General features: G+C 40.3%; 2 protein-coding genes across 3 annotated transcripts; both read left to right on the top strand.

Annotated features, from left to right (window-relative positions):
- The first annotated feature begins 10,764 nt into the window (after window positions 1-10,764).
- On the top strand, window positions 10,765-27,414 carry MYOZ1 (myozenin 1). Of its 2 annotated transcripts, XM_057430312.1 has the most exons (6): window positions 10,765-10,961; window positions 13,100-13,201; window positions 14,852-15,033; window positions 22,738-22,972; window positions 25,823-25,982; window positions 26,791-27,414. In XM_057430312.1, the coding sequence occupies exons 2-6, from the start codon at window positions 13,126-13,128 to the stop codon at window positions 27,020-27,022; spliced, it is 885 nt and encodes a 294-aa protein (XP_057286295.1). In that variant the 5' UTR covers window positions 10,765-10,961; window positions 13,100-13,125; the 3' UTR covers window positions 27,023-27,414. The 2 variants fall into 2 exon arrangements, with proteins under 2 accessions (XP_057286295.1, XP_057286296.1); XM_057430313.1 differs by lacking the exon at window positions 13,100-13,201 and having other exon boundaries at window positions 10,767-10,961.
- A 41,435-nt stretch (window positions 27,415-68,849) lies between these two features.
- On the top strand, window positions 68,850-143,611 carry USP54 (ubiquitin specific peptidase 54). The gene is made up of 23 exons (XM_057430300.1): window positions 68,850-69,075; window positions 84,389-85,249; window positions 87,987-88,079; window positions 96,978-97,112; window positions 101,706-101,819; window positions 101,979-102,061; window positions 104,512-104,617; window positions 113,369-113,515; window positions 114,956-115,105; window positions 116,342-116,510; window positions 119,813-119,983; window positions 123,920-124,051; window positions 124,322-124,702; window positions 126,058-126,292; window positions 127,167-127,306; window positions 128,380-128,553; window positions 131,655-131,774; window positions 132,949-133,141; window positions 135,351-136,804; window positions 139,164-139,287; window positions 139,983-140,118; window positions 141,292-141,478; window positions 142,206-143,611. Exons 2-23 carry the CDS (start codon window positions 85,100-85,102, stop codon window positions 142,835-142,837), a joined length of 5,226 nt encoding a protein of 1,741 aa, XP_057286283.1. The 5' UTR covers window positions 68,850-69,075; window positions 84,389-85,099; the 3' UTR covers window positions 142,838-143,611.
- Window positions 143,612-144,179: the final 568 nt, after the last annotated feature.

Below are 144,179 nucleotides of genomic sequence, written 5' to 3'. Positions count from 1 at the left end.
CAAACTCAAGAATTTGAAAGTCATGAATAAAACCCCCAAGATTATGTGCAGAAAAAGAGTTTTACTTTTTTTTTTTTCCATTTTGGTTTTCAAGGCTGAGATCACAAGTGTGCAGCTGGATTAGTTTTCTTCGGCTCTTCTCACAAACAAAAAGCTGGTTATTTTTTATTTTCATGGAACCTGATATGTTTACTTTGTCATAGGACTTGCAGATCTTCAGAGACTGTGAGATGACAGAAATCACTGGAACCACCAGCACTGTATTTATTACTATTATTGTTGCTATTATTACTATTACCATAGTAAAATATAGAGCTATGTGATGATGTAAATGTTAGCACCAAAACCACAGTACCCCAAAATCCCTCAGCAGATTGGCTATGGGATCAGAAATAAGCTAGAAACCTGAGTATTTGAAGTTGTATGCTTGTAGAAAAAAACAGTTTATAAATGTAGGAAATATTGTTGCTCAGTCCATCTGGCTCATTTGGTTATGAGAAAACTAACTGTGAAAACCAGCAACGCATTCACATTTTTGCTGTGCCACATAACAGATTCTTAAGTAAAACTAAAGTATCAGTATCACTGGAATCTGTATTTTGACATTAGAGAGCTGGAACTATTAATATACTTTTAAGTCCTACAAACTAGTCTCTGAGCATATTAATGATATTTCTCTATTCTTAATCATAAAAACAGTTATGCAAATTATAACCATGTAACAGGACTTGAATATGGATTGCACTTCTTGAGAGCAATTAATATATAACCTCTTTGGCCAACAACAGAATCAAGTCTTAACTCTGGCAGCAAAAGGAAATATAAAATAAACCTGTTTGTGATGAAATGAAGCCACATCTTTTCCCTGTTTTCTGCTGATCTCTTTCTCTCCCTTCATTCCAGTTCTGGCATGTTCCTGGTGATTCATCTCTCCAGCTGCGAAGAAATGTTAAGAGTGTAGTTACACTTTCTCCTATCCTTACCTAAAAATATACCCTCTGTTATAAGCATTTGTAAGGAGACAGAAGATAAATTACTTTATTACTTAAGTGCTAAAAAATGACAACCAACAACAGGGTTGGTACTTGTGCCTTTGGTTTGTCTATTTTATAACCCTTCCAGAAGAAATACTGTAACATGGAGATAAATTAAGTGTAACACATTCTGAATTATATTTACCTACCTTACTGAGGTTTTCAGCATGCAATCCGATCCACTATTTGATAGCAAAAAAAATAAAAATGATTTGCCATATGTTTAGCTGTTGTTGCCCTCTTATCAAAGAATTAACAAACTCCTAAAATCAGACTCTCTATTCAGACAAATAGCATCTCCATTCAATTTCAGTGGGAGAACAGATTCCAATGGGAGTATACAGGGCCTCTGTTATTTGTGTCACTTCAGTAATGTTATTCATATAAGTAGAGCATGATTTAGACTCATTTCCACTGGATTGCTGATAAATCTTGTGTAACCTAGGAATTTACAATTTTAGGAATTTGCAGCCTATCTGGTTTGAAAAGGACTGTAGTCTTAGACCAGAATTTGGTTTTTCACCAACTCCTAAAAAAAGACAATAGCAAATATTTCCTTTTAGCACTAATATATTGCTCATGGTTAATGTTTCCAAAATGTTTCCTATGAACATTAACTAATTTTGTATATCTCATGCAAGAGATTCCTAGAGATCCTTTCCAAACTGCTTGTTATTCTCATGAAAGTCTCTAGACCTCCACTCCTAAAAGGCAAAGTATTATGGAAAAGTCACAGAAATAATGTAATTCAAACACCCACTTATTATTGCTGTGCTGACTTGATTCTGCCTTAAACTATGAACGGGCTTTACTTTCAGGGTTAGCCACACAATAATAACAGTTTTGAGGTCTTGGGAAAGAGCCAACAACAACAACAAAGTTCTGAATGTGTAGGATACCAGAAAAGCCACCCTGAAAAGCATTTCTCTTTTTTCCTAGAAAAAAAAATGAAGTTGCTGTGGCAACCCACACTGTCCTCAGAGTTACACTTAGGATTTCAACAGGCTACAGCTTATACAGCAATATCAAAGGAAGAAATCAAACATTTCTGACAAAGAAGAAACTAAGGAAGGAATGTTGTCTGATTTTGTATTGCCTGACCCCAGCATTTAGTTTTCTAATCACAGCACTCAGCCTACACATAACAGTTTTAGAAGAAATAGTGAAAAATGTGATTTCAAATTCCATGCTAGAATTTTTTGACCAAGTTTTATAATGACAAGTGCAAAGTCTATTCAGACTGCTGAGCATTATTTTACTGCTTGCCATCCTTAGTCTTGCTTCCACAGGAAACCTGTTACAATCACTTAGGGACACACCTGGCTATACTGGGAATGCTTAGCCAAAGGCAGCAGGCTTAAAAACAGCTACATCTGTTATAGTCCGAGACAAAACTTCATGGAGGTTAACCTGATTTTCAATGCCAAGGGAGTAAACTTGGCTTTTTCATTTCAAGGGATTAAACCTGGTTGGACTGACATGGAAGAGGTATAATGATAATATGACCTTGATAATATGACCATGACAGCTCTAGAAAAGGAGCAAGAGTCAGTGGTGTGCAGGGGTAACAACTCATTTCAAGTCTTATTCTTTGGGACCCACTTGGCCAGCTTCACCCACATGTCACAAGACAAATATGCCACAACCAACAGCAGAACCAGATTTAACATACCGATTTTGGGAGAAAATAAAACCAAATAAAACCAAAAATAAAACCAAAAAAACACCAGACCGACAAGCAGTAGATCTGCTTGTAGATCTATCCTCGTGGCCCTTCTCTGGACTTGTTCCAACACTTCCATGTCCTTTTTATGTTGAGGACACCAGAACTGCACACAATACTCCAGGTGAGGTCCCACGAGAGCAGAGTAGAGGGGCAGGATCACCTCCTTCGACCTGCTGGTCACGTTCCTTTTGATGCAGCCCAGGATATGGTTGGCTTTCTGGGCTGCAGGCACACGCTGCCGGCTCATATTCATTTTCTCATCAACCAGCACCCCCAAGTCTTCTCCGCAGCGCTGCTCTGAATCTCTTCTCTGCCCAATCTGTAGCTGTGCCTGGGATTGCTCCGACCCAGGTGTAGGACCTTGCACTTGGCATGGTTAAACTTCATGAGGTTGGCATCAGCCCACCTCACAAGCATGTCCAGGTCCCTCTGGATGGCATTCCTTCCCTCCAGCGTATCAACCAAACCACACAGCTTGGTGTCATCAGCAGACTTGCTGAAGGCGCACTCAATCCCACTGTCCATGTCAGTGACGAAGATGTTGAACAAGACCGGTCCCAACACCGATCCCTGAGGGACACCACTCGTTACTGGTCTCCAGCCGGACATTGAGCCATTGACCACAACTCTTTATGTGTGGCCATCCAGCCAGTTCTTTCTCCACCGAGTGGTCCATCCATCAAATTGATGTCTCTCCAATTTAGAGACAAGGATGTCGTGTGGGACAGTGTCGAACTCTTTACACAAGTCCAGGTAGATGACATCAACTGCTCTGCCCCTGTCCATCAGTTCCGTAGCCCCATCATAGAAGGCCACCAAATTGGTCAGGCAGGATTTCCCCTTAGTGAAGCCATGCTGGCTGTCACCAAGCACCTTGTTGATTTTCATGTGCCTTAGCATGCCTTCCAGGAGAATCTGCTCCAAGATTTTGCCAGGCACAGAGGTGAGACTGACTGGTCTGTAGTTCCCTGGGTCATCCATTTTCCCCTTCTTGAAAATGGGGGTTATATTTCCCTTTTTCCAGTTGTCAGGAACTTCACCTGACTGCAAAGTCAGGTGAAGTTACAATGTTATAATATGAAGTTCCTAGTTATAACATTTCAAGATGTGAAAACCCAAAATGTTTTCATACCAGCTATGTACCAATCTGGATTCTTTGTTCTAACATCTGCAAAATTACATAAATAAATTAGAACATCACTGACTAAGAACAAAAAGAGATGTTTAATTGAAACTGCCTTCTCCATATGGTAAGGATTCAATCAAAATCATAAAGAATATTGCTATACATGTTCAGGGCAAAAAAAGGAGTTTAACGCCCTATACATTAAAAAAGCCCCATGCAAGTAAAAACTTCATCAAGATCCAAAACATTGTGTCCTGGGTTCAGCAGTAGCAGTCATTTTTATCCTTCTTGGTAGCTGGTGCAGCACTGTGTTTTGACTTTTGGCTTGGGAACAGAGCTGATAGAGATGTTTTGGTTTGTCCAAGGACTTTGTGAGCCTCATGCTCTGCCAGGGAGGAGGGGAAGCCGGGAGGAAGCAGAGACAGGACACCTGACCCAAACTGACCAAAGAGGTATTCCATACCACAGCACGTCATGCCCAGGATGTAACTGGGAGTTAGCCGGAAGGGCTGGGACTGCGGGGTTGGAGGAGGTATGGGTCGGTGCTTGGTCGGGCTGGGGGGGTGAGTTATCGGTTGGCTGGTGGTGAGATGTTGTATTCTCTTCCCTTGTTATTTCCTTTATCATTGTTATTATTGGTGGTAGCAGTAGTGATGTGTGTTATACCTTAGTTACTAAACTGTTCTTATCTCAACCTGTGGGAGTTGCATTCTTTTTGATTCTCCTCTCCATCCCTCCAGGAGTAGGGGGAGGGAAAGAAGGGGGGGAGTGAGTGAACGAGTTGCCTGACTGGGTTTAAACCACAACACATTGTCACTACAGGCTATATAATACACTCACATACTGACAGGGTGAAGAATTTAGGGGGCACCCGAGCTGGCCTGCCCCTCAGCTTGCTCTAACCCAAACTCTACCCTTTGCTTGTAAATCTGGTATCAACAAAAGCTTTCAAGTTGTGGTAAACCCAAATTTATATTCACATTGAACAATTCAACTTAATAATAACCAAGAGATCAGAAGCCCTAATCAGTCAGAAAATCTCACTGTAACCTCAGACTCCAAGTCTAACCCTAGTCCTAACCCAATTCATGTTAAAGTCTGTTCAATTTCTGGGTTCCAAGAGGTTCATTTTGCTCAGTTTAGGACAAGCGTTAGAAAGCCGCCTTTCCTAGACTTGTATCATCCACAAACAGTAATTCTTGAGCACTTCAGGAGATGCTGGGGTCAGATGTAGGATTAGACTGCAGACTTCAGACACTTGTCCAGGTATCATTTTGTGGATGCTTTTCAGATTAATTACAAGAAGGGGGTCCTTATGCAGTGGTCTGGAGGTGGGTCTTGGGACTATTTCTGATTGATTTGCGGACAGGAAACACACAAAGGGGCAGCAATGTTTGTGAAACCTGAGCTTCCGTCAAACCAGTTAAGTCTACAGATGCACAGGCTGCAGATTAGGACTTCATCTTGCTTTGCCTAATAAAGCTGACATAGTAGGATTATGAGCTACTCCAGATGGTTTGACACATTGCGGGACAGTTGCTGTGTCCAGGGTTCTGATTAAATTTTCTGTTAACCTCTACAGTCTTCTCAAGTGAGAGTCATTTCTTCTCACAACAGATCACGTCAGAAGGAGCCAGACAAACAGAATTTCAAAGGTGGAACAGAAACCAGCCCTGAGGTTACTGGCCCAAAGCAAAGTCAAAGGATTACTGAAGAGCTATGCAGCAGGCTAGGGATGAATTTGACTTCAGCTAGCGACTCTGAGAGTAGTTTTAAAGCAGAAAATAGTAAGGTGCTTAGTGGGCCTATCTACCCCCAAACAATCTTACCCGATGGAAGAAGTGTCCAGCAAAGAGCACAGCAGGGCAAATACTGGGCATGCAGGAGGAATAAGGATATTCCCAGGCAGTACAGACCTATAGCTTCAACGGCCACTAGATGTTGCCACTGTTCTGCGAGTTACCTGGGTTTCTGGCGTTCGCCTGATGTGGTATGAAATCTGGAGGGTTTAAAATCTTTGGAAATCCTTTCTTCCTAATCTGTCCTCTTTTAGCGTTCACATGTGGTGTTGCTCAGTCCCACATACAAGAGGAGAAGGGCAGCCTCATACCAGGGAGTTTTGGCACTGAGAGGCTTGGAGGCAATTCCTGGGTGGTAGCATGTAAGGCACGCAGGCAAGTAGGCTGCCCAGCAAGTAAAACACAATGGGCACGTCAGCTATTTAAACACACACTCCAGCTCTGTGATAAAATCCTACATAGTTGTCCCAGTCCTGTATCTCCTTATGCATTAAGCACACTTAGTGACAGGATGGTACCTGGCATTAACAGTTTCTCTTATTGTAGTTCTACAAACTACTAACTAGTCTTCCTGAGGTTTGTGTGAAAATGGAAGAGAGTAAGCATATATGAAATATTTCAAAATAACAAATATTATATATAATGTATTTTTAAAAAGAGGGAAAAAAAAAAAAGCCAGATCAAGAGTTCTGCAACTCTTTTTTGGAACAGACTGAATCATGTTGAAATCTGCCTGAATGCTGAATACTTTCAGCACTGATCAGTCCTGGGCTCCAGGGGAAAAGGGAGTAGGGTCAAAGATTTAATTCTTTATCTTTGGAAAGTTAAAATGGTGAATGCTAATTGCCAGACTGACACTGTTTGCCAGACTTCTACATGATCAAAACTGCTCAGGAGACAGCCCTGCTGATACGCCTATCTTAGCTGCTGCTTGTGTCCATCTAGCACCATGTAACAAGACGGATTTCATCTGCTGCTCTTGAAATACTTCTGCAGACATCAACAGTTTGAATTTAGACCATTTGAAATTAGATGCACAAGAATGCAGTGCAAAAATAAATTAATTTTTAAGGTACAAATCAGAGAAAGCCAAGCTTTATGCAGGCTGGTCCTAAGGCCACTTAAACAAAGGATATATTTGGAAAGAGGGAGGTGATCACAGTGAGATACAGACAGTTCCTTGTATGATTAAAAACTTCTCTCTGAAGTGCTGTAATGTTGTACAGCTAGCAGGTGTACTACCCAGTTGACCTAAGTCGAAACTGCATGTATTCAAGCAAAAATTGAATTTAGCCACCAAACCTAACCACACTCCAGGTAAATCCCAAAATCCCAACCTTACCCCCAAAAAATAAAACAAAACCCCAAACAAACTTAAACCAGCTCATCAAGCAGGGCTTCTCATGATTTGAAACCTTGAGCATTGAGTAGCATGAGTGGGTAAGATAACACTAAGAGCCCTACATAACTTCTTATCTATGCTGAGTTCATGGCATTACTTATAGCACAGATACCAGATTGGTACAATATTCTCAGCGGAGAAAGCCACTGAGATCCTGAACCTGACACCATGGCTGGGCAAAAGTGAAGTCTCTGCTAAACCCACCACTGTCATTTCTAGACTACTGAACTAAGCGTTTCTCAGAAGAAACTGTTTATAAAGAGGAGAAAGAAGTAGGATTTAGTTCTCAGCCTGGTGACTGAAAATGGAGACATAGAACTTTATTTGAAGGTAGAGTAGGAGGTGAGAATCTCACTTAAAGATGTGCCTTGGTGCATAAGTGTCAGACACAAGATGGCTTTATCCAAATCACCCTATAAATCCTGGTGCCATGCTAATAAGATAAACCCTCTCTGACATTTCTTCTGGGTTCAAGGCTCACACTCTGTGCAGTACCCTCCAGGTCTTGTGTCTAATCTGGTGTATGTATATATGCACATGCAGATGAAAATAACCTCTGAAGGATCAGGGTTGCAACAACAGAACAGCACTTCACATAGCACTGAATGAGGGCTGTGGATCATCTTTCAAAGAGGAGGTGGCCAAGTTCTCCTCAGAATTTCAGCCTGATGACAGTCACAGCTGCAACAGCACTGAAAAACCTAGATAAGATACTGGTCTGAACCTTGGATTTTGCTACTGGAGTTTCTGAGGAGTATGATGATTGGCCTAGGAACCTAAATACTACCGACCAGCATCTAGGGAATAAAGGAATCTCCTCATTTGATCATTTCAGCTTCCAGATCCTATTTCTGAATCCTGGATAAATATCCTGCCCTGAACTCTCTACTCCTATCTTACTTTCCTTCATATGCCTGCTCAACCTGTCACATTTCCAGTTCCTCACTACCCTGCCTACTTCTCACACAAGACCTTGATGCGGCATACAAGGTTCTTGGCCTTGCCCCGAATCCTGTTTGCCTCATGCCCTTTGAGCTGGGTATCCACAGAGGAGCCTTGTCTCCTGGGGTTAGATCACCCTGAATTGCGCTCAGTGCTTTGATTCTGGTCCTAATTGCTGGGCATGCCTGCTCATATCCTGACTGAGATCCTCACACATCATGCTAGACTGCCTTCTCTTCATCTTCTTGCTATTGCTTTTCCCTGTTCTCCCTTCAGTTTTATAAGAGGGCTCACATCTCTTACCTGCTCACCTCCAATTACCAGCTAGCCATGGGGCACTCTCCTCCCTTCCAGCCTGCTTTGCTCCTCTCTCCCTGCAGCTGGCTGCTGGAGAAGCTGTGAACCTCTGGGGTGGGAGGAAGCAGAGGAGCAGCAGGTGATGCACAGGACATGGAAAAGCAACCACATTCTTCCCTGCTAAATCATCTTTTGGAGATGTACCATGCCTGAAAATCCAGCAGGTTTCCATATGATATCCATCTGGTGCAAACTGTTTCCCTAAAGTGTAATTTGTGCTCAGGAAGGCACAGAAAATGACTGCAGAAGTAATACAGCAGCTATAAATTAGTCTGAAAACGGCTGCTGGAAGCAAGTAGAGAGGAGGTAGATTTTAGCATCGTTCCAGTGACTGCAAGAAGGTGACATATAGTGGTAGCTGCATTTCGCAGTTTCTTACCCCATAATATAAATCACATTAATTTCTTAGAATATTATCAAAATGGAGCTAGAAACTTCTTAAAATTAAGAGGTAACTATAGCACATGCCTTTGGGAAAGCAGAAGCAAAGGTCTGCTGATTTTAAGCAATATAGCAGCACACTGTGTCTATTTTCACTATGGTCTGTCTCCCCCCCCCGCCCCCCCCCATGCCATCACCTTGAGACAGGCAGTAGTGCCCTTAATAAAGAGGGTTTAGAATGCAGGGAACTTGAATAGGAGAGCAGCACCTCAAAGAGCACAACTGGACATTACAGAAGGCACTGAGCACTTTGGGCAAATGCCCACTATGGTGCTAAACCAATCCAAGAGCAATGCCTATGGTGAAAAAATACTCCTCTTTGTAAAACTTTCAATGAGCAGAGGTTGGCCAACACCAAGACACCTGGTCCTCTATGGCCAGTGTGAAGTGTGGACAGATGGTCAGTTGTGATAGTAGTTTTTGGCACCATCCAGCTTTGTACAGATGTAAATGCCTTCACAGGCCTGAAGCTTGGTGATGGTGCCCAGAGCAGGCAGCAGGTGTTTACAGTTCAATTGTGCTATCCCCTGTACCTGTTTTACGTTGGCACAGCCCCAGGGAGTTATCCCAAATCACGAGAATGAGACTGTGGGGGCAGGATCTGGGCCAGACATCACTCTGGTATATCTGCTGGGCTTAGTGAAGGATTCAGCATTCTTGGATACTGAAAATCTTACATCATGGTGGTACAGTAGATACAGATCAGGAAGAGTAAGAGCTGTGCTACAGGCACAACATGAAGTACACATAGTGGTTATATGGGTGGAAGCAAAAACAAAATGGGAAACTTTAGGCCAGAAATTTGCCATACATGCCCTGACTCCAAGTAGCATATTACTGGGCTGATTATTGCCTATAAGTATGATACAGCACTCTTAGAAAGGATCTTCCAAACAGTTACTGGGGCTAATGCTTTGTGCTTTAAACCCACTTATCACACTGGGAATTTTTATATGCATTCAGTGCAGATGAAGCAAACTGCAAAACCTAGGAAAAAGGGAAAGTGACTGTCTCCTGATACTCCTTTACATAAACTTTGCTTGAAATTCTCTGGGCAAATGAATTTCCACTACTATCACAGTAGTTTTTGGTTGGACTCTAGGTTTATTCAGAGGGGAGCTTGATTTTGCTTCAATGTGAAATAGGAAGATAATGTTTTCTGTCAGATTTCCACTTTACATAGAAGCTGAAAGGTGTGTGCAGTAATCCAGTAAAATGAGATACATTCCCTTCATCCTAGAACCATAACCCAACTGGGTACAGAGGTAAAAAGAGGAGGAACTGCCTCATAATGAACAGGAGCTAAAGAAGGGGGGTCATTTGGATGTACACCAAATGCAGGCAATCAACTCTATTTCTGTCATGAATCAGGAAATTAAGTTTCCTTGCTATTTGATTCTGCTGGGTTTCCCATACACATTACACAGCTACTTCCTAGAACTCTGTAAACAGCTTTCTAGACTTTATGGTTTTCCTACTACTTCTTTCTTCATGCATACAATTATTTTTCTTCTGTGGTTTCTGATGTATTATCTGAATACCTGGCATTTTAGAAATTATGCATGAGAGTCTTGAAGACACTGGGTTGAATGATGGAGTGAGGAGGGGGCAGAAGGAGGGTATAAAACAGAGCAAGATCCAAGAGAGCTTTTGAGGCATTAATGACAAGCAGGATATTGAAAAGGTCGTACAAATTGCATTAAAATGCAATGGAAGGAGGAAGGGAACCAATATGTTGATTTAAAAAGAGAGGAGGAAGAAGTGAGGCACCTATGGAGTGACTGGTCTTTCTGGGAACTGAGGCAGTGACTGCAGGAGACCTGAGGAGCAACCTTTTCCTTTCCCCTCTCCTCAGGGATGGCAGTAGTGCTATCTGAGACCCTTCCCTCTGGGCCATTGGCTATTAATAACCACAGGATGCCTGTGCAAGCAGCCTTCAGGAGTCAAATTCACAGCACTTCGCATCAACACTTTGTGCTGGGCAGAGTTTGCCTGTACCCAGGCACCCTGGGTGAGCAGGGCTGCTGGACAAGCCTCCCAGCAGCACCCAGAAACAGGCTAGGAGGAAGCAGCCCACTGCCAAGCTCTGGGGCAGGCACCTGAGCTGGCCTGAACCTGGCACTGCAAACCTGAGGTGAGTTGACCGGGTAGCAAAATAGTTTGGAGCAGGTGTTGGAGAGGGTAAAGACTGGTCTGGCGTGCAGCAAAACCAAGCAAATCACTGCTGCAAAGACTGATGCAGAGGAATTGAATCAACGGTAGAGCTCAGGGGAGAAAAAGATAACTGTGGCCCTGGCTTTATGTGTGGGATACTGGGGAGGATGGGGACTGAAGCTCCAGCAGTCTATTTGTGGTGGGGTGGCTGAAAGAGCAGCAGTCCTAGTGTAACTCTGGAACCTGTCCATAATGAAAGACTCCTGCCCCTTTTCGTATGCTAGATTAATTGCATGCAGCAGGTTTTCCGCTCCCCAGTCCTGCTGTATTAGTGAAGGAGAACAGCAGAATGGGATAGGCTTGCTCTCGCTGATCCTTGGGAATGAGTGTTCTAGAGGAGCACAGCTCCCCACCAGGGCCAGCATTTTCTGCCTTGCCCCAGGGAGTCCACATTTGAGGAATACAGATTATTTCCCTGTTTTGCCAGTTTTATGACCCATGAGATGGGCCACAACCTCCCACGCCCCTGCCTCCTGGCAGCATTGCCCCTTTCCTGTCAAGCAGGGCCTGCTTCTTTTACATAACCAAGCAGATGTCCGACTGCTCGAGGAGAATGTGCAGCACGTGCTTTATGGCTGCACCTGCTCACGCTTGCTTTGGGAATACACCAGGATGGGCTCTTTTATGATGTGAGCTACATAGACAGCATCTTGTTGTAAAAGAAAAAAACAAACAAAAAAATCTTGGAAATCTGAAAGAAAAACTAATTCAAGAGAGTATTTGTCAATGTGATTGGAGCTGATTTGCTGTGCCTGGGCTCCTTTTAGCAGTTATCATCACCTCATCACATGAAAATCATGTTGCAAAAGGAGCAATGGTGGAATGAAACTGCAAAATACACAGGAGATAAAAATGTCTTGAGCACAACAACAAGGACCATGTACAAACTCATACAGCCAACTGTTTGCTTGCTAGTTTTAAAATACAGTTCATAGTTCAGTGTCTTCAGTTCTGAAATTTTAAGAAATTAAAGTGCGAAGAATCACAAGGACAGAGATGGTTAATTAGTGCTATTGCTGAAACCAAAGGGTTTTGGTCATTTTCATTTGTACTGTATTAGGTGAGGATCTGTCCCCCTACATGTTGTTGTTTGGGCATAGACAGTGTTGAAGGGAAGGCAAGACATTTGCCCTACTTACATTATGTGTGATAATCCCCCAAGAAGGACTCTGAGAAGCTTACTCAAGTGGAATTGCTGAGATTTCTCCTTGTTTTCCCTGACTTTGGAGTACAGGACTCTCATTCTATCTGGGGACAGAAATGGGGAACACTGCACCAGAAGAAATCTCCCTTTTCCCTCCTTTCCCCTTCCAAATGATACATGTATGATCAATACATAAGATATAGGTGCAAGTGACTTCAAATGAATCAGGTGAACTTTTCCTTTATCAAGTTTGCCTGTGCCTTCCTCCGCCAGCCCTTGCATAACAAAACAGTAGCAGTCATAGCAGACAGAATTACTTAGGGGTTTGGCTGTTTTGTTTTCAGAACTTTCAGTCTAGTGGTTTTATGAATACCTATTCTAATTCTAATAGTACCATCTAAATATCAAAACAAACTTGCACATTATTCAAAATGCTCCCAAATAACTCATGGCCAGATTCAAAATCCTTATACTAAAATATCGATTACCATGTAATGATAACTGCATGGTATTATAATATGGTATGATAAAGCAAATTTTCAAACTGACATTCTATTAGTGCAGGACAGGATGACAACAGACTACCACTGTGGCACACGTGGGCCTGGGAGACTGCCATGTTGCAAATAAAATGCCTACTTTGGATTACAATGCTATATGACACAAGCAATGCTTGTGCTGTGATCTGCTGCTATGTTTTATGTCATAACGCTAAGCCCTCAGAGAACACCACAATTGGCTGCTAATATTCTGTATAGGATGATATCACTCACTAGCTCCTTCATGTGGAAGGGTTAGAAAAGAACCTGTGTATAAAAGGAAGGCTGTGTATCTCGTAACTGTAGGATGGCAACTACAAGAGAGGCAAGAAATAAGTTTCCAGTGTTTCATTCTCCATTTCCTTGTGTGTTTAGAGCAAAGCAGAGAACCCTTTGTGGGAATGCCCCTTGCAGGGACTCCTGCTCCTCTTAAAAGGAAAAAGTCCACTAAACTCATTGGGAAGCTGACACAAGAAGGTAAGATATGCAAAACTGCACACATGAGAATTGTTTGGCTTTCAACCTGAATTTCAGCCTTTAAAATTTCACTGTCTGACTGAGCTCCCAGAGCAAGACATGCAGTGAACATATCAGGAGGCAGAGCCACAAATATTACTGAAGCTCAGCCTTCAGTCACATCACATTTTCAAATTTACTGTTCAAAAGCATTGTACACACACTCAGGTTAAATGTTGACCTACATCACACTTTGTAAACTCATATTCTCCTGCAGCATTAATTTGGAGGTACACCAGTGTAAATGGAAAGGGAACATCATCTTCTATGTGAATCAATATTGCAGAGCCTAGTTATGTTCTATGTCATTATCTCTCTTATAAGCTTTGTCTCTAATTTATTTTTCCTCTGTGTGATAGAACTCTTCCAGAACTCATCAGTTGAAAAAGTCTGTTTCTTACAGGGGGTAATACAGTAGGAAGAATATAACTTGGGACACTTTTCTTTCTACAGAATACCTGTGTATCAGGTAGGGTGACTTTTAATTAACTGTGATATCCTTATCTTCTCTTTACTTTTGACAGCATGGAGAAGATTTTTAGGGGTTTTGAAAAGCATCATTTCAAAGTTGCTCCTTTCTGCAGCCCTCAAAAAGGGCTGTAGAGACTTCTTTGCTAGGGTACAGGAATATATTTTTCTGTTTAGCCCTAATCCTTTATTCAGGTAAACAAATAAGTGAAAATCCAATTTTCAGTTAAAAGCCATTTCCTCATGTGCTATGAAATAGTGCTATATAAAATCGGCTTCCTAAAAAAAATATTTCTTCAGAGAATGTTTAATGAAATAAATGGGCTTATACCAATATTGTACTAGTTTAAGGATGGAGATTCATTCTGTGTTGTAAATGAAATGCAACAGTGCGTAAGTGGTCTTAACCTTGGTCAATACAGAAAAAAGAAAGCCTCGTAAAAGTTATGTGTTTCTGAATGAAAAGCTTTAACTGCATTTCTGCAAGATTTTTACAATAAACATTTTTTAATCTGTTGTTTTGATGGTGAATTGGTGGTATCAAATTAAATGGAAAGGACTTACTGAACCACTGGCATATTAAGACTTGAAGAGAATTTCAACTACTTTTCCCTTTAAAAATTCTCCTTAAAACAAACAAACAAACAGATATAATAACACTGAATCTTGCCATGGCTTCAGGATAATGTTTAAACCAAAGCACACCACAGTTGTCTTTATTTATTATATGGCAGCCCAATCTGAGGAACTGACTGCTACTCATCTAATTCTTTATGAAGGGAGGTGCACGTAGGAAGCAACCAGACAAGACAGTGGTGCATTTTGAGATAATTCTAAGGAATCTTGCTGCACTGACTGAGGAGCTTCAGATGTGGGACACATGCCTCTAGCTCCACCCTTAAGCAGCTCTTCTCTGTTCCGATTTGCTTTGACTGCAGTCCAGAGTAAATTCCACCCATCTATACCCATGCTACATATATGTGACATCAAAGTAAAAATTTAGTGCATATGTTATTTCCTAAAACTTAATTTAGAAGAGAATTCTAATTTGTCTCCTTTGAAGTCACTACTGATGCTGGGAAGCAATGCACAAGAGACTTGGACCAGAGCCCTTCCTAAAGCATCCCATTCCATGTTTTGTAGTCATGCCACAAGAGGTGTCTAAGCTGAACTTGGGGAAGAAGATCAGCACCCCCAGAGATGTGATGCTAGAAGAGCTTTCTCTTCTCACTAACAAAGGATCCAAGATGTTCAAATTACGTCAGCTGAGGGTGGAGAAGTTCATTTATGAGAATAACCCTGATGCCTTCACTGACAATTCTGTGGTAAGTTGGAGATAAAAATTTAAAAGCTGCCCCATACACCCAGGGGAAACAGGAATGGAGTGTGCCCAGGCTCACCTGTCTGAATGTGCATGAGCCGAAATGGAGGGAGGAGCATGGGGAAGGGATATCTAGTGCAGGAAAAAGCCAAAATTATATAAACACACAGTTATATCTCCTTTTGGCAGCAGCATTAGTTTCCTTCAGCAAATACTTGGTATCGGACATACAGAAGCATGAGAAAATTCAGAACTGAGTGATAAAGGCGGACTGCATGTTTGGCAGGTGTTCAGAGCTGCACAGGGCAGGACTAATTGTTTCTGTACCTATTCCATTTCTTCTTTCCAATATGGAAATGATCCATCCATGTCTAACTCTAGCTCCCGTAATTGTGATTCTATTTTTAGCCTATGATACACTTTTATGCTTCCGGCTGGGCAGAGTCCTTTGCTCATTTCTGCAGGAAGTTCCATAAATGAAAACTCAGACAGAAACCTCTAACCTGATACTGCAGTATCTTCAGTTTATTTGCTAGAAGCTACACTTGTTTTCTTCTAAAGTATTTTCCTATCAGATATGGTGTATAAACTCAGACATCCTTTCTTCTCTGCCCCCTTTCCCATGAGTTAGTACTGTTATTTAAGCTTTGAACTTCTCTACACAGCTTGTTGCTGGTGTAAAGTCCTCTGAAGATACTTAACCTTTTACAAATACAACTCTCCTTTCACTTGATTGGCAGAAGTTGTTAAAAAAAATAGAAAATGTTTCAGGCTATATATGCATTTTGATGTAGCATCTTGTCTTCTGATGATTTTTAAAATTTATTTGGTGTCATTTTGCTCCTTTATGGCATCTATTTTCCAGTCTAAGGATACTCAAGCAAAACAGTAAAAGTCAAGCTGAAGAAAATGTTCTGCTAAACAAAAGCATGCTATGTTTCACTCCTATTTTTCAGGTTTTTTTTATGTTTTCAAAAGCAGTAATAAGTAAATCTTTGTAGTTCACTTCTAAAAATGACAATTTGGGAAGCAGGAAGTGGAAAGATGCCTGAAAGACAAAATGTGATTAAAATCACAACAGTAGTTCAGCTTACAGATCAGGGATGACACACCAAAGATACAGCAAGCATATCCGGTGTTGTTAGACTTCGGGCAGTTTCTTCATCTCTTTGTGCTTTAGGTACTTCATCTCTTCAGTGAGGTAACTCCTTGAAAGGATGCGAGAATGAATCGTGTTTTGAACTTTGGACTCTTCAGATAAAAATCCTAGAAAAATACATTATTTTTATAAATACTCAGCAATCTCAGATCTCCTAAAACATATGAGAGCCAAGTTCATGTTAGAATCTGCTGCAGTGAGGAAGAGTGAGACAAAGGTCTTTTCCAACCTAGTTGATTCTATGAGTCTATAGTTCTAAATAATAAGGTGAGAGAAGAAAAAGTTCAAAGTTTCAAAAATTTGAGGGTGTCATTTAAGGGTGTCCAATCAGAGCAATACAAAGCGAATGAGTTGGGACAAACTGACTCAAAACTGGACGTGCACAAGGTCCTTCCAAGACTGACATTGCAAAGGCTGATGACAAATGCTTCATTTGTGTTAGCGGTTTTTCCTACTTTGTTTATTCACCCATGCCTTTCACTCCATACCCTTTCTGTTGTCAGTCTCTCCCTTTGTTCTGTAAGAACACCTCTGCTCCCAAGCTCTTTGAGCAAGACTGTAAGATCCTGTGCTTTGGATAAATGTATTTGGGTGTTAGACAAAAGTCTAACAAGCCTAGGATTTTCTTTACGGCTTTGCTATGTGAGAACAAAGGCATGGTCTCCAAACAGCAGCTGATAATCTGCTTTAAAATCCTCAATGATTCACTTGCATGGCTACCTTTTCTCTGTTTTATGATACAGATAACAAATCTCCATTGGTCATTTCAGGAAGACTTTGGTCTGCCCTAGAGTCTGTGCACAGAACCAGTTTAGGAGGATCACAAACATAATTGTTACCATTTGCTAGCTGCCCAGTGAGCTCTGTGCAAGGACTCTGCCAAGCTGCATCCACTGCTGCCATGGATAACTATTGTCATCATCACAGCCAGCATGAATTAGCATCTTTGCTGGCAATCAGAGCAGTGAGAAGAAAAGCTGAGTGACTGCAGCAACTGAGCCATCCTCTCTGAGAGCTGGTTGCTCTTGGGCAGGTAAAGGCAACAGATCTGTAGCCTCACTGTTATCTTCCAAACCACCAGGACAGTGCCTGACCTTAGCACCAGATAACTTTTATCTAAAAGCCCTTTTGATTGTAATGTTTGATTAGCTTTCTGTTCCCTTCCTTTCTTGCTCCTAGCTCTGCTCAAAGGCAGATGCAGAAAAGAAAGCTTAAACAAAAGGAAACTGTGGGAGGAAGATAATGGCAGAGTAAAGAATTTCTAGTGCTACTTCCAGTTACTTCCCCCTCCCAGTTAATTTTCACATCCTTTGCTCCTAAAGAAGTCTTTGTGCCTTTAAAGCTGTGGTACAGGGAAGGGATTTAAAGCTGGTGGTGTGTTTACTGCTTTTATATCATAGATTTTTAATTGTCTTAAAACATTCTCAGACACACTTAGCAAAACAGAACAGGAAAGGTCTGGGGTTCAGAACAGACTGGGGTTTTTCCCTCAAAAAAAGAAAAAGGTTTAACAGCAAGGTAATGTAATATAAAAATACACAGAGAGAAACGTTATTAAAAATAAATCAAAACCATATAAGGGGTTCCAGAATAGCCTGTGCCATAGCCATAAACCTTCCACACAAGGGAGAAGATCTCAGCAGTCATGCGTCATTGATCCACCCTCCTGCTTCTCTCCTCCTCCTTCTCCTCCAGCCAAAGAACCACACTGGACAATCAGATCACTCTCTTTACTTTTAGCAAAGAAAACACATATGTTGTGTGTGCATGAGCATCAGACCAGCTCTATGCAAAAGTGAAAACCTGCCAGTCTTTCATTAGTGCAGCTCCATCCATAAAGGCAAACTGTAGCTAAACACACAGACAAAAGGACTGACCATTCCCAACATGAGCAAAGTGAAATGCATTACATACTGTACAGCTGTGTTTGATGCTGTGACCCTCTTCTCTTGCAAATACACAATACAAGGGGATGTTTTTTGGGAAGACTGAGATTGACACTTTTAGCACACTGATACCCTGCCAAACAGGGAGTGTTTATGTGACACCCTCATTGTTTGCTGCTGGGCTGGAGAAGCTGGGCTTTGCTGAGCCTTGTCTAATAAATGAAAAGGATTTCTTATCCTCACCCCATGCTGTGCCAACGTGTCACTGAACAGTGGTTCTCTCCATGTCTCAGAGGACACTATCAACCTCACTGTGGAGCTGCAAGGTGCAACTTAACTACTGGCTAAAGACAATGAAGAAATCCTACCTTGCTATGTGCTCTATTGCTGTAGCATCTGACCAACTATAGCATGAAGGAAATTGCTACATTAATTTTTTAACACTGAAACTGAAACATGGGGTAGACTAATGGATTACCCAAAATCATAAAGAGAGTCTCAGTCTTATCTCCTGGTCTCCTAAATCCTACTTCACAGTTCAGCAATTAACAGATCAGCAGTTCACAGACCTTTTCCCCACTTCATAATGTTAAATTTATCTGGCTTCAAACACATCAAGATCGTGTGAAACTATTTTTCCCAGCTTTACAGCCCTGCTCATTATTACCCTAACTCCTAAACTGAGATATGAGAGGGTCTCAGGTTATGATCTAAGTGGAGTGAACCAGCTGAGATGTAACTTTTCTAACAAAATGAGACTTGTTGTGCTGCAGATGAATTAATGCAGAAGACCTAGAGGCCCCAACTACACCCAAAGCCATGTAAGTGTGAACATGAAGTCTGATGCCTTTTTACTTGAAAAATGACTGGTGTGGAAACAGCAAAATGACAGAGAGGAAGAGCCTTTTATTTTCCATAGCTGTTTCTGGAGCACTGTGAGAAAACTGCTGGCTGAAATTCTGAAACTCAATTTCTTTCATCCACAAAGAAAATGCCACAAGGATGATATAAAATATACACATAAGATATAAATGATTTGGGCAGTATTAGATAAAAATTCCTATTATTTAGGTGAGTGAATTCAGGCATAGAGATGAAAAAATAATTTGCCCAAAATTAAACTTTAAGTCAGAAGTAGACCTGGAAACAGAAACCAAGAGCTCAACCTGTTGTGCCTCTGAGGGCAGCATGCTTAAAAAAAAAAAAAAAGCTTAAGATACAGCTGAGGTTTCTTTTTCTTTTCTTTTCTTTTTTCTTTTCTTTTCTCTTTTCTTTTTTTTCTTTTCTTTTCTGTTTTCTTTTCTTTCTTTTTTTTTATAAAGTCAATCATAGGTTTCCAGGACCAAGGCACAGACTTTGATAAAAACAGTAGGAAGTCTCTGAGACTCTCCAAGTGTCTGAATTTTAAACCTCCCATCCCACTGTTAAGGAGCATTTGAGTGGCTGTCACTGAGAAGATTCAGTCACAGTAACTTCAGAAGTGTTAGTAACCACATAGGCATCAAATCTTTGGGAAGTTCTTTATCAGTGAGGTGGAAATAGAAACACATTTGGTGGCCTCAATCATTTTCTTTAGGGCACAGCAAGAGCTGATGGGAAGCACACAGTGTCTCCTCCTGGGGACTGCCTTGCAGTGACGTCAGGGCCTTGAGATGCTTAGAGATCTCAGCTCCATTAGTTGGATCATCTTTCATTATCTGTTTTTCATGAGGCACATGCAGTAGCTCCAGAGAATTCAGAATTCATCTATCTGGGCACTCAGCCTGCAGGATCAGGCTCTTGCTGTCACTAAAGACTTCAAAGACATGAGCCTAATTTGTTTAGCCAACCCAGGGAACATCACACAAACTTACTACATTTGTTCCCTTGTTAAAGTGGATATAGGGACACCCAGGGACTGGATAACATCCCAGTAACATGCAGACAGGGCAGACCATACCAGGAAGGAACTGTGTGATCTGCCCCAGAGCCAAATAGAGAAGGTTATTAGCCTTCTCAGTTGACATTCTGGTGGTTTACACACGCCTAGGCTTCTCTCCTGGGACTTCTACCAACAGGGTCAATCAACCCTAACTGAGAGGCTGGTTTTGTGATGTAAATATGCATATACATAAAAGCTCCACATACTGTTAGCAATGGCTCAAGACACACATTCCCCTCGAGTGTAAGCCCTGTTTCACTCTGAATACACTGAGCAGAGGCATGATGTAAGTACTGAGGACAGAGCTGCACCTACCCAGCTTTGCTTACATTGAGACTCCTGCTTGAGGCTGCTGCTCCTGAGCTCTCCTCTGTTGGAATGAGCTCATTTTAATCTACTAAAGATTTCAAAAAGATTAATTTGTCTTTGTCCTCTGCTAATCTGAGCTAAGACAATCTATTGTGGAGGCCAAAACTAAAGAAAAACATGTTTTTATTCTAGCAAGGGGGTAGACTGGGTTATTACATAGAAAATGGGTCTTTCCTATCTAAATGGAGATGTTTGCTAAACACAGGATGTTTTCTCAGGAGGTCCATGAAGAATCCTGAGACCAATCAAATTAATTTCATTTGCAGCTAAGTAAGATTTAGGTGTGGCTTACCTGAGGCAAACCTTGTGTTTCAGAGAAAATTCACTCCTCTTTAGTGATAATACTGCAATTTTAAATAACACCAGGTGACAATGATGCTCCTTCCTGGTCAAATCAAATACTGCTATGTAGAAAATCAAACCAGCCCTTTTTACTGTATTGCATGTTATGCTGATGTTTCATGACCTTATTTTTTTTTTTTTTTCCAGGAGAGTGCATATAAATAACCAGAGGAAAAGATAAATAAGCATTTAATTATCTGGAAGGGTACAGAGCATGGGTGAAACTTAAAAAAAAACAGATGCAAATCCTGTTTTGAAATTACTGAGCAAATTAGTAGCATTAACCTTGGATACATATTAACATTTTAAGAATAACCTCATTTTGACCTCTAGACCTCAAAATACCCTTCTTTCAGTTTGCCTTTTTACAGCTACATATCTCTCATGCATAACTGAACAGATTGCCCTACTGGTTCCTGTGAACAGCTTAGTGTTCACAATCTCTCTCCTCTCAGTGCTTCCTGACATTCAGGGGAACATTATCCCTCTGCTCCTAAAAAGGGAATTCCCTACAGCTAGGAGGACAGACAGTCCCTAAAGGCCCTGGGGGCACCAGCTCTGCCACTTCAGCCTGCAGCTGGCTGCCTGCCTGGGTTGCAGCCCGGTGACCTGCTGTGAAACCCTGGACACTGCTCCTGGAGACACAGGGAACTCAGGGTAAATAATTCTGCCTTGAGCCTTGTGGGGTTTTCACTTCTCATCTATTTTTAGCTGACCGAACAGCTGGCCTTGGAAGCCTGTTTACAGCCTGGAAAGCGTCTTTTTTGCTAAACTGTACTAGGTGTAAAAGTCCTGAGAAAGTTTTAACCCTCTGAGAGCCAGGCCTGAGGTTGGCACTCTTGTCTGCCATTAACTGCCTGAGATGAATTTATTCAAGCAGAAACACAGCACAAGGAACCACAGATTCATTCACTTCATCTGTATATTTGTTGCATCTTTGTGCATCTACAGCCAGTCCCCTAGTCCAACAGGAAAAAACATATGTGATGCATAACCCAAGTTACTTTTATTATACATCCATGTGGGCTGTAATACATACATAAGAGATACTTTTTTATATCTGATAGGAGTCAAGATTTGATCTTGTTTATGAGCAATACATAAAGTATTTTTCTGAACATACTGTCAGTTCCTGTTCCCCACAAGTATTTATTAAAATTGGTGTGCAAAACCAGGACCTTGTGCTGGCACCAAAAGGTGTATAAATCATGCACTGACTGTTTGCTCTTTCACTATGTACTACAGGGATTGTGCAGATTCTATCCTGGACTTGGCAGAGAGGATGGCCTGGCAAATAAGACCAACTTGCTTTTAGTGATGGACACAGTTTGCTTTCTTACCCTGTTGCTGGTTAGATTTGGTTCATTTATGCATGTATTACTATATGCAATACTCTTCCTGTCATTTTCCTCCTGTGGTGTCCAGAACATCTTTCATGTTTTTCCAGGCTGCTATCTCTTCAATCCCGCAGATGTAAATATCCTGACCCATGCAGACCTTCCTTCATATGGAAAACAGACACGTGGGTAGTCATCTTTCAGGCTTTTATTTTGTCACAGGTACCCTGTTGTTCTGCTGCCCTGTAACACTTAGCTCCCACACTACAACCACACTGACTTTGCTGGGCTATCTTAATCTTGACATGAAAACACTTCCTATGTAAAAAGTATCTCTCTGGACCTTTACCTGCTCTGGTAAAGCTGCATTTCCATTCCCTTCCTCCTGTATTTCATACTGATCACTGCTGGAGACAAAACACAGCTTGCTCTCTTCTCACCCTGATGAAATGATTGTGAGACGTCCATTAAAAGGTGTGTTTCCTTTGTCCTTACTACTGTTCAACAACTTACTGTTCAACAACTGCTTCTATACGTAATATAAACAATAACTCACATAAAGTTCTGCCACAAGGTTTTGTAACTGAGACACAAAACTGGTCAGATTACAGAGACTCAGGAGTTCATGTTCTGAAATGTAAATGGACCATGTCCTGTAACAGGGATTCCTATTGTTCTTTTTTTCTTACCTTAGGATCACTTTCAGAAGTTCATCACACCAGGAGGGCATTACGGTGAAGATGCTCAAGGCTATGCCCATGGGAGGATGGTAGGAGGAGTGACAGCTGGACAGCATGGCTCCAATAAGCAGCAGTATCCTGGTGCTCCTCCTAGGCCTGGAAGCAAAGGCGGCGCTAGGGACAGCAAAGGGGAGCATGCTGGGGAATCAGCTGGAAGTGGTGGAGAAGGAGGTGATGGTACTGAGAAAGGCAAGTATTTCTCTGCAGGACTAAGAAACAGCTAAAGCTGTCAGAGCTCATGCTAACCCTACTCCTAGGGACAAGTAGATAAATTTGTCTAAAACACGAATTGTTCCAAACTAAGTTCCATTGCAAAATCTAGAAAAGTGGAACTGCCCTCAGCTTGACAGTTTTGTTTGCGTGCTTCTGTGTTGCTTAATCATATGCAAGAAGCAGAAATACCTTCCTTGACTGGACCAAAAAAATTATAGAAAGCCTAACTATTACATGAGCTCCTAAGGTTGATAGAGCAGTATGCCAGTATTTCATACTCTTTCCTTTCAAGGGTTTCACACTGACCATCACTGGAGCAATTTTCTCAGTAGTCTGACCCAACACATCAGTTTCGAGTATATGAGTCCTGATTTCAAATCAAAGTTTCCATCTAAACAAACAGCACTTTCTCGATAACCTTCAGAAAGGAACTGCATATTTGTAAAAGTTATCTGGTAATCACCACTGGTCTACTGAAGCAGTACCTTTACTAGTAAAAGTATTTTTCATTGAATTTAGTCTTGTATGAGAATCAGCAGATGAAATCATTATTTTAGCAGTCCCTATGGGATTTTACAACAAAAAGTAAATTTGCTTGGGAACCAGGAATCACTGTCATAAGTGACCAAATGAGTGACTTGTAAAATCCAAGGTAGCTCATTTACATTCTGGAAGCATGTGCACTTTGTATCAAAAGTTGCTTTTACATTTCTGACCATATCTGTGGAAAAGAAAACTGTGTAGAGTATATGCCTTGTTACAGGAGATTTTTCTCCATTGTTACCCTACTTCTACGTGCAGGGAGAGGGAGGATTAATATCATCCTGTAGTTTTCACTGCAGAAATGGATCCCAACTGCCTTTATTTTTCAAACCTAGCAATCAATTTACTTCTAGAATACTTTGTTTCAGTCCTTCACACAGAAAGAAGGAGATAGCTGGTTTTATTTTTTAATGAAAATAAGATTGTTGTACATGTCTGCAATTCTCTGCAACCAAAGCCTAGGATTTCTCAAGGTTTGAATAAAATAAGCAAAACAAAGAAAGCAGCTGTGGTAAGTAAGAAAATTTCAGTTAAGACTGGTAATACTCATTCTTCGCCACTTACTTCATAAGGTTGTTTCCAACACAAACTGTAGCACCATTAAAGCACCAGAATGCCTGACTCCATTAACCTATTATTCCTATCAGCCCTAATCAAGCTAAGCAGAAGTTATTGCTCAGGAGTTCTAAGGCTTATGAAGGATAAGTATCTCAAAAGCATGCTATATATCAATACACAACCAATGCTCTTATTAGCAAGGGGGTATTATACAGAATTGGAAGGGAGGGAAAAAGAAAAGAGGCACACAGAATGAAAACTTTTGTCTAAGCTCATTTGCTTAGTGAAGCACCCAGAAGCATGTGACTGAACACCAAAGTGCAGCTCTGTCATTGACAGGATTTCAACTTCCAGAGAGAGAGCCTGTCGTATTTTCCAACTGCTTTTAGACATTCTGAGGTGTTTGAGCCAAATTTGTCTCTAACATTCTGTTTCAGGAGAGGGAAAATATGAATGTCTGTTCATGTAATCACAAAGAAAATGTCAATTTATAGAAGTACTGAGGCAAGGGAGATGATCATTTTAGAACATTCAAGAATGAATGAAGGCATTGGTAAAGATGGTTGTGAGTTGCCAAGACCCTCTTACAGCTTAAGCCCAGCTGGCAACTAAGCACCATGCTGACTTCCCCCCTACCTGGTGGGATGGGAGAGAGAATTGGAAGACTGAAAGTGAGAAAATTCATGGGTTGAGACAAAGACAGTTTAATAGGTAAAGCAAAAGTCACACAAGCAAAGCAAAACAATAAATTCACACACCACTTCCCATTGGCAGGCAGGTGTTCAGTCATCCCCAGGAAAGCAGGGCTCCATCATGCGTAACGGTTACTTCAGAAGACAAATGCCATCACTCCCAACATCCCACCTTTCCTTCTTCTTCCCTCAGCTTTATATGCTGACCATGATGCCATAAGGTATGGAATATCCCTTTGGTTGGAGGGGACGTCAGCTGTCCTGGTTGTATTCCCTCACAACTTCTTATGCACTCCCAGCTTGCTTGCTGGTGGGGTGGTGAGAAGCAGAAAGGGCCTTGACTCTGTACCATTCAGCAACAACTAAAACTTCCCTGAATTATCAACACTGTTTTCGGCACAAATCCAAAACATAGACCCATACTAGATGCTGTGAAGAAAATTAACTGTTCTAGCCAAAACCAACACAGAGCCTGAAACATGATGGTTAAAGGGTTTTGGTCAGTTTGAGTCAACTGAAAAGTTTGAGTCTAGTTTTGGAGTTTATACTCAGGGCTTTGTTTGGTGCATCTGATGATGATGGTAAAGTTGATCTGGAGGGGTTTTATCTGCTATGATCAGACAGAGAAGAAAGAAATAAATTATGAAATTAGATAGCATTTTGCCTTGTATAAAGCTTCCCCTGAGGTAGTGAAAGAGGTGACAGGGTAGGGATACTGGTTCTTGGGGTAAGAGGTTTTTATTTGAGTGACCAGGGAGAAGAATGAAAAATCAGCTTTCAAATATATGCTTTAATGTAAATTCCTGGATGAGTGGCTTTTAGACAGTGGCACACCTGCTTTCGTGGATAAGGTCAGAAGTGGTGTATGCCAGTCTCTTTTACAAGAAATCTAACCGTAACTTCTTGGACTTGATCTAGCAGTTTCAGAATCTGGAAATAAAGCTGGTGTCTTAACTTCAGTAGCAGAACGCAAAAAAAGCAAGGTACTTTGAGCATCATCTAACAGGAGTGTATTACCTTCCTCTGTTTACAGATGGAAAGTCAGGAGGCAAAAAAATCACTGTATTTAAAACTTATATCTCTCCCTGGGAACGAGCAATGGGTATCAGCCCAGAGGACAAAAGTCAGTTCACCATTGACTTACTGTCATACAGTCCCAAAGCTGATTTCCCCCATTACAAGTCTTTTAACCGGTAAGTCTTCTTGGTTATTCAGGTTGGTTTATTTAGCATGAGAAAACACAATAACCCTGGCCATAGCCCTCCCATCTTGTGCAACGTAAATAAGGTTTAGCTACATGCCATTTTGCTTAGCAGTCTTCCATGGATGAAACATCTAGAGGTCTACAAAGAGAAGATACATAAAAAGCTAGAGATTTTAATAAAGTTTATGAACGGAAAACCTATACAGCTGCATAAGAGGATTTTAATCCTATTTCCCTTCCTTTCTCACCCCATCTGACCAGGGAGATTTAGCTTGCCACTGTTTATTACTGCAGCCATTTAAAGTTCTAGAAAAATACTTACAAACAGACAACATATATTTCACAGCACTCCAGATAAGAATCAGAATTTCCTGCTCTTTCTGATAAGAACTGAGAGTTTTACAAATATTTCTAGGGCAGCAACAGTATTCTGTTAACCTCTGTATGTAATTTTGCTACCCACTTCCATAGCCTCAGGACATCAATACCAAAGACAAACACAAATCCCACTCATTTCTGCAATAATGCAGCCTCTGCCTCCTATATGTATGGGGTACCATCAGGTATGAAAAGTGTATGACTTAATAGAGACTGATGCAACAGGAGTGAAGGAAGTACACAGGCGCAAAGACGTGGTGGTTTTGTTTTTTAGTACATAGGCAATGGATGCATATATGTTCTCAGGAAGGATTTGTGGCTAGTCAACTGCAACAGCAACATAATGCTGACTGTTTATTTTCTAAATCCTGTCATTTACTTATGCTGTGTTCACTAACTCCATGTATTTCTCATGCCAGGACTGCCATGCCTTATGGGGGTTTTGAGAAAGCAGCCAAACGGATGACCTTCAAAGTGCCTCAGTTTGATATTTGCCCTTTGCTTCCAGAATCTCTCATGATATATAATCAAAATTTCAGCAGCAGACCCTCCTTCAACAGAACCCCTATACCATGGATGCCTTCAGGAGACTCCTCTGAGTATCATACTGAAATCAATGTGCCAAGGAGTGGTGAAACAGAAGAGCTGTAAACCCCTACTGTCAAGACCTTCCTCAGCCCTTTCTATTTGTAAGTTGATAGGAAGGAGCTGAAGAGTGCGACTCTAGTTCCGTCAGCCTTTCCTTTCATTTCCCCTTAGGCCAGACAAGATCCTAGCAGGTTCTAAACTTATCTCCACCGGGAGTTAATCCATCAGAAACAGTTTGAGGGAAAGAAGCTTTTTATTCACCAGGGCATAAAAAGGCAAAACTAGGAAGTGGTGTTTTTCTGCTAAATGCTGCCTGTCTGCTCCATCATGAATCTGTTTTGTCATATCATAACAAGTAATAAAACACCACGAGATAAAAAAGCCTTTGTGTTTTCTTGTTAAAAAACGCAGCTGAATCAATTTGGGGAATAGCAATAATAAAAGTTTCAATCTTATAGCTAGACTGTTAGTACATGAAGAAAGAGCGAGGACTGATGGGGATGCTCATAATATACGTATACATCCAGATGGCTTGGATAAATACTGCAAAACTGACGGTGGAGAGTGATGACTCTGAGAGGAAACGATACAGGTAATCTTAACAACATCAGAGGTATTAACAATATCAGAGGTAAAATAGCAAGTCAGGCCTGTCACTGTAATAGACAGATTAAAGTACTTCACTGTCACCTAAAGTTCCCAGTTCTCCAAGGTATAAAACAGGTGATAGCTTAAGCAGGGGTTTGTTTTTTTTTGTTTTGTTTTTGACATAGAGAAGCCAAGAAGGCAATAGGTTGGGAAAGAAGAGGCACACCCAAGTGAGATGACTTACCCATAGTTACAGAGCAAGAAAATAAAAGCTTTAGTTATAACAGAAATAATTTGACACCTGCCACAGTGCATTACTTATCAAAGTACACAGAAGAGTCTATTCCACTTCTTGTAACAGCTTTATCGATGCAACACATATAGGAAGAAAGGCGGGCACTGTGGAAAACCAATAAAGAAGTTTATTTTTCTACATTAAATACCTTCTGTTTCATGAACATTTGAATTCTGACACATACATAACACACGAGACTGCTGTTTCATTACCATACCCTACCTCAGCCTGCATGGAGACTGGTTTGGAATTCTCTGTCCTCGTGCCTTCCTTAGATCAACAATTCCTCTTATAAATAGGGATAAACAGCTTATTTAGAGGGACAGCTTCCATGGAAGTACTTTCAATTTAGGAAATTTTCCTCCTTGTCTAGAAACCCCAACCATATATTTGATTTTTATTCTGTTTGGATAGTTATGGGCTTGTCTTTGTTACACTCCTCTAAAAGGCTACTGCCAGGGCTACCCTGAGATCTCTTAAAAGATGTGCTAACAATAAACTGCAGAAGTGATGTATGAGTAATTTCCCAACCTTTTTGCTGAAATGGCTATAGAACATTTATTATATGTCTTATTAAATGATTAAGAAGTATCCATAACTCAGTTTTGTAACTAAATCTAAAACTTGGTAAATTGATCTTCTGAAAAACATTTCAACAAAAATAAAAAGGTTGGGTTTTTTGACATGTTCTTACAAAGTATTTGAAGTTTCATTTGAAAACAAATTCTCAGAAAAACTTGGTTTGTATCTTTGGATAAAATCTTTGGATAAAATGGATCCAGGAATTAGCTGAAAACATATTTCCCACACTGATTTCCTTTTTTAATGCCTACATAAATACATGAAAATTTCACTGGTGAAAGACATCTAAATGGGAAATTCTCATATTCTACTAAACTATTAGTTTATTCTATATTTGAGCTCTGTCTGCAGATAAGGATGCTGTGGGTTTTTCAACATTATTAATCAATCTAGCTTTTTCAGCTGCAGTGTAATTAAGGGGGAGGAGATTTCTTTTCCAGTTTGAAAAGTATTCTACTATATTACAAGAACCCAGGCTATGAAGAGAATGCCAGAAGTTCAGAAAGACATAGGAAATCTCAGAGAAAACTAGGCAACACTATGCAAAATATTTTCCCACCAAATATGCCATTTATGGCTTTGCCTTTTCTGACACAGATTTTAGACTCTAACAACACAGAATTACATTATTTTCTTAAAGTGAAATACATGGTGTTTTCATTATAAATATGTCAGGAGCAGCAGAAACAAGACAGTCTGATACCTGGATGTCATGGTCTGTTTTCAACAGCAGGTGTTCCAGATCACGGGCCAGTTAGACATGTCAAAGTGCAGAGGGCTAGCTGCTCCAAGGAGGGGTGAGCCCCAGGCAAGCCCAGCACAGGCAGTGCCCTCACCAACCAGCACACAACCACACAACATCTGAACATGGCAGGCAGAGCTGCGTGCTTGTGACAAGGTTCATCAGTCATCCCAGACATGGTGGGAGACGAATCAGGCACAGGGATCATCCAGAGAATCTGATCAGGAGCTAGAGGAAATAGGGCTGGACACAAACTACACTGTTGGTCCAAAGTCCATCTATCAGACAAGCTAGCTCAAGCACAGGTCCCAGGTCCACCCAGAAGAGAAGAGTCTAAATGAAAGACCAAATAAAATAGGTCTTTAAACATAGGTAGGAAATGCTGTAGAGAAGATAGCACAGTGCTCTGTGGTGGTGTAGTTTCAAAGCTCTTGCATATAAGGAAGGCAGCATCATCCAGCAAGTAGGTCAAAGGACTGGGACTCAAAGCTCTCTGTGCTTCATAATGTACTGCTGGACAAGAGCTTTCACCTGTGCGCTCCATTATCACAAACCCTAAATGGGGATAAAAAGTTGCAATGCGCTTGGGATTAGAATTGTAGCTCTGAAAATTATTAATGATATTGCTATAATTCATACTTATAAGCTAAGAGGATCCTTTGGTTTTGGTAAATTTACTTAACAAGGCACATAGATCTTTTGCCAGCACACTTTCAGTCTCAAATCCTGTCAAGCAGGATTTATGTGGTTTTGTTTCTAGTACAAAACAAGAAAGAACACTACATGTTGTAGAACAATTCAGACTATTGTCTTGATGTTTACATATCTTAAGATGCATGCTAATTTAGTCATCGTTCAAAGTAATGTTAAATGTGAGAAAAAACAGTAATGCAGATTCTGCCTCAAAAATAATTAATTTCAGTAAGGCTTGCAGCCACTGTAATCAGAGCAGAAGTTTGTCCAAAATGATCAAATATTTAAAAGGAAGTAAGTAACTGTTCTTGCTCTTTGCTTTCCTAGGGCTGTGATGTAGACTCAGGGGAATTGCCTGTGTCAGAGAATTATTTATACTGGGAGTAAGAGGATTTTATAAGATTTAATTACAGTGGATTTCCCCACATACTAGGCGCTACGGAATGGAAACTCAGTCATCTGCTTCTAAGCAGGATCATCATAGTTACAGATAAAAAAGAACTAACAAATTATTAAGCTCATCCTCTTGTAAAGGCAGGCTACAGTTCCCTCACGGAGGATGTACTGGATGTTAAGCTTACACTCTATGGAACAGGAGCCAAAAATCCATTTAACAGAGATGGAATGCCCATAAAAAACAGACTGGACAGAATTTTGTGACATTGAGATCTTTCATTCAGAACAAAAAGTTCTTACATTTAACAATGTTACTTTTAGGAATATTATTTTACAGTTTCCCAGCTTGGAAATGTTTGCCTCATAAGGCAACTTGTATGATACAGAATACAAGCTATACTGAAAATGCATAAAAAATAGTGCCTGCATTTTAATGTAAAAGAAAGTTGTTCAACAAAATCTCAGCAATACTATCCATAAATATGGAATTGTATGTTTTAAAATCTTGCCTGAAGTTACAGCTGATGGCATAAATATTTGGCAGGTAGTAGCACACTTTATACGCTTCTTGGTATAGCACAGAAAATCTTCCATTTGACTTGAATACATTCCCTAATCGAAGGGTTTGCATCTCGTAATTGCCTCTCATGTGAACAGCTTTCCATTAGTGATGATGAGGATATAATTCATACAACTAACATGTGGGAATTACATTTTATGTTATTATTGACAGAGCATTTAAAGGAGATGGTTTTGCCATTAGGCTTAGTGGGTCTCTGAAATAAAATGTGGAACAGTATCAGGCTGTTGGGAGAATACAGGCTTTATCTTGTTTGACTTTTTAAAAATCGCACTGTGAATATATAAAATGCATTTACTTCTCTTATACAAGATGGCAGGCACCAGACCGCCAAGAGCATGAACACAACTGTTCTGTTATGGAGCAAAGAGGTCTGCATGCAGCTGTCCCTCCATGAGAAGTGCTGATTTGTTGCACAAGGCTTGACATTCATTGCACTGAGGTTATTTTCCTGCCTAGCTTGTCTGCAAGTATATGTTCTCTTCCATAGAAGACTGCCACAGGTACGATCATCTGGCAAACACCCCACTTCCAAATGACTGCCCTCTGGCATAACAAGCTGCTGTTAGCACTTCTCTGGCAACTTACAAGGTCCACCACTGTTCATCAGCAGCACGTATGCTAATTTCTCTTAAACGAGTATTAGAAAAGTTTGCAAGCCAGCCTACTGGCTCACAGCACATTAATACATTTATATGCAACCTCATCTATGCCCACAGCCTCAAATTGCAGGTTATAAACTAGTTTAGACAAGTTGCCTATACTGTCTGGGAGATGTGCCTGACCAGGACCACAGATAATTAAGCAGGATTTGCAGACACACACAGAAGCAAGTTTGCACACATTTTGTGGAACCCTACAACTTTCATGAACTGCTGAGTATATGGAATTTGAGACACTATTAATTATATTCATGGCATCATATATCTACCAGTAGAAGTCTCTTCAGCTAAGGTAATTAATTAATTAGCCATGCCTTTATGCTATACCTCTTGCTCTCTGTGTATTTAACACACAGTAAGTGCCATCTTCTCTCAGATAATCATCTTCTGCTTGCATTACAGCTTACATGATGCTTTAATGAGTGCAAGAACTTGCTCAGATATATACTGTGTTAACACATGGAGTAAAGGGAAGAGAACTACATAAACCACTCTGAAGCAATGCTTTTAAATGCAACTTAAACTCCAGTCAGCTTGATAACCAAATTCTCAAAATATAAATTCTTAATTTAATTTCAATTACACTTTTTAGAAATACTATTTATATCAAAACTTTTAATGTACACTTTCCAACTTTCTTGAAGGAAACCTGCAGACTCTTTTTTGTTTGCTAGTTTTGACCTTTTGATTAACAATAAAAAGCCACAAAATATTTTTAACTTTAAAGAAAATTAATTTTAGAATTAAAATTTATAATAAATAATATATTCATTATATTATATATTGTATGAATATTATACATAAAGATAAAATATAAATATATAATAAATATAATAATAAATTTTAATAATAAAGAATTTTAATTTTAGAAGTCTGGTTTTCATTTAAAGAAAATTCCATCTGATGGACTTTCAGGAAGAACTGACAGAAATAAATCTGCAGATAGGAACCACTACACTTTAAAGAACAGGAAGAAGTTATAGGCATAGCTCTAGACAGAGTTGCAATGAACATTTGCCTTTAAAAAATCCACAATGACCAGATAAATGCATATATAAGACGAGACTAATTTATGATTCCAAGTTCTTCTTTCAGTGCCAAACCAAAATAGTTATTCTTTGTTCTTTTAACAAGGCTTACTCGGAACACTTATGTGGGGGAAATTTGGACAGGGAAGGTACCACCATACTATGAGAGTCTGACAAAGGTGTCAACTCTTCCCAGGGCAGCACCACTGTTTTATTTCAGGTTCCTGCATTTGTAGCTAGAAATAAAAAATGCATACAAGGAGGACACTAACAGCAGGAAAAAAAGGCTACCCATGAATCAATGCTTTATTTGTGCTCCAAAACATCCTTGTGCACAAAAGGGTAAATAAGGATTCCACAGATTTCCCCTTTTTACTGGGGGAAGTTCCTGCCTTCAGTAACAATCTCATTATACATCATTTACTGCAGGGAAAATAAAGTGGCCCCCAGAGGATGCTCAAACAAATGAGAAACTTTCTGCTGGCCAGCCTAAGGATAACCTATGGGTCTTATCGCACAGGACCTCTCCTGCTCACAGATGCTACACAAATTCAATTACATTGAAGGGCGCTTTAGTCAAACTCCACAGTACTCTGAGGAGTAATTACTTCCATATTCTATTATAAAACCCACCATACTTTGATGGGCTTGAAGCTAGCATGGATTCAGGGTTTCATTATATCTACTATCTCTAAATGTTTCTCTTCATTATCTTTGGTCCCTAAGAAAGGCTTGAGGCCTTTCTCATTTGCTTGTGCTCTCCCAGTATGACTGGCTTGATTCCCAAAGCAAAAGACTGAAATAGGACGGAAAGTCACAAGTAAACAACCATTATTCCAAATGCACAAACTTCTTTTTTTAATTATTTCAGTGGTGGTAGAAATGCCACATTAACAGCAGCAGCACAAATGGTCCTGCAGATACCTGTATATGCAAACAGTACGCTTTGAGTGTTTGAGCAGACATAAAGGGAGCCCCAGTCCTCTAAGCATACTCCAATCATCTGGTATACCACTGACGGCATATCTGAATTATCATAAGCTGGTAATTCTGACATACAGAAACACATCTTTTAGATACAGAACATTATGCTTTTCCTATGTAAAAATGGGGCTCAATGACTGGGGGGGGGGGAACCAACCAAAAAACCCTTCCTCTACAACTTACAGAGCTGGCAGCAGTCCTCTAAGGACTGTTACAAAGAGCATGTCTCTCAGATTTCAGGAACACTGAAATACAGGGGCAGAAAATAAAGAGGTTTACCCCTCATATCTTTGTGTTTCGGTTTGAGTAACTATGTACATTGTAATTACACTGTTTAGCCAGGGTACTAGCACTGAGATATCAACTGCTCATGGAAATGGCAGTCCCCACAGTCATCTTCATTGAATCATAGAATCAGCTAGGTTTGAAAAGACCTTTAAGATCATCAAGTCCAACCTTTATCCCAGGACTGTGAAGTCCACCACTAAACCATTAAGGGCCTCAGCTACACAGTTTGTGAACACTTTCAGGGACGATGACTCCACCACTGCCCAAAGCAGCCTGTTCTAAGGCCTCATCACCCCTCTGTGATGAAATTGTTCCTAATCTCCAGCGTAAACCTACCCAGGTGTAGCTTGCAGCCATTACCTCGTTCTATCGCTTCTTACTTGGGATCAGAGACCAGACACCTCCTGGCTCCACGCTCCTTTCAGGCAGTCGTAGAGAGCAACAAGGTCCCCCAAGCCTTCCTTTCTAGGGATTAAACCTCCCCAAACCCTCAGCCATTCCTCATCAGACTTGTGCTCCAAGCCCTTCACTAGCTCCGTCGCCCTTTTCTGGACCCACTCTAGGGCCTCAATGCCTCTCTTGTACTGAGGGCCCAGAACTGAACACAGACCATGCCTTGCCCCGCCCTGCCTCGCACCGCCTTGATTTGCCCCGCCCGCCTTGCTTTGCCTTAGCCTGCCTTGCCCATTGTGCTTTGCACCACTCTGCCACACCTCGCCCTGCCTTGCACTTGCACCTCCACCTTACCTTACCTTGCCTTGCCTTACCTTGCCTTGCCCGCCGTACCGTACCGTGCCCTGCCCTTCCCCGCCTTGTCCTACCTTGGCCCAGCTCGCCTTGCCCCGCCCTGCCTTGCCTTGCCCCGCCCGGCCCCGCCTCACTCTGCCTTGCCTTGCCCCACCATCTTGTCTTCTCCCGCCCCGTCTTGCTTTGCCCCGCTTTGCCCCGCATCACCCGGCCTGCCCCGCCTGCCCTTCAGCTTTCTGCCTTGCCTTACTTGTCCCCTCCCCACCTTACCCCGCCCTGCCTTGCCCTACCCCGCCCCACCTGCTTTGCCCCGCCCTGCCCCACCCTGCCTTGCTTTGCCCCACCCAGCTTTACCCCGCCCTGCTTTGCCCCACCCTGCCTTGGCCCGCCCCATACCGCCTTGCTTTGCCCCGCCCTGCCGCACCCCTCCCGGCCTTGCTTTGCCCCGCTCTGCCTTGTCCCGCCCTGCCTCCTCTTGCCCCACCCGGCCCTACCTCGCCTTGCCTTGTTTTTCTTAATCTCCCTTTGAAAAAAAGGCACAGATCTCCCTCGGCCAGTCACTTCCCAACAAAGATATTCTACAGAAACTCAAGTGGTCCGCGGGCCACTGGCTGTGGGTGAGGTACTGGAGCAATCCGCGAGATAACTGTGCAATAACCTACAAAAAAAAAGAGCAACTGCTCTGCAATAGGACAATAAAACAGGAGAAAATAAAGTGCCATACTCTCTTTTACATGCATGATCCTGAATTCATAGGAAAGGACCCATTTATTTCAGCAGGCTTAAAATGTTTCTTGGGTATCACCAAAAATACTACTGCACCAGAGACAATGTTTCTACCAGCACTCTGCACTAGGGACAGGAAAATCACACACTGCAATGTGCAGCTGGTGCAGTTCAGGGAATGTGAGCTTAATATTTTACATATTGTCTAGGATTCTGAAAATCAAAATGCAAATTTGTAAAAGATCTTATTCAAATTTTCCCAGATCCTGAGACGATCTAATTGACACCTGAAGTACTTGGACAGATCACGTTGAACATGTTATACTGCTCTAACCTGTGAAAAAAACCAGCTTCCCACACGAACTACAAGTGAACTTTTGCTGGACATTAGCATGTTGGACTCCACTCATATCCCACTTCGCAATTGTGCAATTACACACACTTTGCAAACTCACCTATTTCTTTTCTGGCAAGAAAAAGATTATTTCTATCCAGGCAGTTCCATCGAACAAGCTCTGCTGCATCGGCTTAAGGCGCTCAATTTGCGGGTAGCTGCTTCGGGAGAAACCAGCCTCGCAGAGCGCCGAGCGCCCGCCACGTCCTCACAGGAAAGTGGTTCACCGGGACTCTGTCAGCCCCCCACACACCTGAAATGATCTCTAGCTACCTCCTGGCTTCCAGCCTGGTCTGGGAACAGCTCCACTGCCTACCTCACAGCCAGAGTTAAACACAGGGGGGGACCTCTCGCCCCTTCTGGCCCGGGGCATCGGGTCAGGCCACCTGCCCTCCGAAGCGCCCCGACTCGGTGCAGGCCTGCCCTGCGCTGAAGGAACGAGAAACGGCAACAAAAGACACAGACTAGACCCAGCTCCACCAACCTGGCCTGAGCATCTTCGGCCCTCTCGCGAGAGAAGGCACCCCCTCCCGCAGGCTCTCGCGGGAAGATGGCTCCTCTCGCGAGAGGTGGTTGCCGCGGCTCCCCGTAGCTATAGCAGCGAGGGATGAGGCTGGCTGAGGGGGAGGGATGTTTGGTGTTGCGGCATGAACTGGCACTGTCAGGTAGGGACTCACGGCACTGTCGCCCTGGTGAGGAGTTGGGGTTCTCCTCATCTTCTGGGTCCTGTTGTGGCTGTCTAGGGCTGTACTGACTGTCGCCGTACGGACTTTCGCGGCGGTGGGTGGCAGCGGGTCGCGGCTCCGGCGGCGGGACGGGAGGGGTCGCTCCTCTCAGCGGCACGGTGGGCTGGGTGAGGGGTTGGAGGCGCAGTTTGTACAGCCGTGTCGGCAGCGGCCAGCTCCCTGTGGGGCGCGGCGGGAACCCGGGATCCACCGCTTTCGCGAACACTTGGGATTTCTTTCCTCCTGTCCCGGCATCTCGGGAAAAAACAATAAACCAGACCCAGCCGTTAACTGGTTGCTTGTGCCACGTGCCCGGAGTCTCAGTAGTGACTCTCCCGCCTGTGTAGGGCAGTGCAGCCACGTACGCCTGCACGGCCTGGCCTCTGCAGGTGGCGGGGCAGGCTGCGGTCAGCGGGTTCTGTGGTGGGGCTCAGCCTAGGGCCTGACCGCCGAGGTAATCGCGAGGGGAAGGCCCCCTCTGCCTGCAGCTGGTCACCTTAGGCGAGCAAAGTAGTAGCATCTACGAGAAAGAGGACGCTGGAGGCAAGAAGGGTTTTCTATCAGCAGGGTCTTTGAAATTAATATCACTGACGTTGCATTATGTTCGTTAATAACTCAGACAAGATCAACTGCCATTAAAAGTTAAACTTGCATATATAAAAGCTGGTTCTTGGTTAGAAGAAACTTGTCAGTGACAGTATTACATTTACTATGTTGGTCCAGGGTAGGCAAAAGCATGTGCAGAAGCTGTTTGCTTTTCCAGGATCTGATTTTGCTTGAAACCGTTTATTCAGTAGGAGGATTATGAGTGAGGATTTGTGAGGATTACAGCCCTAAATAGAAACCATAACAATATACACCTGCTTTCAAAAAGTTGCAGACATACTGGGTTTCTGGTCTTTCAGTTCGGAGTTGTGTGTATTGTAGTCGCTGATTGCGCATGTGGAAAGAATGAAAAGAGCTTTTCAGATTTCAGAGCAAATTCTGAGTGTTATACTTGTGGAAAAAAAATGCATGTGAAATGGGATGAAAAATACTTTTGTAATTTCTCATGGTTTGAAAGAAAGAAGTATGTACCGAAGACAAACCTCTCTAAGCATGGCTACTCTTCAGACTTGAAAATCTACATCTGAAAGGCTCTGTGCTGCAGTGTACTTGATATTGAACAGCTCCTTTGGAAAATGATAGCAGTTGTGACAATAGCAACATAGATAGTCTTGCGTTTGTTTCCAGGGGGAGAGAAGGTGCTGCTATGCTGAGAACTAAACTGGTAAAGTAATACATAACTTGAACGTGACAGCTTTAAAAATAATTACCAAAAGCGTATTATGGGCTAAAAAAAAAAAATTAAAAAAAAATAAAAATGGAATGAGGCTGTTGAAATCTGTTCTCATTTAGGAAGTGATAGAAATAATGATCATTTCACTAGACAGGATACTCTTTAAATTCTACTTCAGTACCTGATCAGAATATATCTAATCAAGCATGCCGCACATCATTCAGACTGAATTAAATAGGAGCCTTTTTTCTTTTCTTTTTTTTCCCCTCATCTGTGTGATGCCAGCCACAAAGCCTTTTGCACAGTGTTATTGGGGTGGCATGAAGGGTATGGGTATGCTTGATTTGTCTAGAACAGGCAAAGTTACTTAGAGTTATCCAAGAGAATTTAGAAATATTCCTTTCTTTATGCTAGTGACAGCTGTAAAAGTATTTCAGTTCATTTCTTTCAGTCACTGCAGGTAAAAATTATGTCAGTTCTTCTATCTGTTCTGATTAATAATCTGAGACTGTAGTCATGAATTCATTAAAAAGGATAAAGGGAATTTAAATCCATCTTTATCCAGTCCTGCTGATGCTATTAGGTATTGAGCTTTCTTATGCGAATTTTCATGGAGAGTATATAGATGAGAAAGTGTGTTTATTTTCAGTTTGTGAGGCTTCAAAAACCTTGTTACCTAGACGTAATAGTGGCAGATCTCTTAGGTATCACATTATTGTAGTTACAGTAGGTTCTGTCCACACTAATCAAAATTTGGCCTCAATGATGTTTGAATGCTATGTAAACATATTTATTTAAAGAACAGGTGTGGCTGTCCTGAATAACTTTTGGTGCAACTGTGCAAAATACAGCAGCTAGTACAAAAAGGAAACTGAGGTAGCAGGATGAAAGAATAATAGAAAGTAACAGCTATTCCCTACTTAAATCTGCTTATCCTACTGTTTAAAACCAATAAATTGTAAGTTGTATAATAAATGTACTTATTGGCACCTGTAAAATGTATTAGTCTTTTTGTTTTTCTCATGCAACCTTCTGAAATTTAAATCCCTTACACATCCTTCAGTTTCCTAACATGGTCCACCCACATTTATTTAAACATTTTATTTCAATTTGTTCTCTGAAATACTCTACTTCTTGCCTTTGTCTAAACTTTGCCTTTTCATTTATTTCTTTTCTGTCAATAATGGCTGCAGTTACTGTTCCAAAGTTATTGTGCATTTCTGTCACTGAAAGTCATTCCCTAGTGCAGATATGCAGTGTTTGATGGCACATCAAGTGTTGATGAGAGGAGCAGCAGTAAGTCTTGTTACTGACTGTCAAGGAGTTCTGATTGTCTTACATGGATCTCTATTGTTTTGTTCTTGTTCGCTACAAGTCAGGTAATAGGCAGTCTTTAAGATTTTGACTTCATGTGTAGGCAACCACCCTTGCTTAAACGTGCACCCTAGTGTGAGACTGCTAGGAGGAACCATGTCCTGGCTGTAGCCTGGACACTTCCTAAGGCAAATGACATAATATATAGGTCTCTCATCATGTCTCTTGATATGCAAATTTAGTGTGCAGTTTATTTTTTGTTTTCTCTCTGTTATGTTACTTGATGCATGGAGTTTTCTGTTCTGTGACCTGAGCAAGTTGAAAGGTTTGGCTGGATCTCATCAGCTGTTGTGTATGGGACACAGGACTAGTGTTTGGCCAAACTAGGGTATCACTTGGCTATGCTCCTCTGATTTTATAGCAATAGACTCCATGCCAGCTCAATCATTCAGCTTGCTGAAACTGCATGCAGTCATGGGAAGTTAACCTGTTGTGGCTTTCCTAAAGTTACAGTAAGTGTTCTATTTCTCAAGTTGTTGTGACGGGAAGGTAAAATTTCACTATGTTGTCAACATCTTAGTAAAACCCAAGGAACCTGCAAAGAAGGCAGCAGGCTCTTACTTGTTATTTTGAACACATTTTTCAAGATCTTAAGAGCTGTATGTATTCTGTTGTAGTCTTGTTAGAAGTAATGTTTTCTGTTCATAGAGCGTAAAACTTCCATTAGATTTTATTGTGCCCTAAATATGTGAAGTAAAGGTGATCTTAAAGGTGCTGTATTAAAACTTGGTGTCTGTATTCACTTCTGTAGCTGTTAGCAGTTGGTAAAATGGAGAACTATGATACCTGCAGAGTGTTTGCTGTGCGAACTATTAAGAGACAGAGGAAGAGGCTATACTTATGGTTTTGAGGCTTAAAACCATTTTTGTTCAAATTCTGAAAGCATGTGGAAAGTTATGTGCTGTTATGACTAACCTGTACATACATACCTCTATGTATGTCTAACATATTTATATGAAAGAACATGACTTCTCTAGTATCATTCATAGTAACTTGTAAATATATTCTGAATATATATAAATATATTTCTGAATTCAACTTATCTGCAGGAATTGTTTAAACAGCACTTGTAGCAGCAACATTTTGGTTACAAATACCTCGTAACAAAATGGATGTTACATTTATTGTTACTCTTATAAAGCACTGTGACCATTTTCTTCAAAACCTTTGGCCTTATGAAATGTGTCTTTGAACAAGATATCCAAAGAAAGCATTAAGCAGCACTGTGAAATTTAAGTTTTAAAATCTGCGAATTGGTGTCTCTTCTTTCTTGTGTTCTTTAGTAATAAAAACCTGAAAGATTTGTCCTGATATACAGGTAACTATGACTGAGTTCCTGAGAGGCAGAAGTAATCTTTATCCACAGAATGATGTGCTTTACCACTGGTGGTGTAATTTTCACTGTTCCTCTGGCACTCTCTGTATGTCCTGGTCAGGAGATGGTGCCCTAGGAGGAAGAGATTACTTCTGTCTCTGTTCAATTTGTTTGTAACTTTGTTGGGATGAAGTTGTTTTCAGGAACTCAAGTTGTAATGGTGAATTTTGAGTTTAGTGGGAACTTGACTGAGCCTGACAAATCAATTTGCAAAGGCCGGAGCTGTCAAATAGCTTGCCTTCATTACTGACCAGTTTAGATTTGAACCAATGACCTAGAGATGAAAAGCTCAGCATTGCATTATCAGTCCTCTGCTATGTCCATATGTTGTCTTGTTTAAAGTCCCTGTAGTCATCTTAAACAATACCTGCAGTAAATATTAAGCATCATTTGAACTTGCAAATACTAGAAGAGTGTCCATTCCAGTTGTCTGCTGTGAGGACAATCCTGCATGTGAGGACACTGAAGTTAAATATAGCAACAATTTCTTATACTCTCTAGCTTTTCATGAGAAACCCTCACACAAATCCAACCATATGGCAAACCCCAGCATTATCTTAAAACCATTAACAAAGAACCTATTGCTGCAATTAACAGGAAAATGAATCCACAGCTCTAAGCATAGTGGGACTTATTACTAACCTCAGGCTGCTGCTAAGAAAATGAACTTAAATGAAATATTAGGAGTTGAGTCATCCCACCAACAGTTCTGCAGGTTGTATCCAGGTTTGTATTTATCTATGGAAGCCTTTCTAGAATATATTATTGTTACTGCATGTCTGTTTTGTTCTTCATTGAGTATCTTCATTGTGCTCAATGCTGTAAAAAGCATAAGGGAAAATTACTTCCAAGGATTTCACAAAATAGATTCAACAAAATATCTGAAATACACAGATAGGAGCACATAATCCATTTCCTCATTCATTCTGAGGTGTGATGTTTCTAGGCGACCTACTTAAAAGGAAGGGGTCAAGAAATGTAAATACTTGTCCAAGTTACTCTCTGTTAGCAAGGCTGTTAAAACAAGTTACTGTCTGCAGGTCATAGTTTCTGTCAGCTGCAGAAATAATAAAATTTACATTTGTATGTATGTGGATTATTTTTATATTTCCTATCTCTTCTCCTCCAAGCCTTAGTCCTGTTTTCCTCCCTAACAATACACAGTGCTATGGATAGTCTGTTCTGACTGACCTGCTGACAAATCAAATACATAAGAGGTGGATTTTCCCTGTCGTATTTTACAGCTCTGAAAATTCAGACAGTTAAAGCTCAGCTGTTCTCCCCATCCTGTTTAAATTGGAACAGTGAATGTGGATTTATTGTAGACATTTATTTTGAAAATCTAATCAAGCTTATAAAATTGTATAAACACTTCTTGGCACAAAGGTATGTTTTTATGAGTATATACATTGCAAAGAAGTAGTAAGTAATTGCTGGTTCAGAGGTTAATAATGCTAAAGGCAGAAACAGGTAGAATGACCTGTAATAAATAATCATATATTAGTGTCCTTTATGTTTGGCTCAACAGAATTGATACAGAAGTGTAAATACACTGTATACTCTGTGTGTGTGTGGGAACAGTTTGCATGAGAGAAGCCTGTCAGGAATCAAGGGGGAATAGCTATTTTTTTTTAAGTTTCTTTTTCCCTATGTGCATGAAACTTGTTTTGTCATTTTACAGTCTTAAGACCTGAAAGCTTGTTCATTTCTAATACTTGCTAAAATGTAAATAGGTATTTGTAGTAGATAATGTTTGGTGCACGTAATTCTTATCTTTTTAAAATAAAAACATGATTTATTACATTTTGACTTTTAAAAATAATGAATGGACTAAAAATACGTAAGAATGATTCAGACGTGGGAGACTGTTTGAAGAGGAGGAATCTTCTGTAAGTGTTTCCACAAAATGTTAAAATGAATGTACCGTGGAAAATAGTTAATCAGTAAATTGTGTCACACAGCAGAGGATAACAGGAGACTTTCTGATCCTGCAGCCGGTAGTCCCAGTAGAATGAACTTAGAAATGGATCAATAGATGACAGCTAATGCATCTCAGCACATCACTACATGAGCTGTACTGTGACATGGAAACAGGTTAATGTCCTTACTAGGTCTGCATGTTATTCAAAAAAATAGGTCATGGTAAGGAAAATGGAGGGGTGGAAAAAAAAAAAAAAAGAAAGTGTTGCTTATATGTGCTGCCTGTTCCCTAAAACTTTTCCATTACAACCGTACCTGAGGCATGCTCACAAATAGACAGCAAAGCTTCATAAAATTTCTGATTAGTAAACTGCAACATTGTCTGTGGTATCTATTACGGACATTGTTATGTGCAACAAATCTATGCAGTACTTATATTGTAATGTATAATATCTGGGGAGTTATGTAAACATTTAGAAGTATGTTAAAAAGGCATTGTCAGCAAAAGCTTTAGGATCCTTTGATAATTGATACTTGATAGATCTTAAATATAGATTTATTTCTTTTTCTTAAAGAGAACCAGGAGAGAATGATGCAGTGTGAGCTTGGCAATGCTGCAGGATGAACAAGAACAAGAATTTTCATTGAAAGTGCTGTTTTTAAGGTGCTCCTTATTTGTTTAAAGTCTCAAAGCTAGACTAATTCCATAAATTTTCAAGGAAGCTTTTTAAAACATTGTTTTAGACATTTCTCTTTAAATGCATTGTTTTGGGAGAGGATTATAACTTTCCTGTTAGCAAAGGGTATTTACATTATCTTCTTTTGGATAGCTGGTTAAGACTCTAAGTTCAGTATGGAAATAGCCATCTTTGGAGATGAAATACCTTCTGTTGTGCAAATGTAGTTTCTTTAAGGGCTCTTCCTTTTTGGCAAAGGTAGAAAGGTAGTTTAATTAATACAGTAATATATTTCCTCATTCAGTCATTACAGCAATCATATTTAACTGTATAATTAACACATAGATTGAGCTATTTACCACTTCTCTATTGTGTTTTTCTTTGTTTTTTGCTTGTGATGGTTTCTCCTCTGCCTGTTTGGTATTGCAGCTGCAGCCTGGAAAGGTACCTGCAGATTTCCACTGTATTCAGTTCTTGCTGTGGAGGGAACTGGCAGCGTTCACAGACAGAAGATGGTAGAGTCTTGTCATCTGTACCAGAACAGAGGGCTTCTCAGGCTTACAGATAGAGTGACATTTTTAAGTTGAAGTTGCTTTTTCTGGCTATGTAGCTCCGGGAATGTTTTTAGGCAGAAGCAGTGGTACTAGCAAGATCTGCAAAGGACTATGTTAGGTTTTGAGAGAGAAAATGTGGAAAATGTATGACTGTTGTAGTGTCATGCCTAACTGAATTGCTTAATTCTGTGAAAAACTTCAAGTATCAATTACAAAATTATATTGCTTTTTTTCCTCTGATAAGGAGTGTATGTACTGTTTGTACAGGAGATAGGATTGATATGTCATCTGTAATCTTAACCTTTGAGATATTTTCTCATGTGCATAGTAAAAAAAAAAGTCAAATTTTTTTAACAAGTATCTAAAGCCTAAACCAAGATTTTTAATTAATCCTAATATTTTTAAACATTTTTTAATTTCAGATTTTACAGCTTGAAATATTAAATACTAACTTGTTTTAGTATTGTTTTACTTAAAATTTAGCAGACTTTAGGTCTCTGGTAGAACTGAAAATGGTAATGCTAGCTGTAGTGCTTCTTTTCTCATATCTCTACCCTCCCATTTTATTTTGATGGTATCAATAAAGTGCAACAATATTCCAGGTTGTTCCCAGGCTTCCCTCCCTCTTCTTATTCCAATTTGTCTGGAATTCATTTGAATAATTACATGAATGTAATGGGGCCATATTGTTATCCAAATACGTGAATGAATTAGGATCCTCATCTGGTCTGTAATTGCTAACAGCCTTCAGTATTAATAGCACTTGAATTTCCAAAATTACTTTAATAAAACAGTGGAAATGCTGTTCTTTAGGTGGACTCTGAAAATATTCAGTGGCAATTCCTTTTTTTCTGCATACTAAATTTTCACTACTTCCGTGTGATGCCGGCCTGTTGAGCTGATACAGGAGTGCTAACAGATCTCTGTTTTATGTAGGACATAATAATGTCTTAGTTTGTCCAGTCATACTAATCTCCTCATTTGGATTGTGAAAATCAGTCAAAAACAAGCGGTAGGAACTTTCATGAGAAAGCATGTGAAGTATGCTGTGAATTTATGGACACAAACCAAGAAAGTTTTTGACTAATTGTAAGACTTTTCCCCCTTCTTCCCCTTCGCCTTCGCATTAGGACAGTCATGCATTTGAGTAAGAGGCTGTACAGTTTTCATCCATAGAGGATTTTAATACCCGGCTGGATAAAGCCCTGTGCAACCTGATCTGACCTCTTGGTCATGCTTTGAGTGTGAGGTTAGACTAGAGGCCTCCTCTGAGGTCCTTTCTAACCTCAGTTATTCTGTGATTCTAATTTACTTGTTGATCACACTCTTCTTCAGCATTCCTTGTTCTGCATTAGCTGATCATTTGGAGTGCTCAGTAAATTCCTTCAGTAAGAATCACATGAGACTAAAGAATTAGAAGTACCAGCTCAGGAAGAGAAGGAGTGTGGAGAAATTGCTGTCCAACTGTCCTGATCAGTGGCTGAGGCTGTGAACAGATTAACGCTTGCTTTGAAGAATATTTACATGGGGATTTAGATCAAGCCATTTTCCTATGAGGACTTAATCAAACTATGAAATTCGACATTCTAAATTTTAATAAATTATGGAGGAACTTGACTAAAACACTGTTTTTGGTACAAGAAATAGAAGGTTCTGACACATATTACACATTACATATTCAGAACAAATTCTAGCTGTTGTTGGTAGAATATAGCATAACTTACATATAATGTAAACAAGAAAAATTAGAGCAAGGGAGCCAGCATACTCTTTCTGTTAGGCACAACAAATTGTATAAATACTTTTAAAAGAATAGCACTGTCAATTACTTTTCAGTCTTTGAGGAAAAAAAGATGCATTTAGATTTAAAAAAAAGAAAAAAATCTCATTGATGAATTTTTTTTTTTTTTTAAATTCCTTTTGTCTTCAGAGTTATGTCATAAGAAAAAATTATAGAAACTATCATAATTTATGCCTCTCTAGCATAATCATGATAGTTTTATGAAGAGGTTATAGCTGCTGAAAGACTGGGGAGGAAGAAATTTTACTTCTCTACCTAATAGTAATATTTTTTGATGAAACTGGTCCTAGACTTAACTGAGGTGTATTTTGTCTTAAATACCCATTTTACATTTCAGCTTTATTACAATAGTTGATCTTCATTTATGTATATTTAAGGAGAGCTTCAGGCTCATGGCCTGGCTGCCACAGCAGAACCACAGGTGCTGTGCAGCGGTGTTCTTCATGGCCAGTCCAGTTTGCCAAGTTACTTTGATAGGAGGTAGATGCTGGCAGTGCTTTCTAGTGTGAATGCTGAAGTAAGATCTAGCTGCTTGGTTTGGACTGCACACAGCTGGTAACAACTGAAAAGCAGTTCAAGAAATAGCCCCTCACTTTCCCCAACAATGATCTTACAACTGTCCTCCGCCACAATGACTGTAGGCAGTAAATAGAATTTTAGCTCCTAAATTAATGTTTGAATTTTCCTTCTTCTGCCCATTCTCATGATTTAGGTATGTACTCATGTAGCTTTAATTCTGCCAACACTCTGTTCTTAATAAAACAAGAGCCCTAACAACTACTAAATATGGAGGAAAGTGGTGTCAAAGGAAACAAAGGGTTTCCATTCCCCCCTTTTTTTATGACTATCAACTTGTTTGGTTAGTGTGGGCCTTTTAATTTGTTCATTTTTTCTTTGTCAGAGTAGAGAGAAGTTTCCTTAGCTGCTTACCAAAGGAGTATCTGTTGACTGCTAATATTATCATATCAATGAGAAGCAGTGATGATGTTTTTGACTCTGTTAAGGACTGATGAAGCCTGACTCTGGGCTTCTGCAGAGAGGTTTAAAAAAAAAAACCTTAATCTTCAGGAGGGTGATAAACCCTTGGTCCCTTTTAATACCAGCCATTACATTATCATCCACAGGTGCCCTGGCTCTGTGTAGTATGAAGGCTCCTGGTTAGTCGTTCTGTCTTTAATAATGCTGCCCTTCATGCTTCATCTCACAAGTAGTTTACCTTCCCAGAAGGAAAAGAAATAGCACAATGTACTCCTTGAACAAAATTTATGTTTGCAACAGTAGCTGGTGTGTAGGACTTCCCATTGCTCTGCAGAGGATTTACCTGCCTAAGTCCATGCACTTCTAGAAAACCATCCTTTGTGTTTTTTCAGTCAGCTTTCACAGAGGATTTTATTATTGATCTTGTAAAAACATAGTAATACTAGTGGAGTACTACATGTAGCAGTCTAGACAAAGCTATCTCTTGAATTCTGGCTTTTAAAACATGGACAATTGTAACTTCTTGGGAAAGCCAGTGGTCAAACAGGTGTATGTGTATTCCCCCCCCATCTGGGCTTTACAAAATAAATGACACACCTGCAAAGTCTAATTATTTAACAGTTCCTTCAAGTGTTCTTGCAGGTTCTAATTATACAAATGTCTTTAAAGAGGGGAAATCAGATTCTTCTGCCTCGATAGCATTCACTTAAAAGTCTTGAATTCTGAATCTGAGTGCAGAGGGGGAAGCATGTGTATGTGTTTGCCTGTCATCTGCATATTCCTTGGGAAATGCAATGCCAAATCCCATGCCTTCTTCTAAGCTTACTTGGACTTAATGTCACAACTTGTTTATCTTCTTGCCCTATTGGCAGATTGCGATCTTTGAAGTAATGGTTTTGAAAACTGGAAGTTGGAGTAAGAAAACTATATCATTGCCAAAAATCCATTTGACATTTTAATAAAGAAGCCTGTTTTCCTGGATGAAATACTGGCATCTTTGTGTACTTTCAAGGTAAAATTGCTTTGGAGATTCTTTAGTCATTAGGAAAGCTTTTTCTCTGTTACACTAGGATTTTATCAGTGTGTAGTGGTATTGCAGAAATTATGTGGAAATTAGACTAGATAATGTAGAGCAGCATTTCTTGTCCTTTCAATAATGTCTGTTCTCCTGCTTCCACAAGAAGAATAACGTCTCTTGCAGAAAGAATTTTCTCCCAGGAAAGAATTTGTGTGTCTTCCGTGGCTGTTGCTGCTTAAGACAACCCAGGACTGGAAGTACAGGCACAGCTGGAATCAGTCCTGTTTTCTTATACTGTTTAAATCTTGTGAGTCTTTTATTCCCATTGAATGAAGTAACAGAAAAATAGGTTTACCACTACCTTCCAATTTCTGATGCAGCCAGGATGCCAGTATTGGAAGCTTTGTGTTATGACATAATATATGCTACTTGACTGCATATTTAGTTACGTTTTGATCAGAAATATAACTCTGCTTAGTAGAAAAGATAATCAGATAGAATTGCTAGGCAAAGTATTAAGATGCATTTTCAAAAAGCAGTACTGGCTCTTTCAGATCCTTTGCAGTTTGGAGAGGAAAAATACAGAGGAAAACACAGAAGAACTCGAATCTGCTACTTTCATTTGAAACATTTGTGAGCCTTAATACTGATGTTTTTTTGACATTCCAAAGTAGCCAATGTTTAAGTTGCAAAGCTGTTGACCTATCAAAGAGAATGTAAATACAAAGCAGAGCAGGCTGGTGGGCTCAGTTTATTGGTAGAGCCTTAAGAAAGGAATATCCACAACTTTTTTGCTTCAGTGATGTCTTTAGATTTAGCTTGGCTATACCAATAGTAACCAGTGGTGGGTTGATACTATGAGAAAGATGACAGCACTTAAAATTTTAGAGGAGCGAGAACTAGGACACTATACCATTAGCTTCCACTGGATATTTATTACTTCAGCCTCCATTCTAGCCTTCCCCGTCAAATTGTACATAGCTGTTACCTAAGTTTAAATGTACTGGAATCAGGATCAGCTACTTTATATGGCACCACTGCCTTGCTTGTTGTGATGGATGTCCAGAAACAAGGCTTCCTCTGACAAGCAAGGGGCTCAGGATTTATTTCTTTTCTTTGCTATGTAACCAGGCAGTATTCCTTTTACTGTTTGAAATTTCAAATTAATCCAGGTGAATGCAGTTCTCAGTATGTTTTTCAGCTTTTTTTTTTTTTTTTCAAGCCAGAATTCTGTTTTGAGTCTTTCAGTCCAGATATTTCAATGAATTTACTTTGACATGGCATCATCAGTAGTCAGAATGGATGGGCACAGAGGCTTGGGTTGTTGGAAGATGTTAGTGTACAAGTGGGAATAGAATTGGGTGTTCTGGCAGTTCCAGTTCTGTCACATCCCCAGTTCAGTGAGAAGAGGAACCAGATCTTGCGCTGTCTTTGTACAGAAATAGTTCTAAAATCTGTTAACTTCTACTGGGGGAGGAAGTTCTTGGAGGATATGCAAAGTAACATAATGAAACTACATTACAAAGAATTCTTATGAGTTAGCAAATGATTTTGCTAATGTAACTTGTGGGCATATCAATACAAAAGACAGAAATTATATATTATTCAGAAGCTCGCCATAATTCAGTCTTTCTCTGAACCTAGATTAATCAGCAGTGATGATGTGTTATGGATCCTGACCACATAGACAGGATGCAACTGAGCTTGCAGCTAAAACTGTACATAAACAAGCATTGTGAATAGAGATTATACTAACCATTCAAATTTTTAAACGTGTTTGGATTGAATTTCACTGTGGTTGCAAATACATCATAGAAGCTAATCATGTAGCAGATAGCAAACTAGACATGAGAGAGCTCTTCTTTCCAAGTTTAAAGGTAATAGTAGGAGCCTGCATCAATGTACTTTTTGTATGGTTGGAAACAGCTGTGACATGATGCAGCAGTGCAAATCTTGTCTGCAAGGTGACATGCATCTTACCTTGTTTTCCTAAACACATGAAGTTCTTGAGTGCCAAGTTTAAATGATTATGCTGTATGAACTGTAGTAATTAATCTACTTCTTATAAAAGAAAATCAAACACAGTTATTATGTCTCTTTCAAAATATACTTCAAATTGACCCGCAAAATGCTATCCAATAGTGATTAGTATTAGTGTTCAGTATGGCTAAGAGGATCAAGAACATTAATAGTTATATTTGTAACATTCTTACTAGTTTCCACAATGAATCTTTTTTTTAAATGTGGTGATAGCAAAAAGCAAGCAAACAAAAAACCACACAAAACAAAAAACCAAACACACACAAACCCCCCACAAAAAAAAAACAAACAAATCCCATCAGTTGAAGCTTAAATATTTGTCCGTGTAAATTTCTTTGCCTCATCAGGAAAAATGTGGAAAGCTGTAAATTAGTGACTGAGCAGTTGCAGTGTAAATTTTCTTCTGTTAATATATTGTCTGAGATTTCTCTTGAGTATATATAGTTAATTCACTTGTGGTTTATACTAACATGTTTTGGTTCTCAGGGTAATTGGACTAGAAGAGCATTAGTCAGTTGATGCTGTTCAGCTGCTAGTATCTTGTTAAGTCATGATAAATCAGTGTTTTAGCCTCCTCCTTCCATGGTGAACAGAGCAGGGTATGTCTGATATCTGGAATGGTACTTCCCCCCTGCCCCCCCTTCAAAAACATGGATAGTGGTACTATAAACTAGATAAAGCTGGATACTTCCCAAAAGCTTAGTATTAATTTACCATCTTAACCTACAGAAGCAGTATTTTCATTCTTTTTCTTCTAGTGTTAGAAGATTTTGTTAGATTTTGCTGTGCTGTTTATAAAGTAATGTTAGATTTTGCTGTGCTGTTATAAAGTAATGTCATTAAATTATATAATGTGGCAGATGAATTTTGGACAATATTAGGGGATCTAACTAATTTTAAAGATACTTTTGTATCTTAACTATTCACTTTTATTAATTTACAGTTGTATTACAGTATCCTACTTCTTTTGGTCTCAGGTATTTATGGCAAGATGAAATTTTTCAATGCAGGGAAGGGCTAGAAGGCTCTAAGTATGCTTACTGTATGAAGAAGATAATGAACGGTTTGCAGTTTTATGTAACCATTGTATAATTCTTATGAAAAGGAAATAAACAGTTTGGGTGAATAGTGAATACCCTCCAATTCCCGTATGAAAACTTAGGTATTAGTTATCTGGAAAAAAATCAGCAGAGCTGCATTACAGCTACTGCTGTCTTTAAACTTTTTTCTTCCTGTTCTTTGTTGCTATTTTAAAATAATAAAATCAAACATTTACATCTTAAACTGCCACATAAACATGTACTATAATAAGAGTCTATTCTTATGTAGTTTAATTTTGGGCAGTGACAGCAAGTAACTAACATTTCTAAATGTCATGATGCAACAGAGTAGGAATGTACAGAAGGGTGCTAGTTTTGTGCTATTAGAGCAGATACTCTGGCTCTCGCAGAATCATCTCTGTCAGACTTAATCCTGTTTATCTGCAATCCCTTGTCCTGTATATATGCATGAGTATGTGACCAAAGTACATACCCTCCCTCCCCCATCCCTCTTCCCGATCCAGCCCAGCTCTATCTGCCTGACTAGGAGTACAGAACAGATTTTGTAATTGACACAGAAGTGATGCTAATATGCTGCAAAAGATCTGCTAAATGGTCTTCCCTTGCTGGTGAGATAGCAAGTCTGGATTGCAGAGCTCCAGTTCTGTTTGTGTTACTGTCTTCCTGTAGTTTTCCTACATATTTCCATTGAACTAGAGATGGCCACCCTGTTTAGAAGTACCCTTTCCTCATCCTGGGGCCTTGTCTTGACCTTTCTGAGGGCTGCACAGACTGCAGGCAGAACTGGAGCACTGCTGCCTGCTGAGCTGCCCCCACCACAGTGTGTTTTCTAGCTGCCAATATATCCATGGTGCTCTAATGTAGTGTTTTTCAGGGGCAGCACAATTTTGTAGGATGTACTTGAAGTAAGTACTATGAAAATACCCTCAAAACATTAGCAGAAGAAGAGTATAAGTGAGCAGCACTTAGCACAGGAAGGAGATTAAAAAGCACAGAGGACATAGAAGATGGATGGCAAATCTGAAGCAAACTTTTGCACACTTAGTACTTGGGTAGCTTATTTATTAGTGTGGGCCTGATGAAATTAATCCTTTGACATGTTAAAGAAAAACCCCAAACAAGTGACAGAAGACATCTCAGTACCACTAGCTGCTATTTGAGATGCTTGATACTTGAAAGATGGGGAAAAGAAGACCATTCCTCTCATCTTCCACATTTTGAATAAACTCTTGCACTAAGCCTTTCGTAGACAAGAAGAACATGAGTCACAACCACCACAAATTTAGGAGAGTAAATAGTCATGCCAGTTTAATTTTCTTCTCTAATATGACAATAAGGCCTGTGAATTGACAAGAAAAGCTGAATGTTAATATTTTGATGTTGGTGAGTTCTTTGCCACTGTTTCATGCAGTAATCTTAACAAACAAGTGAAGAAATGTGGCCTGAAAGAAACCTTTGTTGAACAGGAGCAAGACTCATTGGATGACTGCCCAGTGGGTGGTTATTAACGATTGTCTGTCAGAATGAAATGGTTTTATTGAATGTGGATCCACCATGGTCTGTTGGGTCTGTACTCATTCTGCTTCGCTTCAATCTTTTCGTTAATGACCTTGACTATAGATAGTGTACTTACAAAATTGATTCACTAAAAATGCCCCCCAAACTTGGAGGGGATGTATATTAATGGGACACAAGTTTAAAGGCACAAAATTATTTTGAGAATATTGAGAAAAATCTTAGGAGATGAATCGGTACAGTTTGGAGTTCTACATGTAGCAGAAATCATGACATACACAAATACAGGGTAGGGAACACGTAATTAGGTGGTAATTCTTCTGAATTCCTGACATTGTTACATCAGAAGAGATAAAAATATGAGTATAGGCTGTAAAACATACAGACCAATCATTTTTTTATCTATGGGTAAGTCCTTGGTTGAATTGTTGCATCTAGTTAAGGCAACTGCCTCAAGCAAATATAGCCGAGATGAAGAGGCTGGGGAGAAGAGTAATCAAATACTTTGATGTCTGGAAAATGGGGCCTGATAAAAAAGACTGAAATAAGACTCCCCCAGGGAGAGGGGGAAGTGTGTAAGGCCCAAAAAGAGAACTGGAAGAAAGGACTTTTTTTTGGGGGGTGGGGGGTGTATGTAGTAGGCTGTTTCAGGAAGGTTTACCTGTATTTTGAATGACAATATTAAGACTGATAAACAGTATGTATAGAGTTTTTGGAATGTTACTGATTTAAAAAATGAACAGTATGTACATGGAGGTAATTTACCCTGACGCAGTACCCACTGGACAAAATGATGATGCAGCCAGCCTTTGTATTGCCAGTCCTTCCACATCTCATGTCCTCTAACTTGGTAGCTTCCATTTTATTCTTGTTGGTACCTCGCTACATAAGTACTAGGTATGCCACACAAGTTTTTCAGCTCGCTTTCCCTATTGATAGGCCCTTGACATGTCTGTCAGTAGTCAACTTTTATTTCTTTCTCATTTTCATAATGACTTCTGTTGTCAGACCAGCACTCTGGGGACTCAACATATTATTATCATAAGAAAACAAGGAGTGTACTGTTGGTAATTGTTTTGTTTATAAAATCTTTCCCAATTTCCATTGTGTATTTCTCCACTGAGAAATGAGTGCAAGCCTCAGTTACCTGAGGCTGTTTAACATGTGTTGTTAGCATATTTTGAGTCTCTATTTTCATTGTTATACCCTAGAACACATCTTTAATCATCGCAGTTGGAAATTACCTTGCTTAGCAATTTTAGCTTCTGTTTTCTCAAAGAGAAATAAGTGATTTCATGAGCCAAAGCCAACAGCCTGTGTACAGTGTAGCCAGCCAAACCTGAATTCTGTGCCTGAGAGTGGAATTTGTCACAGCATCAAGCAATTTTTAATGGGGCTTTTTGTTTAACTAGATTTGAGGGAAATTCCATAATCCCTGTCTCTTCTTCCCTGTCGTCTCTTCTTCCCTGTCATCTCTTCTTCCCTCTCTCTTCTTTCCCCTTTTAAGATATATACGTGAGGGAATCTGGAATTTCTGGAAGCTGGTGAGAGCTGGTAAACAGCCTTTAAATGCTGGGCAGATGTCTGATGTGGAAACTTGAGGGGTCCTGCATTGTGCAGGAAAGCATTCTGGAATCTTTATGAGGCATACCACAAAAAGGTTAAGGGAGATTTGAAAGACATGTTTGTTATTGGTTTGGATTGTCATAGAATAGTTAGGGGTGGAAGGGATCTTAAGATCATCAAGTTCCAACCCCCCTGCCATGGGCAGGGACACCTCTCACTAAACCATGTCACCCAAGTCTCCATCCAACCTGACCTTGAACACCACCAGGGATGGAACATTCACAGCTTCCTTGGGCCACCCATTCCAGTGTCTCACCACCCACACAGTAAAGAACATCTTCCTTATATCTAACCGAAACTTTCCCTGTTTAAGTTTTAACCTGTTATCCCTTGTCCTACCACTACAGTCCCTAATGAAGAGTCCCTTCCCGGCATCCTTGTAGGTCCCCTTCAGATACTGGAAGGCTGCTATGAGGTCTCCACGCAGCCTTCTCTTCTCCAGGCTGAAGAGCCCCGATTTTCTCAGCCTGTCCTCATACGGGAGGTGCTCCAGTCCCCTGATCATCTTCGTGGCCCTTCTCTGGACTGGTTTCAACAGTTCCATGTCCTTTATTATGAAGGGATGATTTTAACTCCTCTCTTCTGCTAGATAACAGGTTACTTTTATCCTACTGTTTTGCTTCTCCATCCCACAGTGAATTTGGGCTAAATGTGGTAAATTCTAATGTTTTCCCTTCATCACATACCTTGCCTTCCCAGCTAGATGGTCATATTCATAATATCTGCAAGGGAAGTTATTGCTGACATGGATTATTTAAATATTGATCATTAGCTTTCAAATTTCCAGACTAATACATGTGGGAGGACTCACAGGTTTGTGCTTCTTCAGGCTCTGGACATATTTAAATGGTATTCTTTCTAACCATCAAAGCCAACTGAAAATTTATAGCTAGCTGTATATACCTAGCAGGTGATACAGACATTTGGAACAAAAAGGAGGACCCTTACTCTAATGGAAAGCAAACTAACTCAGTTTATTGCCGATGAATACTGGGTGATAAAATAATCTTTGAAAAGTATGTCAAAAATGCTAAGTCTCTGAGAGAATGCCAATAGCATGTGCCACTGGAATTGGAAGGATGAGACTACTATGTAGGAGGAATGTATAATAAAGACATACCATAGTATAGAAGTTGCAAGATGTTGCAACCTCATCAACCATCTTTAAACTATACTGATGCTTCTGGGCATACAAGGCAAAAACAGCATTTGGTGCAATTCAGATGATCTAGTTGAGAATGCCTGGGGTTTGGGAGTGCTGCGATGCTGCCACAGGGTGCTGAGCTCATGCCAGCCCTCCACGTTAGGGCAATAGAGCTGTTTTTCCCCTGCGTGGCTAGGTAGCAATGAAACCTATAGCAGAAGAGGGCTATTGGTCAATGGATAATTTCATGTTGAGTCTTACCTATTGTTTTTGAAAGCCACAGGTAGGTCAGAAAACTCATGGCTTTACTTTTTTTAAAGAGCTGGTATGTGGATGCCTGAAATAATTTTGGTTTTCATGGCATTTGACTTCTGCCTTGCTTAGCTGCACTTGAAAATCTACAGAGAAAGTACAGACCACATGTCTTACTGTTTATGGTGCATCATGTTGCTCTTTTTGTGCTTGGCTTAATGAAAATAATAATTAACTTCCATTTGACCAACAAAGTTACTTCTGTCTTGCTTTGCTCAGTGAAGGAAGGATGCCTCTCACTGTGGAATGCTGGATCAGGATTTTAAAGTATTATTTGTCTGTCTCTTTGTAGAATTATAACATCAAGATACATAACAGAAGCTTTATTTATAAGCGTAAGTTAAAGTGTGCTGTTCTGAAGACTCTGATAGCAGGATTACAGTCCAAACTCACCATTTAGTGATGTCTCAAAGTCTAAAGTTTGAGTAGCAGGTTTCAGTTCTGACAGAACTGGAGGAAGGTCAGTGCTTAACACAGCACTGGATGCTGATGCACTTCCAAAATGGCATGTGGCCCATCTTTATTCTGAGATCATTATCATCTGAAAATATCATAGGTGACTGATGTGAAAAATGAATGCTGTCAAATCAGTCCTCTTTCCAGTCATTTCTGCTTTCTTAAGCACAGACCACCATGCTTTATTAACTCTTCAACAGTATTTCAATGCAAGGTTTTTTATGTACCTGAACATGGACTATGAAATGGATACACCCATTTTCACTGTAAAGTGGAGTTTGAACTGTCTCCTTGCAATAGAAGTAAATGAAGTTTGTCTTATGTTAGAAACTTCAGTGTCCCTGCCCAGGGCAGGGGGCTTGGAAGTACATGATCTTCAGGTCCTTTCCAACCCTAACTAGTCTATGAATTTAGTAGCCAAGTGCTCTTAATTGACAACAAACTTATTTAGGCTGCTAAAAGGACACTGAATTTATTTAGACTACTGAGACTTGGAGAATTCAGTGCTCCTTAAATAAGGTTTAGAAGTGATTTTGTTGTGCTTTCACTGTGCAAAACATAACTGAGTTGTAATTTTAATTATTAGGTCTTGACTATTCAGCATTGTCAGTGGATAGCTGTGTTGGATGGTAAGATGTGTAAATATGTTGGTTTAATTTAATAGTTGGTTCTAGGGAAGGCAACAGGAAGGCAATATTGTGGCTAAGCAATAGTGCTGGAAACATGCTACAGACAATAGTCAGTCTGTCAGCTGTGATGAAGAGCCAACTTCCAGGCTCCAGATGAAGTTACACAGCTACCTCTCTAAGGGTAGGAGCTCAGTGATCAAAAGGGCACCAAACAGGATGGATAACAATCAACAAGGGATTTTTTTTTTTTTATTATATTGTTAGGGCGATTAAAATTATTTTTATTGAGGGAACAGTGTATTTGAATATTTAAATTCCACATTTAATACTATCAATAATTAAGATAATCTGTTCTAAACGTGCTTTAAAATGAAATCCAACTGCTTGTCACTAAATTTTAGCAAATGGGATGCTGAATTGAAATGGCACTAATGAAGTGACAACATAGCTTTTAACAGTAGGTGGGTTTTTTTTTTAAATTCTAGTGTAGACAGAACTGTTTTGATTGTTCCATACTGTTTCTCAGCTTAGAATGAAAGACAAAAAAACCCAAGAAACTTTCTCTTAATGTTTTAGTAATAGCCTAGAGGGCTGAGAGGATGAGATCCCCTACTTCTAAAAATGCTTGGCATTAGTGCTTACCATTAATATTCAGATTACTCTAAAACCTTTATGTAGTTAAATAAAATAATGCCATGTAAGTTCTGCCCACATGAGCCTGACATTAGTATGAATGTGAAATTCTATTTTAGAAAAAATATAAATAATATAGATATAAAAAAATAAAAATAGAATTTTCTAAAATGCCATATCACATTCACCATTTCCTGATAGATAGTTGTGATAATTTAGTATAGTAGTCTTGGGTAACTAATATGCAGTAAAGCAGAAACACAGATTTTGCAAATACTCAGACAGGGAAAGGGGAGAAGGGAAGAGTTTAAACATGAAGAAAATGTTTTTAGACATAAGAATGCTTAAAAAGAGAGGAGGGGAAATAATTTCTATAGTGGAAAAATTTGAGCTGAATGTTATTTAGATATTTTAATAAAAGTATCTTTTACAGTATCTTATTACCAAAGCAAGAAGCAGGATTTTGTATATGAGGCTATAATATACTATATATTATTTAATAATGTTAAACTGTAACTCAGCCTGTTCCTACAGGCAAACCAAATTCTGTCTCTTATGCTCTCAATGCTGCACTTCCAAAGGCTGACACCGGTTTTGATGCGTGCTGGTGCAGTTGATGGTGGGACCCATGCATAAGAAGGGGGCTTTTTGCAGAATCATAAAATGGTTTAGGTTGGAAAGGATCTTAAGATCATCAAGTTCCAACCCCCCTGCCATGGGCAGGGACATCTGACACTAAACCATGTCACCCAAGTCTCCATCCAACCTGACCTTGAACACCACCAGGGATGGAGCATTCACAACTTCCTTGGGCCACCCATTCCAGTGTCTCACCACCCACACAGTAAAGAACATCTTCCTTATATCTAACCGAAACTTTCCCTGTTTAAGTTTTAACCCGTTACCCCTTGTCCTGTCACTACATTACCTCATGAAGAGTCCCTCTCCAGCATCCTTATAGGCCCCCTTCAGATACTGGAAGGCTGCTATGAAGTCTCCACGCAGCCTTCTCTTCTCCAGGCTGAAGAGCCCGGATTTTCTCAGCCTGTCCTCATACGGGAGGTGCTCCAGTCCCCTGATCATCCTCGTGGCCCTCCTCTGGACTTGCTCCAACAGTTCCATGTCCTTTTTATGTTGAGGACACTGGAACTGCACACAATACTCCAGGTGAGGTCTCACAAGAGCAGAGTAGAGGGGGCAGGATCACCTCCTTGGACCTGCTGGTCACACTTCTTTTGATACAATCACTGGTTGAAAGTGTATCTGTAGAAGGTTTTGTAAAACCTTTATGGTATTAGCTGGACCAGAGTGACAGCTGATTGTGATTTAGATATCATCTTTGGTATCTAAAAGTAAAAACTATTACTGAAAATACAGATGAGAACTGTGAAATTAAGTGTAATTTGTCAGTATTTTAGAGATGAGGAACTGGAATAGACAGAGATGAATTGATCTGCATGAAATTGCCCTGAAAATCCAGAGGATGTGACGATTAATTCTGATAGTTGGTCTAGACTGCATGGCTGCAGCTTGAGAATTCCCACAACCTCCGCAAGGTCTAAGTGATGCTGATGTGTTTTCATGACTTGGTGTATGACAATACAATGTTTTCTGTATCGGTTAAATTTATATGGGAAGGATGATACAGCATCAGAACTACTGCCTTTCTGTTCAAATTTGCTTCTTGATTAGGAAATTCTACTGTCCGTATCTTCTATTTAATTCTTTTCTCTTCCACATTTAACATTATTTGCCCAGCTGAGTGGAAGTGATGCAGATACTAATTTAAAGGTCTCATGTCCTCCAGCACATTTCCTTAGTAAAGAAGATCACTGAGCAGGGTAAGAGGACAATTAATTTTGATTAGGGAGGAGGACAGTGATAATGGTTTGATTTGTCCCAGTTACATTTTGAGTGTGTCTCATTTGCCAGGTTCAAACTAAACATTTAACATGGCACGAAACTGGTAAATTGATTGGTATCTAACATTAGTTTTGTACCTGGTTTGGCACATGCCCCTGAGAACTGGCAAGCCTCCCTTTATGAAGAGCAAACTGGCATCATGTTTTTCGGGTGAAAAACTGTAGCCGTCACAAATCCAAATGCTGCCATTTGGATTTGTAGATGGTAGGTGTGTCAGAGAGGTATGTCCCACTCTGGTTGGTGCCTAAGAAGAGCTGTGTAAAGAAGATTTGAAGTCTGCTGCTAAACTCAACTAGGAAAACGGTTTGCTTAACTAAATTATTTACAGAAGCAGCACCCCGAGGTAACTTTTTCCGGGGAGAAGGGCAGTAAATGTCCTGTCCGGCCGTGCTGGAGTGAGAGGGCCTGGCACGGAGGGCAGAGCAAGGGTCTCCTCATGCTTCCCACAGGTGGAGGACACTTGTTGGAAGGCCTTGGGCAGCACACACTGCCCTGCGTGCCCAGCCTTCTCGCCTGGGGGGGAAGCTGGAAGGTGGCGGGCTCCGGGTGTTACCTGAGCGTCGCCATCTTCGTTGCTGCCCGCTCCGAATTGCGACATTCCCGTGCTGGCTGTGAAGGCAACTACGGCTCCACCCCGGCCTCGCCGCTGCCTCTTTAAGGCCCGACCTGCCCAGGGATCAGGTGCGCCGCTGGAGCGGTGACGTCATGGTGCCGGAGGCGGGGCCGTGGCTCCCGCTCCCGCGCTACCCGCCCCGCGGGACAGGGCAGCGGCGGTTCCGCACGTGTGTGCGGGACGGTGGTGGTGCTGTTCTCCGGGTGGGCCCGGCCCGGTTCCGTCCGGTCTGCTGGTAGTGTGCCGGAGCCCCACGAGAGCGTCGAGAGGTGCCGGTGAGGAGCGCGGCGGGAGCGGGCGGGACGGGGTGCGGCGGGTTGGACAAGACGTGTTGGACAAGGCGTGTTAAATGCAGCTGGATCCTGGCTCTGCGGGAGGGAGGAAGGGAAGGAAGGATGGTTGGCTGGCTGGCTTCTCAATGCGGGTCCGCTGCATCAGGTGTCGGCTTGTTCCGTGTTGTGCTGGCTACTGTATAAGCAAATAAAGGGTTTCTCTTTCAGCAGACGAGGCTGGAAAAATGTGCTGTGTGCAGGGTGTTTAGTTATTTGGAAACATAATTTTTAGCCTTTTTTTTACATCGGCATGCTTAATGTTAGATGCTTCATTTATATGTATTTACTTGTTTAAAGTGTTGCTGAGATAGAAGCAACTAAGGCAGTATCTGGTGTTCCTTTACTATTTCACAAGGTGATGAAACGTGCTGTGTACCTACTATCCTTCATAGAAGGTGCTATGTTAAATTTAACTCATGATACTTGGTTAAATCAAGGCAGTTCCAAACTGGAATACAGATGTTTGGAGTACAGGAGGGATGTAAGGTGTCTTATAGCTGACCTCCCTCACCAGTGGGAAGATAATAGCTCACTTACAGTGCCCTTTGCCAATTAGGGGGGAATGTGCAAGCCCATATGGAATTTGCACCACTTAAATTTTCACATGCACAGATGTTGCATTTCCTAGTTCTGATGAAGAAAGACAAAGTATTGATTATGGCTTTGCTTTTTTTTTTTTTTTTTTAATAAGGGTAGATGGGACACTGAAACCTTTCTTTGAACATTCATTTAATCTCCATGATAATAAGGCTTTTTGTATTTGCAGTTCTAAGATCTGGCTTAATATATTCAGTTCTCAGCAGATAACTTAAAATTGGCAGAAATAAATAAAGGAAAAAAACAATCTCTGCTCAAAAGAGTTATCACATGAAGATAAAGTTGGCAGGAGAGCCTCTGTCGTTTTCCTGGTAGCAGAAGGATGTGACAAAGTAAAGCAAGGCTTTATCAAGCTTGACTCTTGACTAGAGGAAGGTCTCCTTGGTATTTTTATGCTAAAAATGTAGGCTGACTTCCTTTTGAAGTCTTTAGCTGGAAAGGTCCATCTCTACCACATCTAATTTCAGCATTAGATTCCAAAGCAGATTTAGTCTCTAAATCTATAGAGCTGGTTTCTGGAGTAACTCCTCATTAAAATAAAGAATAATACTTTTATGTATGGCCATATGTATTTGTTATATGTGCTATTTTTAGCTTTGAATGCACACCTATGAATCCATCTTCCTGCAGGTTTATTTTTTCTGTTGCTTTGATAGTGTTTCAGTCTAATCAGTATGCAGTGGATGATGTTTTTACTTTCTAAATTTAGCTGCTGATGTTCATACACTGCTTGGTATTCTGTATTGGTCTTTGTAGTGGGCATCTGTATGGATAGATGGGCTGCAACAGCCTTTGTCCTGGAATGTGCATCGTCCTAATTGACTTATATTAACTTTTTAAAGGGGTGAAGTACATTAATTGTTAATTGGCATGGTTTAAGACTAATGGAGTCTTTAGGTATATTGTGCTTTGTATGTGCCTCACACGGGGGGGGGGGGGGAGGAGAGGGATGTTCATGTGAATGTCACATTACTGTAGCGCTTAACTAGTATACTCATCTTCTCTCTTATGCAGAGAGTACTGGTGTTCTGTCAGAAACAGGTTTGTAGTCCAAAGGGGTACTGCAGCTTTAGGTTGCCAGACTAAGGTAAAGAAGTATGTAGTCCAGGACATAGAAGGATTAGGCTACAGCATGAAATCTGGTCAATTACATGATGTGAAAATCTTTTTAACTGTTAAGTACTTTTTTCTTATTACAGCACCTGTTGCTTTGTAATGCAGGTCCACATGCTGATGGATGTGACTTTCCATAGGTTTTTGGCAAGTGGCTCGTGGCTTCCTCTGGAAGTCATCAGCTGTTTCCTGCCCTCCTTGATGATATTTTAGCATCTTAAGCCAGTTTCTTTTCACTGGCTGGGAAACAACAATAACCCTCATAATGTGTGATTGTGTATACTATTGAAAAATTCACTTATTTTTAAGCATCTGCAACAGCTTTTGTAGGTGCATCCAATTTTAAGAAATAGTGGCTGTTCTAATGCAATTATTAACAAACATTTCAAGGTGGAAAGAAAGATAAATGCTGTTGCTTCTCCTCTACTTTTTAATGGCAGATTTTCATAGAAAGTTTATTTTATGCATTTCAAATTAAAATCTGTTTTAAAATATTGATTTCCACTCCAGTGATTGGGGTGATTCCTAGAATCACCTATGTCATTGACTTCTGTTTTTTTGTTTGTTTGTTTTCAGCTCTTCCATATCATATGATACAGATTTAAATGCTCTTGGGAGTTCTGTGCTTTGCATCCTGACTTTATGTCAGTCTGCCAAGGTTCAGTTGTAGGACAAACACTAAAAATAAGACACAATGGAAAATAGGGCAGGAAATTTAAAGTGGTGGAAGATAAAATTTTACAAGTCTCATTACCTTCTCTATAACTGGCTTTGTGATCTTGTTTTTTCTCTTAAGTGATACAAAAGTAAACTAGTAAAGCCAAGAAACGAGAGTATCAAATGGGATAAATGAATATAGGTATGGAGAACTTTATTGTGAGCTTACTTTGAGTTACTTGAACCAATTTTGGTTTCACACTGATGTAAGTTAGTTTCAAAAGTGAATCTTCCACCTCCAACCTGTCATCCCCTTTTTTTATGTCAAATAAGATCCTGAAAAGCATCAGGTTTATTTGATGCAGGCAGTTGAAGCAATTTTGCATAATCTTCTTTCTCAAGAGTTTCCTGCAAGTACCACAGCATTGCTAAGATCCTGATGTATCAAAGTTTACAGGTTGGGTGCCATAATTTAGGGTCATAAAATTATGTAAGTTCTTGATGGCAGTGGGAAAAGTGGATATGGTTTTATCACTCAAGTTATGCTGGTCCAATGCCATGTGTGTGCTTTTCATAAAGAAAGTTACTTTCTGATTCCCAGTTTAGTCAAACTGTAAATTAATTCCTGAATGTCTCCGGGTCATACTAAAACCATAGGAAGTTCCATTTCCTGCAGGGAAACAAATGTCGTGCCATGCCTTTTAGGGCATAAACCAATGTGTGTGTTTGCCCCACCAGCACAGGTGACAGGAGGCTTGTCTGTGGCTTTGGACACAGCATGGCATCACACTCATTCAAAGAATGTGCTCGTGTTTTGACCAAGAAATTAAATTAAGTACTTTGCTTGATTAACAGGCATCTATAACCTGGTGCCTTGCTTGTAATCAAGAAGCCCTTTTACCATCTCTTCTTGATAGGATGTTTATAAAACATTCTTTTGGCTTTGGTCCACATACTGAGGTGGAAGTCGGAAAAAGTGGGGTGGGTTAAATGCAGTACACTGTGTTTTGCAGTCACTGGGAATAAGTATGGAATAAAATGGCTTGGTTTGGGTTTTGGGAGTGTAGTAACAACAAAACATGCAGTTATTTGTGGTATTTGTGGGAGTACCTGTTTGGTAAAGAGTGGTATTTTGGTTCCTGCTTGTGTTTTGTAACCTTTAAACCCTGGCTGTTCTGTAGACTCCCAGGTGTCCCAGTGCTACTGGTAAAACTAGTTAGAAGTACTTGAGTTAGAGTTCCTAGATGTAAAAAAATCAAACTGTTAGCAGGGTATGTTCATAATGATATGATCAGGTTACTAATGCTTTGTTTTTCTCCCAGTGTTTTTTTTTTGTTTTTTTTTTGTTTGTTTGTTGTTGTTGTGTTTTTTTTTTTGTTTTGAGTCATCTGCTACAAGGAAGACTGGTTTCAGTGAGGAGTGCTCTTGTCTTGTAGTACATACACATCAGAGAAACAGCTTTTTTCAATTAAGTGGAAAATATGGAGTATGTATACAAACTGTATATACAGACTGGTTTTACTCTTAAAGTTGTGAATAGGCCAAATTAATTTGTCAAACCATAAGGCTTGGAAATGGAATTATGGGAATAGCACTTCTGGTAGTGGTGAGCTAGACTTCATATGCGAAGGAATCCTTCCCACTTCCCTGCTCTGAAGGTTATTTTTAAAGCTAGTTTAGACTAGAGGCCATGGCCTCTCAAATAATTTAAGAGGCATTAGCACCCTGAGATACCCCTCACCCCCCCCAAAAAAATGAAAACACTTGTATTGCTATGTAGGGAACATCAAGGAACAGATATGACTTCAAACTACCCTGGCCTGTCTTTCCACCTGATCACAGTCTACTCTGACCAGGTTGTGTCTCTGGCTACACGAATGCTTGGAAAGCCTTGCCCAAGGACGGGAATGAGCGTTTAGGAGCCAGAAGTGGAGGACATAAAACTCTGGCCTCACATTAGCCGGTGTCTGAAGGCTTCGGAAGTATTTCTGATTCTCTATTGGTAACTACCAAAACAACAGTATGCTTGGTTATTCTTTAAAAATATTGAGAAATGACAAAAAAAGCTTTTTGTTCATCTTGTAATATACAAGCTACTTAAAGAACTCTAGGTAACCTGATTTTAATAGAAGGAAGAAAGCAGTATTGATTTTTACCACTTTTATTTTTGTGGGTCCATTTGACTTTAAGGTTCTGTCCACCCTACCAAAGCAAGCTGTGTCAATAAAGTAAAATCAAGATTGTTGTATTCTTGTCCCCCAAACAGTATTTGAACAGTTGTCTTGCCATGTGGAGAAGGTCAGCCGAGTACAGCATATGTATTTGAACAGCCTAATATGTTTGAACACATTGCCCTGAAGTTTGTTAGACTGTTAGGTATTTATTTTTGTGTGTGTGTGTTTTTGTTGGCTTTTTTCCTCCTCTTGAGAAATGGACTGCTGATGTGGGAACATGAGCTTCTCCTCCTCAACCTACCCTCACCACCCCCAAAAAGAAACTGTTGATGGTTACTGCTTTGTATCCACTTCACAGAATTAACTTTTTTGACATCAAAGGTTTTCAGTGAAGGGGGCAAACATCTGTTTTCAGACTTAAAAAGTCCAAGGATGCATGGGTTAAACTAAATATTAGTGTCCTAGAAGAATGCACTAAAGGAGGGTAGAAAATACTAACCAGGGGTTTTAATTTACAGCAGTTGTTTTGAACTGATCTTTCCTGGAGTGCAGCGTGATGTTAACCTAATGCAGTTTCACTGTGGCTGCTTCAGGAAAGGGTTGGGCGGGTTGCTGGGTCTCGACTGGGTGCTCCTCCTCTCTCCTTGCTCCACCCGTGTGGCATGTGTGCTCTTGGTCTAAGTGGCTCATGCAAGTGGCTTGCAGTTCAGTGCAATACTCGGAAGCAGTCGGAGCATGAGGCTGGGGAAAGTAAACAGACTGACACTGGTGTTTCCCACGGTTAAATGAAACCGCACCTCTAGTCCGCCTTACTGATTGCCACACAGGCGTCTGACTGCAGATGAAGGGGCAGCTTTGTTGCTTAGGTAAGAGAGTCTAACTTCAGGCTGCTGTCAAGAGGCATTGCTCACCAGGCCTGTTTTTCCAAATCCTGAGTGAGCTACCTGATGGGAAAAAAAAAAACTATTATTTTTATTTCCATTGGTAGAGTTGTTGTTGCTGACCTACCACCTTATACTAGCTCATCTTGCAGACCACCCAGTGTTGGCACAAGAGAAGCAGAAGGGACATTTTATGGTGAATGGATCCACCCTGGTAGCAGCTGTCATGTTGGCATAGATGTATCATAAAACACACAGTAAGTTTACCTATGCAAGGAATTAATGCATCTACGCAGTATCTTGGCTTTGGTGGCAAAGCTCATAAAAGAAGCTGTTGAAAGTACTGTTTCTCTGCTTCTGTACTTCTTGTAGTTTGGTGGTCTGTGTAGTGGCACCAGTTATAACTGCTTACTGCAGGACTGCTCTGTTACCTGAATAACTGGAATTATAAAAATAGCTCTCTTCATACTTTTGTTTTATGGTTATTTTAACCCAGATTGTTTTCATGATCCTGTTTGTAATGGGGTCCTACGTAGACTGCCATCTGCAGAACAGAGCATCAGATGAGAACAGAAGCAAGTGATCTGTGTAAGGTGGGCAGGAACTTCTGCAGCCAGCTTCCTTGTTGAAGGCACTCAAGAAATTACATCTTCACCATGTAGCACTTTTCCTGACAAACTTCTCCATGTAGACAGACTTATGGTATTTAAGCTACACTAAATGTGCTGACATTTACAGCCTCATGAGTAGGAGTGCTGTGGTGGAAAATTACTCGAAGGTGAAGGGAAGGGCTAGCATAGCCTTTGGTGGGTAGGAAGCTACCATGATCTGCAGCAGCAGAAGGAAGCTGAAATCATATGACTCTGCAAACGCTGGCAAAGAATGTTTCAGTATTGAAAGAATGGTTATTGCAGCTCTGTCATCTATACTTTGTTTCTTCAGTTTTGTTTTTTGTTTCTTTTTTTTTTAGCTTATGCTTTTGTTGTTTTCTTAGACAATCTTTCTTTATCTTGCCAACCATGAATGTATGCTGTTGGCATACATGCTTCTAATAGATAGGGTTGTCTGCAAATACATTTGCTTCTCAGATTGCTGATCTCTGAACCAAAGCAGAAAAGCAAGAAAAGGAGAGAGAGATTCTGGGCTTGTTTCTGTTTTATCTTGCCTGGTTTTCCTGCCTCATTTCAGATTGAAGTAGCTGTGTGGATGGCTGTGCAATTGCTAGCATTGCTGTCAGGCCCTAAGAGCCCTGGGGGCTGCAGTACTTGACCAGAGCTGTTTAAGGGTTGCTGTGCTGTCCTGGTTTAGGTGAAATGATAGAAGAGTGAAAACACTTTTTTCCCCTCTTCTTTCTTCCTGTTCTTTGCAGAAATGTGGTAATTGCTCTGAATTCTTTTTTAGTTTGGTGGCAGTGAGTCAGATGCTTAGCTGGTGTGTTTGGCAAAGCTCTCTTTTGTAAGTGCAGCAGTGCTGTTGTGCTTTGGCGGGGGTTGTGTCCCTTTGTTTCTGTTAGGGGCACGGAGGCGCCACTTGCTGTCTGAATTGTTTGAGCAGCAGCAGCAGGGAGTCGGATCTTTTCTGTCTGATCCACAGGGATTTCTTTTAGTAGTAAACCACTTACCTGTCCTTTGCTGCTATGTGAGTTTAAAAAGTTTTAGTTTTAGGTGTGATGGAAGCAGGACTGATTTTGCTTTAAAGAGAGCTACTAAAAATAAATTTCATGCTTGCTTCATGCACTGATCTATTCAGGAACTGGACATTTAGCCAGGTAACTCATTAGCCTCCAGTATCCACATGCTGAGGGACTGTGTAAAATGGTGTCAAAGCAGGTACTTGAAAATACCTATAATTTGATCCATACTTCTAGCAGTAACTTAAGTCTCTGTGGTCACCTGGAGCATTTTAGTGAAAAACTGAGAGAGTTTTGGAATCATGGAAACTGAGGCTGAAGCAAATGGAATTTGTAAACATCACTATGACACTCTTGGTATTACTGGTTTAGGCTCTTCGGCCGTCTTGTAGACATTGACCCACACCACCTTGCTGAAGCAAGGAAATGGGTAGAGTCATGGGAGCATCTGTATCGTCTTTGTGTTTGAGGAGGAGAGGAATGCTTTGTCCTTTGGAATGAGGAGGAGGGGAGCTTAGAGACTAATGTTTTTTCTGCGAGTGTGCTTGCCAACCTCAGGTCATTGAGCACTAAACATAATGCCACTTGAACAAACAGACTTGCTAACTCTCGGTAAGATGTGTACAGGTATTTGAAAGGAAACCTTGCAGAACCAAGTAATGGTGTAAAACACCTGGAAGATTCAGTCACTCTTTCTATATGATAAAAATGGGGACTGGCATATTGTTTTTGTCTAGAAAAGGCCTTTGCTGGTGTTGCAAACTTTTTTTTAAGTGGTTTGGCTTCCTTGAAACAAGCTCTTTGAGGAAAAGAGTGCAATGGAGTTCAGATGCTGTTTTAACCACACATAGCTGTGGAGCAGGTTTATGAGCCCAGCATGGTTACTGAACGTTGTGCTGTTTTTTGTTCACAATTATGCCACTATTAGTACAGCTCAGAAATTATTTTATTTGAAATTTGCACACATAAATCTGAATCCTGGGGGGGGGGGGGGGGGGGAGTATGTATAAACATCGTGAGGTAAAACACTGCTTGGAGTATTGTGCTTTTGCTGTATTTTTTTTCTTTCTTGTGCTAACTCCTATTTTTATCTCACCTAAACTCTATCATTGTGGAAAGACATAGTTAAAACTTGGCTCAGCCGCTTCTATCCTGCAAGACTGGATTGTTCTTAAGGCAGACCAATTTAATTGTATTCCAACTGCTTCCTTTTTGCATTGTTTGTTTCTGTTAGGTAAATGGTCCCAGTGGGGATAGTATCTTCAAGTCCAAAGCCTTGATATATTTCAGTCCAGTTCTGTTTGTTAGCATTATATTGTGCTAGGACAGAAAGACAATGGTATGCATTGGTTTTTGTAACATAACCAAAGTTTTCTTTAAAGTTATTCTTGTCTTGGATATACAGTAACTCTCCTTGTCTGTCCTATGAATGGGACCATGTTAGAAGAACAAATTCATGCTGAATGCGAATGGCACCAGTGTTGTGGAGCTGTATTGCAAGAGTCTGGGTATAATCATGTAGTAATGCTGCTACTGAGCTTATGGGAGGTTTTGGGGGTAGGAAGCGGTTTTTCTGAGCAAACTTCTTTTTTCCTTGATCAGTATCACTGGCTTTGAAGCACAGGGGATAGTTCCAGGAATTGTCCTGCAATAATCTTTGAAAAAACGCTTTTAATTTTGCATTGCAGCCATAGGGCTCTAAACCCAGGGATCAAAACTGAAGCCATCTTTTGAGTCCTTTGCGTTTTCTTTTTCTGTTAATTGGCTACGTGTCACTCACGGTTATCAACCCCTCCTGTGAGAAAACATCCTTCATGTTTAACTCAACAGTTTGCAGGAACCTCACCAGTTCACTTGTTGCACTAAGGGGAGCCCTGCCTTGCAAAGACAGGCTGCTGCTGTAAAACGAAGTCATCCCTTACAGCCCTATCTTCTCCTCCTCTGCCCTCAGTCTGCTTTCTTTTATAAAAAAGGGGTTTGGAGAACCTTCCTCCCTCTTGCCCTGTTTCCTAAGGGAGTTGTCGGTAAGGGGGGCTGGGCCCGTAGTCTTGTCTCTGTTGTCAGAGCTGCCTGCCTGGTAGGTGGCAGTCGGGACAGCGCTTTTCAAATGAGACTTTCCTGTGCTGAGGGAGGCCCTTTTTTTTTTTTTTTAATTTTAACAGCTTCCTATTGTTTGAAACATCGGGTTGTCCCCTCCCACACTATTCTAGCTCTTTCTTCCTCCCTTAAATAAGTTTTCCACGCAAGTCTTACTCAAGAGTAGTTAACTCTAGCAGTGAGTCCTCGGAGAGTTTTCCCAACCCTCTGTGATCTCCAGCTTTTGTTGCAATACCAGTGTGGTGATCATGCAATATATAGAAAGTAGCTTCTGAAGGTAGGTCTTTCTGATTTTTTTTAAATCTGTTGTTATAATTCAGTGTCACCGCTGCTGTGACATTGACTCATTTGTGGGGTTTTGTGGTTCTGTTGTTGTTTTTTTGTTGTTGTTTTTTATCCTAACTGAATCCAAGTTATCACAGGAATTCTCTCCTATGTATGGTACTGAAAGGTAGAAAATACTGCTTTTCAATGTGGATTGCCTTTGTTTCTAAGATGCAAAGAAAGAGTACTGCTTTAGTTTGTTAATAGTTTGCTTTTCAATAGTCTAGTCCTGCTGTCTAAGGTCATTTTGTATGGTGCATTCTATTTATGTTCTGCTACCTGTGTGAAAGGCACTTTCTAAACCATCAGCTGCCCCTGCTCCACCATGCCATGGCTTCTTCTGACTAATAGTATCCATGATAAATTTGAAGATGAAGCAGTCAGAATCTTTTCTCACCGTAATGTTTGTCACAGCTGGAAGGGGTGTTGGTAATTCATTTCCCATCCCTGTTACTTGACAATATAACTATTACCTAGTCAGAAGCTCTGCTTTTTTTTGATAATTTAGATGTGGCTTTCCTTCCCTCTGCTTGTTGAATTCTGTGTTAGAAAGTTGATAATGACATGAGGTATTAAGTATATGTAGAGCTTTTCTGTTATTTTAATACTTTGATTCGTGAAAGTCAACTTGCTTTGGCTGGTTTCCCTGTCCCCTGCCTTCTGTGAAGTGTCTTGTTTCCAAAATAAATAGTAATTATTCTGAAAATTTTGGAAGTCTACCACTACTATTCCACATATCTCACTTCAGCTTATCATGAAGCATCTTTGTTTAAATTTGTAGATTTTAGTAAAGAAAAAAAAAACAACCAAACAACCAAATACATTTGGTGATACCAAGCAATATTTTAGTTCCACAAAATGATAAATTCAGTCCTGCAGTTTGTCACCAAAAAGGTGAGGAAAAAAAAATAAAATCTATGTATCATTTCTAATGTTCATCATTCAGTATATTAAACATTCTGCCTGGTCAAATGCATTCTCTGCCTGAGAGATTGATCATAGTCGGCTGTGGCAGGGCTCAACTGATACATACCTGAAAAATGAAGGCCCACTTGCTTTGCTCTGGCTGTAACTTATTGATGAGTTGATTCAGGTCACTAAACCAGTAGGAAATAAAGCAAGTTCCCCACTTCCCATCCGCCTCAAAATGCTAATCTTGTGAGCTGAATTTGCTCCTGTGAGCCAAAGGGCAGAGGTGTTAACTGCCTGCCCCATAGCACTGAGGTGAAAAGAGGGGAGTGCCCTCTTCCCTGCTGTGTTGACCATGAGAGTTTGGGTTCATTTGTTCATATAGAAAGATCGCTCGTGGACACTGCCTTTATCTGAAGTGATAGGTTGTCCTTCTACTATGTTGTGTGTGGAAGTTAGAGAAGCCTTAGGCTTATATTATTTTTTTTTTTGTTAATCCTGGGGGTGCAATAAAACCTCTTGCTTGTATTTGACAAACAGAGAGCACTGTAGTGGACATACAGGGTTTTCTGTGTTTTCTGAAGTTAATTTATGAAATGCTTATGCCTATGGGTTACAGCAGTAATCTGAGGTTTAAGTGTCTTAAAAACCCAAACAGGCTGATTCTGGGTTAGAGAGTTCCCTGTCTAAGGCCAGAGGAACATGATAAACAGCCAGAGGAGTGAAGGAAGCAGACTGTGGTGGCTGTCACGATGAACAATGGTTTTGGCACACCTGCTGCCTCGCCGCTGAGGTTCTCTGTGCTTGGCAGGAAAGGAGTGATTTGGAGGATAACCAGATAGTTTTGTAGATGGTTTTGGTATGTTTCCATCTTGTCTGAGGGAGAGAAAATAGAAGCACTTTATAATGTAATAAATGGTTGGCAAAGGCTGGCACCATCAACGTTTGGGGCAGGATTTAATAATGTACTTACAAACGGGAAAGTCAATATTATGCTGGAGCTGAGGGCCCTTAGAAGGTGAATGCAGAGATGGATGTACCATGGGAAGGGGGAATAGTGGCATATATTCAAAGCAATCTGTTAGAAAATATGCTCATACTATCATCAAGAATAGATACAAACATATCTATATAAATTTTTCAAGAAAATGAGGATTTCTACTTACGAAAAGGCAAAATGAAGAGAGCCGGAACAAATACATTTGTAGTATTTGTAGGTTTTGCAGTATGACAGTTTTTGATTCCACTAAGAGCCAAATGATGTTAATCAGTTGCTGTTTCTCCTGGGAGTTGTCACAGATGTAAGCTGCGAGACAAGATTACTTCTTCCAAAGAGTAGTGTGTCACAGAATGTCACTTCATCCATTTTCCAGTTGCGTCTGTTCAGGTTCTAATCTTTTGGATCATAATAATTTTTTTTTACTGATGTATTAATATGCATAATATTTTACAAGTTTTCTCAAAGTCTCTTATGTACTGGATTCCACAAGAGGATGTGTGTTACTATTGCTGTCCTAATTGCTGAGTCCCTAGGTGACCAGAGTATATTGCAATTGGACAACCTGGCGGGGACTGGGGAAAAATGAGAATGCTAAAAAGTCATAAAATAAATTATAGAACTTCCGTATAGTCTAGCAGAGGATATAGATCTAACTCCACACATTTTGGCTCAAGCTCAGAGAGCTTAGCTTTAGATAGAGTGACTTCAGTCCCAATTGACCAGAAATGTAAGGTTTTTTCCAGGTCAGCCATGTGGTTGTGCATGTGCATGTGCACACATGTGTATGATTTATTTTCTTAATCACAGAGGAAGGATGCATAGACTCTTAATCTGGATAGAATATTCTTATTTTTTCCTGTCTCCCTTGTAGGTGTGTCTAAGGAAGTGTTATATGTTGTAATGCTGGTTAAGCAATGGATAAAGATAATAATAATAGCAACAGTGTGTCTGAGTGCTTTCTTCTAGCGTTGAAGGTAAATTTTGTAAATGATTTCTCAACAAAGTGTTTATTGTGGTGTAATGAGGTGACTGAAAATACCATCCTGGTGTGGTAACCCTTCTTGATAAGCGTAACTTTTACAGATACTGCTTTTCCAGATGTCAAGTGATTGTTCCTTGAAGGCTGATTATTCTGAGGGAGGGGACTTTGAAACAGAACTACATTTGGGTTTTGTCCTTTTATTGCCTTGCTGGTATTCTGGATCTGCATCTGTTCCTGTACCAAGTTGCTCATCTTCCTCAGACCCTCTTCTGTCAAATGCAGCAGTTAGTCCCTTCAGCAGCTTTTTGTGTTTACAGCATATTGTCTAGGGGATTCTGGGGAAAACAAGTTATACTGTACATCATTAACGATGCTCAGAGGTGTGAGCCTGGAGCAGTATCAACAGGTTTTGTCTTTGCAGGATTGGGCAAGAGGAAGTGTGGGCTATGTGTGGCATGTCCTTTTTCTGTGCAGTTGGAAGGTGGAGGGTCTGTCCTGTGAACAGCTTTGTGTGGTGCTGGTATGGGGGCAGCTGTGTAACATGGGCTGGAGACTGGGGTAAAATCCAAGCCTCAGAGACTCTTTTGGGTTGCCATGGCAGGATTTGGAGTCCTCCACAGGTCTGGAGGGCTCCCTTCTCTTTTAGTGAGCTCCCAAATGAGTGAAAAGATTTTAATGTTGAAAAAGCCAAATTTTATTTAAATAAGTACTGGAAATTTTGCTTTTTAAAAAGAGAAAATTCCAAAAAAAGTAGGTAAACCGAAATGGAAATAAACTAAGACCAGCCATACCCTCCAGTTACTGGAGCTCTCTCCTTTGAAAACTCTTGGTACCTTCCCAAGAGGGACAGGCCAGAATGGAGCTGTACCTTTTCCTCCAAGGGTGCTACGTGGCAGAGCCACACTCTTAAAGGATCACACGCATAATTAGACGCCAGAAACCAAACACTTACGTAAATGTTACCATCCTGAGACCCAGTTATTTCCTCATCCCCTGCTGTGTGCGACAGAGCAGAAGAATCCCTAGAGCCCTTGTTGTCTTTTGCCTGAGACCTTTTGCCAAAGCTTCTCTGTGCTCCAGCCTCAGTCTTGTTCCCTGAGGCACTCTGCTTGAAGGGATGAGATGCATCAATTTAGGCTGGGTACTTCTCTCTACGGGGGTGGGGAGGGAGGATTAAATGAGTTCATAGAATATAACATTCCAGTTTAAGATGCTGTGCTTTGTAAATTTCATGTATTCTGGGCTGAACTAAGGCCAGAAGCTGCGTAATCCTTTGTGCTTAACCTCGCAGCGCTTCTGGGAGTGGAGTCACTGTTGGAATGTTATGTGGTTTCTGCCAAATGCATGCTGTCTTTAGTTTCACAAGTGGTTTCGGCCATCAGTGCAGGATTAGATTTGAGAGAATAACAGAAGTAGCTGCTTGCTATTCAGTAGAGCTTAGACCTGCAGCAGCACTGGGACAGCTGAACTGTTGCTGAAAGAAATTCAACTAAGTCTCTGGAGTAAGCATCCTTTTATTTACGGTTCAGGCTGAAATCCTATTGTCCAAAATTGAGCAAGGCTGCTATTTTCTCTATCTACCTTTTCAGTGTTAAACTCAGTGGCTTTAACATTTGTTGTTGGCTGGATACTTTGCAGTACTGTCAGGCCAGGCCTTAGTTTTGTATGTGGGGGCATGTGTACATACCCTCAAACTTTTTTCATTCTGTTTCAAAATAATGATGACCACGAGTTTTATTAAGGGTGTTTTTCTGTCCACAGGTACCAGTTGGTTAGATGTATTATAACTCCACTGGGCACCCATGGAATTCTGTTTTAATTTAACAGGCTTCTTCGAGTTGCAAAGAGAGTAACTCTTGTGAACTACCTCTTAATGCTCTTTTTCTGCCATTGAGCAACCTGCAAATAATGTGGAAAGGCTCCTTTCATGGTATATACCTCCTCTCAAGCGCTTCCTGTTTTTTTTTGGTAGAGAGCTTCTGGTGCCACTCAGTAGTGTCATTTCATCATCAGGCAGAGAATAAATAAATCAAAGCTGTTGACATCATTCTTCTTTTCTTTACCCCAACATCCAACTGGTCTGTTCAACTTGTATTATACTGCATTTGCACAGCTTCTGCTTCTATGACCCATTAGGACAGAGCCTGCTTGTACTTAACAAGAGTCTCTTTCATGCTTTGTGGATCTCTTCAGGCCACAGCAGGACACAAAATAATCCCTTTTGCATTTCGTAGTTTCACAGTACTTTTCTGGTGAAGATGAAATAACCTTTCTGAATGAAAACAATAACATCATCTCCATAAGCCTGGTTTTGGTACAAGGTAATTGTATCATTGTTTCCACGTTTTACAGAATGAACAGCAGCTTTTTTCCCAGCAGATCCCAAGATTTTAAGTTATTAAAATCTATAAGGAGAGAGTTGTGTCAGTTTTTTAAATCAGTATGGAACTAGTTCCTTATAGTAGCATCTGGTAAGACTTACATAGACAGTCTCTTCAAATCATAATTTAGAAATTTGAATTCAGACTTTGAATTCAAAGAGGCCAGACTTTTTTGTAAGTTCATATGCAGATTTTATGGTTTCACCTTCCTTTAGTTCTAACATACAATGAAAGATCTGTGTTTTAGAAAATTTGTTTATAGGATACAATCTGCTTTGCACACTTGAAACTTCCATCTCTGTATACTGTGCATATTCTGTAATGCTTTAGTTTCTGAAATGCATTTCTGACAAATATACTGTATACAAAAATCCAAGAAAGTACCTTTGCCTGTTGTAGCCATTTACTCTAAATTTCACATAGTGAAATGTGTTGAACTGGATTTGAAGGTTTGGTTTTGTGGGTTTTTTTTGTGGTTTTTTTTTTTTTTTTTTTTACAACTGCTTGATGAACAGATACCAGGGTTGTGGCTTTGGGGTTTCGGTTTATTTATTTCTGAGAAAAAAAAGAAAAAAAAAAAAAGAAGTACTTATTCTAGTACATCGTTCAGAACATCTTATACCACAAGAATTTAAGCAGACTAAATTGTCTATTTGTAAGGGGCCTCTCAATAAAAGTAAAATTTCAGGTAATGGAGGTAGGCATGCATCCTGTTATCCAAGGACTCCTTTCCTGTGTTTGCAGGAATCATTACATGACCTTGCCTGTATTTGTTGTTTAAGTGTGAGTTCAGGACTGTTGTGCATTCAGTTGTCATTACCCTCTTTAAAAGAGGTTGGTTGGCCAGGTCTGGTCTTGGGGTGCAGGAGCCCACAGAAGCTGTGGGAGCATATTACAAAAGCCTTATCTGCTTGTGTGAGATAGCACCGTGTGCAAGTTTGGGATGTAAAGTTTTGAGTTTGGTCATGTCTGTTTGCTTCTTATCTAAAAAAGGAAAACAAAATCGCCTCATCAGCTTGCACAGTCTTTTCCTCTGCAATTTCCCTAAAAGCATTGATTGTCTTCTGCTGGTCTCCTGGTTGTATAGAAAACAAAAATTGGGCTTTGAGTTCTGTTCCCCATGCTCTTCTGTTCCAGGTTGTTGGTGAGGTGTATATCATGGTATCTTTCCCCCAGCCTGTTTGTTTTTGTCTTCCCATATGCTATTAACTGCTGTTGGATATGGTATATTTTGATTCCATAAGCTTTTTCTTGTGGTATGTGCAGGTGTTTTTCCTACTCAGATTCTGAAATCTTCAGTGTTTTTTGTGGGAAAATAATTTTGTATACAAAGATAAATGAAGTAAAAATGATTTTCCCTTTTCTTGTTAGTTATGCTTATTCCTCTAAAACTAAATAGTAATGATCTTAAACCTAAGCTGAGATTATTAAGTGCTTATGCATGTGTGTGCACACTCGTGATTCTGCTGAAGTGTTATTTATAGCTATACAGCACAGATGACTGCTTAAAAAAAGAGGAATAATCAGCATGTTGTGGATACTGGGCACATGGTTTTATATTTTTGTGTCGAAGTATTAATCTATATAATGCTCTGTGGTGCAGTAGCATTCCTTCTGCTTGTGAGTTTTGGCAGGGCAGGAAAAATATGATGTAAGCATTTAATACTAGGACCCAGCATAGGCACCTTGAGCTGCTGCTTGCTCTTTCTTTGCTCTTTCTGCTGATATTTGTTTATGTGAGTTTCTCTATATTACTTTTGTTTTGCACCTCAGTATTTTACGAGTCTGGCAAGAATGTGAGTATTATAAGCCATCTTGGTGTGTGGTAATGGTGGTATAGATAGAACACAAAATACCATGAATTAGTAGTTTGAGAATAAGATGTAACTATTATTTTAATACTAGATACTATTCTGAGGTAAGACAAAAGGAGTAAAGGCTTTTATATTGTCTGTCCCCAGCTGTTTGATCATGACACAGGTGGGAGTTGTCTACGCATCCTCTGTGGAGGTTTTTGCTAGCCAGTGGTATCACAAAGTCCATTATGTGCTGCTTGTGTTGAGGAAACTGGTTTCTGCTCTGGGTGTAGACTTTCCTCTTTTGCACTACCTGGAGAGAAGAGTTCATTGCAATATTTGACTTTGATATTCTTAAAGCGTCACCGGAAAGACCTGTTTTCTTCACCCAAAGGCTACCCATCTGTTTGGCCAATGTCTGTTGCCGCTTTCAATGTTTTGCTGCATTAGCTTAGTCTGTTTTGATTATCCTTCAAAACTGAAGTACTGATGGTGCTGGAGTTCTTCTGTTTGCTTGTTTTCCTGCAAAATACACTTCTTGCTTACCTGTGGGTTTTTTTCTATGCGGACGTGTGTGTGTGAACACATTTGGTTGCTTCAAATGTTACTGAAATCAAAGTACATTTAAATGGAATTTAATGAAAGAGAGGGATTTGTAGTGTTGTAATCTGAACATCATATGAGTTAAAAGTTGACTGCTTTTGTCTTAAGAAGGAAAGGGATATGAAGATTGACAGGAAAATTCATAACAAGGTAGCTGTTATAGAACAGGAATTTTTCTGTTCAGCAGTCTGCAAGGTCGGGAAAAGAATGGCAGCAGGATTTTAGGATTTGTCAGTCATTAAGCCTTATGTTGGATACTACTGACTACATCTGAAAGTTTCTAGGAGCTCTTTAGTCATTGTTGGGCTGGAATTTGCAAGCCAGAGTAAAAAAACTTTAGTCTTCTTGGGTCAGTGGTACTATTGGAAGAGAGATGAAATACAGGAAAAAGGGGCTTGCAGTCTTATTGCAGTATCTGATGGTTGTAAGATACAGAATTTTGAAATGAAAATGGAGATTAAATCAAATACTAAATTCATCTTGAAGTTCTCCTTGGAGAGCCAAGGTGAAGATTTGGAAAAGGAATAATTGGCAGCAGGAGGCTGGCTTAGTGTTTGCTAGAATCAAGCCAGAAACTTGCATTTTATGATATGGTTGACAGCTGTCCTGTTCCTGTTTGTCTTGATTTTGTGTGTTGTATGGGATTGGTGATGTTTAACTGCTTTTGAGCACTTGCGTAACACTTGAAGCTGCTGTGTTTCCCTACTTATCTGAATTCCACAAGTTCCATATGTGGTGGGTTGAAGAGCTGGTTTCACCCCACCTTTCCTCCTTGTGAAATACCTGGCCACCAAGCCTAGGGTAGGTAGGGTGGGTTTTTAATACAGGCACGGGAGAATAAATTTAGTTTTCCTGTAGGAAACAATGCAAAACTTTAGGATCATCACTTTGGAAATCCAGGTGTATTAAGATGCTTTTATTACCATGTCCAGCAGTCTTAAAGAGCTGGGCAGCTGTGAAGGGAAGATCCAAAGGGAGTGAAGATTGATTTGAAATGTTTTGAATTTACTTCAGGCTGGGCAGCCTTTCTTAATTTTATATATGTTCCATCCCTCTTCAGCTGTCAGGGAAAAGTTGTTGAGATAACGGATCCTTTGGGCTGTGTAACAGAAAAGGAGAGAAGCTGCTTCTGAAGGATTTCAGAAGTAGGACACAAAGCTGCAGGCTTGCCTGCCTCTATTCCCTGTAACCTGCACAGCAAATGCATGTGCTGAAAGTGCAGTGGTGCATGAGATCAGTGGTTATTAATACCATGTTTTTGATAAAAAAGTTTTAGCTGGGGAGTAAAATGTGTTTTGGCAATAAGCCTCACACAAAGTAAATAACGTGGTCTTTACGTTTCTAGCTCTGACCTCATCTCTCTCATTGTTTGTCCGAACAGAAGCCCTTTATAACTCAGTTATTCCACATTGTGCTTGTATAAATTGCAGAAATGCTTTCTTCCAGAAACTTCTAGGTCATCTTGAGGATAAGTTATTTTCAATCAGAAAAGACTATAGTGCTGGGTTTAGGTACTTAGAGCTGTGTATTTGGTATTTTAATTTATTTTTATTGTAATACGCCTTTGGATGGTTCTAATATGTTAGAAGTCTTTACTGAATTGTTTTAAATAGCTTTTCTGGTTATTTGAGAGCCAACTCTATACTTTGAGTCCTACTGACTGCTTTTTTTAAAGTTTAGACATGGCTATTCTTCTGTCTCAGTCTATGGGATAAGTGACAAAAGTCTTTGAGGTCATAATTTTGCACAGAAGATGGGGTTTTTGTCAGCTGATGTCCTCCTTTCAGGAAGGGTTGCAGAAGTGAGTGCTAAGACTGGAGAAGCACTTGTAGGCAGTTGGGAAGAAGCACAGAGGTTCCTCTTGAGCTCAAGTAAATAGAAATTTCCAGTCCTTCACCACTACTGAAACTTCTGCAGTTCAAAGCTGTTGGGTTTCGGCTGCTTTTTTGCTGTGAGAGATGCTCTTTAAATAGATTTGGCTGACTGTCAGGCTTAAAATCAAATGATTCAGATTAGGTAAGTGTTCGATGTAAGATTTCATTACACTGTTTTAAGAGACAGTCCCCTATAGTTTTATAAAACCCACAAGTGTTTTGAATGAAGAAGTTGGAGTACTCTTGCTATGAAGAATATCTTCATGCAGTATAAAGCTATACTTGACTCCATCAGCTCTGCAGTTTCATTTCAGGGTGTTTCTCTCTGTTATCTTGAGGTGGTCTCTCTGAAATGGCCTTCTGGAAGATCTGTGGTGTTTGTCATAGACTTCTGTACCCTTACTCTCTAAGTGGATTTGGGGAAACACTTGTTTTTAATCTCCACTCCAAAATCATTTAATGGTCTTTACTAGGAACTTTTACTTTTGGATAATTACTTTTGCATCAGGTAAGTGGAAACATTTCCCTGGTGCCTGAAAGACCACTTAGAATAACCCTATACAAGCACTTGAGTATATTTTCGAAGATGATTCTGGGAATCATCTGTCAGCTATGGTCTCTGATACTCACAGCTTTGTTGTAACATTACAACACTTCACAGATTAGGAATTGTGCAATAGCAGAATGAAAACTAAGGAAGACAAGTAGAAGTCTGTTGTGTGCATCAGTGGCACTGTCAGGTGCTGTCAGTTCCTGGTTCCAGCCGGTAGGTACAAGTAGCAGAGCCAGGTAATTAAGCTCCTCTAAAAGGAAAACAAGAATTGGGTGTAAGCTTGACAGCAGGCTTTCCCCCGTTGCCCTTTTCTCTCAGCATGTCAATCAAGACTGAGAAAATGCATGCAAGAAGCAGAAAGTTGATGTGTGTTCCCATTTGCACTCTCAAAATGCTCTTTTTTAGATAGAAATGAATGGAAATAATTGTACTTTCTTGTAGTTACACTGTATCATCTTGGTACACAGAGAAGTCTGTCTTGTGGTTTTGGCTAGCTAAGACTCTCAAGAAGAGGAGACTTCAAGAAGAAGTCATAACCTCCTTTTGTTCTGTCAGGTATGCTTACGTTTAAGATCACTGCCTCATTGACACTTTTCTTCATCCAGCCATATGGTTATTTGGTAATGGGAACATTTCTGTCCCTTTATTTTATTTCGTCACCTTCAAGGTTGAATTTAGACTGACTTGCAAAGCTGGCTATCCTTTTGGTTGTCTAAACCGTAAACAAGGCTCTTAATATTGATACCTCTGCAATTAAATATAATTTAATCTATGCAGAAATTAGCAACTGCTTTCATCATTTCAGCTACATGGAGAAAGTATGTTCTGAAGCCTCCAGCTGTGAAAATTTTTGTCCATCTGGCTGAGAACAGCCATGGGATCAGTCGAGGGGATCATTCCTGTGCTTCCTCACCAAAAGAGCTGCTCAGCTGGGAGTCATCTGTTTGAGAACTTTCACCAGAATCTGTTGCCTTGGACAATTCTTTTCTTTCTTCTTTGTTTAAAATCCATTTCTCATTTGTTTACGCTTTCTGAGGTGGTAAGACATGTGAAAGGGCAATTAGCCCTCAAGACCATTAATCTACTCCTTCCTGACAGAAAAGGTGGTATGATCTTGAGAGTGTGTGAGGGTCTGTTATTTAAACCCACACACATTCACACATTGAAGCATTTACTTGGTTCTGTGTTTTGAAAGTTTCTTCAGGGGAAAAAAAAAGTAATGGACCTCTGCTCTTATTTAACAGTGTGTGATACATACTTAATTGGTGGTTTCAGTCATAGTGCTAAATGGAGACATCTCCTATTCTAGATGGGTTGTTTCAATTCAACCGTGTGCCTGGAATGATTCAACAAGCAGTAGCCTAAAATGTTCAGAGAGGCATGAGACTGCAGTAAGAGAGTAATATTATGATTTTTTTAATTATTATTTTATTTTTTTCCCTTAAAATGAACAGTGATAGTGGGACCTTAGCAGAAAAAAAAAAGGAGGCAACTTGGGATGTTTTGTTTCCATTGGATTGATCTAGCAAATGAGTATGAGAATGCTGTGCTCTTAGACAGAGTGGAGTTTCTTCAGGCTGGAAGTATGTGCTTGAACCATAGTCAGCTTTGCTCTGGGGTTGCACTGCTGGAGACAGATGGCGGTGGTGCCCCATGCCCTTCTCTTGTCTGTTGAGCCTGACTTTGCAGCTGGGAGCCCTCCTTCCTGAAGAAAGATGTTGACAAACAGCATGAGCTCAAGGGAAGATCTAGAATGCTGGATTTAATATATTTTTTTAGTTTTATATGTTTTTTAAAAATATAGTATTCTTTATTATAAAATTTGTGTAGCATTATTACAAATCTGTGCAGCTTTTCAGGGATATAGTTAGCTTTTTTAATTCTGCTGGCTAGATTAATTTAGTGCCTTAGTCCAGTGAATAGAATTCTTAATATGATAAACAAAATTAAAGTACCTTAAAAGTATGTAGGTTTTCCTCCTCAGTTCATTGTTTTTCTAAGATAATGTTTTGAGTAATGAACTAAGGGCATCATTTGTGCTTTTTCATCTGGCACTCCTCCCATCTTGGTCATATTTCTGTATTAGCAACATTTCCAGCTATGAGAACCCTCTCTCTTTCCTATAAAAACAGTTTTTTCAAGGTTGATATTTTTCTCTTTTACTTCGGACTCAGTCTTTGGGAGTCATGCCAAGATGCCACTGGGACATACAGTAGCTACAGCTTTTGAATCTGTCATCTGAGGTGTTTTTTTTTGTTTGTTGGTTTGGTTTTGTTTCTTCCCCCCCCCTTTTTTTGTTTGTTTGTTTTGTTTTGTGTGTGTTTTGTTGCTTATTGTTGTTTGATTTTTTTTTTTTAATATGAGACTAATGTGGAGCTGCAGTTGTCACTTAACATTAAAATGCTACAGAAGTCTGGGAAACGCCATTGGCAATTCAATTGTAGGGGGTTTCCTTGTACTATTAAAAAGCTGTTGGCTTTTAAGTGTTTTTAATAGGGCAGCAGTCTTTCTGAAAAACTTCTTTAATTGGAAAGAATACATGAAAATCTTTTCTCACTTAACTGTAATTTTGTGGAGCCTGTGACTTGTATCATCAAAGTGTTACCGTGATTTTATTTCGGAAAGTAAATTTTGGTTTTTTCTTTAGTTCTGTGGCTGGGACCACTTACAAGCTAACACAGTATCTGGGAGAAGTACTTTCTGTGTTTGGAGAACACCTACATCTGCTGATAGGCTTGCAAGAGCAATAGGCTTCACTTTCCCTTACAGACCACTGCTGTTTTCTTAGCAATGGTATATTGGGTGTTTAAAGTACGGGATGGTTAGCTTTTTTCATACTTGTGGTTCGTCAGTGATGATGGATAAAACCCAGGATGTTTTAGTAATGATGGTTGTGTTTTACTGCAATTCTTTTTTCCTGCTTGCTGTTTGTTACCCTGTTACAATATTATATATCATAAAATATAGAGCAGAAGCTAAGTGTGTCCGTAAATAACCCATCTAAATAATGTCTTCCATAGATTTAAGATTAATTAGTATTCTATTTTGTGGTTATTATATAACATTGATAAGTTTTTAGAGGTTAGCAAAGTGTGAAGCTGCCATGGATCTCCAGAGATGTGGCTTTGTCATAGGTGAGTGGTTACCAGCTTAAGTGTTTTCTGCTTGTTCTTAGCTCTGCAAAGGCTGTATATCCAAACGGGCGAACTGAACTTGATTTCATGAGCGATCATAGCAAATATGTAGTAAGAAGTCAGTTTTGCTAAGCCTGTGCAAATGCAGTGCAGGTAGTAAGTGTGCATGGTTACTGCAAGAGTCCTAGCCAGCTTGCAGTAATCTTGCTGCAATGACAGCTGAACCACAAAGCCTCTAATCTGATTTTGGTTCCACAGCAATAAAAATAAATAGAAAAAAAATGTATTTGCTTTATCATAACTGAGACAGCTTGGCTCAAAAAGTACTTAAAGTTTTATAGCTCAGTTTGAGAGCAGAATCTTACTATGAACTTGACGTCCACTGAATAGGTGTTGCTTATAGGTGTGCATTTTGGGTATGTTTTGGATTTGTATTGACTATCTTTTCATAGGTGCTATGAAGAAGAGATGATAGAGTGCTTGGCTCAGGGCTTTTTGTGAGGTAGCACAGAGCCTGCTTGCCTCAGCTTATCCACACAGCATCCTGCTCCATCTCTGCAGCACAGACTTAGCTGCTGCACCTATTGCAAGTGGCGTTGGTGTGCAGAGATCCTTAAATTGTTGCTTGAAACTGAATTATCTCACACGGTATGGTTGGTTCGTGGCTCGTTAAGGGATTGAGCAAAGAAAGGCGCTGAGACTGAAATTGCTTTGAAATCAATCCTGTATACGTTCAGTGCTCAGGAATGTTGTGCGACAGGCATGGTAATGGTCTGTGTCTCCAGGCTTGCAAGCACCTCTGAAAATTGTGTATGGCACACTGGCAACCAAAAAGAATATTCATCTGTATATAGATATTTGCCTGCCTTAAAGCAATGCTGAGGCTTCATTAATATTTGTAGAATAAGTTTAATAGAAACACAAACAAAATAGTACTAGAAGGGAATGGGTAAGGCTGTTGAATCACATTTGTGGATGTTGAGGAAGTTCCTTCTGAGTTTTGACAGGTGTATTTATAATTATGTAGACGGCAAAAAAGCGTGCCTTCACAGACACCTAGAATATCTTCATAAGGAATTATGCTCTTAGTTAATCTTTGTGCAAACTCTGTTTATTTTACAGTGACTTCATGCTCAAATTTCTACTTCAGTATGTGTGAAATAGTCATCTTGCTTATACCAGCCTTAAAGGTACATTCAGTTGTTATGTGTGTCAAAAATGGGATAATCGTAAATGTCATTGAGAATGTCCCTGGAAAATATTACGCAATTGTAAAGTAAATACAGATAGACTACACTTGTAAGAACTTTGAAAAATGGTTTTCCGTGAAGCTTGTAGTTCCTGTTTCTAGGAATTTCTTAGATCAAATTCTTTTTTGTATTTCCTGTGAGATAAGGGAAAAAGTGAACTTGTCATGGAAAGAACACTTTCTGTGGAATAGTTCCGGCTTCTTCAGAGCACCAGTGTCTTTTGGAAGACATTGTACCAAGATTAAGTAACATTTTATAGAGAAACAGATAGTTTCTAATTAAGAAAATTTGGAGACTCTTTTGTTCTGGAGAGAGCTGTGGGCTGCTGAGTTCAGGGTGAGCCTTTGCCTTTGTCAGTTTGGCCTTCCAGGTTCAGTGCAAAATCTCAGTTCCTGGGTGGACAATGTGCTAGTGTTTGTTCACAGAATCACAAATCCTTAAACTACTGTTTGAGTGACTAGAAGATCTGATTAGACTGTCAAGGGTACGTATGAAAACTGCTATAGATACATATGAATACTCTGGTTTGTTTTTATTAATCTGACTTCCTTCTTAACCCTTTCAACATACTCCAGCCCTCTTTCTTTTGCATACTTTTCTCACAATTCTCTGTTCTTTTCCATGTTACTTTATTTTTTGGGTGGAGGAAGGTTTATATTTTTTGCTTTGTCTCAGAAGATTCATTGTATTGTGGGAGGTGAAGCAACACTGGTCTTGGCAGAACACCACAAAACCAAGAGAGTAATTAAATGACGTAAGCCTTTGATTATTTTTCTCTTTCAAGCTTTCTGGCACGGCTGGGCATTCCAATTGCAAAAGGAGGATCAGGAGAAGAAACTTCTAAAGATTGCACACAGAATAAAAACAACTGTATTGGAGACTTTGCTGCTTAAACACTGTTTGCTCTTAAGTCTTGGAGTTGCTTCTTTTTCCCCTGTGAGGATGATGTCTCTTTCGTCACCCAAGATAGATGAAACTGAAAGGGAGTTGCCAAGCTTTTATTTTGGTTTTGGTTTCTCTGCTCCCTTCCTAATTGGATTTTTCCCATCTTCTGCAGGAGGATTATGAAAGGATTAGAGAAGCTGGGGGTTTTTGGGGTGTGGGAGGTAGCTATTGTTTTTCTCCATGATTCTGGGACCAACTTGATTTGCCATTTGTTCCCTGAAGTCACTGCCTGTTTGGAAAAGGGAGAAGCAGCATAACAGATGAACTTGCATGACCATGGATTCCTCGCATTTGCAAACTTTGTATGTGGCTGCTTGTAAAAGAGGTTTTTGCATACATAGGCATCAAATGAAGGATAGCATCCTGGGCTGGATTTAAAAGAAGCAAACCGCTTGTGTCCTGATAAAGGATAAGTTCTGTTTAAACTATAATTAAAAGAAGATTGGATGTTGTTCTAGTTTTGAATTTCAGTGAAAGAAAGGAAGGGCCTGATCCAAGTCAAATACTCTGCCAGTCTAAACCTACATATTCTACAGCTGAAACTAGAAGAATGTCTTGGAAAAGAAATTACTTTTCTGTGGGTCGAGGGAATAATGTACAGGGCATGTTTACTCCACGAAATACAACCTCAATAGCACCCAGTAAAGGTCTCAGCAATGAACCAGGACAGAACAGTTGCTTTCTGAACAGCGCACTACAGGTAAGAGCACAGAATAAAAAAAATGTTTGTTTCTTTATCCTCTGTTATTGCACTATTTTATTAGGCTTGACTGTTCAACAGATAGAGCCAGGCTTGACATAATTGTTTGTGGGTCTAGATAGAATAAAGCTGTATGTGGAAGTGCAGCCTAGTTGAGCTATAGAGCAGCCTTTTTTAAGTTTCAGGTTTTCCTCCTGAAATTGACAGCATTTGAATAGTCATCACTTACTGTATTTCAGTCTCTTGTTTGTGTAAACTTGGAAAATGTCAACCAAAGTGGAAAGTATATGTAGAAAAATTACTCTAAAATAATAGAACATTGCATAGCTTGCAGTATGCCTGCTCTTTAAAAGGAGTAGATGTTTAATTTTTTTTAATTGAAATTTAGATCTAACTTTTTTATTGAACCAGTCAAGTTCAGGATAATACCTATACAAGATTCTTTTTATGTGGTTTTCTTTTAACTGTTTACTTGTAGATGCTTAGCTTAGATGACTAAATGTTAACCTTTCGATTTAGAAGAAAAACTTTTTCCTGTGTCAAAATTCAGTGGAGTGGTATGGCTGCTATAGTGGCATTGTCTCCATATAGAGGTTTGTAATGTCTGATGTTTGAGATATTAAATCCTGTCTGCAGGGTTTAAAACCCTTTCTCTACATCACTTTCCATTCCTTCATAAGACTTGTCTGTGTAGCACAGACTGTGTTTCTGTGGCTGGTTTTTTGTGTTTTGGTTTATGTTTTTTTGTTATTTCCTCCCCTTTTTTTCTTCCATGGGCATGATTAGGTTCTCAACTAACTTTAGGTTCAGGCTTCAAGATATACCCTGATGCAAATAATACAAAGTGAAACACCAGTGACCCTCAAAAGGCTTAATAAACAACGAAATGTAGGACTAGGTACAAAGAGAATTGATAGTAAGAGAACTGCTAAGTGAAGTTTCCAATTATGTACTGTATTGCTTTTGTTAAGTTGTAAGGTGTAATCACTACCTGCCTCCTAATACTGAGTTACTGAACTTAGGTCAGAACTGAGTAGAACCTAACAGCTGCATGCCGTACATGAAGATGAAAGTGTACGACCTGACCTTTAGTTTTCTACATAAACCATTTCCTTCTAAAGCTTAAGAGAGACAGGATACCAAAAATATTTACTGTCAAAGCTGAATTTAAAAAAAAAAGGCAAGATGGTAATAATTTCACAAAATATATATGCTTCTGTTGTTTTTAATTTTTATTTTTTAGCATTCAGCATTAGCCTGAAAGGCCCATTAATGCTTGTTGCTCCTTACTCTTAAAAATTTCTGTAAACGTTGAGGATAAACTCCAAAGCCAATTACATGAAAAAAATTGGAATTGTTCCTAAATGTATTATTTTTTTGTCCTTTAATGAAGTCTGCAGTAGTTCTTCAGGAATGTTGTGTGTAATTAGATGGTTCCAAGGCTTATGTTGCCTCCCAGAGCCTTAAGTATAGGGAAAGTTTGAGCATAACCATAGCCATGACAATTCTGACATTTTAGGAAACGTTACAGACTAAAATATTCAATAAATGTGTTTTTAAATATAATTTTAGATAATGTTTGTGTGCTGTAATTTAATTAACAAATTATTCCAGCTGGAAATACTTCTTGAAACCACCACTACTTTTTTCAGGGCAGTTTTTTTTTTTTTTTTTTTTTCCTAGCCAGTTGCTTTGGACAAGTTCATTAGAAATAAGAAGTTTGGTTCCTCTCTTTATGCTAACAGAGCATTTGCCCAGTCAGATGCCAGCCTGGACCTTGCCACTCCGGAAAATGGCAGGACGTGATTTAGGTCAGGGCTTCTTTCAGTGAAAGCTTCTGCTTCCTGAAAGGCTGGTGCCTCTGAGGCTTGCAAGAAGGTCCAGTTATTGTTAGTCGAAGCTGAAATAGCCAGCATCAACCACGTGTATATACAAAGAGCTGACTCTGAAAAATCTCAGAGATCAGTATTGTTGCTGTTTTACAGATAAGAATTTAGATAATTGGCCAAGATTTGGCACTGTTACAGCAAGCGTTGCTTCTTGCTATTGCTAGCAGAGCATAGAGAAGCCTGTTTGCTTTTATATGCTGTGACCATATACCTAGTGTTACCACCACACTTGTCCTGAGAGAAGAGTATAACTGCCCTCACAATTAGGGTTAAAAACCTGCCAGTAATCAGGGCATGTAAATATACTTCCTAATGATAATATTGGGCATAACAGCTTGTTAATGTACATACTGCTGGTGCTCCATTTTCCCATTATTTGGCCTTCCTGCTCAGAACGAGAAGGCTGCCTAGGAGATGGAACAACAAACAGGTTTTGGTCCCAGCAGTTGGTGGGGTATTCTTGGCAGCTCTGCCCAGCCTCATGGTGTGGCTGCACAATGTGGTGTCAGCAGAGGGGAGCAGTCAGGGCAAGTGCTGTTAAAGATGGGACTAGCACATGGACAACAAGTGAGTTGTTTGTTGTTGTTTTTTTTTAATCTAAAAGCACATGGCAGGAAATTCAGAGGGCTGTCCTACTGTACATTAATGTAAGTGAATGCTACAGCTGAGGAACAAAGGTGAAAATGTCAACTTGCAGTTAGATAAAAGACATTCCATTTTAAAAGTGATCTTTGCTGGAATTAGGCTATTCCTGTGATCATTTAGCATGTGCAATTTTAATTGGAGCTTTGTGCAGTATTTTATTTTATATATTCATAAAATTGGCTGTGGCCCTTTTTGTATTTCAGGTTCTTTGGCACCTGGACATTTTTCGACGCAGTTTCCGGCAAATCACAACGCACAAATGTATGGGAGATTCTTGCATCTTCTGTGCTCTTAAGGTAAAAGTTGGAAATAAATTCAAAACAGTTTTAAAAAAAAGTTAACAAATATTTCTGATATTTGATTTATATGTTTGGTCAAACTTTCATCTGGAAATTTATGAGAACAAAAGTAAATATGATCAATACTCACCCAAGACACTCACAGAACTCTCTTTATATTGTGTTCAAGCCAGTAAACTGAAAATACTCCAGCTAAAGTTCTCAGGTGCAAGGACTTTTATCAGTAGAGGGCAGATTGTCAGCTTCCATGTTGTTCAGAAAATCAGTTCAGCCACTAAAACATCAGTTTGCTTAGTTTTTAATTATTTATCATTTTGTTTATAATTATCGTACTGTGTATACAGTTAATTTCCTTTTCAGAAATTATTTTTTCTTAAGAGCTACTTTTAGCTGTAAGACTTTCTGTTCAAAACTGTTGATTATGTAAGACTGAAAGGTATTCTCTACTTGTAAATGTTGATGTCTGCATTAAATTGCTGGGCTCTGTGTTCTCTGTTCTAAAAAAAACATCAGTTCTGTTTGTAGATGCAGATACAGACTGTCAGAGAAGCTGCCTGGACAGTAAAATGTGGATGCTGCCTCTGATTCAGAGTACTGTTATGTACCTGAGTACTGTGCAATCCTACATCTCCATTTCTCTCTATCCATTAATTTTTAGCACTTCTAGTTTTTTGTGCTTTTCTTTCTAAGTTTTGCTAATTCAAACCCACGGCTCCCTCTAACCCTGTAAGAGAGAAAGGATGTGATGAAAATACCAGTTTTAATCTTCCTGAGCAATAATTTTCCTTTCTGAAATAGGTACTAAGACATTTTATTTGATCATAAATAGGTTGTAATTTCCAACTAAATATATAAATCCACTGTGGGAGAATGCGTCATGAGTTCCATGTGCATTAATGAAAAGGACAAACAGCAGATCTTATAAATATAGCAAAATATAGAATGCATGGTTTAAATTAAGATCATATGAAGTTCACAGGCAGTATTTATAGATAATAGCTGTGTTCCTGCTGTTAAATTACAGGTGCTCTGGGAGACACGGGCTTGAAATTAGTTATCTGGTGAGTTTTTGGACTGTTGTTGAGAGGTTTCCCCTTGCAAAAGAAGAGCAAAGAGGAGACAATATATTAAGGCATGGGAAAAAAAAGTAACTTCCTTCTGAAATGGAATTTGTCTCAAGATGTATCTCTTGAAATGATGAGACAAGATTAATATTTACAGCGTTATCATCAGAAGAGGATATAATAATGGGTTAGGAGCAAGATAGCACATCAAAAAGAGAAAGAGCTATCCAGACAAAGAAAAGATGGAGTATTAAATGTATCCCCTGCTTTATAGGGAAGTGGCAAGACTTAGTCATCATCTGGTTTGAGTTCATTAAGTTCAGTGGGATAAATAATTTGAGTTAATTCCCTCGAGTATTACCAAGTGATTGTTGCATTCTTTGGTAGCTGAGATGGGGACAGTAAGAAAAGGATTTAGGAAATTACTGTGAATGTAAGCTTTTGTTCTTCTGGGGTTTAACCTAATAGCATGATATGGCAAAGAAATACCAGGAAATCAAACAGGTATTTGAATGAAATTTGAATGAAAATAGACTGGACTTTCAAGCAGAGTTAAGTTTTTTAATATAAATATAATAGCTAAAAGTCTTTTTCTGAATGGAAAAGGGAGTTGGGGGAGATGTTACAGGAAAAAGAGAGGATGAACCTTTGTGAAACAGATGTTGCAAGATGAATTCTGGACAAACATGCATCTGGATTAGCAGTACCAGTATGAGAGGGATGCCAGGATCTCTGGAATGTGTGTATTAAAAGCATACATTTGGGCAAAGAATGTTTAGTTTTGTTGATAAAATCCTTGCTTTTGATGTCTTTCTGAAGTGTGCAGTAAGCTATTATAAACTTGGAAGTGACAGGTAGAGTGGCAGAATTCACAAATTGTATGCCTGCAGCCATATGCTTATTTTTTAAATTAGGCAGCCTTCAAAAAAATTGCTGCTCTCTCTCATTGCTCCCAGATGTCTGCAAAGATTTATTTGGTTTGTTTCATATCTGAAGTTCTTACAGTGCCATGCTTAGCCAGAAGGTGTTACAACCCTTAGTTTCCAAAAAAGTTACAACATTGCACCAGATTCTCTAGTGCTTTTGCACATTTTAGAAAGCTTGCATCTGGTTGTGTGTAGAATTCCTGTAGCTCCCAAAACTCGATATACAATGAAAAACTGAAGAAATACATAAACAAGTAAATAATTATCTGGACAATATGGATAATTACCAGTACTTGACAAAGTAGGTAAATGAATTAAAATTGGCTTTGATCAAAACCAAAATGTTATTTTTTTTGTCTATCTACATTCTGTTCTTCATGGGAAATTTCAGTGTGTTCTACCTAAGCCTATTCCAGAACCTTCAGAAAGTTTACAGACATCTACTGTAAAACTATACAAGAGAAAAAATACACAGAAATCTGTTTGAGAACTTACAGAACTATTTTACTTCTGATTCCCTTATGTTCATAAAACAGCTCACAATTTTATGGTTTTCTCTGGGGGATACCATGACAAGTTTCTACCTTTATTAACTTGTGTAAAATATGGATGTGTATACATAAATATTTGAAAAAAAATCACCATTTTTAGGTTGCTAACAAGTGAAATAAAATTATAAAGGTGAGTAATAAATGGCGTCACTTAACTGTAGGTGAAATTGGGGATGCAAACCTCTCCTCACCCTTTCAGCCCCCCTTCAAAACCCCCCCAAACCAGAAACTTCAGTCGCATGCAAGAGGAGCAGTCTGTAAGGTAGGGATACTAAATGATAGAAGTATGCACAAGGGGTAACCCCAAACCGTGGAGAAGGCTACATTCAACTCCTTGAGCAGGTAGTAGATGGGGCTGGAAAGGTTGTTCAAGGTATTTACTTGTTCTCTGCTGCCCTCTGCATCTCTGTTCTCAAACTGCTCTTCCCCCCCCCCCCCCCGTAAAAGCTGTCTGTCTGACACATTCTGTGTATAAACTTTTATAAGGCAAATGTGAAAATGTGCTTAACACGCATCTAGTATTGCAAGCTTCACCAAGAGCATGTTTCATGTTCCAGTGCAGCAGGATCATCTCTCCCCTTCTCTGCTTATCTCTTCCCCTGCTCCAGCCCTCCTATCTGCTCTGGAAGCCTTTAACTGTTGTCCTGCCAGGGTAATGCCAGCTTAGCCTCCAGGTCTTTGACATCCTCTTTCTCTTGAATCTTGCCTTAGGCTTTGCTAAAATGAGGGAGAAGATATGGCTGGATCCAGTGGGAACACAAGAATTTGGAGCTCTATACCATGCGAAAATCTCCCATTAGGGTCTGGGGAGAGGTAATTAGCCTTGCATGCTGTCAGGTGGATCTGCCAGAAATACCTGTCCAGGCCAAGCAGGGTAGAGGCAGGACATGTTTACTCTTCTCCAAAGCATGCTGGCATGTTCAAATTCCAGCTTGGCCAGGGAAAGGGTCAATACATGGGGGAGGAAGAGTCTACTTTGTGTCCCCCTACCACTCCAGGTTCCCCTCGCAGGATGCCTGATACCTGCTGTGTTTTGCAGAGAGGGTTCACACTCTTTCCTGACTTTGAATAACATTGAACCGTTGCTCTAAAGGTGACATTCTCTTCCTGTTGACTTTAGAGGAAAATAGTCTTCACTAAGCTAAATTTAGCCTTTAAATAACACCAAAGAAGTTGTATTTTTTCCATGCTTCCTTGGCTTGCTGTGACTGTTTCTAGGGATTCTGATGTCATGCAGAATATTTACTGTAAGAGCTTAACTAGCTCTATAAATACTGGTTGTAATTTTAAATTACTTTTTCTAAAATGAGGGATCACAGGACAGTGATGTCATACCTGATACCAAATCACATTTTATTTTTGTACCACATTGAAGACATCCATTGCATGAATGCTTGAAGTGATTTTTAAAACTTTCTGTGCTACCTGGCTATGTTTATATGGCTGTAAAATGAGTCTTGAAATCATTCCAGGCATACGCTCTTTAGTTATTCTGAAGGAACTTCGCACCAAGAACTATAAAAAGACAAGGGAGAGCTGCAGACTCTGTGCTGGAATCCCAAACACTGTTTCTTAAGATGTGGCATTAAGTGGGGTTTTTTTGAGTGCACAAGCCGCCTTTACCCTATGTGGTTTGCCTGCCATAACACTGGAACAGCTTTTTGATTTATTGTTAATGTTGAAATCTACTGTGTTCTGTTTTGGTTTTCTTTTTTCTACAGCCTGACTTTGCTTTGGTGTTTGTTTAGAACAGCTAGAAGAGGACAGGAAGGGGGAAATCCGTCTACTGTACTGAGCATGCCACAGAGAGTTTGTTCTCCTTCCAGGGATTGTACTGGGAACTCCATAGTGCCAGGATATAGGACAGAGTGCTTTTTGTAGTTTGCAAAGAAGAATGCTCTATTGATTGATAAATTCCAGTAGGGCTGGTCTTTTCTGTAATTTTGTAATGTGCAACAAAAACAGGAAGAATGTGAATTTTCTGTATAGGAACAATGTTGTTGTCTAAGGTGAAAACTGAGAACAATAGAAATTACTATAGTTCATGGTTCTTATTGGCTACTTAATGGAAATGGAGGGATTTGTTATGAAAAGTTCATTATATGGCTGAGACAGCAATAGTTCAGTTGGTTGCAAAGATTTCATTCTCTTGTGCTTTTTTTTCCAAATCAGGATAGCGTTAGCAGGGTAAAGCAGTAGTAAAAATACGTAAAATAGCTACTTGTATTGTGCAAGTACAGTTCCATGAGTTAATAACCTGCTAATAGAAGCTTCCAAATAATAATTGCTTTATTTGATCTTGATCAAACAGTTATTCAGGTCACCTAGTTGATGTGGACACTCTTTCATTTGGATTTCTTCTACTGCCACCCTCCTAAACAAAACTCATGGAAAGTATATTTGAATTTGATTTTAATGGTAGCCAGGGAGCCTGACTTTAATGTATAATATCCCCAGTACGGACTGTAGTGTTCAGACCACAGTGTGAGTTAAAAATGGGAGAGACTGTAAAAGAAAGGAATAAGTGGAAATCTAGGTTGATTGTTATCAGACTTGGAGGTTTGGAAGGAAATCCAAAAACACAAAACCAGATAGAACTAGAATTTTATTGTACCCTTGAAAGAGAATGTAGCATGAGGAAGAAATGGGAGCCAGTTAAAATACTGTGGGTGGAGGCTGATGTGATGGATGGGAGAAAAGTAATTTTAGCAGCCAGAATTTTTATTGAAACAGGTTGTTGTAGTGAGTAAGAGGCTGCATGAGAAGAGTGTGATGTTCTGGATGAGAGATTAGATACTGTGGACCAGAAAAAAAGTGTCGTTAATGGAATGCAGAATGAAGGGCATGTAAGAGAAAGTTTTAAATCAAAAAACCACACACATACACGCGCGCGCACACACACACACACCCTAACCACAAACAAACAATTAAAAAAAAGAAAAAAATACCCAACCCTTAAATAAGCAAAGAAAAAACAGAAACAGTTGAGTAACACAAGAATAATACTGGCATGTTGAGCAGTGAGAGAAAGCTGAGGATTGGCCATGTTAGTATTCGTAGCTTTTGCTAAAAGGCAAAAACTGTTGATATAGGGAATACTAAAGCATTTGGGTAGAACATGTTTTGTTCTTTGAAACAAATACCACACCTGCTGCTGCAGTAATATCCCCATCCAGAAGGAGCTTCTGCATAAAGCTGGAAGAGAAAAATTAGTTCTCAGAAAGCTGCCATGGACACAACTCAAATTTACAGTGCATGAATGGTGGTCTGATTCAGTAGCTGTTGCCTGTTCTCTTCAGCTGTCAGTTTATTGTTATGTCAGCCTGCTTCCACATGCTTGATTAAAAAGTCATATGTGCATGTGTATCAAGTCTGGGGTTTGTTTCATCAATGTGGTTAGATACACATTGCAGATGTCAGTTTACCCTGAATAAATGGAATACTTCTTTCCTAGGGAGAAAATTATTTCAGCTTTCAAATCTTTAAAGTTTAAAAGAACTCTAAACTGTCAATCGCATGAATTACCAGAATTATTATCTGTATTCTCTAACCAAGTGAAGAACACCCTGTTTTATGATAATACATGTGAATTTTAGCATTCTGAAATAGAAAGCCAGGTTTTAACTTGTGTGGTAAAGGTTCCTTGTCTCAAACCTTAGGTGATTTTCTTTTGAAGTTTTAGGAATTTTATGTTGATCCCCACACTTCTGAAACTGGAGAAGACTGTAGTGATAGGACAGGGAGTAATGGGTTTAAACATTAAGAGGGGAATGTTCAGGTTAGGTATAAGGAAGAAGTTCTTACTGGTGAGACACTGGAACAGGTTGCCCAAAGGAGATGTGAATCCTCCATCCCTGGGAGTGTTCAAGACCAGGTTGGACAGAGCCCTGCGGGACATGGTCTAGTGTGAAGGGTCCCTGCCCATGCCAGGGGGTTGGAACTAGATCTTGAGGTCCTTTCCAACCCTAACCATTCTGTGGTTATTTTGGTATACCACTGACTCTGCAAGCCTTTGTTTTACTGATATATGTCAGAAGCCCAGATCTGAAATGGAAAGGACATGAGGCTTCCAGTTACAAAAGCAGGAAAAAGCCTTCCAAACTGTAATGAGCCAAGTGAGGCCCTACAGTAGATTGCCTGTGATGGTTAAGGAATTTCCAGATCTGGATGCCTTGGGTAAAAGATCAACTATGTAACTGTAGTTGATTTTTGAGTTAGTACTTGGGGAAGGACTAGATGCAACTAGATGGACTTTGACAATTTATTCTTCCTAAAGTTCTGGGGCTTTGTGGTTTGTTTTGTTCCCTATCCGTGTGTCGCATTTTCCAGATCTATGAAGTGAGATTGATGATAACCACATTTCTAAAGCATAGTCATGAATATTTTCAAGTGCTTTTAAATTGTTTAATACAAAGTGCTGAAGCAGGATGAAATTATGTTTCACTGGGTTTGGGGTTGGTTTGGGGGTTTTTGGGGGGAGGTGTTTGGGTTTTAAGGTCCACTGAAATGAGAAAATTTAGCAATGAAACATGGAACTTGCTCAGTTAACAGTGGCAGAAATGGGGATGAAGGTTGTTAAGTGCAGAGACATTGTCATTCTTTCCATTTTTTATATATACATATATATAAAGGAACTGAGGAAAGGTAGGCAATGTCATTCATAAGGTGTGAGATGTACTGCCTTACAGCCTTCTCTTCATTACCACTTTCCTTGTCATTATTTGATACTCTGATAAAGGCAGTATTAGAAGAGCTTTCAGCTTCAGCACAGTGGGCCCTCACACATGAATGAGCACCATCAGGGCTATCAAAATAAGAACAGCAGTAAAGAGAGATGGGCATTTTACATCTATATTAAATAACACGTCAATACTATAAACTGTGCAATTCCTGCAGCCAGAAATGGCAGGGGTTCAGAGGTTGGGTTGCTGGCTATGCAATGACAGCTGTGTTCTGCACCATTTCAGCTTTCTCTAAGTAGCCAAGGTTGCAGTTTGGTTAACCATCTCCCAGTTTGCTTTCTCATTTCCTGAGAAGAAACAAAAAAGAATAGTTAAAGGAGAGAAAAATTCAGATGATTTATTTCCAATTAATACAGATCCTAAGTATGCTGGGAAGAGGCTTTCTGGAGTCAAGGGAAGAAGTGATGCATGAATCAACATTGCTATGGATTCTCAGCATAGGGTTGAAAGAAAACCAAACAGGCAAAACAGTTTTAGGCTGGCTTTCTCCTTGTTTGACTAAGTTTAGAAGGCAGAAAAGCTAAGTGATACCCAATCGATCTTTTTTCTCTTGCAGTTAGAATGGAGCTTTTCTGCAACCTTTAGGGAAATTGTGAGAAAGGTTTGATAGAAAAGGACAAGCAGAATTTTGAGATTGACACTGATGAAGATAGTGTCTTGTCAAATGAAATGAGGTAGAGCAGAGGGGTGTTGGAGAGAGAATGGTCTTGTCTGAAAACAAGGGCTAGAAGTTTTTACTTAAACTGAGGATTTTGCGTATAGGATGATGTTCCTGTTTTTGTGGGAGAGCACAGTGCAAATTAAATAACTGTTCAGAAGATCTTTTGGATATCACATGCACAAGTATATGCACATAGACATGCACACAAAATAAAAGTGGGTTTTTAATCAGTTGGGAGTATGTACCAAACTTTCAAGCATATAATCCAGCATATATAGACGTAGTGTGCCTTTATAGAGGTACTCATCCTTGCATATGATTACCCACATGACCTGTAACTTAGTTATAAAAATGCAGGTTTATGGCAGCAAATGAGCAACTGGCCATATATAGCAACTGTTACTTGTGTCATGCCTCTTCCCTCCTGCATGCTGACGCAAAAATCATCTGATTCTTACCAACTTGGACTTACTGGAAGGTAAATTCCTTAAACAGTGAAAGCAGCAGGTTGTGGCTGTTTGATGGCTAAGACATTTGAAAAGAGTTGCTTGAAAGAGGAAAGAAGGCAGCTTATGTAAGAAGAAAGCTACTGAGGTGTGAATGAAAAAGTGAACTGGAGAAAAGAAATAGGAATAAAAAGTGAGAAAATGTTGGTGTCCGTTGTGTTTGCTTTGGGAATCAAAGTTGGAGGAAGATCCAAGGGGGATTATTAACACTGAGGGAAATTTATCCCTAAGCTACACACCCTCCCTTGAATATGTCAAAGGAAGGAATACACAAAGGTGCATGTAATTTCAAGAGGAACTAATTCTGTGATAGTCCCTGTATGATACAAAATATCTGTGTGTTGCTTGATCAAAGTGAGTTAAATGTTTGCTGTTTTGTTTTCAGATAACTTGAGTCATGTTTTGAAAATACAGTAACTTACCTATCTTTTTGTTTTACCACTAGAGTATCTTCAACCAGTTCCAGTGTAGCAGTGAGAAGGTACTGCCTTCTGATGCCCTGCGCACTGCTCTTGCAAAGACATTTCAGGATGAGCAACGCTTCCAGCTGGGCATCATGGATGATGCTGCTGAATGTTTTGTGAGTATAACTGAAAGACGGTTTGACAGGCGTAGATGTGAACCCCCACTACACAATATTTATTTTTTTTTTTTTTTTTTAGTTCCCCCATTCCTCCCCAAATTGTAACAGACTTTGCATGTGTGGCCTGGAAAAGTCCACAGAGAGGTCCTGAATCTTCAAGTAATCCAGTGGGGCACCACTATTTGGCTTGAGAGGAAATTACTAATGATTTTGAATTGGAAACATCAGTGTTACCCATTTTTACAGTTACTTTTGCATATCTACTGCTTGCATGCTTAAGTGCATCTTGGATAGGAATTGTAAAAGCAACTGCACTGCAAGAATATTTCAGAATTCTAGTTTTAAGGATCACCTCAAAAGGGTGAAAGGACGTTTTGTCAGTTATTGTGAAACCATGTTTTCACAAACTCTAAGGGAAAGTAAAAATAAATAATCAAACACAACCCAATACACTTGTTCGTGTTTGTAAGCTGAGGTAAGCAACAGTAAAATGGATCATGTCCAGTTATTTCTCTTGCTGTATTTGTAAGCCATCTGACAATTTGTTTTAGGCTAGTTGTCTCATCAGTGTGGTTGATAGATGGTTTTAAACACTAGTTTTACATCCCTAGGTTTGCCCACCTGTTTTCATTATATACTCAAACTCTTTCCTGGCATCCATTATGTTAAGCTTTTATTCTTAGCCACATTTCCTCCTTTTCCCTCTTCAGTCTCCTAAGTTGATTAAACTTAATTAGGATGTATTTTTGTCTTGCTTACCTATTGGCTGCTCCCCTTTTTGGAAGGGGTGGCCCAACTGTATTTGTATCTTACTTGTTTATTAACAAGAATGTTACTTCTTAATCAAAGTACTGGATTTACTTCTGCAAGGTAGAACTTCTCTCAGCTAAAGCACCTATCAGAGTGGAGTCATTTCTATATATTAAATCTTTCATTTCTGATACCTAGCTAATTTGAAGCTTGCACTGTAAGAGATCACAGAAATGAGATAAATACACATAGCTGTTGTAGTTCTTCTCCTAAACTAAGTGGACTGACATTGGCCTTTGATAACTCAACATATCCTGTGTTTCTAGAATATTAATATAGCAAAACATCATACTTTAATGAGCTTGCTTAAAGTGGAAGTACATCATGCCAAGAAATCCTCAAAGTGAAATAAATTGCATCAGCCTGCACAGAAGCTCCTGAGCGCAGTTATGCCAAATAATTTTATGCAGTCCAGCACTTGAATGAGTTCTGTATGGTGTACAACATGGGAACTTCTGATTTAGTTTCTTTCTTGAGAAAGCTATGTAGCCTATCTCATACTGCTGTGGAAGTCCCCACAAACAGGTTTGTTAGGTTAACTGTACTGGCAAAAGGACAGTTAAAATGAGTACAGATTCCTTTATGAGGTTAAGCTTTAAGGTAGAAATAATTCATAGAATCACAGCATAGTTAGGGTTGGAAAGGACCTTAAGATCATCTAGTTCCACCCCCCTGCTATGGGCAGGGACACCTCACACTAAACCATGTCACCCAAGGCTCTGTCCAAACTCGTCTTGAGCGCTGCCAGGGATGGAGCATTCACAACCTCCCTGGTCAACCTATTCCAGTGCCTCACCACCCTAAGAGGAAAGAATTTCTTCCTTATATCCGATCTAAACTTCCCCTGTTTAAGTTTTTACCCGTTACCCCTTGTCCTGTCCCTAATGAAAAGTCCCTCCCCAGCATCCCTATAGACCGCATTCAGATACTGGAAGGCTGCTATGAGGTCTCCACGCATTCCTTCGCTCCAGCATATCAACGAAACTACACAAGACTGGTCCCAACACCAATCCTTGAGGGACACCACTCGTTACTGGTTTCCAGCTGGACATTGAGCCATTGACCACAACTCTTTGCGTGCGGCCATCCAGCCAGTTCTTTATCCACCGAGTGGTCCTTCCATCAAATTAATGTCTCTCCAATTTAGAGACAAGGATGTCGTGTGGGACAGTGTCGAACTCTTTGCACAACTCCAGGTAGATGACATCAACTGCTCTACCCCTGTCCATCAGTTCCGTAGCCCCGTCATAGAAGGCCACCAAATTGGTCAGGCAGGATTTCCCCTTAGTGAAGCCATGCTGGCTGTCACCAAGCACCTTGTTGTTTTTCATGTGCCTTAGCATGCCTTCCAGGAGAATGCTCCAAGATTTTGCCAGGCACAGAGGTGAGACTGACTGGTCTGTAATTCCCTGGGTCATCCATTTTCCCCTTCTTGAAAATGGGGGTTATATTTCCCTTTTTCCGGTTGTTGGGAACTTCACCTGACTGCCATGATTTCTCAAATATGATGGCCAGCAGCTTAGCAACTTCATTCTCCAGCTCTTTCAGGACCTGCGGATGGATTTCATCAGGTCCCATGGACTTGTGTACATTCAGGTTCTTAAGATGGTCTCGAACCAGATCCTCTCCTACAGTGGGCTTAGGGTCTTCATTCTCACAGTCCCTGCGTCTGCCTTTGAAGCCTTGGATGGTGTGGTCAGAGCCTTTGCCAGTGAAGACTGAGGCAGAGAAGTCATTCAGAACCTCAGCCTTCTTCAAATCCAGGGTAGCCATTTCTCCTGATAGCTTCCAGAGGGGGCCTACGTTGTCCCTAGTCTGTCTTTAATTCACAGCGTACCTATAGAATCCCTTCCTGTTATCCTTAACATCCCTAGCCAAGTTTAATTCTACCTGGGCCTCAGCTTTCCTAACCTGGTCCCTGGCTTCCCAGACAACATCCCGGTGTTCTTCCCGTGCCGTCTGTCCTTGCTTCCACTTTTTATACGCCTCTTTTTTCATTTGAATTTTCCTCAGGAGCTCCTTATCCATCCAAGGAGGTCTCCTGGCCCTCCTGCTGCGCTTCCTTCTAGTTGGGATGCAACACTCCTGAGCTTGTAGCAGGTGACCCTTGAATACCAACCAAGAGTCTTGGGCTCCCCTGCCCTCTAGGGCTATATCCCATGGAACCTCTACTAAGCAGGTTCCTGAAGAGGCCAGAGTCTGCTCTTTTGAAGTCCAGGGCAGTGAGCTTGCTGCACGCTCTTCTCACTGTCCTGAGGATCTCCAATTCGACCGTCTTGTGATCGCTGCATCCAAGGCTGCCCTGGAACATCACATTTCCAATGAGCCCTTCCCTGCTGGTGAGCACGAGGTCAAGCATGGCACCTCTCCTTGTCGGCTCCCCTATTACTTGCAGAAGGAAGTTGTCTTCCACACAATCAAGGAACCTCCTGGATTGCTTGTGCTGGGCCCTACCATCATTCCAACAGATGTCAAGGTGTTTGAAGTCGCCCATGAGAACAAGGGCCTGTGTGTGTGAGGCTTTTCCTGTCTGTTTGTAGAGTGCTTCATCCGCAGGTTCTCCTTGTTCACGATGTCATGATTGAATTCCCTAGCTTTTCTCTTAGTTAACCTTTTCAGCCGTAAAGGCAGAGATTTAAGTTAAGTGGAAGAAGAGCTTAGACTCTAAGGTTCTAAGAAAATTGTGCAAGGACAGAGCAGGTTGCGTACAGACCTCATAGAAGCCTTCCAGTATCTGAAGGGGGGTTATAGGGATGCTGGGGAGCTACTCTTCATTAGGGACTGTAGTGGTAGGACAAAGGGGTAACGCATTCAGGCTTAAACAGGGGAAGTTTAGATTGGGTATAAGGAGGAAGTTGTTTATGGTGAGGGTTGTGAGGCGCTGGAATGGGTGGCCCAAGGAAGTTGTGAATGCTCCATCCCTGGTGGTATTGAAGGCTGTGTTAGACAGAGCCTTGGGTGACATGGTTTAGTGTGAGGTGTGCCTGTCCGTGGCAGGGGAGATAGAACTAGATGATTTTAAGGTCCTTTCCAGCCCTAAGTATTCTGTGATTCTATTTTGCTTAATAATTTAATCTTGATCTGTTTATTGCAGGCCTATAAACGATCCAGGCAGCTCATAGTGATAGTGAAAGGTGTGCTGCTGGAAGAGGCATCAGTAGACTTTTGTCACCCTCAGCTTAATGTTGGCAGCAGTGGGAGGAGAGGAAGTCCTGGGACAAGAACTCATGGGAACTTGAAAACATACGGAGTTGTCTGAAATAGTGTCTAGAAAATTTTATTTCATGCAGATTTTAGTCTGTCCATTCATTTATTAGTTCTACCCCTTTTTGATAGAATGTATTTTATTTGCCATATTTCAGAGTCCTTGGGGAATGTGGAAATTGATTCAGTTTACTTTGTGGTGATGAGTACAAGTTAGTGGCAATGCAGCGATTTTAAAATTGCAGACCTGTTCTTCCTGTTGTATTTGTGAAATCCATTGAGGGTTAAGAATTGGGTAGAATAAGCAGTAACAAATCTTCAGCTGTGCTAGGAAATAAAATAAATGGTTAACCTGATACAGCATTGCAAATCAGAAGCAGTAGCCATTTTCTTTTATATCAAAGATATGCTAACTTATGTTGTGTAAGCAGCATTGGAAAATTTGTAGGAACCTTCTATCTCCATAAATAATGCTTACAACATCATTACATCTGACATGCTTTTTGTGATTTACATTTTAACTTTTGTTTACATTTGAAATGATCTAATGCTTTTTTTGCTTCTCTCTTTGGCTAGGAGAACCTGTTAATGCGAATTCACTTCCACATTGCAGATGAGACAAAGGAAGATATTTGCACTGCATCACATTGCGTTTCCCATCAGAAGTTTGCAATGACCTTGTTTGAACAGGTGAGGTAATGATAATGTGTTACAACAATCACAAGTTCTCGAGGCTTCAAATTTTCATTTGTAAGACATGCATTGCCATGGTAAATAAAAAAAATACAAGCAGAAGTGCTGCTGTGGAAATACCTGTTTAATCTTGTCAATGTATCACATTTTCTTTAGTGTGTTTGTACCAGCTGTGGTGCCACATCTGACCCACTACCTTTCATCCAGATGGTACACTATATTTCTACAACCTCACTCTGGTGAGTTGAAATTATTAAAAGGAAGAGAATGTGTGCGTGTGTCCCTTTTTTTTTTTTTTCTTGTGGTGTTTTTTGTTTGTTTATTTTTTAAACTGGTATTGCATTTTGAGCTTTTCCTTAGCAAGATTAAATCTTCAGAACATGGTTTGATTAAAGTTGGTGGAGCTTTGATAACTGTGATAAAGAACGTGAGGATTTAGTGGAGCAGAAGGTATCACTTTAGGCATGGATCAGTGTGTCTTCTTGTTTGTGATTCTGAATCTGACAGCTGTAGGGGCAAGGTCTTGTGGTTTATGTTTTGAAAATCCTTAATATGTGAGCAGGTGAGTTAAGAAAGATAAAAAAAGAATTACTCTGAAAAGGACCTTTGTACATCTACTCCATTGTCCTGTTCAAAGCAGTGCTAACTGCAGTGCTAGATGAAGCTGACTGGGGTTTTGTGCTGAGTTTGGAAAACGTTCAAGGATAGAAATTCCATGACTTCTCTGGGCTGCTTCTTCCAGTGCTTAACGACATAGCGTGAATTTTTTTTTCCTTATATCCAATCAGAATTTCCCTTTCTGCATCTTTTACTTCTTGTCCTTTCTCTGTTCGCTTCTGCAAAGAGTCTGGCTTATGTTCAGCTTGTCCTTAAGCTTTCTGCAGTGTTGCTCCTCAGCTGTTCAGTGCCTAGCCAGTACTGCTGCACCAAGTGTGCTTCGTCTGAGGTGCAAGACTTTTTTTATTTTCCTTTAATGAATTTCATGAGATTCCTATCAGCTCATTCCTCCAATCTGTCAAGAACCTTCTGGATGGCAGCACTCCTTTTCTGTATATTGACTGCTCCATCCAGTTTGATGTCATCTGTAAACCTGATGTGGGTGTATTCTGATTCATCATCCAGGTTGTTAATGAAAATGTTAAATAGCATCAGCCCCAGTATTAACCCCTGAGGAACCACAACTCTTGACTGACTGCTGGTTATGTTTTGGTCCTCTGAGCCTGAAGGTCCAGCTGTATTCTACTCAGGCAGCCCACACCTCCCAGTTTGGCCACAAGAATGCAGTACGTGATTGGAAAACTTCCTAGAGACCAAGTGATATTTACTGCTCTCACTTCCTCAGCAGAACCCATTGTTTTATGACAGGAGAAAATCATGTAGGTCAAGCGTATTTTGCCTTTGGTAAATCATTGCTGCCTGCTCTGATGTACTTTCTTGTCCTTCATATGCCTGGAGTTGATTTCCAAGGGGGTTTTGATCTGTCATCACCTCAGGTACTGTCACCAGCCTGTAGTTCCTCAAACCCTCTTTCTTGGATGGATATGTAGCTCCTGCTTTCTCTAGTTATGGGGGAACTCCCCTGGTCACCATAACCTTTCATTAAAGGAGATGGTCTAGGATGAAGCATCCCTGCCCGTGGCATTGGGGTTGGAACTTAAGGTCCTTTCCAACCCTAAATATTCTATTGTGCACGGAGCAATAGCTCTAGCTCTAGTCTTCTTTTAGTAGATTGCTGCTCAGTTACAAGCTGCTTAAATCTGATTGAGGTAGGAGTCTGATCTGCTTTTGTCTTGAAATTTTAATTGGGTGAAAACTTCTCTTGTGTGAGATATGTATTTACAGAGCCCCCCAAAAACTGTCTTGAAAACTGCTAGTTACTCTTCTCATGCAGATCTGTTAAAAGCTACCATTTTACAAGTGTATCAGGAGTACTGTAAAGCATTCCCCCTTATGGCTGCTACCTGCTGTTCCATCGAACTGTAGTTTTCCTTTAGGTCATCAACAGACACTGGGTATTCAGAATATTATTTATTATAAAAATATAAATAGTATGTTTTCTGGCCAGGAATAAAGTTGTGTAAATGGTATTCAGTATTTTATATTAAATATCTCAAATCTTAAGTCACAAGATATTTTAAAATCATCAATAAAAAGTAATATATTTACTTAAAGCATTTTAAGGTTGAGCATGCTTTGAGCCCTAATATTCTTGCATACTTACTGTCATCTTTCAACTTGGACAGTTGAAATTAGTTGACTATCGTGCTATTTTTGTCTATAGCTTTATTATTAAGGATATGCTTTACTGTGCTACTTTACTAGGGTTGTGGTTACTGAAGGGAAGCATTATGAGGCAAATGCTTCATTTTGAAACCAAGTATTTATCCATATAAATAAAAAAGCCTGAAGTTGGCTTTTAAGATGTAAATTTTAAGCTGAACTACAAACTGTTTCTATTTTAAGTTACAGTTGTTTTCTTTATACAGTATTGTCGTGGAAGATGTAGTAAATCACACTGAATAATTATGTGATTTTTCTGTACTATAATATTAAATGTAAAAAAATGTTGCGTAGTTTTAAGGCTCTTTTAATAAAATTTAAGTGAAACATATACTTCTGTAATGTGGGTTTGTGCTTTTATTTTGTTATTAAACTTTTTTTTTCCCCTTGTGCTTTCTCTATACTGAAGCAATCAAGCTATATGTATGCTGGAGAGACGAGAGAAACCCACTCCAGATATGTTTGGAGAGCTACTACAGAATGCCAGCACAATGGGAGACCTACGAAATTGTCCAGTTAGTATCCTTAGTTTTCCTTGGGGGGGGGGGGGGGTGGGGGTGGGGAGGAGAAGGGTACGAAAAGGACAGAAGAGTTTTAGTGTATTACACTGATGTGTACCTTTAATGTAAGCATTTTCAAGGTTCAGCTCATCATGATAAAGAGTTTTCTTGGTGTTTGAATTCAGTACCTCTCACTTAACCTCTCACATGTTGAGTGCTTCTTTGACTAGATGAAGTAGTGAGGAGTAGAAATACTGTGGAAACTAAAAATGAATGCTTCAGAGGGTTTTGGGTGGAAACTAAAATTGAATGCATCAGAGAGTTAGAAACAATGAAAAAAGGTGGTGAGGGGCAATAATTGGAAATGCTTATGTTCCTCTCAAGGAATGGCCACAATCCATTCCTGTTCATGTCTGTTTCTGCTAGAAGTACTTACCATATGTTTGCTGTTCAGCTTCACTGAGAGTTGGTGAAGCCTCCAGCGGTAGGATTACATGAAGCTGCAATCATGCTGCTTTCATCCTATGATGAAATTTCTGGTATCTTACTTAAAGAAATGGAAATGACAAAGAATTTGGAGGCTGTCTTTTTATAGGAAATGTCTGTAAGTTACCATGGTTTTGATTAGCTAAGCTTTTTAGAACAGTGCTTCCACACTTCACCCTGTTTCTTTAATGATTGTTTCTGTTGAGGCTAATGTGCTTCATCTATAATAATAGCATGGGAAAGGATTAATTATGGTACAGTCTTTTCAGAAGTACCTGCAGAACTTCAGTAGCACATACAGAACTTTTGCATCAGTTACTAATCATGTGTACGAAATGAGTAGTTTTGCTTAGATAAGCTTCCATCCAACTTCATTACTACTTCTTAGTTGGAATCATAGAATCATAGAATAATTAGGGTTGGAAAGGACCTTAAGATTATAAAGTTCCAACCCCCCTGCCATGGGCAGGTACACCTCACACTAAACCATATCACCCAAGTCCTCATCCAACCTGGTCTTGAACACTGCCAGGGTTGGAGCATTCACAACCTCCCTGGTCAACCTATTCCAGTGCCTCACCACCCTAAGAGGAAAGAATTTCCTCCTTATATCCAATGTAAACTTCCCCTGTTTAAGTTTTAACCCGTTACCCCTTGTCCTGTCACTACATTCCCTAATGAAGAGTCCCACCCCAGCATCCCTATAGCCCCCTCTTCAGATACTGGAAGGCTGCTATGAGGTCTCCACACAGCCTTCTCTTCTCCAGGCTGACCAGCCCCAACTTTCTCAGCCTGTCCTCATATGGGAGGTGCTCCAGTCCCCTGATCATCCTCGTGGCCCTCCTCTGGACTTGTTCCAACAGTTCCATGTCCTTTTTATGTTGAGGACACCAGACCTGCACACAGTGCTCCAGGTGAGGTCTCACAAGAGCAGAGTAAAGGGGCAGGATCACCTCCTTGGACCTGCTGGTCATGCTCCTTTTGATGCAGACCAGGATACGGTTGGCTTTCTGGGCTGCAAGCGCACACTGCCAGCTCATGTCCGTTTTCTCATTGACCAGCACCCCCAAGTCCTTCTCTGCAGGGTTGCTCTGAATCTCTTCTTTGCCCAACCTGTAGCTGTGCCTGGGATTGCACTGAACCTGCTGTAGGACCTTGCACTTGGCACGGTTAAACTTCATGAGGTTGGCATCAGCCCACCTCACAAGTGCGTCAGGGTCCCCCTGGATGGCATTCCTTCGCTCCAGCATATCAACGAAACTACACAAGACTGGTCCCAACACCAATCCTTGAGGGACACCACTCGTTACTGGTTTCCAGCTGGACATTGAGCCATTGACCACAACTCTTTGCGTGCGGCCATCCAGCCAGTTCTTTATCCACCGAGTGGTCCTTCCATCAAATTAATGTCTCTCCAATTTAGAGACAAGGATGTCGTGTGGGACAGTGTCGAACTCTTTGCACAACTCCAGGTAGATGACATCAACTGCTCTACCCCTGTCCATCAGTTCCGTAGCCCCGTCATAGAAGGCCACCAAATTGGTCAGGCAGGATTTCCCCTTAGTGAAGCCATGCTGGCTGTCACCAAGCACCTTGTTGTTTTTCATGTGCCTTAGCATGCCTTCCAGGAGAATGCTCCAAGATTTTGCCAGGCACAGAGGTGAGACTGACTGGTCTGTAATTCCCTGGGTCATCCATTTTCCCCTTCTTGAAAATGGGGGTTATATTTCCCTTTTTCCGGTTGTTGGGAACTTCTCCTGACTGCCATGATTTCTCAAATATGATGGCCAGCAGCTTAGCAACTTCATTCTCCAGCTCTTTCAGGACCTGCGGATGGATTTCATCAGGTCCCATGGACTTGTGTACATTCAGGTTCTTAAGATGGTCTCGAACCAGATCCTCTCCTACAGTGGGCTTAGGGTCTTCATTCTCACAGTCCCTGCGTCTGCCTTTGAAGCCTTGGATGGTGTGGTCAGAGCCTTTGCCAGTGAAGACTGAGGCAGAGAAGTCATTCAGAACCTCAGCCTTCTTCAAATCCAGGGTAGCCATTTCTCCTGATAGCTTCCAGAGGGGGCCTACGTTGTCCCTAGTCTGTCTTTAATTCACAGCGTACCTATAGAATCCCTTCCTGTTATCCTTAACATCCCTAGCCAAGTTTAATTCTACCTGGGCCTCAGCTTTCCTAACCTGGTCCCTGGCTTCCCGGACAACATCCCGGTGTTCTTCCCGTGCCGTCTGTCCTTGCTTCCACTTTTTATACGCCTCTTTTTTCATTTGAATTTTCCTCAGGAGCTCCTTATCCATCCAAGGAGGTCTCCTGGCCCTCCTGCTGCGCTTCCTTCTAGTTGGGATGCAACACTCCTGAGCTTGTAGCAGGTGACCCTTGAATACCAACCAAGAGTCTTGGGCTCCCCTGCCCTCTAGGGCTATATCCCATGGAACCTCTACTAAGCAGGTTCCTGAAGAGGCCAGAGTCTGCTCTTTTGAAGTCCAGGGCAGTGAGCTTGCTGCACGCTCTTCTCACTGTCCTGAGGATCTCCAATTCGACCGTCTTGTGATCGCTGCATCCAAGGCTGCCCTGGAGCATCACATTTCCAATGAGCCCTTCCCTGCTGGTGAGCACGAGGTCAAGCATGGCACCTCTCCTTGTCGGCTCCCCTATTACTTGCAGAAGGAAGTTGTCTTCCACACAATCAAGGAACCTCCTGGATTGCTTGTGCTGGGCCCTACCGTCATTCCAACAGATGTCAGGGTGTTTGAAGTCGCCCATGAGAACAAGGGCCTGTGTGTGTGAGGCTTTTCCTGTCTGTCTGTAGAGTGCTTCATCCGCAGGTTCTCCTTGATCAGGCGGTCTGTAACAGATCCCCAGAGTAATGTCTTCCGCAGCTATTTTCCCTTTAACCCTGACCCACAAACTCTCTGTTAACTGCTCACCTGTCCCCAAACAGAGTTCCATACTCTCCAGCCTATCCCTAACATAAAGGGCAACTCCCCCTCCCCGTCTGCTGGTCCTGTCTTTTCTAAAGAGCCTGTAACCTTCCATTCCAACGCTCCAGTCATAGGAGCCATCCCACCATGTTTCTGTGATTCCTATTATATCATACCCCCGTAGACGTGCACACATCTGTAATTCCTCCTGTTTGTTCCCCATGCTATGGGCATTTGTATCGAGGCATCTGAGCCAAGCTCCAACTGAAGCTGGCTCATTGGCTGGAGCGGCTGGGATATCTCTACATTGCTCCAAGCATTTATTATAGGTTCTGGCAACTGACTGGGTGTGTTGGGATGGAATGATGCTCCCCTCCCCCAACACATCTAGTTTAAAGCCTGCTTGACCAGTCTGGCATGACTCCTACCAAAACTGCTCTTTCACTACTTAGACCAGCTCCACCAGCCCCCACTAGACCTGGCCTACAAACTTGGGTCTCATTTTCTTTATACCCCAACCCCTGACTATGGCACCACTGTTCTAACCATTTATTAACCTGGCCAATCCTCCTACCTTTTTTTAGGTCCTCCCCTGTGTCCTGGAGAATTGACAAAAAGACTGTCTGAGCTCCAGATCCCCATACCACCTCTTCCAGGGCTCTGTAGTCCTTCTTTATGTTCCCCAGGCTACTACTGTCTATATCCCTAGCACCCATATGTATCACCAGCAGTGAGTAGAATAAATTGATCTGTTGGCCATACTGCTAAACCTGCAGCTTACAGCCAAAATGTTGATCAGAGTGAAAGGAAAGAGAAAAGGACTGCTGCTTCCCACTGCCAGAGAGTATCCTGACAGTGACAAGCTTATAGCCTACACAGTATATCTGCAAGAGTTGTGCCAAAGGCAGGAATTATCACAGAAAGTCTGAGGGAGTATTGGCTTGTTTTTCAGTGAGGAGTGTGGGAGAAACTGACCAGAATTTGTAGGCTAAGCTGTGAGTGATGACTGGCATTTAACCACTTAAAACCAATTACCGCATATGTCCAGTTCATTGTCACAGGCTGTTATTCTTAAAGATGTTCCATTCTGCTATGCAGTAAAAATCTTGACAAAATTCAGTTGAATCAAGTCTGTAAAAGCTTCATGTAAATACTTTTTTTTTTCTTTAAATTGTAAGGGCTCAGTTTCAAAAAGGGGAGTTTGGTATCTTGTTCTGCCTTTTGAGTATGTCCAGATCCAGGGCTGCAGATAAGTATGCAAGAAGACAGCAATCTGGACAGCCATAAATCCAGGGGTCCAGATGGGATGCACCCGTGGGTGCTGAGGGAACTGGCGGAAGTCATTGCTAGACCACTCGCCATCATCTTTACCAGGTCTTGGGAAATGGGAGAGGTGTCTGAGGACTGAAGGAAAGCAAATGTCACTCCTGTCTTCAAAAGGCAAGGAGGACCCGGGTAACTATAGACCAGTCAGCCTCACCTCCATCCCTGGGAAAGTGATGGAACACCTTATCCTTGGTGCCATCTTAAGGCATATCAAGGATTAAGAGGGTTATCAGGGGCAGTCAACATGGCTTCACCAAGGGGAAATCATGCTTGACCAATCTCTTAGCCTTTTATGAGGAAATAACACAGTGGATGGATGATGGCAGAGTGGTGGATGTGGTCTACCTTGACTTCAGCAAAGCATTTGACAGTCTCCCACAGCATCCTCACAGCTAAATTGAGGAAGTGTGGTCTGGATGATCAGGTAGTGAGGTGGACTGTGAACTGGCTGAAGGAGAGAAGCCAGAGAGTTGTAGTCTATGGGGCAGAGCCTAGTTGGAGGCCTGTATCTAGTGGAGTGCCTCAAGGGTCAGTACTGGGACCAGTATTATTTAATATATTCATCAACGATTTAGATGAGGGAATTGAGTGTACTATCAGCAAGTTTGCTGATGACACTAAGCTGGGAGGAGTGGCTGACACGCCAGAAGGCTGTGCTGCCATCCAGCGAGACCTGGACAGGCTGGAGAGTTGGGCAGGGAACAACTTGATGAAATATAACAAGGGAAAGTGTAGAGTCCTGCATCTAGGCAGGAACAACCCCAGGTTCCAGTATAGGTTGGGGAACAACCTGTTAGAGAGCAGTGTAGGGGAGAGGGACCTCAGGGTCCTAGTGGACGACAGGATGACCATGAGCCAACACTGTGCCCTTGTGGCCAAGGAGGCCAGTGGCATCCTGGGGTGTATGAGAAGGGGGGTGGTTAGTAGGTCGAGAGAGGTCCTCCTTCCCCTCTACTCTGCCCTGGTGAGACCGCATCTGGAATATTGTGTCCAGTTCTGGGCCCCTCAGTTCAAGAAGGACAGGGACCTGCTGGAGAGAGTCCAGCGCAGAGCAACGAAGATGATTAAGGGAGTGGAGCATCACCCTTATGAGGAAAGACTGAGGGAGCTGGGTCTCTATAGTTTGGAGAAGAGGAGACTGAGGGGTGACCTTATTAGTGTCTATAAATATATAAAGGGGGAGTGTCACGAGGATGGAGCCAGGCTCTACTCAGTGGCAAACAATGATAGGACAAGGGGTAATGGGTACAAACTGGAACACAAGAGGTTCCACTTAAACTTGAGAAGAAACTTCTTCTCAGTGAGGGTGACGGAACACTGGAACAGGCTGCCCAGGGAGGTTGTGGAGTCTCCTTCCCTGGAGACATTCAAAACCTGCCTGGACACATTCCTGTGTAACCTTATCTAGGTGTTCCTGCTCCGGCAGGGGGATTGGACTAGATGATCTTTTGAGGTCCCTTCCAATCTCTAGCATACTGTGATATCATCACACTTTTTCACATATTGATTAACAGGTAGGGTGGGAAACAGATGCATAATTGCTGCTTCATGTAATGCTAATGTTAGATGCCTCACCAGTCCTCAGTGAAGCACTGCAGGCTCTAACAGGAATGGTTTGTGTACACGTTCCCTGGGGGCAGTGTATTTCCATTTTATCCCCCCACGTTCTGTAATGTGTAATTTTGAAACTTTCACTCTTAGTCTCCATCAAAACATTATTTTGGTTTTTGGAATATTGGCAAATAGTGGCTCATCTGAGTACAAGAAATGAAGGTATTGTATTGTTGTCTAAAAGATTCATACACGTCCAGCTATTTAGTAACTGAGGTGTGGGAAATTTAATAGACATTCTTTGTCAGGTGGAACTGCTATTTAACTCTGAAATAATCAGTGGGATAAAATTGCTTACTACTTGCTGCCCCTTTCTTTTTCTATTTGGGAAATTTTTCTTTTGAGGCTTAGCTAAGGATGGCCTGAAAGTCACGCAAGGGAAACTTTTATCAGGATACCATATTCCTCCTTTCTTGCAGAAAATGATGATGTTAGTTAGCTGAAGGAAAGAAGACAATTTAAGAGTGAGATAGGTTTGCTGTAGTAATCCACAGGAATGCTTGTACTTTGAATGACCCTTGCAAAACGCGTGTGAATATAGACACCTCAATATTAAAGCCTCATAATCTACATTTAAACATGTCGTGGTTTAAGCCCAGCCTGTCACTCAGAAACCACGCAGCTGTTTGCTCACTCCGCCTTCTTCCTCCTCTCTGCTCCCAAAGGGATGGGGAGGAGAATCGAAAGAATGAAACTCCTATGGGTTGAGATAAGAACAGTAACTGAGGTATAACACAAACCACTACTGCTACCACCAATAATAATAATGATAAGGGAGATAACAAGGGAAGAGAATACAACCGCTCACCACCCGCTGACCGATAGCCAGCCCGACTGAGCAGTGATTTAACCCTTCCGGGTAACTAGCCCCAGTTTATATAGCAGGCATGACGTGCTGTGGTATGGAATACCTCTTTGGTTGGTTTGGGTCAGGTGTCCTGTCTCTGCTTCCTCCCGACTTCCCCTCCTCCGTGGCAAAGCGTGAGATTTGGAAAGTCCTTGGTCATTACTAAGCAGTAACTAAAAACATCGGTGTTATCAGTGCTGTTCCCAGGCTGAAAGTCAAAATCACAGCACCAGCTACTAAGAAGGAGAAAAATGACTGCTACTGCTGAACCCAGGACAAAATATCATCGTCCTCTGCCTGTAAAAAATATCTGTCTTTCAGTGCCTTGTTGTTAAGCTCATTTCTTTCTGTTTCTGTCTGATAATTGGGACTGAAATTCTGGATAATTTTCTAGACTGCTGTGGGGAAGAAATGCTTTATGATCTCTTCCCTGATTGTAGTGTCAGAAGTTATACTCAGTTGTGAAACTGGTCTCTGTGTAGAGATGAGAAACTGTTCTCAGTATTAAAATGTTTTGGTTGCTTTGGGTTTTGGGGTTTGTTTGTTGGTTTGGTTGGTTTGTTTGTTTTTTTTTCCTGGAATTTTGCAGAGGTACCTTTGTGACCTGCCACAGGGCAAAAATGAGCGTTGCAGAGACTTTGTCACAGATGTTGTCTTGTCCCACCATGTCCCATCCCTGTTGTCATCCCTGCCACCCTAAAACAAGATAAAGCACTTTTTACTAAAGTTAAGTGATAGTTATTAGTTCAGATAGCACTCTTTTTTCATGATGAACAATGCCATGCAGATCTTCCATCTGCTCTCACATTTATATGAATATGGGTTTAACTGTTCTAATATGAGTACCTTGTAAAACAGCAGCCAACTATTACGGCAAAGCAGAACCTGAATGTTTTTTTTGACACTGTTGTAGAAAGCATCAATCTCTGTGTCCTGGGTTCAGCAGTAGCAGTCATGTTTTTTTTTTGTTTGTTTGTTTTTTCCTTTGTGTTAGCTGGTGCAGTGCTGTGTTTTGACTTCCAGCCTGAGAACAGTGTTGGTGAAGTCGATGTTTTCAGTTGTTGTTAAGTGATGTTTACCCTGACCAAGGACTTTGTGAGGCTCATGCTCTGCCAGGGAGGAGGGGAAGCCGGGAGGAAGCAGAGACGGGGCGCTACTGCTACTGCTGAACCCAGGACACTCTGTAAATACAGTTTTTAATCTGAGATTCTGATCCAAAGAAAGTGAGCTTTCCCTCCAATTCCTAAGAATTTTTGGACTCTTTCATGTATGCTGGCTTATCTCTTTTTACAGAAGGCTGCTTGCACTATGCCTTTTAATCATTATTAGCAGTATGAAAAGAATCAACAATGTTTACTTTAAAACTTGAAAATCTAAGATAGTCTTGGTAATGCTCCTCATCTGTGACATAAGAAACTCGTTATCTTGACACTGAGTGTACTATCCACTTTGTTTCACCACCACCTCTTTGGAAGCTGTACTTTTGAAACTTACTTGTTAGTGCCTTGCCCTAACATGATAATAATAGGAGGATTATATTCAATGCTTTGTTTTATTAAAATCCTCAGAGTAACTGTGGGGAAAAGATCCGTATTCGTCGTGTGCTGATGAACTCTCCACAGATCATCACCATTGGCTTAGTCTGGGACTCTGACCACTCTGACCTGGCTGAAGATGTGATTCACAGTTTGGGCACTTGCCTTAAACTGGGAGATGTGAGTGCTTTTGTATTTTGACACTGCTTACAGACACAGTTTTTCTCACAGTAGTCTATAGTAGCAGATTGAGAAAAGTAAAATGTCACCGCCTTTACCTTTTCATTGTCTATAGATAGGGGAGTAGAGAGCAGTTTGAAAGATCTGACCTGTTTCTCAGTGCATTACAACCTTCTGAAAATACTAGTGTATTTGCATATTTCTTGAATTTCTGAACTTGCTGAAAATTAAAAATTACTCCACAAAACAAAGCTTGTCTGAATGAAAAAAAAAAATGAAGTGCAAGGAAACTTTCTGGGGTTTGTGCTATTTCTATGAAAATACATATGTAAGCCTTCATTTGAATAACAGGAGTTTGTTTCTGTTTCTTTTGAAAGATTGGGGCTGTCTGGGTTTGTTGGTAGTTTCAGTTGTTTGGTATGGTTTTGTTTTTTTTTTTTGTGCTTCTTTAAATCCTTTTCATTGAAGTATGTGGTCATAACACTTAAGAGCTATTTATAACTGAGCAATCTGAGAGATGGTGGCTGGCACTGTGTGATTGAAAGATAGATTAAATTGAGAGTGTTTGGTATCTGGAGGTTTGTGCCCTAAGGATTCACTTATTCTACATTAGCTGATGCTTTAGAGCTGAACTATTGGTATAATAAACTGTATCTGTGTCTCACTGTACTGTTGAGCTATTACATTAAAATAATTAAATATATCTACCCACACATACATTTAAAAAATGCATTGCCAATGCACAGTGTACCAAAATTAGTGCAAGTTAACGGAAATGTGGTTATGAAACAGTGTGGTCCTTGCACAGTAAAGCAGTAACGCACTAGAAAATGAGTCCTGTGCATTTTTAAATAAAACACGGTCAACTAAATAGAAACAGTTTTGTTTCTGTGTGCTGACTTCTTCTGTTTTTTCTGTGTGCTGACTTCTTTTGACCTACAAATGTATGCAGTTTATCTTTTATGTGGTGGTGTTAGGAATTTGTCTTAGCTTAAGTCAGAATAAATGTCGGCTATTCACTGTCAGAAAAGCTTTGTTTCTAGAAAACAAAGAGGAATGAGTGTTTTAACAATATTTGATATAATCAGGTGGCATGACACAGAGAATACAGATTTTCAGAATAGAATGCTACCCCAGATACCAAAAAGGTATTCTATTATTGTTGTAGATGTCTTCCTTAAAGTGCAGCCACAGTCTCCCAGACTAACTTGAATCTTGAGAATCTCTTGAGTTGATAGGCATCTATTCCTAATCTGTGTCACTGATCTTGCTTAAACATTGGTTAATTACTTAAGTATTTATTGCCTTATTTTTCTGATCATTAAAGTAAAAACCTGGCACCTCTCTGTAGTACTTGGAGGTCTTCAAACATAACAGTATGTAAAATTCTGGGCATTTTATTAATTTCTTCTTTCATTTTTATTAACTCCCTTCTTGAAGCTCTTCTTCAGAGTAACTGATGACAGAGCAAAACACTCGGAGCTGTATTTGGTGGGAATGATCTGTTACTATGGAAAACACTATTCTACATTCTTCTTCCAAACTAAAATCCGCAAGTGGATGTACTTTGATGATGCTCATGTCAAAGAGGTGAGAAATTAACGTTTAGAATAAGCTACTTGTGTGTATATCCATACTGTTTTCTACAGATTTCGAGGAAGTTTGGATATTTTTCCACCAAGATCCTGAACTCTGTTGCACCTTTTTCTGAGCAAAGTAAAACATTCTCAAAAAAGAATATCAGTAGTCTCAGAAGCCCTATTCTTAGTTGTGTTGTGTTGGCCGCCTGTCTTGCTTTTATGATGTTTTTTGAAATCCTACAGTTTACTTGTGCACACAGCTAGCATACATCTCTCCCTTGCTGACAAGCAGTATAGCTATTTGGTGCCTGCTTTTTGGGTTCTTTGTTGAAGTATCTTGATGCCAGTCTTCCCTAGTGGTTGCTGCCAACAACAGTTTTTCTGCTTCTGTTAGTGCTTTTTTTGTCCCCTTTTCACTAAGCATGAGGCCCTTGGCATTAAAGATACCAGTGCCGGAATCTCAGCACACTGTTATTACATCCCATTAGTTTGTTTGACATTATTTCACACCACTGCCCTTTTTTTCTTTCAAGTCATGGAAGCATAAAGATGAGAGAGGAAAATTTTCTCCTGTAGTCATGCCAAGCTCAGTCTCAAAGGAAAAACTCTAATCCTTGCATTTGTTCAGTCACATTTCTCTGCAGCAAAACAAAGATAGGTGGCACAGTGCTTTAGCAGAATACTCATGCATGGTGTAAATCTGTTGGAATACATATTCAGTGTGTTAGGTGAAACCTGTATTAGTGCGTTTGGAATGCTTTTGAGATTTATATAACTGTATGAAATATTCTCTGGCCTGTCAAAATGCTTGCAGAGGTTCTGTAACAACAGAAATACCCACACCAAAATGGTTAGCTTTGACTTGAATCTGCTGTCATGATGTTGATGTATTTTGTTATTCATGTTTTTATGGATTAAGACATTTTAACAATTTTTTTTGACTGCAAAGTTAAAAACATTTTTGAGGATGAAAAGGTTTTTACTGGGGGGGAAAATCTGAAAGGGAAGGATTATTTTTCTAGTCATGCTTTATTAGGAATTGTAATGTGTTCAGCCATAAGATGATGAATACCCTGATTTTAGTTAGGTTGGCTCCAGACTTGTCTTGGAGAGTCCAGTTCAATATTGCATATAGAAAGAGTTAAAAAATGACAGAGGAAAATAAAACTCTGAAAGAGGTATGATGGAGGGCTGAACAGAGCTTATTATATTTTTATGCATTCTTTTATTGTTGTTGTTAATTCAGATTGGTCCAAAATGGAAAGATGTTGTGACAAAGTGCATTAAAGGTCACTATCAGCCTTTGCTGCTGCTGTATGCAGATCCAAGAGGAACTCCAGTGTCAACACAAGACTTGCCCCCTCAGGTGGATTTACAGCAATATAGCAGGACTTGCTATGATAGCGAAGACTCAGGTCAGCAGTATATGCCTTATACGTTTATGCTGTAATGCTGCATGTGAATTCTTCGGGTTTGGATGTGGTTTTGTTAGCAGGGGTTCTTATTGCTTGTCAAAGCTGATCTAGAATTCTGAAGAGGACTTCTAGCGTTTCAACTTTGAACCTTTCCCTTTCCGAGACTCTGTTTATTGTTTGGGTAGCAATCTTTTCCAGAAGGGTTTGGAGAAAGAAGCTAAAATAAAAAAATAATTAAGGACCTGATGGCATGGACATAGAGAAGAACAGTAACTGGTAACTTCAGTGTCTGAGTTCATAAATCCATCATAAATCCTTGTCAGAAAGGGAACAAGACCAGAGATGCATAAACACATGAAAAAAAATTAAAGGAAGCTGCAGAATTAAACATAGTAGGGTAGCTAGGGAAAAGAAATATTAAGGAAATGTCATAAATGAGTCCTTAGCTAGGATGGTGGGGGGATGGGGAAGAAATCCCCTTAGAAGGGATGTGGGGGGAAGGGGAAGGGGAAGAAATACCATTGAATTAAAAATAAGAAGAGAGACAGAATCAGTGCAGCTTACCTTCAGCCTTTGGCTTGTCTTTTACTTAGATAAAGCAGCGCAAGAGATACAAACCAATTTGTGGAGACTGAAGGGGAAGGGATTGGCAAAGGCTTATATGCATAGATCATGTTTGCTTCTTCATTTTTCATGGTTTGTTTTGCATTAAAAAAGATCTGCAACAATAGATATGTAGCACTTAACATCTCGGAGGTCTTCAACACATTGCTACTTCCTGAATTCTTCGTATTACTGATAGTCTGTTGAATTGGGTATGTCCAAATAAGGTGCTTCAGAGGTTAGAACTTGGTCTGCTCAAGATACCAGTAGTGATCTGAACAGGCTGTTGTTCTGGATAATTGCAGACATTTAGTCACACCAGTTGAGGCCTCACTTAAAGAAGAATAGGTAAATTCTGAGAGAGATACGCAATTTCAATCCAGATAGATCCAGCTCTTATTTTCACCCAGTTTATATTTAATGGCTTTGCGAAAGAAGATTGTTTCTGGTTTTGGATGTTTGCAGAGAATATCCTGAATTACAGATGTGTTTTTAAGTTGCCAAGAACATCAAAGTCGAGACTAAAACCAAAAATGACAGGATTATAGCCTATTCCTACAACTAATTCCAAGAATCTTTTACAGTTTTCCTGGCCAACAGCTAACTTTATACTTACTCATCAATGAATCTGTAGAGAACATCTGCTGTCTCCTTATTTGTGTGTTGACAGTCTACTGGTAATGAAATAAATCTCCCAACTCTTCTTAAAGATAAATGCAAATAAAACCAGTGGTAAGATGACCTTCACTTCTTACTTGACAAGATGCATCACAATTTATAAATCTGTCTTCCTGTTCCAAACAAACAAGCAAAAAAGGAAGTTTGAAGGAGGGAGAGTGGTGCTCTCTGTCATTTGTGAGCACTTCTACAAGCTTCAGATCAATATACGCTGTAAACTTGCCTTGTAGTTCTGCTGATTGATCTCCAGGAAATACGTAGATAACCCTTCTACTCATTGTCTCTGCAGTATCTAATACTGTTGTATTCTAAAATTACTTCAGGAAGCTGAAAACAAATATATATATATTTAAAGGTGTTTCCTTTCAGATAAAATTCATAAGGCTATAGTGAGTAACCTGCTCTTGCATTTCAGAAACTCGTGCGTCCTCAAGGCTTATTCTTGTAGTCTGCAGTGTTCAGCACTGATTTTGAGAGACTTTATGAGCTACTGTAGGTTGAAGTGCCAGGAGAAGACCATACCCTATATGTTTTCCTGTCAAATAGAATTATTTTATAGCCTTGGTGATATCCAGGGTTTTCTATCCTAATAGACCTTTTCCAGGTGGTCTGCTTGTCTCTCACTAAGTGTAATTACAGCTGCTTCTGAATTCCCCAGTATTATTAGATATCCACAGTCCATAATTCAGAAACGAGCGAAGACTGCGTATTCTTATGCTGTTAATCACAATATTGTACCTGAAATTTTGTCAAGGGAATCTGAAAAATGCCTCTAATCATATCAATATCCAATACTACAAATTATGGAGGGAAGATTGTCAGGTGCTGCTATGAAATGTTGTGAAGCTAAGTGGAAACAACTCCTCTTTATAAAGACTTCAGTTTACAAATTGTTTTATAGTACTCAGTTCCACAGCACTGATTCCTGTTGCCTACATTCGTCTTTCTGCAACTGTCAATTCCATTAAGTATTCTATACTTCTTTAGACAGTGACATCTTTTATCTGTAAGGAGGTGGGGGAAGTTCTGACTTCAGAATTTGTTGGCCATCCTTAAATAGGACATCAGCTGCACGATTTGCTTTTAGCAAAGCCGTGAAGTGCCCTCAGGCTGAGTTTGCAATTAAACATAGAATCATAGAATAATTAGGGTTGGAAAGGACCTTAAGTTCATCTAGTTCCAACCCCCCTGCCGTGGGCAGGTGAGAATGACTTTCTTCTTGAATTTCTTTATTTCTTCTTTAACTTCTCCAGTGAGAAACAAATATGAAATGAATATTTTATATATTCAGGAGTGTATACATCACATGTAAAATGGCCAGCTGTCTTCAAACTATGTTCAGATTTTTACTTTTATGGACTGAAAGTGGTGGGAGGAGGTTGTCTTCTCCTCTCCTTTGAATGAGCTTAGGAGTAACTGAATCATGATTTGAATCATTTCAGTACCCGACTTGTGCAGAGGATCAGTGCTAGCTTCTTGAGAAGCAACAGGTTACTTTGCTTTAGATAATACAATTTCAATATAAAGTTTTGCTAGGTAAGCATTTGTTTCATAGTAGATTAAATGCGCTAATTATTATAACTTGTGATGTTCTTGTTACCTGTACTAATATTTTGTACTTGATTAATTTTTTAACTTTGACTTCCCCTGAAGCAGTGTATTTCATATTTTAATTACACTTGACAGTGTTGAAAATTAATGAAGAATAATTTGTGTGGTGCTAATGTGTACTTTCAGTCCAATTGGCATAGTTTTATTTTGTGTAATAAAAGGATTTGATAAATCTGGAGTTACCAGAGAGAATGAAATAAAGGTTTGCAGAAGGAATGACTATCTCTTTCCCCTTCAAAAGGAGAGGACCTTTCCCGTAAGTTTTGGCATCCTTGAATATAAGTTTTTATGTTTGGTACTCTGTTTTTCTGTTAAATTTTATGCAGTTTCCTCTGTTCTCTTTTTTTAGCCTTTTCTGACTTTAATAATAGCCCCAAAAGATTGAAATTTGACATTGCTTCATTCCCTAGGGAGAGAACCTTCCATATCGAGTGATACCAGGACAGATTCCTCTACAGACAGCTATCCTTATAAACAGGCACACCATGAGTCTGTGGTCAGTCACTTCTCCTCTGACTCTCAGGGGACAGTCATCTACAATGTGGAGAATGATGCAGCTTCACAAAGCAGCAGGGACACAGGTAGCAGATACTGTTATATCTGTGTGATTGTCATTAAATATGGTTGCAGTGGATTCCAGGGAAAAATGTCTCTATATACAACCTATAAGAGAATGGTGACCAGTTTAGTATACTAAATGTTTTTGGTTTGTAATGAACCATGAGCATTCACAAAATATAAGCATGATTTTAAATGTCTTGTTGGCTTTTGTAGACTTTTATCTAGCCAGACAAACAGTTACTGGCATATTTTCTGCTATCCACAATCGTACCTACTGTTTTTGTTACATACTTCTCTAAGTTTGTGCAGTGCCATTATAAGTTTTGGTAAGTGCTGTGTGCGCTACTTGCTTGTCTGTGGGCAGTTACTTCATTTCAGGAGTGGCAGCTGTCTGGGAAAGGCACTTTCATCACCAGAATCTCATACTTGGGGACTAAGGACTTTCTATGTAAGTGGGTGTTGGTAGTAATATTTACAGCACCAGGAAGGAGCATAGGATGATTTCCTTCCTCTGCTATGGAAGCAACTTAAGTGAGAATCTGCAGTGAGAAGACAATATATATGCATGTTTCTTCAGGCAGCTGAACACTTTTTTAGTTGAAAAGAGGTTAGCTGGAAGTCTGAAGGCTTAGATCTCCTCTATTTCTCAGGCCCAGTGACCCTAGCCAGCCTGTTTCTGCATACAGGAACTCTGACATGACGTGTGAAAAAGTAGTGCATGAGTTAAAGTCAGACTTCTTAATCATCAGAAATATGATTTGCTAAGTCTGTTTGAAAAGTCACTTTACTGTGCCTTAAGTAGACTTTCTAAGACTGTATTAGAGTTGAATCAACTGTTTGTTGCACCAGTGTGTCAACAGAGATTATGCCACTTTGTCCTTTTAGTTGCAGAATAGTTCTCTCTTGCATTGTGACTATATGCATATTTGGTTCATTTGAAAGACTCTGTGATACAAATATATTTCACACCTAAAATCTGGAAAAATATTTCAAGTTTATTTTCTTCAGTACTTTTTGATTCTTCATCAGAGGTCCAAGTAACTGTAATACGTGTTTTTAAATAGCCAGACAGTACTTCCATTGTTTTGGCAAATACTTAATATTATGTTCCAGTCAGAGTCCTTGGTAGAGTGTGAGAAAGAAGTAAAAGTTGGAGCAGAATTTGAGTGATGAGGGGACAAAATTGAAAATGCTAGTGGAATATTGTTTATATAGTCTGCAAAACTGGCACGGAGTTTATTTGTTTAGATCTTCCCTGCAAAACTTGCCATGCAGAAGTTTGCAGAAAAGTAGGGTAAGGGGATGGTTGCAAACATTTAAGCATGAAGTTCAGCATGTAACCTTTTGTTATGTCATTTTTAGTGACTTTCTCCTTTTCTTTTTCTTTCTTCTCCTACTGATTCTATCCTGTGTTATTCCCTTCAGCTTAGCCTGTCTCTCTACCTAATTCAGTTGTCCTCATCCTCCCTGATTCAGCTTTAGCTGTAGTCAGCCTGCCCCCTTAGCTAGCCACCTGTCTGGGCATTTCCCCTTTTTTTACCTACCCAAAACCTTTCCAAAAAAGTCAGGCTGCCAACTGATACAACTGCTCTGTCACCAAATGCTGATCCGTGGGGCTATAAAGAAGCCATCCACATTGACCTGTCAACTGACTCATTCTGGGCAAGAGCAGGATTCTTCATTTAATGGCCATTTACCCACTACTCCAGCCCAGAAAATTATGGACTCTATCCCACATCGTCCTCCAGGGAAGGACCACCATTGGGTTGTATGACCTCGGGCACCCAGTTACTTCAGAATGGGGGCATGAAGAGTGGCTGCATAAGCCCTCTCTGGTTCCCGCCAACCTGTGCTGCTGAGAAAAATGTGCGTATTCTGGCTGCCCTATTCATGCAACTGAGATTACAGTGGGAGGGAGTAGGGGGTGTTCTGTCTTAACCTGTTTGATTTCATTCTCTTCTCTAACATTCTTAGACATACACACAACCCCTACAAACCCCCAAACTTTTCCTTTGAGTATCGCTGTTTGCTTATGAAGCCATCCCATCTCTGGAGGATGAGGCGTTTAGGTGATACATGCAGCAAGGGACACCTTTTAAGCATACGACTGGGTACCCAGACAGAAATCCTGGCTTGTTATTTTAGTGAATTAAAAAAATGAGTGTAAAGTGTTAACATACATTCTTGGTATTGCAATTCCTATAACCGTGCATTTGTTCTAGAGGATCCAAGTACAGACAACAAAGCCTGGTCATGCAGACTTTTGGATTGTAGGCATCTCTTCCATGGCTATTAAATGTCCAGTGACAATAGAACAAAATTTGCAGCTTATGAAAGGAGAAGAAAATATTTATGCAAAGCTAGCAGCCTTTAAATAGTTTCTGTTAAAGTACTGGAAGAATACTAATGAAGCACTCTCTACCAGGTTGAAAGGACTTTTTGGGGAAAAATGTTGAACTAGAGAAGTTGTACACTCTGAAGTGAAGCATAAGCCTCTTCTGTCTTGAGGGGAGCCACTACAAATTCTAAGATAATACTGTTCTTTCAGTCCCTGAAAGATGTGTGAGTCCATGCTGTAAAGGAGAAAAAAATTCTCCCAAAGCACTGACTTATGCTCACCTAAATGCTGCACGTCTTCTGTTTTCACTGCCAACATTTCTATTTGACTTACTTAATTTCTTTTCTTTTATGTAATTTTCTTCTTTCTAAAGAATTTGGCTACAGAATCACTTTCCACTTTGCAAACGAATAGAAATGCGAGTCTTGGATAGCTTGCTTTTTGTTGTTTGGATTCCTTCCCATTCATATATTGTAGTATCTCTATAGCAATTGTAGTTGAAGTGAATTACTTTTTTTCAGCTGTTGAAAGTACATTTTCATGTGTAAAATCTGTTTTAAATGTTAATTTTTAATGTTAATTTTTTAGAGAAGGGGGAAGGCTCAGAACAGCCAGCTCTATAGTCTCGGGGTTGTTAATCCACTATTGGGTAGTAGGGACTTCCCTTTCCTATCATCCTATGCAAGGTGAAAGTTGGTAATATAAAGGCTAGAAAAAAGTCTTTGTAGCTTATTCATAAATTCCCTTCTTATCCTGCATCTCTGCTTGGGACTACTCACGTGAGTAAAGCCATGCGTGTGTTTGTGCTTACAGGTTTAGGTCTGTGAATGTGTGAGAACCATAAAATTAAGAAAAGACAATAGAGAAAACTTGTGATGTCAAATACTGTTAATTTACATTTGATGTGAGGAAATGGGGAATAAATTGTGTGCAAGAGAAAATACTAGCACTCAGACACATGAGCTGTAGTAAGGGAATGTTGTCGTGTGTCAGCTGATCAATGTTGATGTTGTGTACGCTCTTAGCTTGTGACAGATGCAAATTAGCTGGCTTACCCTTGAGAGCCAACTGAGGCTTCTTCACTGTAGAGTAAGCTAACTCATATTACCTAGTATTTGCTACAGGCAGAGAGAGTGTAGATAAATAGTGCAGAGCAGCTGATGATGTGCAGTAATTTATTATTAAATGGTGATTCGTTCATGTGTTTGAGTCTTTATTCAACAGAGTAATGTCAAGCAAGCTGTTGTCAGGAGTTTTGTGTTTGTGGCTGCTAAAACTGAAAAAGTATTCAGGCAGCAAGAAAGTGGTGTCCTTGCTCTAGAAGACAAATCAGAGTCAGCTTTTTCCTCTCCCTGTGGATGAGCTCTCATTAACCAGACAGGAGCTGGTTAATTATCCTTGCAGGGGCTGTATTTATCTTTCATGACCTTAAAAACTGAACACACTCCCCATACAAAACAAAAAAAAACTTTTGGATCCAGAAATTAACCCATACTTGCCTGTTAGCATTGGCATGTCTGCAGCTTCTAAGGAGCAGGAAAGCCCTGCCGCTGTTAGTGCACAGAACACTCAGTCCAAAGGCTCTTGTCATCTCTGTTGTGTTCTTCTGTCCTTCCAGGGCACCTGACTGACAGTGAGTGCAATCAGAGGCATGTTTCCAAAAAGGGCTCACTGGCAGACCGCAAGAGGAGTTCTAGCCGTTCCCGGCGAAAAGGAGATGAGGCTCAATCATCAGGATACCATAGTGAAGGCAAGAGATGCTATTTTTAGATATCAGTATCTCCTTATGCATGTTTTTAAGACAAATGCATTTCCCTCCGTGTTTGTTACATCTCTGTATTTTGTCCTGTTTCTGCTTGTTTTGTTTATTTGTTTGGGGGTGTTGGTTGGCTTAGGGTTTTTTTTTATTGCATTGGGGATGTGGGGTTGTTTTGGTTTTTACTTTCCAAAATCTGCTGAAGATGCTGCTAGTTTAATCTGAAGTTATTTTTACAGCATTTGCTGTCTCTCTAAACTCCAGGAGAAACCTTGAAGGAGAAACAAGCCCCCAGAACTGCCCCCAAACCATCCAGCAGCACAAGCAGGCTGAGGGAATTTAAAGAGACAGTGAGCAGTATGATCCACAGCAGACCACAGCAGATTTCTCAAACCATCCAGAATTCCCCTCGTGGAGGGAGTAGTGTGGATCAGACAGAAACACGACACTCAAGAAGCCTGTCTGCACACTCTCGAGATTGGGAAGTGGAGAGTACCAGTAGTGGGTCTAAATCCAGTTCATCTAGCAGGTATCGGCCAACCTGGAGACCCAAAAGAGAGTCTCTGAATATAGACAGCATCTTCAGTAAAGACAAGAGGAAACATTGTGGCTACACTCAACTTAGCCCCTTCTCTGAAGAAGCAGGTAAGAGTTTGAGAAAAAAAGACTTATTTCTGAATGTGTGGAATTTGTAATACTCCTATATGCCATTTGGTTTAAGTAAAGTAGGGAAGTAAGATTTTGAACGTGGCATTTAGGTCAGTGGACATGACACACCAGTCATGTCCTTGAAGGCTAGTTTCTGTATGGATATTTGTGCTGCATGTATGATAATTATTTGCTAAATTTCACATGTAAGGAAATAATAAGATAAACATTACTGCCTGTGCTGCTTAAATGAATGCAAGACTAACCTGCTAAGTATCTGGAAGTTCATCCCTTGTAATGGACTTCTGTATTGGTCTGTTGTTTTCTCTAGTTCATCATGGTCTTTTTGCATGATGACTCAGACTGTAGTGCTATGGGTACCTCACATGTTTCTGAATTCTCATTGTGAGGATAAGAGTTTGGCAACCAGTGATGATTTTTATGGGCCACTTTACACTTGTACAGAGACTTTGTCCTCAGCTTTGCTGGTTTTCAAGGTAATAAAATCTGTGGTAAAACAACTTTGGGTATTTTTTGTTGCCCTAGCCCCTACTTTCTTTTCTTCTGTCTGCGAATGAATATAATGGTTATTTTGCTCCCTGTCAATTGAAGAGTACTCCTGAAACTGTAAAGGGTTTGAAGAATAGGTGTGTTCCAGTTCCAGATTTTTATGCTGCTGTGTTCACCTCTCAGATTGCTTGAAGGATACTGTGTGAACGAAAAGAGGTTTGTGTGACTGGCAGCAGAGTTGTGGTTAGTGAGGAAGCTGATGCAGATATTAGTGAGCCTGGAGAGAGGGAGGGACAGATGATACCAACTCGAAAGAGCTAAATGTTGAAAAGAATTGGGAAGCATAAAAAAACATGTATAGGGAAGGTGAAGGGAGAAGAGCACAGTTCCAGGGAAGGGAGCAAAGGAAGCAAACAAGAGGCAAGTGGGAAGACAGTGAAATCAGTAAGGAAGAATTAAAAAAAAATTTCCTGTCCATGGCAAAATAATGTTAAAAGTGCAGCGTTTGGTGTAGCTATGACAGAGTATGATAACAAGTATAAACTGGAAATAAGGTTGGGTAAGCTGTAAAATGATCTTGCAATAATACAAATAGTTATGGGGAAGAAAAGAGTTTCTTTCCATACTTTATTGTTACCTGGGAGAGGAATATGGTAAGTATGGGAGAGATTAAAAAGTAGATTTGTTGAATAGATTATTGCTTAATATTACTAGGAATGCTGTAAAAGTGTTGGGATTTTTTTCTGCTTAATATTGCTAGTTTTATACTTAAGACAGAGCTTCTGGTTTTAAGCATGATATTGAAGTTTTGATCTTCTACTCAGCTGTATTCATCTTAACAGGTAAAGAGCTTATTGAGAATGAGGCAAAGGAACACACTGTTCAAGAAATAAGATCAAGCCAGTCAAATGCCAGATACAAGCATGGTATGCTAGGCCGGGGCACCCAGCATCATATGGTGGATCAGCAGCCTCATCTGATACAGAGGATGGAGTCTGGCTATGAAAGCAGCGAGCGCAACAGCAACAGCCCTGTTAGTCTGGACTTGCCCTTGTCTGAAAGCTCAAGTACCCACAGGTAGATTTCAAGAAACTGCATTTCTTGAGTGACTGAAGTCTTGATTTGGTTTTTGTAGTTACATAATGGTATGGAACGTTTCTTTATAAATGCAAAACAGCACTCCTAGCTTGTAATACAGGTTTATTAGGGCAGGGGGGGAATAGAAGTGAAATAGGAATCTGAGTGAGTTTGATTCATTTTCTTGTCAGTATATTAGCTATATATGATAGCTTACTGCTAGTGAGAAAGAAATGGGATTCATTAAATGAGAAATGTTGACTAAAATTGCACTTCTAAGTAGTTGTACCGTTAGTCTGTGATTCAAAAATTCAACTAAACTATCAAACTTCATGCTTGTCCTTTGAAATTTTGTTCAAAGGACAAGCATGGACCTTTTTGTTTCACTTTAACTGTTGCTTGAGAGAAGCCTTGTATAAAATGAGAAATCGGTATTCTTGTATAGAAACCTTTGACATTTTCAGTTTGAGAGGTTCAGTGAAGTCTTCCAAGACATTTCAATATTTATATGCAAAAATAAATAGGCAGCATAGTGTGCTTCTCTTCTTGGCTCAGGAAGCTTCAGGCATTCACAAACTGAGACTGTTTATGGCCAGAATAATAGATTTTCAGCTGTCCAAATTTGTTGAGAACAGCTACCAGACCACAGTTTTAATATGCATTGCATCCTGTCATGGAGGAGAACAGAATTTTTGTTCTCCCCTTTGTTAACTTTCTCTTTCCCTGTATTTCTGAAGATTTTCTGATTATAGGCTTTCTTAAACTTAAATGAAAATGCAAATAAATATTTATGTGATGCTAAGAAAGGAAAGATAGATATAATTTCTCCTGGAGAAATTGATAAAATGGTAAACTAATTTTTCTCTTCTTGGAGGGATGTTCATATGAAGCGAGCAGGTGGATTGGTTCCTGCCTGGCGTAACATCCCAAAGTCTCATAGTAGCAGCATCTTGGAAGTGGAGTCTACTTCATCAATTGGTAGCTGGGCAAACAGCTCACAGGCCATTGGAAATGGTAAGATACATTTCCCTGGTAGCAGTGATTTTGCAAGGTAAATGCCATTGGATATTTATTTTCACAGTGAAATTATGAGGAAGGGAGAGGAAACATTGAGGATCACAACACAGTTTTAGAAGATATAACTTGCAACCCCCTTTGATAGATCTTGTAAAAAACGTTGCAATATTCCTTTGATCATGTTGCTCTGACATCTTTTTGAGTATTGATGTAACTGATAAAGTAAAACTGTTTTTCCTATTCTTCCCCATACCTCAGTATTCTGCCATCAGTGGAAAATAACTTCCCAAGCATAACTCATAACAACTTAGTAGGATGGACAAGTCCTGAAAAAAAAAGCTCATGAGAATGGATATTTACAATATCAGGTTAAGGCTGAGCTTTTCTTGCAGATGTGCATTCCGATTAAGTATCGTTCTGACCAAAATGACTTACTCCAGAGAATGTCTGGGGAAGGGAAAGGGGGGCAGAGAGCAGATGCTTTCCATATACAGGTCATAATTCATGCAAGAATGATGACTGATATCTGCTTGTTGACTATGATATTGATATGCTTTATTTTCTTCCCATTTTCATATGCTTGTGCAGTTAGATGAAAAGCTTTTCAGTTGGAATCCATTTTACTTAGTTAAGCTAATGATCTGGCTAATTTGACATAGCATTATTTACAAATTATAAGCACAGTAAGAAACTCAGAGATTTCAGCAGCAGTTTAGAGTTACCTCTTAGAGTGATTCTCTCTGTTCCATTTGCTCTGTCTGGGTCAGTGAATCCAGGGATGGGCTGTGCTGCAGGGGAGCTTGAAGCAATATTGAAACGTTTCTGCCAGTCACTGGCATAGAGAAGGCAGTTGGAAACCAGATGGCTTAGGCAGGGTTTTGAAAGTAAAATTTAACAAAGTAAAATTTGTCATCTGAAATTCTGTAGTCTTTGCTTGGTCAGTCTGTTATTTTCTAGTGTTACTTGTATTCTCCATTAATATTTCTTTGTCTTTTAAAGGATATTAAAGAGTATCTTGAAGATATTTTGCTATCAAAAATTTTTTTCTCTCTTTTATTTTTTTGGGGAAGGTGGGGAGATGTTTGGCCCTTTAAAGAGTGAACTGGATGAATTGCAAGAGGAGGTGGCAAGGAGAGCACATGAACAAGAACTACGCAGAAAAAGAGAAAAGGAAATGGAGGCAGCAATGGGCTTTAATCCCCACCCCAGCAGGTTCATGGATCTCGATGAACTGCAGAATCAGGGTAACTTTTTGAATGCAGTATATTTTGCAAGACTAGTGCTGGAATTTTTTACACATTTGAACTTTCCTATTGTAAATCTCTCTCTCTCTCTTTTTCTCTCCCCCCCCCCCCCCCCCCCCCCCCCCATTATAATTTTGTACCTTCAGTTAGTGAAAGGCTGTCAATTTCAAATCTGTAGGATGCAAAAAAACTGTTTTTTGATATTTTGACCAAATACTTTCTTAAATGAGACAAAGATGCAGAGGTGTTTTTAATAGAGTTGCACCTTTCCATTTTTATGGTGATATGCACCATTACTAGTATTGATACCTAGATTTAGCTCTAAGGCTTCAATCAATGGGCTGAAATGAGCCGTTGATGGAATATGATGCAAAATGAGCCATCCACATGCAGCATCGCTTGTTCAGTTAGGCCGTTGTTTTGTTTCTGGTAGAACTACTGCCAGTAAGCAATTCTGCTTGTTCCTGCTCTTGTACTTCCCACTCTATCCCTGACCAGCTGTGCAGCCACAGCACAGGTGTGAGAACAAGTACTGTGGCAGGCTTAAACTGGATCTAATTGAAAATCTGAGCTGGGTTTAGATTACATATGTTTTCTAAGGAAAAAGAATCTGGGGGGGGGGGAGAAAAAGCCAAATACTAAGTTTGATTGTCTTCCATGATTCCTCATGTTTCTGGCAGGGGATGGCAGCAGAAGTTTTAATTGGAAGGATAGAGCTGCAGCAGAGAAAACTTGGTGACAGGATTTGTCTGTAGCACCTTTGTTTTAGCCTTAAATCTCCCATCAGTCGGTCGGGGGAGTCAGAGAGAAGGGGGGTGAAGTGCATTGACCCAGTCAAGAGTGAAACCTGGTAGAGCATTTAACTGGGGAGGGGGGATTGCTGGTGCCTTAGCAGAGCCAAGCAGGGTGTAATGAATGAACACTGAGGCTCTGCTCCCATAAATGCTTGTATGACTGAGGCAAACCCACTGTGGCCTCCTGTGTTACCAGGCCTCCTGGCATCCCATGCTACTTGCTCAGACCTGTTGCAGCTAAGAGTTGAGATGCTGGTCTGCTGCTACAGGAGAGAGAGGAAGGAGAGGGACACCCCACAGCAATGCCAGCTTGGCGCAGTATAGCCAGTGTTCTGTAGCCTACAGCCATGCCAACTGCTCAGCAGCCAGAGTGTTAACTTGCCAGTGACTGCTGAAAAATACAATCTCTATGAGAGTATGTGACTGTGGGTATGTTCTTATAATTTTTGCTGACCGTCAGTGAGCCACTTAGTTACCCTTTTCAGTCCTGCTGTGACCTGCCAGTAACCATTTGGAAAATTCTGATATACCAAAGTAGACGGATACCTGTTTTTATGTCTGCTTTTGTAACATAAATGCTAGTGATGTAAAAATTGAAAAGTTAACCTCTGTTGTTGAGTAGGAAGATGTTGTCTTCTCTGCTTCTCCTGCCTGAAAGAAAATAGCATGTTCTCCAAGATATTTCCCCTCTGTGATCTCTTGCTTTATTAGTTGATGAAAGTAAAAATTTCTTAGCCTTTCCTTGTTAAACAGAAAGTAAACTAGACTAATCAAAAAAGACTTCAGTAGACTGTTTGAGGAGTTCACAGGCATCGACGTGAGATCTGGGAAAGTTTTTGTTTATTCCTTTTAAGTCTTTCTCCACCCCAGTCAGACATGTAATAATAATAGCTTAACATTAGTGAACTACTTGACTGCCTGGAAAGCTTGCTTGTGCATTTTACTCCAGAACACTTGTGACTCATTTTGCCCTGAAGTAAACTGCTAAAATCATGCTAAGAAAGCTAACTTTAGTATACTGGTTTTGATTACAAGCCTCAGTAGCCTTGATTTTGAAACTGAATGTGCTGCTTGATTAACTCACTGCTCTAACAACTCTCACTTCTCTCTCTGCAGTACTTGTCCTTTATGCAAGTTCTTTGTGGTTTATGGTATAAGAAAGTTTGCGTTTGTGCCTGTGCATGAGGGTGTTGGGGAGCAGGCCAGGCCATAGCATATGCTGGGCAAGTTGAGAAAGCAATGTTGTTGGCTGGTAATGATACTCATGTTATCTACCACAGTGACAGAGCCATGTCATTAAAAAAAAAAAACAAACCAAAAAAACCCACAAAACCCACAAAAGGAAATGCCAAACAAACAAACAAAAAAACCCTCAACAAAACATCCACCCTTAAACTAAACAAAAATTTTCTGTTTTCTCCTGCCTCATTTGAGTGTATACATTTTAGTGCATAACTTGCATAATGCCTAATAGGTTACACCAGATTGTTTGGGCGTTTCTTCCTCTCAGAATTGGATGTTCTGATGCCAGGACACAGCATTTATTTAGTGTCTAAGGGTAATTTATCCTTCTCTCCAACACTGTTTTCAAAATTGTTGCATAAAGAATTCTTGACAACTGTCTCTTGCTTCTCAGCTTCTTACACCTGTTTTTTCTTCTAAAGCTGCAAGACCATTGAGTTTTGATATTCCTTATGTCTGTCTCAGCAGTTGAGTGTACTGTGCATTGAACTCATGTTTGCAGAATTATTTTCTGCAGGCATTTACACTTGCACTCAAGTCTTGAGTTTTGTTTCCCAGATGTCTCAGTTGTTTCAGTTTGTTTCCATTTTGTATGGAAGTAATTTGGTATCTGAAGAAGAGAAAGGTGATTTTTGGCAGGGGACTTAACATACAAGGGAAGCCTTGACCTGCTAGATTTCTGTTACTGATATATTTTGGTTTAGATTTAATTCTAAATTTACATTAATTCCTACCTGACAGAAGTCATCAGAACTGACTCTGTGATATGTCTATACCATCTTTTGTACTGATTTAGACTGTTGAAAATAATAAACCGTTTCAACTCAAGTAAACAAAATTTGAGGGGGAAAAATAGTTCATTGTTTTACTGTGTAAAACAATGACAAGCATATCGGGTGCTCAAGTTGTACTTCCTGCTTAGGGAAGGTGAGGTGGTGTGATCTGGGATATCCGCAGCCTCTGCAAGACTCTGTGTGGAAGAATTTGGCAGTCACGAATGGGTTGAGGGTAAGTTGAGGGGTCTGCAGTGAATGAAACCAAAATGAAGGGTGCTGCCCATTGCAGGGAGGAATGATGGCTTTGAGAAATCGATGCAGGAGGCAGACTCAATCTTTGAAGAGTCGCTGAATCAGGAGCAGAAGGGGGATTGTGCTGCAGCTTTGGCTCTCTGTAACGAAGCTATCTGTAAGTAACTCTAACCGCTTGAGCTATTGCGCTTTTGACAGTTTACTAATATGTAAAAAAAGTCTGAAACTTTGAATCATGTTAAATGGTCAGGTAGTAATATGGAGATCCAGGTGGTCTTTAGAAATATGCAGGGAGACAAAAGCTTTCCTTTTTGAAAGCATTCCTTTTGGGGGGTTTTAGTCCTATTCCTCTTCATCTCTGTTTTTCTCATGTTTGCATCTGGTTTTGTTGTTCTCTCTAGCACTATGACAGTAGCAGCACTGAGGTGCTGATGTACCCTTTTTGGTACTAAATGGTGTGTTTGAGCAAGCACCTAGTAGGGACCTCCCCCTACCACTTGGTCCTCCATTAACAACTTCTCCCCATCCTCAGTACAAATGACAAAGGGCATTAAGCTTCTCTGTTTCTCATGGAGGGTGTAGCAGAGGAAGAAAATGGTAGCCCACTAATGAGTCCTGTGAATTAGCAGAAATGAGCTATGCAGTATCTGACTTTCATGAAGAAAAAAGCATTAGGACATTGAGTGCTTAAATGCATTGTGACCTTTGAGAATGTGTGCTGTATGATTTCATTTTTTTTCAGTCTTTTTCCATTATGACTGGCTGGCTATCTCACCCCGTGCTCCCCTCTGTCTGTATAGAATGGCTGCAGACAGAGTGGGTAGCTATTGTGCATCTGCATTTAGAAATTGGCTTTTATGGACTGCAGAGTAAGGGGCACAGCATACAGCTGTTGTGATAGCTCTATTAGCTCCCATTCCAGCCAGGTATGTGCTGAATTTCAAATCCCAGCTGGGTATTCCTGCTGATAAAGGGAGTCCCACGTATGGAGGATGTAACAGAAGGGTAGATGACAGAATGAAGCATCAATGTGGTAAGGTTGGAAAGAGCCTGTGTGAAGGGGATGAGAAGTTGGGCTAAAACATTAATTTTTTTTATTATTATTTTTTACTTTATTTTGGTTTAGTTTCAATTAACGTGTTTGGACACCTGGCTAAGCTGAATGTGCATTAATGGAAACAATAGCATCCTTGTGAACTCTTGTGGCAGTATTTGCATGGTCTGTGTTTTGTGTTCTTGCTGCATCTTTTTTCTTTTGGTTTTTCTTTTTCTTTTTCAATTTTATTCCTTTTTTCTGTTTGTTTTCTGCTATGTTTTCTTTTGCATTTTAGCTAAACTAAGACTTGCCATGCATGATGCCAGCGCTAGCACTCACAGCAGAGCTCTAGTCGATAAGAAGCTGCAAATCAGTATCCGAAAAGCCCGGAGCCTCCAGGATCGCATGCAGCACCAACAGCCATCGCAGCCGCTGCCGCCGCCAACCTGCCACCCACCACAGGGCGGCACCATGGCCCAGTCTACAAGGTAGTCCAAGTATATCACCTAGACCCAGATCTGAGCTGCATCTATGAGCAGTGCAGCCTGGAAAAAAATAGCAAACTACATATATATTACCCTGGATAGTCCAGATCCTACAGTGTGACTCCCTATTCCTTTCTTCTTTAGGTTAAATCCTATTATAAGATGGTCAGCTAACACCCCTCCTCCCCCCCCTTTTTTTTATCTCAAGTCCTTATGGAGTAGTTCAGTGTGCATGTGTTCAAAATGTGATCTGTGACAGAGAACTGCAGCAATTGGTGCCTGGCAGCATTGATGTTTTATGCACTAAGGGAAAGAATACAATAGACAATAACCTGGCCAAAAGGGGGTTGTGTATTAGGATTAAATATGCAACTGTTTATAATAAGGAGCAGTTTCAGGACTCAGTAAAGAGTGTGCTACAGTAAAATTCTTGTTGTAATTGCTTTTATGTTGGGATCTGCAGCCAGTGTGGTTTAGTGCTCCATAGTTTGAAGTGACAAGTATGCCGATCTTTTCTTTCTAGTCTACTTCTCTAGTGGTGCACTGGTACAACTCTTGGATCCAGAACCTGATCCCGTCACCTTGACTACTCTTCCTGATGCTGTACCATTCTTCATTTTCTCTCTGTGCTTCCCAGCATCCTGTAGCCTGCCTTAGCAGCCTCTTCAGTGCCTCTTCATGATTCTTTCTTCTTTACTGACTTTAACTATAGCATAATTAACTCTCTGCTATAACTGATGGTTTCTTCCTACCCTCTTTAGCATGCAGCTTAATCCTTCTTTCTTCCCATGCCATTCCCTCCTAGCACTAGACCATCCCTATCCAATTTCTTGAACTGTTGCTTTTCTTCCCTCTACCCTTTCTTAACATGTTGTATTATTAGAAGCTTAGATGATATTTGAGATGAGAATCCTTTTTCTTTTCCCTTTTTTAGAATGACACATACAGCTATATAGTAAAACACAGTTAATTTGCACACCTACCAGGCTATAGTTCAAAATGTTCTTTTCTTTTTCTGCAGTAGCTGAATTATGTGTAATGAGGGATGATCTTTTTGTCAATCAGAGGTCCATTATATCCTCTTTTACAGGATAAATGCAGAGCATTTTGGCAGATTCTAAGAAAATGAAAGGAACTTTCTCCTCATTTTGTTAATGCTGAACTTGCTCACTGCTGCTCTCTGAAAAGAACATTACTGTTGCAAAAAGTTGTATCCAAGCAAATGTTAATATTGCAGCCAATAAAAAGAATCTGTTCATAGTGAGAGTTCTATACTCTTGCTTTGGTATAAATAACATTGTAGACATTGCTTACAGGAAAGGTCATTCTGCTACACATATCAACCAGGTCTTCATATGATAACTTTCATTCTGTGCATCTAAGGAGGAAACAAAGCAGTGATATTACAGTTTCCTTAAGTTCTCTGTTGGAGATGCTTGTAGCCTATCATTTTCTCACGGGCACATGGAGTTGGTACTATTTTGTCTACCTGCAAATTAAAATGCTAACTAAATGCAGAAAAACGCCAAGGCTGTGTATGACCCAAGGATATAGTTGTCTTGCACTGGTACATAAAAGAATACAAGTTGATTTTTAGAATTATACTTAGAATACAAATTCTAATAATAGTTACATATTTAGCTTGAACTTTGTTTTATGTTTTGGATAAATATCTCGAAGATCAGAATACAAAGATGATATGAAATAAATTTCAACCTTTGCCTTTGATTTGTCATATAATTCTTTGTACAGTTGTCTGAAGAGAGAGAACAGCTTATGGAAGTAGTCTGTTCACGTTCAGATCATGAACGTGTCTAATGTATTTTCAAAAATATCTAAGATATGAATGTTGGAAACAGTTGTTTTGTTTTATATAAATGTTATTTTTACTGTTCTTACAGTTAATACCTACCCATATGCGCACACTGCTGGTTAAAGTGCTTAGGGTGCTGTACAAGGATATATAGAGCCTAACTGTAGCAAGATACTCTTAAAAATATGAAATTAATTCAGTAGATCAGTTACAGTAAGAAAATCAGAGTTAGAAGACAGGGCCTAATATGTATGTAACTACTAAATTAATGCAAAGTCTTCATCAGAATACAGTTAGCAAAGTGTGTTGAGGCATATGTCACATAGTACACATTCTTTACCCTAGGAGTAAACTTAAGCAATGACTACTGCTAATCATTTACCCTTCTGTGTGTTTTAGTGAACAGACTGGCCCGCTCCAAGTACTGCTGAGCCAGGAAGTACCACTGGAACCCAACAAAGAAGTGGAATTTGGGTCCAGTTCTTTCTTCCACCCACCTGCTTCCTGCCATGAATTGCACTCATCATTATATCCAGAGTCTTCCTCCTTGCCCCCTTGTGAAAGCAATCCATCCAACAGGATCTCTCCAAACTTACAGTCTGCTTCTGCTGATTTTCATGACCAAGTTCCCTCTTTTCCCTATAGGCAAGGGTTGGCAGAGAGGTCTGCAAGAACTGAGAATGATGCCCACCATAGCGTGGAATTTGCTGACATCACAGCCACAGGGTCAAAAGACTATAGGGAATGCTGCAGAAGCAGCAACTTAGAAGAGGTTCATAACATAATGCCTATTCTCACACCTCAGTACAAATCCAAGGCTAACACAGTAAGCTCTGGCTCTTTTCCTACACTGTTTCCCTGTCCACATCCACCACAACCAGCATCTCCTGAAAATGACAACCCACACAGTCCCTGTTCGAAACTTGCAAGCTCTCCAGTGCAGCCCAGCATTGATCATTTAGGGGCCTGCCATGCAATGACCCCTGTAATTTTATCCCCTACACAGCAGTGCTCCTTGAATCCTTTGCAGAAAACAAATAAGTGCTCCATAGCAAACAGCCATGAGATATTACCCTCACAGGATGAATATGGCACAGGAGAATGTTGTAAATCTGAGGCTTTTAGTACAAAGGGACATGTTCGCTCCTTGGCAGAGCAGTTTCAGAAAATGCATGCAGTCTCCCAGAGAAAAGGTACTCATGAAAAAGGCTGGATTGCTGCAGTGTGTCAGGACGAGAAGTCTCCAAAGTTACCACAAAAATCTTCCATCAGCCCTTCATCCTCTGGTCACAGACAGCTAATCCATCAAAGCCAGGAAAACAAAAAACAATCTTCTGAAAAATTACACTCAACTGTGGATATTAGGGACGTGGTAGTTTCTTTGGAGGGTTTTAGTGCCCAACATGTTGCTTCTAAGAGTATTTTTTCTCACAGCGAAGAGCTATGTAGAAGAGGTGGACAGAATATAGCAGACCCTGCACACTACCTGGAAAGGCACTCTCATGATGGAGGAATGAAGCAGGTGGATGATGGAGCTGCTAGTAGCATGGTTGCCTCTATGCCTGTGGACTGTTGGGTGAATAATGTTACTAGGTATTACAGTTCTCAGAAGGCTAATAAGAATACTGAATGGCTTCCTGTACCTGGGAGGAGTCCACCCCTTTCTGATCAGAGAGCAGTTGGAGATGACTTGAGCAGGATCCCAGTACATCTGCATCCACAGTGGAATCAAGACACAGAACAGGAACTCTCAGAACTGGAATCCCTCTATCAGACTAGTCTGCAGGCATCTCAGGCCACTAGGCCTTTCTTGGGAAGACAGGACAGTGCTAGGTATCCATTTGACCAATCAGGTAAGAACAATGCAGCTGTTTTTCTTGGTTGACCTGCCTGTCTACTCCCAATATAGGTGAAGATATGTTTTCCAGTCAATATAGTTAAATGGGCATGAATTTGTGCACAGATGCAGAAAGATTCAGATTGTGGACTCTGAAAACATTCTAATGATACAGGTAGAGAAGCAGTGTGATAGCAGTGCTTGTGGAGGCTGCAGAGTAGCTGTTGATCTTGGCAAATGGAGAGCAACATCTGTCAAGAGTGACATAATTGATCCTGTTTTCAAGCAGGGAACTAGCTGCTTAGGTCAAGCTGATGAATTTTGCTGTTTTGAAGCCCCACATCACCTCTGGAATTCATTAAATAATTTCCATATCACCACATTTGTGAATTTGAACTGATTGTATTGTATTTGAGAACTTAATCTGTACCTGGTTGAGGGGAGTAACTTTTTAAAGTGTTTCCAGATCTATGGGAGTTGAGCTTATGTTTTGCTAAGAACTACCTGCTTAAAATTCTGGAAAATGACTTGGAAAGCAGCACAGGGGGTACACAATCTGGTCTCAAGTTCTTTGAGACCTTGTGGATTAGTTGACGCTGAAAGAAAATGAACAGATTCTGTTGCTGTTAGTGAGAACACCCAGCTGTTGCTGGAGATGTTCAATTAGTCTGATGATAGCAGTCCAGTTCCATTTAAGCTGATCTATCTCCTGACTGAGATAGGGCAACCTCGATTCTCTGCTTAGCACAAGTGGACCAAATTTCTTTGTAATCCATGTCATAGCTTTAGAGCTACGAGTCTTTACATACAAAGCAGCTTGAAACTTCATGGGTACCAAAGTGAAAGAGATACATACATACACATATACGTGTGTGTGTGATCTGTATTACAATACATACACAAGACAGGCTTTCCCCTGCTTTGCACCCGTGGAAGTAGAGCCTCCATCATTCCTGACAATATCAAGCTTAGCTGCTAATAGAGCAAATACTGCAGTGAACTCTTGAACAGGTTTTTATTCAATAGCTCGAGTTTTCTTTGAAACTCTCGTCTTGCAGTCCACTGTCAGACCAGTTGCCACATCTGAAGGTGGCCATTTCCCATTTGTTGTCCTTTGGTTTTCTCTCAGAGTTAGGCAAGATCTGACCTCACAACCTTGCAAATACTCTCTTGCATGGGCTTGAATCAGGTCTTATGTATTCCTACTTAACTTACTGATTTTTGGAAGCTCTTTCTGGAAATCTTAACAGGATAAAGCCCAGTTGCTTTAGTGTTATCTGGAGCTTCAGACCTCTGTCCTTGTACGTCTTGTTTCTTATGCTGACACTTTTCTTGCCTATTTTCTCACTATATATATGAGGGATACAAGATGCAGATACACTTCTAAAATGAAGTTTGTATTTGAGAACTTCTGGTTTGCTGTCATTTTCAGATGTTTCTTTTCAAGTTCTGCAAATTCTCTATAAGGCAAAAAGTGAACTAGTGCGTCTGCTGTGTTGAACTGGATAAAAATTGCCTGAGTGGGTCTAGGACAGCTCTTTCTCACTTTCAGCTTGGATTACCTATTCATTTGCAAATGCTGTTTAAGCCTTCAGCTCTGTATCAGCTGGTTTTGTCAAACCTTTGCATTCAGAGTAATGGTGAAATGCCTCTGTTTCATTACTGGAGCTTTACAACAGAGATTAAAGCAAAGACATGACCCTGCAAATGCACCACCCTCAATGCAGAAAATGTGTTGTTACCAGCACATCAGCTTTCTTCCTTTATAGAGAGATTGCCTGTAAGGGAATTTATATTAGGCCAATAATCTGCATGTCTGTTCTATGAGAAATTTTAGGATTATGAGATTTAGGTTGGGATGGCACTTAAGTGAAGGGATTGTAGCAATACTAGTCAAAAATATCAATTTTAACTGCTTAAGCAGCACAACAAATGGTGGACAAACTGTAGCAGTGGGTGGGAGCCAGCAGGTGAATGTGTGGGGAATTTAAAGCTGATGAGTCTTGTTAATCCCAAGTAATTTTAGATAATTTGTTCTCAGTAGCTGATTTTCTGTCCCTTTAGGCCCTCTAATCTATATCATCTCTGTATCAAATAAGCGCTGGTGTGCAGTTAAATCATTTAACTCTTAAATAGGTCAGTTATCTGTTCCCCGGAAACCTGCAAAAGGGCAAGTAAAGCAGGTGTAAGTTTCCTGATAGACTGTCTGCCCTGGAAATGTTGGGAGCTAGCTTATAAATTACTGTTCAAAGGATCTCTGACTTCTCATTCTGTGTGTATAGTCTGTATTTGCTGGAGTCAGGCCTAAGAAAGTCAGAAATGGGCTGTAACATGCTGTCAGGTGTTGAATTTCACCAGAGCATTTTCCTTTCCAGTCTCTGTGAACCTGAATGTGAGGAAGCTGCATGCTACAGCTGGCATGGGACTCTCGAAAACCCCAACAGCAGAGATCGAGCGCAGTCTGTCTGGATCCGCTGCCTCTTCTGTCTCCAAGGTGACGTATTACTTAGAATGTGCTAGAGGGGAAAGGGCTTGTCCTGTGCAAGTGAAAAAATTTATAATGGAAAAACTGGGATACATTATGAAAAAGGTACTGGGGTCATTGATACTAATGTAAGAGAGAATTTTAGGTGCAGTGTAGCTCAAGATTAGTTAGCTAAAAATGAGTGACTCATGCTACATGCAGCTTGCATGCAATCAAATTACCCAAGTTCTGACTTTGAGGAGCAAATCCCTGAAAACTCTGAGAAACTTTAAATAACTGGCAGTTAACACATCAGTGTTGGATGAAAACATACAAGTATTTTCAAGGGGAAATGACGTGTCCTATAGTATATAGTCCTATAGTATAGTATATAGTCCTATAGTGTCCATACTCGTTTAAAGAAGCTTTAATAGCCTTGCTTGTATCGAAGAGAGGAAAAGAAGGAATAAACATTTCCCTTGCTCACGTAATATTAACAAGCCTCTAGCACTCATCAGGTAATCCTAGAATTTTTTTTTTTTATTTATTTTTTGAGAATACTGTAGTATTTATCACTCTTTACAACTACCTGAAAGGAGTCTATAGTGAGGTAGGGGTGGGTCTCTTCTCCCACGTAACAAGCAATAGGACAAGAGATAACAGCCTTAGCTGGTAAAACTGACATTTTGGAGAGCCTTTTCTGAAATATGTGTTTTTGTCTGCAGGTCAGATATACCCAAGAACATAGCAGGGAACCAGAAGAGGAGGAAATGTACAGTGCAGAGAATTTCCGTCGCATTGCTCGCAGTCTCAGTGGGACAGTCGTCTCAAACAGAGAAGAGACCTTGGTCTCTTCTCACAGTTTTGTAAGTAGAATGATGTTCAGCTTTCCAAAGAACCATCATCTGTGTGTAGGGTTGCTGTTTTCTTTGTCTGCATTTAGAAGGTAACAAACAAGACAGCAGGCAACTGAATAATAAGCCATTATTGTTCAGAAAATTAAAGCTTCTCTTTGTGAATTTTCTTCCCTTTTTGGAAGAAGAATGAGCTTTTAAGTAACAGGACCATCTACTTCAGGTGTCAGTGCAGAGTAGTACCTGCTGCAGCTGGTAAACGTGAGCTAATATTACTTCCCAGTATGCAAAAATATCCAGTATAAACTTTTTTTCAGTTACATTACTGTATTTTCAGGAAAACTTCTAATACACCTGTGATTTAAAAAAGACACCACTAGCCATTTGAAAGTTTCTGCTCTCTTGTGGTTATATTTTAGCAAACAGTATTTTCAGAGAGTAAAAGCAAACGAAAGGGGGGGACAGTTCAAGACTTGGTATGTAACGTGCAGTCAGTAACAGTAATTAACTAAAACCAGGGAGATAAAAAATCAGTCTCTGTTAAGTAGCAAGTTAATACTGCCAGTGAGGAAAACAGTAACAGATTATTGTTGGTGTTTAGCAACATAGCCAGATAAAATGTGAAGATTTAGCTTGGATTGAATTTTTTTGTGAACTGAGCTCAAGTTTTGATTTCAAATCATGTTAAGTATAGAGGAGTCTCAGTTGCAAAATCAGTTATTTAGACTGTTTGGTCTGATTCTCTTTCTGCTGTGTGCCATAAGCTAGGAATATATCAACTTCGGCATGTTTGCTCTTTAGCATGCTTTGGTTGAGGGCTTGAATGTATACCTGGGAGTGCTGGCAGAAGCAATTAAGAACTTCTAGCTGTCCGAGACACACACACACACACACACACACACACACAATTTGTGAACCAAACCTCCATGAGTGGTTTGTATTTGATTTTGCCTTTTCTCCTATATTCCCAGTCAAGTGATTCTCCCAAGTAGCCTACCACTTCAGTAAGAACCTTACTGGATTGATGCAGATCTTATTTGCATTTTTTTTTTTTCACATACAGATGCATGTTTCTGGTCCGGTGACCCCTTCCTTTCCTTGGATTAGCACCATCTTTGCTTGTTTCAACCCAACTCTGTGTTTACTCATCATTTTATGTTCTTCTCCTTTCTCATTTTATAAAAGGAAGCACCAAGTACAAGGAAAATGCCAGTGGACACCAGCCACCGTTCTTCCAGCTCCACTTCCCTTCCTTTCCCCCATGATCCTCCTGTGTTTCCCTTTGATCCCCAGCACAACCCAAACCACGTGCTGCACCTACCCCATGATGTACTGATGCCTAGCATGGTGGGCAAGGCACGTAAACCGTCAGGTAATCACAGGACTTTTAATCCTCCTTCATGATCAGAAATATTGCTGAAATACAACTCTTCAGATCTTGTCTTTCATAATGATGTTTCACCACCTGCCTGAATTCCTCCAGAATTCCTTCTCTGAAAGGACAAGTCACATTCTTTTTCTTCTCTGCCCTTTTGAGTTATGCTGTGATTCTGTGCTAAGTGGACATTAAAAAAAAGGGAATAATCTTTATGGAAAGATCATGATAACTTTTATTTAAAATCCTATTCACATTTTTGTGAGGTATTTTCTTTAGTGTAAAAATATCAGTAAGACCCACCACTTTGTCATGTATGAGAGTACTTCCACAGGTTACTCACACACGTGTAACTGTGCCAATAGAAATAACTAATTCCTGCATGAGAATTATTTTCTCTGAGATAGCCGTCAAAACCAGTTTGATCTACCAGCTCTATCTCGAAATACTTTGGGCTCCTCCTTGATGACACAAGGAGCTAGTAAAGAAGTCAGAAGTCTATGACAGTGGCTGTGGTAGGATAAAGATAAATGCAGTGAGGAAAGTGAATGCTAGAAAGGGTACAGCTGTCTTCTATTCAGAATTGCATGTCAACCAGTAACTGGATGTACTAGTGATTTTGGTTCTCTTATGTGCTGGCCACAGCTGAAAGTTCAGAGAGGATGAAACAAAAAAAAAATTAAACTAAGCAAACTTTTTTTTTTTTTCTTCCTCCCCCCCGCAGGAGATCAGAAGAATATCATCCAGAAACTTTTGGTTGTGCCTGACAGGGGTGAAGCTTTCCAAGGCGAAGACTACCCAGGTGTGGCACTGAGCTATGGGAGTCTCCCTTGTGCACCCAAAGGCACCCTCTCCCAGGGGCAGAAGCCTCTTGTTAATCCACATTTAGGAGGTGGCGCATCAAGTGTCTCTGGCTGTTGGCTGAACACGAGCTACCCTGCCAGGCAAACAGCCACGTTACCAGATAAGCGAATGACGCTTTGGGGGAAACATGCTGGCCAGCCAGGAAAGAGTTTACATCATCAAATGCATGAATCTTACGCCATCGGTTGCAAGCTACCAGCCAGCACAGACTACAGCACTTTAAGAATACCACATGAGCCTTCTTGGGATCCCGGATCCTCTCAAGGTTGTCCTGTGCCCCCTTCTTGCGTTAAAGCCCCAGGTCCAAGGAGAGTTGACATGCCCCCGGAAGAAGACTGGCGACAGAACAGCTACACCCCTCAGCCTGGCAGAAAGCGAACGCTGCCAGTGCATGTGATGGATGGGACTTACTCTTCTGCTTCAGAGGCACAAAGAAATACGCTGGCTCGAGCAGCAGCAGCTACTGGTACCATGCAAAATAATGGCTGGTGAGATTCCATCCACTCCATGTGCACTAATAAACTGCTCTGTGAACAGACTATAGCCGTTGCCAGAGCATGGATTACATGGAGACAGCAAACTCTGAATCAGTATCTGTGCCAGTTTCATCTTAAAATGTAGCTATACAATATATGGAAACTAATTGCACTGTATTTCATTTCTGACACTACTGAACTGCTGTCTGGATGGGAAATCTTAGCTATTCTAGTCCTGGCCTGTCCTAGCAAAAAACCCTATAGGAATGGTAAGCTTAAGGGGCACTGGTTTACGGGTAATTTCAGAAGTATGTGCATGTTTTGAAGGAAGACGGCCACTAACAAAAGGACATTTTTGAGGACTCTTTTTCATGAAATGTAGCTTTGGTAAATTCTTCACAAAAAAAAAACAAACCAGTCATTTTGTTTTCCTCTCATTCCTCTTTTCTGTTGCTTCCTAGGGGAAAAAACTGGCCCACCTTCCAGGTTCCAGTAAATCTGCACTTGGCAGGCTGGCAGTTAGTAAAGCAAACCCAGTTTTCAGTGTGCTGAAATCTTGGGCAGAGATCACAGCTGTAGTTGCTGCTGAGGAAGTGGGAGGGAGGCATTGTTCATCTGTAAACCAGAATTTTTCCTTTAAAGCAAACTAACAATGCTTCAAACAGAAAAGACTGTTAATGCTGCACGCTTAATTACACCAATGTAAACACAGAATAAGTTTAACTATTTTAGTGTCAAACATACTTGCTTTTGTAAGTATTTTTCAAATAAATCTATGAAAATAGTTCTATTTACCTGTGTATGAGATTTCCTTGCTGTTTAGCTTTACTCATCAGTTGGCCTGAAACTCCTGATTTATTTTCTTACACACTAACAAATGAGTAAGTTGTTTATTCTGGTTCATTAACAAAGTTTAGGTAATGTTTACTTAGATTGGAGCACATATCTAATTTTGTCCCTGGATTTGATGTGTTTCATCACTACTCTGTGCTTAAGTTCCCCCCTTTCCCCTCATAATGGACAGTAGTTAACCGTGTCCTTAGAAAAGTATTTTGAGACTTCTTTGTTGAAGGGAAAGCTACAGAATCTGTGCAAAATTTTGGTAGTGTATGCAGATAGGACTCTTACACAAAAAAAAAAAAGTCATTAGAAATTATTGATGTAGTGAGAAGTGTCATTTTAATAAGAGTTGCACTCCAGCTCTTCCAAAAGCTTTCAGGTGTGGTGGTTATATGGGCTGTTCAAAAATGTGGAGGGCTCTGTTACGTGCTTGTATTGCAAGTGGAATAGCAGCTGTGGTGGTTGTGGCCCAGCCAGCTAGTGGAAGGTGCAGGCTGCCCTCTAGTGCATGATACTCC

The sequence above is a fragment of the Pezoporus wallicus genome, unplaced genomic scaffold, assembly GCF_028554395.1.
Source record: "Pezoporus wallicus isolate ANWC-B61680 ecotype Strahan unplaced genomic scaffold, APGP_CSIRO_Pwel_v1 contig_5261, whole genome shotgun sequence".
Lineage (NCBI taxonomy): Eukaryota > Metazoa > Chordata > Aves > Psittaciformes > Psittacidae > Pezoporus > Pezoporus wallicus.
The sequence above is the reverse complement of the archived record's forward strand: the minus strand, read 5'-3'. Positions and strand labels throughout refer to the sequence as shown.

Bases quoted from the DNA above. Each gene is read 5' to 3' on its own strand.
- MYOZ1 (XM_057430312.1), top strand. From the start codon at position 13,126: ATGCCCCTTGCAGGGACTCCTGCTCCTCTTAAAAGGAAAAAGTCCACT. The intron at 15,034-22,737 runs GTAAGTTGGAGA...TTCTTACCTTAG, and splicing joins CCTTCACTGACAATTCTGTG to GATCACTTTCAGAAGTTCAT. The intron at 22,973-25,822 runs GCAAGTATTTCT...CTCTGTTTACAG, and splicing joins AGGTGATGGTACTGAGAAAG to ATGGAAAGTCAGGAGGCAAA.
- USP54 (XM_057430300.1), top strand. From the start codon at position 85,100: ATGTCTTGGAAAAGAAATTACTTTTCTGTGGGTCGAGGGAATAATGTA. The intron at 97,113-101,705 runs GTGAGTATAACT...CTCTTTGGCTAG, and splicing joins ATGATGCTGCTGAATGTTTT to GAGAACCTGTTAATGCGAAT. The intron at 113,516-114,955 runs GTGAGTGCTTTT...CCCTTCTTGAAG, and splicing joins CTTGCCTTAAACTGGGAGAT to CTCTTCTTCAGAGTAACTGA.